This window comes from Dermacentor silvarum, chromosome 4 (assembly GCF_013339745.2).
Source record: "Dermacentor silvarum isolate Dsil-2018 chromosome 4, BIME_Dsil_1.4, whole genome shotgun sequence".
Classification (NCBI taxonomy): domain Eukaryota; kingdom Metazoa; phylum Arthropoda; class Arachnida; order Ixodida; family Ixodidae; genus Dermacentor; species Dermacentor silvarum.
In genome coordinates this window covers 231,279,732-231,423,910 of record NC_051157.2, presented here as the reverse complement: position 1 = coordinate 231,423,910, position 144,179 = coordinate 231,279,732, and the positions used below count along the sequence as shown (strand labels likewise).

At 48.6% G+C, this 144,179-nt stretch overlaps 2 protein-coding genes across 3 annotated transcripts; one reads left to right on the top strand and one right to left on the bottom strand.

Annotated features, from left to right (window-relative positions):
• Positions 1-31,252: 31,252 nt before the first annotated feature.
• On the bottom strand, positions 31,253-89,085 carry LOC119451044 (fatty acyl-CoA reductase 1-like). Of its 2 annotated transcripts, XM_037714473.2 has the most exons (13): positions 88,767-89,085; positions 62,100-62,216; positions 59,871-59,987; positions 57,176-57,351; positions 54,610-54,682; positions 52,749-52,855; positions 51,737-51,914; positions 50,023-50,067; positions 45,223-45,581; positions 35,864-35,993; positions 33,152-33,279; positions 32,401-32,478; positions 31,253-31,516 (listed from the first exon to the last, which is right to left on the bottom strand). In XM_037714473.2, the coding sequence occupies exons 1-13, from the start codon at positions 89,028-89,030 to the stop codon at positions 31,345-31,347; spliced, it is 1,944 nt and encodes a 647-aa protein (XP_037570401.2). In that variant the 5' UTR covers positions 89,031-89,085; the 3' UTR covers positions 31,253-31,344. The 2 variants fall into 2 exon arrangements, with proteins under 2 accessions (XP_037570401.2, XP_037570402.2); XM_037714474.2 differs by lacking the exon at positions 32,401-32,478 and having other exon boundaries at positions 88,767-89,084.
• A 42,403-nt stretch (positions 89,086-131,488) lies between these two features.
• Positions 131,489-136,355, top strand: LOC119448545 (uncharacterized). Its single transcript, XM_037711783.2, has 4 exons — positions 131,489-131,637; positions 132,899-132,958; positions 133,683-133,757; positions 134,619-136,355. Exons 1-4 carry the CDS (start codon positions 131,526-131,528, stop codon positions 135,689-135,691), a joined length of 1,320 nt encoding a protein of 439 aa, XP_037567711.2. The 5' UTR covers positions 131,489-131,525; the 3' UTR covers positions 135,692-136,355.
• Positions 136,356-144,179: the final 7,824 nt, after the last annotated feature.

Sequence of the window (144,179 nt, the reverse complement as noted above, 5' to 3'; positions counted from 1 at the left end):
GCCTCGCTATAACGCCCTAGCGATAGTAGGTTGCTTCCATTGCGGGAGGTGTCGGCCGTATAGTCGATAAAGACCGCTTCAGGCCACTATGAAACATTACATCGCTTGTAAAGGCTTGGCTCTTGATCTTAACCACGACCCTTTTTTCTTCCAGGTGATTGCTCTCCTCATTGTACTGAAGGAGCGTTCGACCGTACAGGTAGTAACTGGCAAAGCCAGAGCCACCTCAATGGCTTTTGCAACACCGGGGAAGCGCAGTCGGATTAAAATTAATGTAGAATGCTTTTTCGGGGCGGCTATTTCGGAGAACGATGAAAGTAGTAGCCAATTTTTTCTTGCGTAAAAAACGGGCGCCCATCTCTTCCTTTTAAGCATTACTACATCGCCCAGATTTGAGTAGAACGAACCAAAGCAATAACAAGCTTGATGAAAGCGTCGCCGAATCGCCGGTATTATCGTATTCTAACATACTGATTTATATATATATATATATATATATATATATATATATATATATATATATATATATATTGCGAGACAGCTGTTCAACCTCGACGGTTTATTATGCAGGCCGCGCGCTGAAGCGAATGGCGCTGGCCATGATGATGAGTATATACAGATGAAGAAGATGAAGGGGTAATATAATGCTCACACAATTACCCCCGCGCATGGAAGCGGCCAACCTGGCCGCTGGCTATGGCGGCGAACGCCGCATGAAAGGCTTTAAACGTGAAACATGCACAATCTCTGTGGTACGGCAGCGGCCGTCCAAAGGCGTAACAACGGGCGCGACACGATAGTTAACTGGCGAAGTCTGTTCCTGAACTGTGTAAGGCCCGACAAAACGGGACTGAAATTTCTCGCATAAACCAAGAACGCGAACTGGAGTCCACAGCAACACTTCGTCTCCAGGCTGGAAGGAAACGACACGGTGGGATGCATCATAGCGAGTTTTGCGGTCTTGTTGACTGGCGTCGGTGTTGAGGCGGGCGTGTTGGCGACACTGGGTAATTCGCGAAACAAATTGCTCACACGTTGATGTGGACGATGGCACGGGGACGTCAAAGAAAGAGACGTCGAGGACAGTGATTGGTTGACGACCATACACAAGGAAAAAGGGCGAGTACCCCGTTGTGCGTTGGACGGCCGTGTTGTAAGCGAAGGTGACGAATGGGAGAATAACATCCCAATTGGTGTGATCAGGGTTGATGTACATTGAAATCATGTCGGACAGCGTACGATGAAAGCGCTCTGTGAGGCCATTAGTTTGAGGGTGGTAGCTGGAAGTCGTTTTATGGATGGTATTGGACGCACGGAGAACATCGTCGAGAAGTTTAGACAGAAAGGTCCTGCCGCGGTCACTCAAAAGAATACGTGGGGCTCCGTGTCGTAAAAAGATGGTTTCCAAGAAAAAGGATGCAACCTCCGCTGCGGAACCGGAAGGTAGTGCGGCTGTTTCAGCGTACCGTGTCAAGTGGTGTACAGCTGTGACAATCCATCGTTTACCGCCAGCCGATAAGGGTAGTGGACCATACAAGTCGATACCAACTACTGCGAAAGGAGCTTCAGGACACGGGACAGGTTGTAGCAGTCCAGCCGGAGGTTAGGTCAGTCGTTTGCGGTGTTGGCAGATCGAACAGGAAGCCACGTATTTTGCTACGCTTGTTGCAAGTCCAGGCCAAGAGAAGCGGCTGCGAATTCGCTCATAGGTTTTATGAAAACCAAAGTGACCGGCAGTGGGATCGTCATGAAAGGTCTCCAGTATCTGGGTCCGAAGTGATCGGGGAACTACAGGGACCCAACGGTGTCCTTCGGGATGAAACACGTACCGATATAGCACCGAATTTTGAATCTTGTGGTTCTTCAACTGCCGACGGAGTCGAGCGTTAGGTGTGCGAGAGGATCCCCGAATACGTTCCATAACGGAGTGGCAGTAGGGGTCACTACGTTGGCAAGTTGCAAACGTATGAGAATGGCTAGGTGGGAGCCGGTCGAGAGCTGCGAGTGAAGGAAATGCAGGAGAGACGTCCGGCGGGTTGCTCACGGAAGGTGGTAAGCAGGCAGTGTTTGAAGACGGTGGTAGGGGACAACGAGAGAGAGCATCGGCATCCTGGTGTTTCTTTCCAGACTTGTAGGTGACGTCGAAGTCGTATTCTTGTAAACGAAGTATCCAACGGCCGAGACGGCCCGTTAAATTTTTTACCGTCGCCAACCAGCACAAGGCGTGGTGATCAGTAACGACCGTAAAGTGGCGGCCGTGCAGATAAGGCCGGAATTTTTGGACGGACCAAACAACGGCAAGACACTCTTGCTCGGTAATCGTATAATTTTTCTCTGCAGGTGTTAGCGTGCGACTTGCGTATGCGACCACACGTTCTTCGGAAGTTTGCTGACGTTGCAGAAGAACAGCGCCGATACCATGGCCGCTGGCGTCAGTATGTAGAAGAGTGGGTGCGGTGTTGTCGAAATGACAAAGCACAGGTTCGGACGTGAGGGCACGCTTGAGGGCGTCAAAAGCAGTTTGGCATTCGTCCGACCATACATAGGGAGCTCCAGAAGGAAGGAGTTGATGGAGCGGCGCCGCAATGGTGGCAAAGTTACGTACGAAGCGCCGGAAATACGAGGCTAGGCCAAGGAAGCTACGCAAGTCTTTGGCGCGTTGAGGCCTGGGGAAGCGCAGGACAGCGGTAATCTTATCGGGGTCAGGTCGAATGCCCTCCTTGCTGACAAGGTGTCCGAGTACTTTAATGGTTTTGCTGGCGAAGTGGCACTTTTTTGTATTCAGCTGAAGGCCAGCAGCAGAGAGGCATGTCAAGACTTCGTCGAGGCGCTGCAAGTGCTGACGGAAGGTCGACGAAAATATGACGATGTCGTCAAGGTAGCATAAGCAAGTCTTCCACTTAAGGCCCCGTAGTACGGTGTCAATCATCCGCTCAAATGTGGCGGGAGCATTACACAGGCCGAAAGGCATTACGTTAAATTCGTAAAGTTCATCGGGTGTGGCAAGGGCAGTTTTTTCCTTGTCTTCTTCGTGCATGGGGATCTGCCAGTATCCGGAGCGTAGATCAAGGCTGGTGAAATACTCCGCGCCTTGTAATGAATCTAACGCATCATCGATTCGGGGAAGTGGATATACATCTTTGCGGGTGATTTTGTTCAAGGCACGGTAGTCTACGCAAAATCGCACTGAGCCGTCTTTCTTACGCACCAAAACGACAGGTGACGACCAAGGGCTTGAGGAAGGGCGGATGATGCTTCGTTTCAGCATGTCGGCAACCTGGGTATCGATGATCTGGCGTTCGGCGGAAGAAACACGATATGGCCGCCGGCGCACGATGGAAGTTCCATCTGTGTGTATGCGATGAGCCGTTGCAGAAGTCTGTCCCAGAAGAGGAGAGTGCACGTCGAAGGAGTCTTTATGCTTGGATAACAACGCCAGTAACTCTTCCGTCTGCTGTGGCGTTAGATCAGTGCTGATTGCACTAGCGAGAACAGAATCAGGGGCTGGCTCTATAGCGGTAGGTGCCCGTGAAACAGCAGTAGTCGAGGTAAGCACACAGACAGGCTGAGTGTCCAAGACGCAAATGACAACAGCGCCTTTAGGAAGAAGTACTGGCTCAGTGGTTGTGTTGAGTACAGCCAAAGTGGCCGTACCGTTGGTGAAGCGAACAAGGCTAGGTGCCAGAGCAATCCCTTTGGATAGGCAACGAGCTGATGGTACAACTAAAACGTCACCATCGGCGATGTCAGAGTTAACTACAAGAAGTTGTTCGCGGCCAGGAGGCACCATACAATCGTCAGCAGTTCGTAAGCGAAGGCGCGGGTCGGGCACGTCGTCGGAATTGTCGGTCTCGGTCAAGTTAACGAGGCGTTGACGGCACGAAATAAAAGCGGACGCGGAAGAGAGAAAGTCCCACCCTAGTATAAGCATGTGAGCACAGGAAGTCAACACTGCGAACTGAATATGGTGGCGAATCCCGTCAATCGAAACTCGAACTGTGCATTGCGCCGATGGCCGAATCACAACATTATTTGCGCCATGTAGAATAGCTCCATTGTAAGGTATAGTAACCTTGCGTAGACGAGAGCACAAGTCAGCGTGAATAACAGAAATAGCTGCGCCCGTATCAATCAATGCAGGAACGGGTACACCTTCTACACACACTAATAAAGTATTGGCCGGGCCCACTGGAGGAATTGTAGTCTGTGTGGGCCATGCAGCTTTCCCTCCAAAAACTGCACCATCTAGTTTTCCGATCGGTAGTCAGGAGTGCGGGAGGCCTGTATTAGAGGGGATGTCGAGCGTCGGAGAGGGGAAGGCGAGCGGCGGCGCCCTTGACGGTAGTTGCGAGGCTCGTCGGGATTTGGAGGCGGAGTAAGTGAGCGTTGGGAAAGCCGGCGCTGGTAGGCACTTGGGAGAGGCAATGGGTCTCGCTCGTAAACATCGTAACCACGGCGTTCGTCCTGTTGTCGTCTGCGACAAAAGCGCGATATGTGCCCGCGAATACCGCAGTAATAACAAATGGTTATTTGTTCGCGGGGCGGGGCGAAGGCCGGGTAGGGTAATATGCTGTGGCAGGTGCACGAGGTGCCAGAGTCGCCAGATGGTTGGGAGTAGCAGGAGCAGGAGGCGTTGTCTGAACGAACGCTGGTAGCATAGCCGCAACCTGAGCATACGAGGGCGCCGGCGAAGGAGGGACACAGCCCACAGTGCAGGTCATGGATGACAGCTCCTCTTTGATGATGTCGCGCAGGCCAGGAACCGAAGGTTGCGGCTGAAGAACGGGAGGACTGCGCAGGCCGTACACTTGGAGCTCCTCGCGTATGAGAGTCCGAATCAGGACACGCAGGGCCGTATCGGAGGAAGGAGGCGTGTCATAGGCGACAGGTTGTAAACGGATGGCCTGCAGGGCGTCCAGATGCTGGCAAGTGGCGATAACATCGTTAACGGTATTTGGATTTTTGATGGCCAGTGCGTTGAACGCGACGTGGGCAATGCCCTTGAGGATATGACGAACACGATCTGATTCAGTCATGGCTGCGTCAACCCGGCGACAAAGGGCGAGGACGTCCTCGATATAAGAGGTGTATGTTTCCCCGGGAAGTTGCATGCGTGCATCAAGCTTTTTCTTGGCTACCTCAGAGCGGACGTTGGGGGCGCCGAAAATTTGCCGAAGCTGGTGTCTGAAAGCAGCCCAGTCAGGGAAGGAGCGCTCATGGTTAAGAAACCAAGTCCTGGCAACGTCAGCGAGGTAGAATGCGACGCTCCGAAGCTTGTGAGAATCATCCCACCGGTTAGACTCACTCACTCGGTCATAATTGTCCAGCCAGTCGTCAACGTCCTCACTAGGAAGGCCAGCGAACATGGTGGGATCGCGCTGCCGCACGCTGACGGTCCATGAAGGAACGGCCGGTGGGGCAGAGACGGTGACGCTAGGGGCTCCTGGTGGATCTTCTTGGGGCATGGTGGCGGAAAGGCGGGGAAGCGGCGACCGGAACGAAGCTCCAGGGAAACTCAAAGTCGTAGAGGACCAAGGGATCGAGAGCACTCTCCACCACTTGCGAGACAGCTGTTCAACCTCGACGGTTTATTATGCAGGCCGCGCGCTGAAGCGAATGGCGCTGGCCATGATGATGAGTATATACAGATGAAGAAGATGAAGGGGTAATATAATGCTCACAATATACATATATATATATATATATATATATATATATATATTGTGACGGAAGCGAGATGGAGGCGAAGGATATATTTACAAAATACATACAGAGGAGGCTAGGGCAAGAGATGTCCGATCCGGTCCAAGAGCTAGCGTCTTCATCGTCGTTTTTGCTGCGCTGCCAAGCATCGCGTTGATCCATGTGTGGATCGCTCCGTAACATCACTTTCCGGCGGCTGAAGCGCCGTCCTGGCGCTTGCTATGAAGGCGAGGAGCTAGAAGAGCAGTATGGCTTCAGCCGGGAAACATGAACAACTTCAGTTGGCAGCGATGAAGTCGACGAAGCAGGAGACAGGAGTACAATTTCGTAATTTACGTCACCGAGTTGACGAAAACCTTGTAGGGCGCGGTGTAACGTGAGAGGAGCTTCTCTGATAGGCCAATGCGGCGTCATGGCGACCATAAGAGGACCAGAGAGCCAGGCGTGTAGTGCACGCTTCTGTGTCGGCTATTGTAACGGGACTTCTGGGCTGCTTGCGAAGCAGAAAGTCGATCGTGGGCAAGTTGACGAGCTGCACGGGCTCGAGCTGCGACGTCACTGGCGTATTCAGTAGGCGAGTGAGGAGCCGAAGGAAGGAGAGTCTCGAAGGGTAATGCAGGATGTCGGCCAAATAGCAGATAAAACAGTGAATATCCGGCGGTGTCATGCCTCGAGGAATTGTACGCAAAGGTAACAAAGGGTAACGTGCAGTCCCAGTCACGGTGATCTGGTGAAACATACATGGCCAGCGTCTCGGTTAGCGTTCGGTTCAGGCGCTCGGTCAATCCATTCGTCTGCGGATGATAAGCGGTGGTGAGCTTATGTTCAGTGGAGCAAGCACGAAGGATGTCATCTACCACTCTTGATAGGAAGTACCTCCCGCGATCGGTGAGGAGCTGCCCAGGGGCGCCATGATGTAGAATTCCGTCGTGTAGGAGAAAGTCAGCGACGTCTGTAGAACAGCTTGTGGGTAAAGCCCTGGTGATTGCGAAGCGCGTGGCGTAGTCTGTCGCGACCGCAACCAATTTGTTTCCCGAGATGGACGTAGGGAAAGGGCCTAGAAGGTGAAGGCCGACGCGGAAGAATGGCTCTGCAGGGATATCAATAGGTTGTAGCTGACCTGCAGGCAGCGCTGAAGGGCGCTTGCGGCGTTGGCAGCGTTCACAAGCAGCGACGTAGCGGAGCACAGAACGGTACATGCCAGGCCAGAAAAACCGGCGTCGGATGCGGGCGTAAGTGCGCGAGACACCTAGGTGAACGGCAGTTGGTACGTCGTGAAGCTGGTGAAGAACACTGGAGCAAAGATGGCGAGGTAGGACAAGCAGAAGCTCTGGGCCATCTGAGCTGAGATTACGATGATACAGAACGTTGTCGTGTAGCTCAAACAGGCGAACAGAATGGTCTGGTGATGGAGAGGTAAGACGGTCGATGATGAGCCGCAAGGACGCGTCTTCGGTGGGGATATCATCCAAAGCAAGGATGGACAGTACGCAGGCGTCGGAGTGAGGGTCAATGAGGTCGGGAGCATCGACAGGGTGACGGGATAAGCAATCAGCGTCCTGGTGCAATCGTCCAGACTTGTAGTGCACAGCAAACAAGTATTCTTGAAGCCGTAATGCCCAGCGGCCAAGACGTCGAGACGGATCCTTTAGCGAGAAAAGCCAGCATAGAGCATGATGGTCTGTAATTACAGAAAAAGTTCGGCCAAACAAGTAAGGTCTGAATTTGGTGACAGCCCACACTAAAGCCAGGCACTCGCGTTCAGTGATGGAAAAGTTTCGTTCGGACGAGGACAGAAGGCGACTGGCGTAGGCGATGACACGTTCCTTGCCATGCCGTGTTTGGCCAAGGACAGCCCTAATTCCATGACCACTTGCATCAGTGCGAAGTTCCGTAGGCGATGAGGGGTCAAAATGGGCCAGTAATTGTGGTGTAGTAAATAGGCGGACGAGGGCAGAAAACGAAGCTGCTTGTTCGGGTCCTCACACGAAAGGAACGTCCTTCTTCAAGAGTTCCGTAAGAGCGCGGGCGATGTCCGCGAAGTTCCGGACAAAGCAACGAAAGTAGGAACATAAGCCTACAAAACTGCAGACGTCTTTGGCTGAACGCGGCGCGGGAAATTCTTGCACTGCTCGCACCTTGTCGGGATCTGGTTGAACACCGGCAGCACTGACAAGGTGACCGAGCATAGTTATCTCGCGCCACCCGAAATGGCACTTGGCGGAGTTCAGCTGAAGGGTGGCTCTTCGGAAGACGGCAAGAACGGCCGATAAACGGGTGAGGTGGCTCTCAAACGTAGGCGAGTAGACAATCACATCGTCGAAATAGCATAGCAGATGGACCACTTATATCCCCGCAGCAGAGAGTCCATCATACGTTCGAAAGTTGCTGGGGCATTACACAGTCCGAACGGCATGACCTTGAATTGGTATAGGCCATCGGGCGTAATAAAGGCAGTTTTTTCGCGGTCCATAGGGTCGACTGAAATCTGCCAATAGCCAGACCGAAGGTCGATGGAAGAAAAATATTGGCCTCCATGATGGCAGTCAAGGGCGTCATCGATACGAGGCAAAGGGTAGACGTCTTTATGAGTGACTTTGTTCAAATTCCGATAATCAACGCAGAAACGCCAGCTGCCGTCCTTCTTTTTCACGAGAACGACAGAGGAGGCCCACGGGCTAGATGAAGGTTCTATGACGTCTTTTGTAATCATTTTGTCGACCTCGTTCTGGATGACTTGACGTTCGTGATGAGATACGCGATATGGATGTCGGCGTATAGGAGTGGCGTCACCAGTGTTGATGCGATGAGCCACGACTGATGTTTGGCCTAGAGGGCAGCCGTCAAAATCAAAGATGTCACGATGGGACGCCAGGACCCGGTAGAGATCTTGGGCTTGCGCCTGGGTCAGATCGGGAGCAATCATCTTGTTAATGTCGTGGAGAGAGGAAGGCGCGACGTTAGCCGAGCAAGAAGGCGGCGAAACATCGGCATCCAAAGCGGCGATCTCGCAGGGGTCAAGCGCGGAAATGCTGGCCAGCGACATGTCTTGCGGGATAACCTGAGTCAGCAGGCTGACGTTGAGAAGCGGCACGACCACCGTATTGTCAGCAACGGAAACAATGGTGTGAGCCAGGGCGACATCGCGGGCCAACAGGACGTCGATAATCGGAGACAAGACGTAGTCGCCATCGGCAATGTCGCGTGAAGACGTCAAGGCAACGTATGTAGCAGCTTGAGGCGGCAAACGAACGTGGTGGCGAGAGCATAAGCGTGGCGTTATGTCGGCTGGACTGTCGGGAAGATGGGGCAGTTCAAGCTGAAGAGCACCGGTCGCACAATCAATGAGGCCAGAATCGGTGGACAAAAAATCTAAGCCGAGGATAAGGTCATAGGGGCACTTCTCGATGACGGCAAATTCGACGGAAGCGGGATGACCAGCAATGCAGACGCGGGCGGTGCACATCCCAAGAACGGCAGGAGTCCCTCCATCAGCGACGCGGAGGATGCGGGAGGCGGCAGGCGTGAGCACTTCATGAAGGCGTTGACGAAAATCTGCACTCATTACAGAGATGTGCGATCCAGTATCGATGAGTGCGGAAATAGTTACGCCATCAACATCAACGTATAACAAGCTTCGTCTTGTCGGCAGCGTCAGAAGAGGATTTGTGGTGGCAGTCGTCAATGAAGCGTCACCTCCGGGCGCTGCATTGTTTAGTTTTCCTGATAGGCACGAGCAGGGTTGAAGGGGGACGACGGGCGACGGCCTGGAGGCGAGCGTGACTGGTGACTACGCGGCGACGGGGAGCGGCTACTTATCCTGGGGGAAACATCGGCGTTGGTGAAATAGGACTGGATTGAAGGCGGAAAGCGGGTGCTCTCGGGACGGCGGTAAGGGGTAGACAGCGTGCGAGGGGCCGAGGAACAGCGGGTGGTGCAATAACGGGCGACGTGGCCGATACGGTGACAAGTAAAACATATCGGTCGATCGTCAGGGGTTCGCCAGGCTGCAGCGTCGCGATATCGAGTAGCGTATCGGTGCTCTTGATAAGAAGAGGGAGGACGCCACGAAGTTTGTGTTGGGCTGGAAACGGTGCACACAGAGTGAATGTCCATGTTGGCGAGTTCCTGCCGGGCAATGGCTTGAACGAATGGAGCCGTAATCGAGCTCGAGTCACCGGCGTGAACAGGAGCAGGGGTCATGGCCTCAAGTTCGCGGCGTACAATACGCGTCAGCTGATCTGGTGGAACTGACGGTTGTGAGCCGTGCGGTCTTCGCAAGAGGACGTTGCCGCCGTGTTGGGAAGCCGGGCAAATGAGTGGCCAATGCGCCGGCTTTTAGCCTGCTCAAAGCGCCGGCACTCCTTTATTATAGCGTCGACTGTAGAACAGTTTCTACACATTAAAAGGTTGAAGGCGTCGTCGGCGATCCCTTTCAAGATATGCCCAACCTTGTCGTCCTCCGGCATTTCGGCGTCGGCCTTTCGGCATAGCGCTAATACGTCTTCTATGTACGCGACGTAAGATTCAGTAGCCGTCTGTGCACGTGACGCGAGCATCTTTGTCGCGGCCATCTTCCGGCCAATGGGCTTCCCAAACAATTCTCGGAGTTTTTCTTTGCAGGTGTCCCAGCTCCCAATTTCAGCTTCGTGATTATCGAACCATACCTTCGCAGTGCCTGTCAGGTAGAAGATATTTGCCAACATCATGGTAGGGTCCCATCGGTTGTTCTTACTCACGCATTCGTACTGCGCCAGCCAGTCTTCAACGTCCGCGTCACCGGAACCGGAGAACGTGCCAGGATCCCGGGGTTGCACAAGCATGACCGTTGAAGTGGCGGGCGCTGATGTAGACGCTGTGTTTTCCGCCATTGCAAACAGATGTCCGAAACGACGGCCGCTGCAAAGTTCCGTTGCGAGGCGACACGTACTCCGCACCACCACCAAAGTGTGACGGAAGCGAGATGGAGGCGAAGGATATATTTACAAAATATATACAGAGGAGGCTAGGGCAAGAGATGTCCGATCCGGCCCAAGAGCTAGCTAGCGTCTTCATCGTCGTCTTTGTCGCGCTGCCAAGCATTGCGTTGATCCATGTGTGGATCGCTCCGTAACAATATATTGTGACACTCGATCTTAGGTGCGTTCTGGGTTTACGCCTCAACAGTATGTGGGGCATCCAAGAGGTGTGAAGGAAGACGACGAAGTGCAGCAAGCTATCTGAGTCTCGGTCGGCACTCTGCTGATCAAGGCCGTCGCGACTCACTCTACTTCGCTTATCAATAAACGCCTTTTGTTGGCGTAACAGAGTGGTGGAGTGTGCTGGGTACGACACAATGTACCACGGAGCCGCAACATCTAGAACTTCGCCGAAGCCGCCGTCTTGCCGGGCTCTCGTCAACGACGTTCATCATGTCTCAGGACGTAAGTGCACAAGGCCAGCGCCAGGTGTACCAGCTCAAAGGTCAACGCCAGTTGGACGTTTGCACCACTACATGGAACCACGCTCGTGCTCGGGAAAAGCAGGCGAAGATGTCGACGAGTGGCTGACGCACTACGCACGGGTGAGCCGTTACAACCGTTGGGACTCAGTCACTCAGCTTGACTATGTCGTTCTGTTTTAGGGGCGAAGCTCCTTATAGCGGCACCCGTTCGTCCCCGTCGTAGTAGGTAGCCACGTCTAGTTTTATGAATTGCTCAATAGATGGCGTTGTGTGTCCGTATATGTATGTATACCCATATATACATATATATGTATACGTATAGTATAACCGGAAGCCGACTTCCGCTTCCGGTTCCACTTCCGGTTCCGCTTCCGGAAGCCAGCTTCCGGCGTTTTATGAAAAAAAGATTCTGAAAGTTGTGTCCGTAGCGCGGAATCGAACCAGGGAACCCTCGCTTCCGAACGCGCGGCGCTAACCACTAGGCCACGAAGCGCACATAGACACACGCACCACGATGGCAATAAATACCCAACATTAACGAAAGGCCGCGTTTCTAGCGCGTTTCTAACGCGTTTGTGCTAGCGCGTTACAGCCCGTGTAAGAAGCTGGTGTAAGACGCTGTGGCCTCTCCGCCTTACCTTCAACGCGTTTCGAACGCGCTGCCCAAGGCGGTGGCAAGTCAAGTTCAAGTCGAGGAGCGTTTATGAATACGGGGGGTATACTCTCTCAGCAGTCATGTGATGGCGTCGGCAAACGCGGTGCACGTTCCGGCATCTGTAAATGGCTGCGTAAGACGCTGTGGCCGCTCCCCCTTACTAGAGAGTACTGCACGTTTCTAACGCGTTTGTGCTAGCGTCCCCTTAAGCGGGAGATCCGATGATTCCCTCCGGAGCTTCGCCCACTCATCATCATTCACCCCGTGGATATGCTGTGATTTTTTTGAGTGAGACAGCGCTGATGTGGTTTACAAATCACGAAGACTCCCTGACAACGTGGGAGCGCTTCATGGAAGAAATTAAGAAGTGTTTTGGAGACTCCTACGCCAAACAGAAACGCGCGGAGTGAACAATAGCTCAAAGAGCTCAGACTCCTGGAGAAACGTGCACTACTTACATTGAAGAGATCCTCAAGCTGTGCAAAATAGTGAATTCACAGATGTCGGAGGAAGGCCGAGTCGGAAATCTCCTTAAAGGAATTGCAGAAGATGTCTACAATTTCCTTATAGGCAGGGAACACGTTGATTCCGTCTCGGACGTCGTACGTCACTGCCGTATGTTTGAGACGTTGAAGACTCGTCGCATTGCGCCAAAATTGCGCCAAACCGTTGCCAGCGCCGATGAGAGCCCGTCCGCCGATCTTTCGTCTACTATACGGCAGATCGTGCGTGAAGAACTGCGGCGACATGAGGTACTTGCCTGCAGCGTCATGCAACAACCTGCTGCCTATTCCCCGCAAAACACGGCGCCTGCAGCACCGTGCGCTCCATGGCAACAGTCAGTATGTGTCACGGACATCACCCACAGAGGAGCTCCATGGCCTCGTCAAGGCACATTTATGCCCGAACAACGACGAGAACACCCTCGGCCAGGCAGGTTTCCACGCAGACAGACTGTTTCTCCTGTTCAGCAGGTTCAGTCACTTCACTTGGCCACACGATCCCCCACGGATGAGCGCTTCAAGGAGCCATTCATCGATCGTCGTTTACCTGTGTGCTACAGCTGCGGCGACTTGGGCCACATTGCCAGGTACTGCAATCGCCGCCAACCACCGAGGTTCGACCGATCTACGATGTAAAGGCGGTACCGCGCTCCACTTGATGAAACGTACTCACCCTCGCACACATATCCAGGAAGCAACCCTCACCAGCACCCGGGGACGCTGCGGTATCGTTCTCCATCATCCGATCGCAGTTTGACACCACCACCCGCTCCTCGCGTAAGCCGGTCGCCGTCTTCACGGCGTCGCTACCCGTCGCCACCTCCGGATAACTAGTCAGCGCGGCCGTTGGAGGTGAGGTCGCTGGACAATCTTCGATGTCCACAGAGATACCTCCACCCATTTGCGTGCTTAACAATAAGATATCTGTACTGAGTGACGGGGTTTCAACAATGGCCTTAGTGGACACGGGAGCAGCGGTGTCAGTGATGAGTCTTGCATTTAAAAGCCTCCTAGGACGAAAAGTGATGTTTCGCTGGGACCTTGCTGATACGTTTCGTGGAGTGAGTGGGGAGTTGTTACGTCCTGTCGGGGTTTGCAATGTGGACGTTATCTTGGGCGGTCAAATATTTAGCGCAGAGTTCGCAGTTCTGCCTCATTCTACGCATGACATAATCCTGGGCCTTGACTTTTTGAAACAGTGTGGTGCCACTGTCGACTGCAGAACGGGAGAAATTAGTGTAGATACGAGCTTTTCGGCTGCGTTTACGGATGGTCCACCGAATCACGAAAGTGTGCTTTGTGTATCCAGTGATACAGTTGTGCCTCCGTTATCTGCAACGTGTGTTTCAGTCGCCTATTTGCCTACCACCGACGGAATGTTTGACGCTATCGTGGAGCCCGTTCATATGAGCTGCATCAAGAGGAATGTGCTGATACCGTATTGCACGCTGTCAGTTGTTCACGGACGCACAAGCTTATGGACCATAAACTGTTCCAGTGAACCTGCAATACTACCACAGGGTCTTAAACTTGCCGCCTACCATGAAGATCAAGGGCTGTCACTCGCCATTCTTACAGAAGCCCCTGTTTCTTCGGATGAATGCCGTGTCGTTAATGCATGCCCTGCTGCTGACTCCTCCATTCTAACTATGGTGAACAAGTCACTCAGCACTAGCCAGCGTCAGGAAGTCGCGAATATTCTGCTAAAACACGCCGGACTGTTTGACTTTTCACAGCAGGAGGGGCCACCATCGTTTCCCCTTCTCGTATACACCATCGCATAGATACGAGATCTGCCCAACCATTGCGACAGAAGCCGTACAGAGTCTCACCATCGGAACGCAAGGTGATCAACGATCAAGTCCGGGAGATGCTAAATAAGAATGTTATCCAAGAATCCTGTAGTCCGTGGGCAGCGCCAGTGATCCTGGTTAAAAAGAAAGATGGCACATGGCGATTTTGTGTTGACTACCGTCGCCTCAACACAATCACCAAAAAGGACGTGTATCCACTTCCACGTATTGATGATGCCATCGACTGCCTTTCATCAGCATCTTAGTTTTCGTCTGTTGACTTGAGGTCGGGGTGCTGGCAGATCCCTATGCACAAAGCAAACAAAGAGAAAACGGCATTTGTAACACCAGACGGTCTTTTTGAATTTAATGTGATGCCGTTCGGGCTCTGTAATGCGCTTGAGACTTTCGAGCGCTTCATGGACAACATCCTGCGGGGTCTGAAGTGGGAAGTGTGCATGTGCTACCTAGACGATGTAGTGATTTTCGGGCGCAAGTTCAGTGAGCACAACGCACGTATCGATCTTGTGCTAGACTGCTTGGGAAAAGCAGGTTTGGTGCTCAACTCTTATAAATGCCATTTTGGAGAGCGCCAAACACTGGTTTTGGGTCATCTATTGGGCAAGGACGGCATACGACCCGATCTAGCGAAGACTGCTGCTGTCGAAGCCTTCAAACAACCTCGCTCAGTAAAAGAGCTACGCAGTTTCCTGGGCCTTTGCTCATACTTCCGCCGGTTTATTCGTGGGTTTGCCAATATCGCGTATCCACTGACATGCCTCCTCCAGAAGGGCGCTCCCTTCGAGTGGACCCCTGAATGTGAGGCCAGTTTTCGCGAGCTGAAGTTTCTTTTGACGTCCCACCCCATTCTCCGCCACTTCGACCATGCGGCTCCCACAGAGGTTCATACGGACGCTAGCGGTATTGGCAGCGGCGCAGTCCTTGTTCAACGCGTCGACGCCAACGAACACGTCGTCGCCTATGCGAGTCGCTCGTTAAGCAAGTCTGAGCGCAAATATACAGTCACAGAGCAAGAATGTCTCGCAGTGATTTTCGCAGTACAGCGCTTCCGGTCATACCTTACGGGCGCCACTTCACCGTGGTGACAGACCATCATTCCTATGCTGGCTCGTTAATCTTTGTGGTCCATCCGGCCGGCTTGCGCGTTGGACACTTTGCTTACAGGAGTATGATTTTACTGTTTCTTATAAAAGCGGCCGACGGCACGCCGACGCTGACTGCCTCTCGCGCATGCCGCTTCGAACTACGGACTTCGACCGCTATATCGCATCACTGGAGCCAGGATTTCCTGATATTCATACCTTCAAGGTCGAGCAACAAAAAGACAGAACTTTAGAGCCACTGCTCATTACCGCAAGGAAATCAGCACCATCCTCTCGTTTCTGCGTTCGTGATGGGGTACTGTACAAAAAGAACTATTCTACTACAGGCCCACGATATCTCCTGTTGGTTCCAGAGAGCCTCCGTGTATCCATCTTGCGCGCTATGCATGACGATCCAACGTCTGGTCATTTGGGATCTGCGCGAACGCTCTACCGCATACAAGAAAGGTTCTACTGGCATAGAATGCGTCAGACGACCGACCAGTACGTGTCCAGCTGCAACGAGTGTCAACGTCACAAGCGTCCGACGAGCGCGCCTCCTGGCCGACTACATCCAGTGCCACCCCCAAGCACTCCGTTCGAGCAAGTCGGCATCGACCTTATCGGTCCTTTCCCGCGGTCATCTGATGGGAATCGCTTGTGGGGTCTCACATGTGCTCTTGGGACAAAGGAACGACAATACAGTAGTGCAAACAATCAAAAGGGCATTTATTGCACCTTTCATACACTAATGGACACTAGCCGAATTACAAGCAATAGAACATTCACATGGGCGCGCGACAAATCAAGGAAGTAGGACTCACCGCGACCCGAGAGCGAGCGAATACGTTCGCCCCATGCTATGACACCATCGCCTAGTCGTTCACGTGTACAGTCACGCGAACGGTGGCGCGCTCGAACGATCCATGTTCGTCTATACCGGTGTCCTGCTCTTAGCCTTGCGCGACGGTCGCGCGAAGCGGGCCGGCGCACGCGCGAAGCATTCGTGCGTGTTCGCCGCCGATCCCAAGCCCAAGAGAGAGCGCCTTCGACCTTTTTCTCCCAAGTCACCCCGCCGTTCGGCGGCGTTAGCATCGCGACACTCGCGCCATCTCTCGCAACGCGCCGCAACCACTACGACCGCCTCCGGCGCCCAGCCACGCGGTGAAGCCGGACTATAGGAGACGCGAGCTTTGCGGAGAAAACAACAGCAGGGGACGCGCGAGAGTCGCGCATCCCCACACGCTGGATTGTCGTGTGTGCCGATCACTTGACGCGCTACTGTGAGACAGATGCTATACCATCGGCTACTGCAACTGAAGTGTGTATTTTTCTGCTGCGTTTCGTCATTCTCCGACACGGACCTCCCAGAGTCATCATCAGCGATCGTGGACGGCAGTTCACTGCAGACGTGGTCGAAGAGATGCTTCGTCTATGTGCTTCAGATTTTCGACATTCCACGCCGTATCATCCCCAAACAAATGGCCTGACGGAACGCACCAACAGAACTTTTACTAACATGCTGTCCATGTATGTTGCGTCAGATCATAAGAACTGGGAACTTACGCATTTAATACTTCACAGCACGGAACTACGGGCTACAGTCCCTTCTTTCTTCTGTATGCTCGTGCGCCTCGTTATACGCTAGACACTATCTTCCCGTTTTCAAGCCACGAGAATCTTTGTATATCCGAGACCCTCTCTCTTGCTGAAGAGGCCCGACGACTTGCTTCTTTACGCACTCTTGTTTCCCAAGACCGCTCGAAGGAACGCTACGACCGCCGACGCCGACACGTGATATATGACGCTGGTGACCTATTCTGGCTGTGGAAACCAACAAGAAAACGTGGTTTAAGTGAAAAACTGCTGGCCGACTATATTGGACCGTATGTTATTACTGATCGTATCAGTGAACTGACCTACCGCATAGCACGCCTCACATCAAGTGGCCGACGGTCAGCAAAGACTGAACTTTCGCATGTCGCCCGTTTAAAGCCCTTTATCCCTAGACAACCTGTTTGATATGCCCGGTGGGCTTCGTCTGCGGGGAGGGCAATGTGACACTCGATCTTAGGTGCGTTCTGGGTTTACGCCTCAACAGGATGTGGCGCATCCAAGAGGTGTGAAGGAAGACGACGAAGTGCGGCTAGCTAGCTGAATCGCGGTCGGCACTCTGCTGATCAAGGCCGTCGCGACTCACTCTACTTCGCTCATCAATAAACGCCTTTTGTTGGCGTAACAATATATATATATATATATATATAACGTTGACACCAAATACGAATATTAATGTTCCATGTAAAACGAAATGTCTGCCATAACTAAGTACTAAAGAAATGCTAAGTTTGGAGCAAACCATCGTAAAACTAGAATTCTCCATGCTTAATTTGTAGACCTTCTTCTTACGCATTTTTTTGGACAGGCACGACGCACCTCTGCTTCGCAAAAGCAGTAACCCCTGCAACAATATATAGCTTCGATATTCAAGCAAGAAATTTTCGCGATTCACGCAGTTTCGAAAGGGACACTGTACGTTAGTCGTGACAGCGGACTGTTGTCCGCAGAAAGCACCCAAAACATCCTTGAGAAAGTACGGCTGGTGCGGACCATGAACCGAGCATGCACGAAGCGAATGAGCGCGCACGGCAGCTGAAGGAGCCGGAGCGAGCAGTGTCCTGGCCGTGACGTCACCGCGAGAGGGCGTCACTCTAATTTCTCAATTCTCGCCACTAATATTGAATTTATATATTATCATTATTCACTATATTGAGCGTCTTCGGCATGCTTGTGAAATAGCAAGGATACCGGCATCTTGTTTTCGCCCGGCGCCATGCCCAAGAAGTGCGTTTGCTGCGCCAAGTCCGCCCCTTCGTCATAGACTAATGTATGAGCCAAGGTCGACCCAAATGGTCGCGAAGCTCCGGGCGAAAAGCGGTTCAGAACGAATTGTCACCGACATCAACAAGGGTGGTTATGGGAGCAGCGATTGGAGCGCGACTATGGAGGGAACAAACATTGCGAAAGAAAAAAGCGTTTTAAATTAAAGCGATACACAGTTAGATTCATTTAACGAAAATAAAGTTACTAATCAATTTGATATACGCATGGCGAGAAAAGAACAACTCTGTTTTACTTGATCATTATCAATAAATACCTTTTTTCAGCGCCCACCGTAAGAGCGCCCACCGACAGCGGCGGGCGTTGACGCCGCTATCACTTGCAATGCAATGCAGCTCTTGAAGTGGGCAGAAAGTGGCACCCGTAAAGTTCACCTGTTACAATACGCCCCCCCCCCCTCCCCTACACACTACTCCTGCGTGTAGTGTGTGAAAGGAAGGAAGGAAAATAAGAGGCGAAATGCAGAGAGGTTAACTAGGTTAAGTGTCCGGTTGGCTACTCTGCACGGGGGGATGGGGTAAGGGCAGAAAAGATTAGAAAACAAGAGAAGATTAAAAAGAAGAAAAAAAAAAACAAAAAAAAACACCTCTGTCCGCACAATTCTATAGTTTTTCATGAAGTCCTGTTTCTTTTAAAAAGCGTACTAGCGCTTTTAAAGCAGTTCGTTCCGACGTCGGCTGGGACCAGGGACCAAGAATTCTGGCTTCCGTAAGGGGACGGCTGTCTATCTTGTCGAGCGTGGTTCTGAGGACTTTCCTGTGTGCACTAAAACGACGACAGTCACGCAGAAGATGTGCTATAGTCTCTTTGCACCCGCAAGTTTCACAATCTGGACTTGTGGCCATTCCCATCAGGTAGGAGTACGCGTTGGTGAAAGCTACTCCAAGTCTTAGGCGACAAATGAGAGTTACCTCCCGTCGTGGTGAGCCATGTGGAAGGCGGAGCTTCAGACTAGGATCCAGGGAACAGAGGCGCTGGTTTTTAAAGTCCGTTGAATTCCAGTGGGCTAACGTAAGCTCGCGAGCAAGCGCACGGAGCTTTCTTGCTGCGTCTGTTCTGGACATAGAGATAGCGACGCAATCGGTACTGGTATGTGAAGATCGAACGGCTGCATCCGCTTGCTCGTTTCCAAAGATACCACAGTGACTTGGCAGCCATTGAAAGAAAATGTCATGTCCTTTGTCAACTGCCTGATGGTAAATTTCGCGTGTGTCCGTGACAAGTCGTTCGTGGAGTCCACGGCGTAGGGCAGAGAGCAAACTCTGGAGGGCGGCCTTGGAATCGCAGAAGATAGACCATTTCTGGGGCGGTTCCTGCTCGATAAATTTCATTGCTGCACACAGAGCTGTAAGTTCGACAGCCGTCGTCGATGTCAAGTGCGATGTCCGGAATTTTATTACTGTAGATTTTGCTGGGACAAATACTGCAGCTGCTGAACTGGAGTGCATGACCGACCCATCTGTGTAAACATGTAAGCGGTCACTGTGGACCTCATGTAGTAGCAATAATGCTGCCTGCTTCAATGCTGCTGACGGCATTTGTGCCTTCTTATTTACGCCTGGTGTGTGAAAAGTGCACAACCGCGCATTGGACAACGTGTGTAAATAGTAGCTCATTGTACGATATCATAATCACCTGCCACCTACCTCTCCCTGTATCTCCCACTTCCCCTTACCCCACTGAGGAGTAGCAGGCTAGAGACACGCTCTCCAGGCCGACCTGTCCTGCCTTCTCTTCATTAAAATCTACTCTCTCTCTCTCTCTCACTCACATGTGTTGCTTTGCTTGTCGACGTTTGTCCGAATTTGGTGACGCGTGCAGTTTCATTGTTTCTTAACCTGTTCAGTCAAAAGTAGTGAGTTGCGACCGCCAGATAATTGTTCACTTTAGTTGTTTTCGTGGGACAGCGCTGGCCGACAGGCTTGGCGTCCGATGAAAGGACGAGCACTCTACGCCCGAAGCGTTCGTCGGCCTCCAAACAAAGTATGTTCTGCGCAAGGGTGCGGTTTCGAGGACCGTATGGCTGAACTTTTCCTGCATCGGTTTCGGCGCTGAAAGCTCGAAACGCCCATCACGTCGAATGGCAGGGCATTTCAATATACAGCTCTAATGGCAGGCCCCCGAAAACAAATTTCGCGCCTTTGAGAACAAAATGGCGTCACTTCTGTTTTTAACGGATATGGCGTCACATTATTTTTTCTTCTGCCGGAAGTGTTCCCTCCGCACACAGATGGCGCTAAGCCCCATGAACTGCTGATGAACCGCCATTGTTTGAACGTATGGGCTAGAGCACTGCATGAACTCGGGCTTACCCGAAAACCCGGGCCCGGCCCGGCCCCGTGGGCCGGGCCGGGCCGGGTAGGGCAGTTTTTTTACGGGCTCGGGCCGGGCTCGGGCACGGCATGTGCTTTTTGACCCGGGCCTGCGCCGGGCTCGGGTATTTTGACGCGGCCCCGGGCCGGGCTCGGACTTTCGGGTGGTGTGCATATAACGTGCAGCGAGTTATCCTCGCGCGTTTCGACTCTGAAAAGCCTGTTGCCCCGGCGCAGCTGGAAGCTAGCAGTGCTACTCCTGTGTACTTCCCTTTTCTTCTTCCGTAGTATATTGCGCTGTTTAAACAGAATGTAAAAGTCCAGAAAGACCGAAGTCGCCTCAAACCAAAGGATGCCTTTTTATTCCTTACCTAAATCAATGTAATCAATTCTTTCAGCGCGGTGCAAGCGCGTTCGCGACTTGCTGATTCTTCAAAGGCGAATTGGTAAAACGATGACTGGTACGATAAGATAATTCGTCACGCGGCTGAAATATGGTGCTGCGTCCATCCACGATTGCACGCATGTTCACAACCGGCCCCCTAACAGCAGCGCACTACGCTGCACCATGGAGGATCCGGCAGCGGCATGGCGAACGGTTGCTGTAGTTACGTCTTTTTCATCTTGCAGATTGCCGCTTTCTTGGATGGTTGCGACGTCGAGGGAGATGTCGAACCAGTTTGGCACCTGCGCAGTTCATCATCTGATTTTGATGGTGCTTCCTGCGTATTCAAGGACACGTGTGCTGCATCGATACACTACGAGTGCATGTCAGCAGTATTCCTCGCTCTTCCGTCCTCCTCAAGGTGCTGCTTCCGCGCACTACGTGACTCTACTGTAACATCGACTGTGCCGCTGAACTTCAAAAGGACCTGAGCGAGCGCTCTGCTCTTCAGTGGGTCCGGCAGCGGCATGGCGAACGGTAGCTGTAGTTACGTCTTTTTCGTCTTGCAGGTAGGCAATGATTACGATTACAAATGCTACAGAAGTGATGGTCGTTGTCTCCTATTGCTGCCGGACCCTGTACGTTTTCTCTCCTTGCCGTTATGTGTGTTGGACTCCCTAAGAAAACTTGTTTCTTTCGGGAGTCATTGAGTTGAACCCCGGCCCGAATACTGAGGCAATGTTAACGCAATTGCTGGCGGGACAGGCTCGAATCGGTCAAGACATAGCTGCCCTAACGGCTAAGATATCCTCATTCGATGATCATTTGACCAAACTCGAGTCGCTTGCTTCCAGTAATAACGACGCTGTCCAGCGTCTGCAAGATCTCGAGCAGACCATAACCAGTCTAAAGAGCACAATACAAAAATTAGACATGAAGAATGACGACCTATAAAACAGTTAACGAAGAAATAACTTGGTAATCCATGGCTTGCCCGAGATGCCGCGAGAAACTCCGGAAAGCCATGAAGCCTCTATCACCGACCTTATGTCAACCAAGCTCGGCGTTCATTGCGATGTTATAGAGCGCTGCCACAGACTCGGTTCTCGTAGGCAGGACAAAGGACGACCGGTGATAATAAGACTACTCGATTACAGGACTTAAATTGAAATATTAAAAGCTCACGTAAACTCAAGAACACTAATATATTTATTAATGATGATTTCTCGGCGCGCGTCCGCCAGCTGCGCAGAGATCTATGGCAGAACTCGTCTGATTTAAGAAAAAGCGCAAAATCAGTTCAGCTGCGTTTCGATACCTTGATCATTGATAACGCTCGCTACAAGTGGGACGAAGTGAAACAGTGTATTCTCAAAGCACCAGCTTCTCGGCGCACTAACTGACTGCCTCCTGAAAAGCAGCTAATTAACAGTCTTGAATGTAAATGCGCGAAGCCTGGTCAACAAGGGCGTCGATTTTAACTGTCTCGTTGAATCCCATAATCCGATTTTAATATGCGTTACGGAAACTTGGTTGCACGATGCAATAACGGACAGTGAATTTTCGCCCCCAGGCTGTTATGCTGTGCTAAGAAAGGACAGAGTCGGTAGCCGAGGGGGTGGCGTAGCGATTTTTATGAACACAGGCATTGATTTATTCCTACTGCCTGACCTTCCTGGTACCGAGTCACTTTGGTGTAAGGTAAAGGTTGGATCCCTGGTTGTTGCAATGGGTGCTATTTATCGTCCCCCTGATGCCCCTGGTGAAATTTTTTGCCTTGTCAGAAACTATATTGCACAGCATAGACGACACAATGGGAAATTAGTAGTTACAGGCGACTTCAATCTTCCACATATCGACTGGCAATCGCTCAAGCCAACTGGTCGCGATACACAGCTTTGTGAGTCGGTTATCGACATGTCCTTGTCATTTGATCTGACCCAACTTGTTGATTGCCCAACACGCGAGAATGCTATCTTAGACCTTGTTTTTGTAAACCACGAGCTTGTATAGAATGGACACCATTGCTACACTGTTGAAGGCTTGTCTGATCACAAGGCAGTGATCGTGAGTGTGAATGTTACGTGCGAAGCCAGAAAGCCAGTGTTTAAATATGTACCAAACTTCGTCAAAGCCGATGATGCATCAATTGTAAATGCGCTTGCTTCTGCGTACGATAATTTTTTGTTTTGCAGTGACCAGTGCGACGTTGACTCTTTAGTGAGTATGTTTCATGGTATTGTGCGCAGCTGTATCTCTACTCATGTTCCTAAGAAATGCATAAAACGCAATCGGCGTCATCCATGGTACAATCGCGAAATCATTCACCTGTTGCGCAGAATAAAACGAGTTCGTAAGCGTCGTCACAAAGACCGTACTTTTTGTCAGTCTACTAAGTACGTTGAAGGCGACACTAAAAGCTAAAATGCACGAGGCGAAACACTACAACGTGACCCTAGCGACTATTCTCAAAGATAATCCTTCGAGGTTTTGGAAAACCATCAATCCTAATGATTCTAGTTCTTCGTCATTTATTATCGACGGTATCCCCTGTACCGAGCCTTCCAGCATCTCAGAGGCTTTCAATAATTTCTTTGAATCCGTTTTTGTCTCCGACGATGGTCTTAATTCACCTTTCAACCCTCTTGCCCTCCCAGCGCTTCCCGATATTACCATAACTGTCGAAGGTGTTCTTAATCTTTTACTCAACATCAACACAACTAAAAGATGTGGTCCAGACGATATTCCAAACACTTTTATTACGTTACCTCGCAATTATCTTTAGGAAATCACTTCTGACATCTACCGTTCCGAGCATTTGGAAAACAGCTAACGTGGTCCCAGTTTTTAAATCTGGTAAAAAGCAAATCATTTCTAACTACAGGCCAATTAATTCCTTGTTATGTACTACTTGTAAGCTACTTGAACACATTATTCACAAACACATTGTTAGTTACTTAACAGAGAACAACGTTATCTCGGCGTGTCAACATCGTTTTCGGCTCGGTTTCTCGACAATAACACAACTTAGTGAGTTGTCGCATGATATTGCTACGGTGCTAAATAGCCCAGGCCAGCTGGATGCTATATTTATATTATGCTAAAGCTTTAGACTCTTGCTGTCATAGAAAACTGCTTCTCAAGCTTCGTGAGGTTATTAAAAATGACCAACTAATTACTTGGATTGCTCATTACTTGCATCACAGAAGCCAGTACGTTTCCTTTAGGAAAAGTAAGTCCAATACTATCGAAGTTACATCTGGTGTGCCCCAAGGATCTGTGTTAGGCCTGCTTTTATTTATAATCTATATAAATGACGCCGTGAAGGTCACTGAAAACTCGCCAGTTAAGCTACGGTTATACGCAGACGATTGTGTATTGTATTCCGAAGTGTCGAATGCAATTGACCAGTCAGTATTCAATGAAGTTTTTTTCTAAGTTCTGTGCTTGGAGCGATACTTGGCAACTAGCACCTAACCTAACAAAGACAGTCTCGATGACCTTTACGAATAAGAAAACACCTTTGCACTTTAATTATGGTTTCAGCGGGACTAAAAATGCACATGTAGATGAATTCAAGTATCTCGGGGTAACTTTTTCTCATAACATGAAATGGCAGAAACACATAGACTGCATCCACTCGAAGGCACTTCGCAAATTAGCATATTTAAAACGTACATTAAAAGATGCTACTAAGGATTCCAAACTAACTGCATACAAGACACTCACACTGAGACGGCAGTATTTGTAAATAAATAAATAAGTAAATAAATAAATAAATAAATAAATAAAAATGTCGCAGTTTCGCCCGAAAGGCGAAGCATCAATTGCGATAGCAAATTGGTAGAGAGCTATTCGGAGTGGGGATAGTAGAGTAGTTTTATCGGCCGCATACACTTGGACACATTCGCTTTCTAACTGAATTGACAAGCGTGGTGTCATCGCGCACAAGCAAACATGAATAGATCACACTGAATGACCGCAGACAACGACTGTCAAAACGCTGGCGCGGCCGCTGCAGCGGGCGAAGAATCGTGCGGTCTATCGCTTCAACTGGAAATTGAGCGGCGAATGGACAGCGCATAAAGGTCAGAGCAGTGTGGAGACACGGCCGTGCTCGACTGGCGCGCGCGCTCGCTCGCTTCTTAAGAAGCCAGTGCGCGCGCCAGTCAAGCCCGGCCGTGGTGGAGATAAAGAGACGGTGCGGGTACAGTGTACCTTCTAGTACACTGTAGTGCGTGCGACGGCTACCACAGCCAGTGCAAGCGTATTTGTTGGCAGAGTAGAAGCTGCTCCCCCCGTCCCTCCCGCGCTGCCTCCTCGCTTTTTTTTTTGCTTTCGCGTGGGAGATTGCGTTGCCAGTTCTCCTTGCGCTGCGTTGCAAGATAAGCATTTGGTGCCGTAGCACAGCGTCGCCCCGCCTCCCTCCCCCCCATACCCCCACGGCCTTTTGGGCGACAATCGCGTTTGCTTTCCGCCGTGCGTTGGCTCTCCGTGATAGCGCGCGTCCCCCGCGCGCTTTTACTCGTACGGCGCGCGGCGACGATTTTATCGCCTTTGGAATCTATACGGAACCTGACGGCGACGCCGACGGCAGATATACCGTTGAAGTGTCCATATAATTGCTATCGCAATAATAAATAAATAAATAAATAAATAAATAAATAAATAAATAAATATAACAAGAAGCTTTCTTCATTTACTCCATCCATGCGCTGCGCTCCCGACCGGTCGTGGCGCGCCTGAGCTGGCGCATGCTTTGCAATGAGGCGCCCGAAGTGGAAAAATACTGTGGCAGCGCTGCGATAGAAGTGTATTGGGCCGCATGAAGGTCGCGCCGTTAAAAACTACTAGCGATACTGCTCGGCAGGGTAATTCGTACTACTTCGCACGCTCGTATTTGCGTTCAGACCGCTCCAATGGTGTTCATAATTTCATATGACATGTATTTATGCCTTAAGAATAAATTCCTTTCATTCTCTTTTTATTTTATTTTTTAAATGCCACTCGGTTATGTTCTTGAATCTCGGGCCGGTTTTGAGCCGGTTTCGAGCCGGGCTCGAGCCGGGTTCGGGCCTAAGGTAAAGGGGTGGCGAGCCGGGCCGGGCGGGTAACGTAGATTATGATCTTTTGATCGGGCTAGGGCAGGCAGCATAATGCTTTTGATCGGGCTAGGGCAGGCAGCATAATGTAAAAACGGGCCCGGGCCGGGCCCGGGCTGAAAAAATCGGCCCGTGCAGTGCTCTAGTATGGGCTTCTATGGAAGCTTTGCTACCATGTGTGTTTACCTTGTATGAGCCACATCGTTCATAGCCGCGGCACACTGCATAGCATCACCAGGATCCTGACGTCAGGATCCTGGAAGATGTGTAAACGAGCGTCCCTCCCATAGAGAGTGCAAAGGGCAGATTGCGCTGCTGATAACAGCGCTAGCGCGATCTATACGTCACGAGATAAAGGGGCACAACGATTGGTGGGACGTGCCGCCGCCGAGTATCGCGACATTTGTGAAAGAGGCATCGGCCGTGGCGAGGCGTAAACAATGGGCCATCCATCATCCGTGATGACACCTGTGCTAAAGCACAATTGGCGGGAGACCACCATGCACTTGGAGCCAAAGCAAATGCTGATGATAGTTTTTTTCTACACGCGGACACGACCCTGGGGAACCTAGCCCTTAACAGCTTCGCTGTAAAAAAAAGAAAAAAACACAAAAAGTTTTTTATGAACTTCAAGAACGTTTGCATGGTGATCGGAGCAACGCGCTTCACGATGCCACCAAAATTCGAGGCCTCTCTTAGTCACCTTCGACGGCCTCGACCTCTTCCGTCTTGTGTCTTGTACCCGATGATGATCATGATTTAATAGCATCCCCTTTGAAATGGGGCGGGGACAAATAGTCACCTAGCCTGCTTGGTTTAATCAGGCATGCTATACCTGCTTTTACAGCGAAGCCGTATTTGGCTATAGGTTCTTAGAAAAAGTGCGTCCGTCGACAGGGTGTGTAGAAAAATATCAGAGCGCTTCCACTACTGTGAAGATGGAAACCAGCGAAGCTGTGACTGCGGTAGTGAATATTGCCCCCACGACGATAATGGGCGTATCGTCGTTGGGCATCACCCAACCGAACATGTCTATTATGAACATTCCCGTTGATAAACTCGCGTTGAAACCTGGCCGTTGCACCGGGGAAGTTGGCGATAGCGTTGCCGAGGCGTGCACCACCATTGTCGGGTTCCTGGTCGGCAAGACGACGCTGACGTTTGGCCTCAACATCGCGCTCCCGCCACTCGGGGTCGGCGGCTCGTCACTGACGTTTCGCCTGGGCTTCGGAAGCCCTCACGCTCTATCCTCCAAACACATCACATATCCTATGGCAATGCCATCCAACACTACCCCCCCCTCCCCCCTTTACCCAAACCTTCATCCCTCCCACCTATCCCTTCCGCCGAGTGGTTCACCGCCGCAATCACCCTTCACGGCCTAGCGCTGAAGCACGCCGCAAGCGACGCCCTGGACTGAAGGCATCGATGAATTTTTTAAAATCGTGGAATAAAGGAATTTCTCTCCCTCGCACGCTCGAAGCTGCACGCCGACGACGAGCGCTTTCCCGACCGAGTTCACGGCTGCGTTGCTCAAACGCGTTAGGACACGTCGTCAGTTGCTCATGAATGGCTCATACCCCTTTAAGCAATGGCTCATGCCCCCGTAAACGCGGCCTCCCCATTACGACGACAGAATAGAAGTGAAATTCTACGCTGGAATGATTAGCGGCAACGCAGCCAGCTATGGAAGCAGACGATGACGACGAACGCGGGAGCTGTGGCACGAGCGGAAACCGAGAGGCACGAGCAGAAACCGAGGGGCACGAGAGGAAACCGAGGGGCGCCAACGAGCCAGCTGCAGAAGAGGACGACGCTCGAGCCAATGCTGATGATAGTTTTTTATTCTACACGCGGACACGATCCTGGGGGAACTAGCCCTTAACAGCTTCGCCATAAAAATTAGCAGTTTGACCCGAAAGGCGAAGCATCGATTGCGATAGCAAATTAGTAGTGGGCTATCCCAAGCAACGATAGTTTAATGGGCCATATAATGTTGTAAACATTCTCTTACTAAATAAATAAACAAGCACGGTGTCACGCGCGCACAGGTAAACATGAACACATTTCGCTCAATGACCGCGGAAAGCTGTGAAAACGCCGGAGTGAGAAAGAGCGCCAGCAGCAGTGGGCAAATTGTCCTTCGCGCTGTCTCTCGTCTCGCTTCGACGCGAACTAAACGTCGAAAGCACAGCGCATACGAAGCTACCGGCACTCGGCGCATGCACTTTGTCCCCATCGGATATCGCTTTGCAGATGGGGCCCGCGCGGGCGGGCCAGATCGCTTTCCAGATACGGCACACGCGCGGCCGCGCTGTGAACAGCAGCCGACGCAGCATAACAGAACCCCCTCCCTTCCTCCTCCGTCGCCTCGCCCCCGTGCCTCACGTGCGAAAGACCGCGCGCTTCCGGCCTGCCTTCCTCCCTCACGTGGGCTACATTGAGCCGCGATTGCCGGCTCACCCTCGTACGCTTTCACTTGCTCATACAACGTACGGCGCGCGGCGACGATTCTATCTTCGTTCGACTTTATACGGAACCTCACGGCGACGGCAGAAATGAGCTTGGAGTGTCCATACAATTACTATCGCAATAATATTTTGGTCAAGCAAAGACTGACCTGCTTTGTGGCTTAACTAGCGGCAAGTACGCTACAGCACACTGCCAATTTATTAGAACGCACGTTGCACAGCAGTCGCGTGATCGCGCCGGTAAGGCATGCGTACTCGCAATACGGCCCTGGGTTCCAGTTGTGGCCAAGACCAATTTTTCGTGTGATTATGAACTTTGCTTATACAGTAGATCTGCTATATCGCATTGCTATCACTAGCACAATTTTGTATACTTGCGCGGCCTTACGCCGCAGTGCCCGATGGGAAATTGATTACGGTGCAGCACTGATCAGCTCTTAGTTAAATTAAGTTCTTCCAATAGGGGCCTTCAGTACAGAGAGGGAATTTACCACACTTCAAGGACGCACGAATTCGTCGATGACTGCTTTTTACGTGCAAACTAGAACGTACGTCTCCCTGGATAGATGCGTGTTCATCTTGTGGGCTGAAAACTTACCAACTTGCGAAGAACGAAAACTCGCAGCACAATAGAGGCAAGAACTAAGACGCCGTGCATAATTGAGGCGCCGAAGCAAGTTGCACCAACAGGCAGTTTTATTTTCGCGTACGTAAAAGCGCTACGTAGGTGAAGATCATAGGGGATGCAAATCACATACATACCATCACGTTAGCAGTTTCACCACATCAATGTCCTAGCGCGAAATTTCCCTATAGTTGGACAATGTGCTCTATTTATCTAAACAACGCCTAAATTCCACAGATCTAGGGAACACTGCCTAGGGTTTGCAGCACTGTGCCTGGGAGCGTGTGTCTCGCACCACAGTATTCTGGTACGCGGTGGTTTTAGGTACGAAGCACCTTATGCGCTCAGGCTGTCTGCGTCTCCTATCGTAATCGTCGTTGTAGTCACGGTAAGCAAGCGGCTCGTACGCGCGCTCGGCACGCGCTCGTGCCACTGCTCCCACCGTTCGTCGTCGTCGTTTTCCACAGCTGGCTGTCGGTTGCCGCCAAGGAGGTTTTAAAAAAATGCTTCGTTGCCGCTCATCATTGCAGCGTGCAATTTCACTTCTCTTCTGTCGTCGTAATGGGGAGCCCGCGGTTACGGGGTTATGAGCCATTGCTTAAGGCAGTATGAGCCCATTAGCGGTGCATCACTGCATGCTTTGCACCTCCCCAGGTTTCACATTAGTGGAGCCGCATTTCGCTCAATGGGTCATTTGACACTTACGCATAAAATTTAATTCACCGCTCTAACCGAGCCTACGATTTAACTCGTGCTAACTGTAATAACTAATAAAAACTGAAACATTAAGAAAGGTGTCCATAATGGCGAAATTGCTGAGGGAGTTAAAGAAAACAATGATGGTTTCGCTAATGCTTCATGGTAAAAGACATCATCAAGCTTCTCCTAAAATAATACTAGTGACGGCTTGGCCGCACGGTTTTTTTTAATGGGTGTGAACTGACGCGCCTTAACAGTTCGGAGGACTTTGCGTAACGAGGCTCGACCAGAAAAAAAAAAGGATTTTTACGCTAAGAGAGAAGTTTAATGAATCATGAAAGCATGATACTCCAGATAAATAGGATGAAAAATGGAATGATATGCAAAGTTCACTAGGACAACAAAACAAACACTTAAAACGCAATTAAAGCGCTTCGTTGAGACCAGTGTCTCTAAGCAAACAACAGTGCCTTCGTTGCGGGAGTTGCAAAGGTAGGGCTGAACCAGGGGCCAAGGACGGGTCCTAGTTCAAACGATGACAGTTGGCGAATAAAAGTTACGTGCATAACATTACACATTTTCGTGAACAGCGTCATTTCCGTTAAGTTGACCCCGCGATATGCTAGATGGTGCTGAGGTGGCCCACAAACCGTTATTAGAGGACATGTAGGCTTCTATGATGTTGAACCTCGGTTCAACTGTGCTGCTTGCTCGCCTCTTGCGCTCTGTTGTGTTATTCACCGTGCAAAAACAAACCATAGAACTTTTTAGTATGTGGCTACTAAATCTAGGTTACGCTTAGCAAGTAGTAACATGCAGATTTTTTTTAATGTTCTATTGGTTTCTTTGCAAGGTTATGAAAAAAAGCGCGATTGGAATAAACAGCTTAATAAAACTTTTGACGTGCAATTTATCAGGATTTACGGTGAAAATGGAGCTTAATGGAAGAACCCGCAAGGCTACTGTGAACCAAAGGAATAAACTTTGACCAAATACTCCCACCATTTTATGCTGGCCGATTTGGCGGCGCAAGCAGACACTATTTCGCCAGACATTCTTAGCACGCGCCTATATTGATACATATACTTGTTTATCTTTCACCGGTGACCGCTTTTCACCGGCTGACAAATGTTAAACGTTATCGCTCGGCGCAGGACGCGCCTGCATGTATCGGAAGTTTCTCGAACGTTATCGATGCAATTCTATCCGTTGTCTGTTGTCACCGACGCTTATGTAATCTGATTGTATGAGCGACGCGAATTATATAGTACTTTCTGGAAGACACGCGGGCACCAGGGATTACTCTGGAACCTTCGATGACTCATGTATAAAAGCCGACGCGTTTCGCCGCTGATCAGATTTCGACGATCGCCGACTGTGTTCACCGCTATCGTTGTGCTTCGAGTGCAACTTGCTTTTGTGGACACAGGTTCGCCCAATGAAAAGCCCGTTTCATCATTCACAGTTTTGCGACTCTTCTTTACCGTCACTACGTGACAATATAATGTGTTATGATCATGGCAAAGTATCCTGGAGAACTAGTGGTGACATAAGACGGTATCAGGAACAAATTTCTGGGTGGTTTTAATACAAAATAAAAGCATAATCTGTAGCCAGCGTAAAATGTACAGCCGGTGGTGCTATATGAACTTTCAGTGACGAGATGAAATCGATTGCATCGCCAGGGAGATTCGCACCGCCAGTTGAAGAACGTTCGAGATAAGGTTCCACCATAGGTCATTGAAAGTCCTTGTGTGCTTCACCAGAAGTCTGATGACGCCGGCCACGAAGAGCAGCTGCGCCAGCATTCCAATGTAGTAGATCCTGAAAATGAACCGAAGGGCGTGAAAAGACCGCAGCCATCGTGCTATGCCCGCGCAAAATGAGCCACGACCAAAAAGGACATAACAGTGAATATTTATTAATGAGTGCTACAACCCATGGATTCACAGGTCGACGAACGCAGGGGCCGTAGTGGCGCAAAGACCCGTTTGCCACTGGGAACTAATTTAGTCTACATTGGAGACGTTCAGATTCTCCGTGAACGCGCCACGCTTTGCTGAAATACCGGGTTACCGGAAATGTTTGCGTGACCAGCTGCGTTAGAGGGGCCATATTGTGCCGCTAACTTTAACCAGAGAGGACACAGCTATTTTAGCAGTGACGCACCACATTCTTTTGAATGCTTTTCTGATGCGTCGGTAGCGACATAATCGTTAGCATTAAGTCCGTTTAAATTTTGTTTCACAAGAACACCTGCGTAAAACAGTTTAAACACGTGGTGGTTAGGAAAAGCGTCACAAGATGTCACTACCACTGCCTTGCACAGCTCCTGTAACCCGGTATTCCGTAAAGTGTAGCGCGCTTACGGAAACAGGCAGTGGGAAGCCGCCGTCTGTTTCAAGGTTATGTCGGTTATGTGGCGCAGTCGCACCTTTGACAGTACCCCTCGGTCATTGCGTTTTCATATCTGTGATATTTTGTCGTTACGTCATTTTAGGTCAGGAATAAACATGCGTAGCGCAGGCAGTAAGTTGTCTGTCGGCATGCCACTACACCAGCAGGCGATGCCAAGCTGCTGAAGCACGTGCTGTTGTTAGCTTACGCGGTGGCTGTGCTGGGAATGTGTAGCGCCGGGCAAAGCGCGAGACATGCAAGCGAGGCCAGTGACTGCTCGGGTGGCCGGCACAGTTTTCTGGCAAGCTCACCTTTGGGCCGGTTCTGAGGCGGTGTTACACAAGGCCGTCCAGGAGGTTGGTTTTGTCTGTGTGATTCCTTCACTGTGGCTGTTAAGGAGAGGGGGGTCGACATGCTGTTTAGGCTTGCGAGAAAGTGCCCGAGCCACCTTAGCCTGTACACCACCCTCTACCGTTCGTTGGGCCGGGGCGATTGGGAGGTGATGCTTGGTGCGTGCAATGCAGCTACGAGTGCATTTCTAGTAAGTGACCTTCTGAACTCAAGGTGCTTGTCGTTACTTTAAAGAAATGACGTAATGCTTTTTTTTTCTCTTGTGCAATGATGCTGCACAACGGCAAGTTATTCGCATCATTTATCTTAGTAGGTGTTTTGAAAAGCATTTAGGGGAATCATAAACAGACTTAGACGTTCTGAATGTTGTTTGCACTTTCCTGTTTGGCAGCTTCCGCTCGATGGCGGTGTAACTGGCTGCTTCGTCCTGCTCTTCTGCTGTTGGCCGTATTCCACGGGAGCCAGCGTTGGCAGTGGTCAATTGCGGCACAGCAAAATCAGGAAGAACGCCCCACGACGTACTACAATTTCGATGCACCAAGGGGCGTGTAGGAAAATTTTGTACCTTGAAACGCCTGTCGCTCGTCTAAAGCTCATCTGTCCAAGCCTGTTTATTGGCCCTTCAGTGCAAGTGTACAAAAGGTTCAAGACGAAGCCTCACCATAACCCAAAAGCCGTTTTCACAGTATGTTTAGTGGGATGCGTACTCACCTGTTGAGGTTTCTGCGAGCGGCTGGGATGGTTGAAGGGTCTTCTTTCAACACGTACCTACGCACACCTAATATGTACTGTTCCATGTAAGCCACCCAGTCGATGGAGCGAATGTCAAAGTCGAATGTCTGGAATTTCAAAGAAATAAAGAATAAAAAAAACGAACTCTATTTTAGGGCACATGAAATGATTTCTCTTATAGACCATAAAATAATCAGATGTACCATAAACAGACCATAACATCTGAGTACCGCAGTTTGAACCCGTATTGAAACACAAGTATACGAGCCTGTTCAACAAATCCAGAAGCTTCAGAGCTCCGAGTACTAATCTGTCTAAAACCAGTTACTTGAATTATAGCTTCGAAGCTCTTTCCAATGGCAGTAGTAACCCCCATGTTGACATGCAGCGTGTGGCAGAGGCGAACCGGTGCGTCGTCTGAAACATACATGGTCCATTTGCTGCTCGTGCAGTTCATCGCTGATTTTCGCCCCCTCCGTCAAGTGCACATGCCCTCATTGAAAACAAAACTGTGCAGATGCAATGCACCTACTTGAATCTATGCGAAGCAAGGATTAGGCAAGGGGTTAATTTAATTCTATGCAACTGAAGCGATGCTTACAGGCGCATTTATTTCAGGTGTGCGCGAAAACTCGAAATTTCGAATACAAATGCTATTCTAGTCGTATTCGATTCGAAATTTCCCTAATGAAAACGTCAGAATATTCGTTTATGTTCATATATATATGAGGGACAAAAGCAGTCATCAGAGTCTCAAGGGAAGGACACCGATGCGAGTGGTGACTGCTGCAGGACAGCCGCGGTCACGCAGATGCACCATGTTAAGCGAATTCACAGGGCACAACTTCTGCTCAGTAATTTCAAGTCGCATAATAAGAATTCCTCACTTTTAGGCGTCCTACATTTGAACTTGTCTCGACTCAGGCAAACAAAACATAGTGTGGTGAGTCGTGCTATTTCCCCATTCATTTAGCAACGTACGGTGCTGTGGAATTACTTCTCTCCTCGAACGAACACAACACCCTACGTTGATGCGGTCTTTCCTGCTTTCATTATGGTCAGCCATAATGCACCAAAAAAAAAAAAGAAAAAACTGAAATCAGTTGTTCATTTACAAGTGCCCCTCTCATTTTCATCCCATGCAACGTGTAACATGCAATGTTTATGTACTATGCCTTTCACGAGCTATGACGAAATGCTAACACCACATCAGGCGGTTGCAGAATGTGTGATGTCCACGCAGTAATGTCACGAGGAGTAAGGCGCTGGATGTTGAGGGAAGTATATGGCGGTAAAGAAAGACGCCTACGCGGAAGGCAAACACAAGCGCCAAATGTATTCGCCCTCTCTTCACGCGCCTTTCACTGCGAAGCTGTTACGTGGGACAGCCCTTCCGGTGAAGGCCAGCCTGCTCGGTGTCAAATCGTATTCCAAGAACAGCAAGCGTCTCAAATTTGAGCCTTGAAACGTAATCAATTATTATAAAATAAAGGTTGGCTTGTGTATGTACCCCAGTCATATAAAGAGCAAGTTATTTGCACGGTTCTCTTTAGAGAGTAATCCGTAATTTTATTGCGATAGCAATTATATGGACACTCCACGCGGATTTGTACCGACGGCGTCCGTCGTCGCCCTGAGGTTCAGTCTAGTCCAAAGGCGATGAACTCTTCGCCGCGCGCCGAATGCTGTATGTGCGAGTGAAAGCGCACGAGGGACACGCGCTTTCACGGAGAGCGAACGCACGGCGTAGAGTAAACGCGACGTCTTCCGTCGTGCGAAAAGCCGTGGGGAGATGGGAGGGAGGGAGGGAGGGGAGGCGACATTTAGCTGCGACAATAAATGCGTATCTTGCGACCGGGCGCAAGGGTAGCTGGCGACTCGATCTCCCACGCGAAAGGGAAAGCGGGAAGGCAGCGCGGGAGGAAGGGGGTGCGCGGTTTCTACTCTGCCAGCAGCTGCGTACGTGTACTTTGCGCGGCGGCGGGCTGTCGCGCGCACCGTATCTTGAAAGCAATCTCCACACGCCTCTTACCTCTGTGTGCGCTGTGCTTTCGCAGCTCAGTTTCCGTTGAAGCGATAGACCGCACTAAGCTTCGCTCGCTGCTGCAGCCGCACTTGCTCACGCCAGCGTTTTGACAGCGATTGCTTGCGGTCATCGAGGGTGATCTATTCATGTTTGCTTGTGCGCGCTGACACCATGCTTGTTAATTCAGTTAGTAAGCGAACGTGTCCAAGTTTATGCAGCCGATAAAACTACTATCCTTACTCCATATAGCTCTGCTAATTTGCTATCGCAATTGATGCTTCGCCTTTCGGGCGAAACTGCCACTTTGTTTCACGCCTCGCTTAACCGGATCGAATTTGGATGTCAGCTCGAAGTTTGTACGGCTGCGGCGGGGAAAGCTGACGGCAAGGTGCTGTCGCTCAGCTGCAATCTATTACGACACTTAACTCTTAATGCCTCAAGGGTTCTGAGCTGGGCTCCTTGGTTTACTTTCATTGCGGCGAAACAGTGCAGACGACGGGATGAGTGAAACATTGTGTTGTCTTTTTCACTTGTCCCGTCGTCTTAGCTGTTTAGCCATAATGACCGTATTGCCACTTTTTGTGCGCCTGTGACAGTGGTACGACAGCTTCCAGTACCACAGTGGTGACCGCCCAGTTCGAGGATGAGTAACGTGTAAGGCTCACCTCGCGATCAGGCCCTTCAAGGGTCGCCATCAGGAGGCGAAGGTTGCCCACGCTGAAGGTCCACTCATGAGTGACAAAGAACTCGAGAATGCCCATGGCGCGGTGGATCCTCTTGTAGATATCACACAAGCTGAAGAGAAAGAAAGCAGTCGATGTTGGACGGTCCCATAGACATGGAAAATTAGTTCTGCGGAAACCAGCAAGCAGCATGATTCATGAAAGCGAAACTGTCATCCAGCTCTGTCGGGCGTTTAACAAATTGTCCCTTTCAAACTCCCATAAACATTGTGTGTTTACGAGTTCTCCCACTAGACATAACACAGCCCTTGAGAAAGCTTCGAATGGTCGTCTGAATGAAAGTGACAAACAAACATCGTACGTTCCCAATCTAATACAATGCAGTGCACCATTCCCTGGTTAGTTTAACAGGAAATACAGAGCGAGTCCACAAAATTCTTAACATTTGCCGAATACGGAGTTGCCGGAGAGGTTTCCGGCAGTAACAACCCTGGTAGTGACGCTGGTGACGTAGTGTCTGGGCAGAGAGCATGTTAAACTAATACTGTATTCACTTAGGTATTCTACTTCCGTGCTGGTGTAAAGCTTTGATCAGCGACATAGCTAACGTACAGTGCTTCTGCGATATTTTCGACAACACTTACGCGACAGAAAAGTTTTCAAACACATAGTTAGTTATACGCCACAAGATGCCGATACCGGCTTTGCTGCTGCATGAAAAGCATGTTTAGCATACCTGATTAAATCAAGCAGGCTAGGTGATTTTCTCACCGCCCCGTTTCAAAGGAGGTGCCAAGAAATCATCTGCCGTCCACGGCTCCGCTATCTCGTTAGTCCGCCAAAGTAAATTTTACGGACAAATAACTATTCTTTTTTTTCATGAACCATTATCGCTTCGAATTAGAGTGTACTAGAATATGGTCGAGTGGGACGAGCGGCTGGGGCGGCGCATGCTTTGCAGTGAGGCTCCCGACGTGGAAAAATACTGTGGCGGCGCTGCGTTCGAACTGGATTGGGCCTATTGAATCTTCTGTCGAAGGTTCATCCTTATCGCTGCCACCAGTTATTAGATCTGGTAGGCGTTGGTTGCGGGAGTTGGGGGACGTTGAGGCGGACTTGGGAGAAACAGGAGGGATTTATTTACATTATGTACAGTGATTAAAATACAAAATACTGAACAGTCATAAAGTGATCGACGGCCGGCAGCATCTCGGACGCTGCGGCCCGTGGCAAGAAGAGCTCTCTTCTCCTCGATTTGTCACTCTTTTAACCCCTTCGGTCTCTCGGGGTCCCGTCATTTTTGGCCAGTCGTCGAGCCAGCTCAGGTGTCGTCATTTTCCTCCCCTGGTATTGGCCCTTGCAAGTGCCGTCATATTCGGCCAATGGGGACGCTCCGAGGGCTTCATTGTCCGATGGCTGATTTACCTCCGGTTTTGCCTCCTCGCCTGGAAGCGCTCGGCTGAAGGAGACGGGACGTTCTCGGAACGGCCCTCCAGAGCTGCAAAACCGCTCTGCACTCGACCAAGGCTTCCTTCCTGGAACCGTGCCAGCCTCCCGGTCCACTTTTGGGAAGAGTCAAGCAGGGGGAGAGACAATAGCTCCACGTGCGGTGCGTGAGGTAGGAGTCGCCAACCTGTCTGACGGGTCCGGTAACGTGGTTGATGCGCTCCGGCGCACCATAATTGGAACGCGACTGCCTTTGAGGTGGTGGGGAAACTTGATTGATTCCGGGAAAGGGTCCGTATCTAACAGGCCGCATCAAGGTCGCGCCGTTGGAAACTGCTGGCGATACTGTTCGGCAGGGTCAATCGCACTACTTCACGCGCTGGTATTTGCGTTCAGACCTCTCAAATGGTGTTCATAATCGAATATGACATGTATATATGTCTTAAGAACAAATGCCTTTCTTTCTCTTCATTTTATTTTTTAATGCCGCTCAGTTATTGCCCGTGCATTGCGGCCGCAGTGTCGGCATTCATTCTACTATGTTATTGTACGGTTCCCTTTGGAGAACAAATATTTTTTTCGTTCTTCAAACAGCATGTATCTCTCGTGTGTATTGTTCCACATATAGTTTTCCATCAGTAGGTCTTGCGAAACGCAAACGGAGAAACATATGTAACCTTCCTGCTTGCCGCTTCAAACAAGTAAACATATCTGCCCCATATCCGGCACCTTGTACTCAGATTTCTTTCTTCTTTTGGGGTTTTTTACGTGCCAAAACCAGTTCTGATTATAAGGCACGCCGTAGTGCAGGGCTCCGGATTAATTTTGACCACCTGGGGTTCATTAACGTCCACTACAACGCAAGCACACGGGCTTCTTGCATTTCGTCTCCATCGAAATGCGGCCGCCGCGGCCGGGATTCGATTCCGCGAACTCGTCCTCAGCAGCGCAACGCCTTAGCTAACTGAGCCCCCGCGGCGAGTACTCAGATTTACGGGAAGCATCGTTATTGAAAAAAAAAAAAAAAGCTGCAGCGCAACATTCTATTCAAGTTTCCGCCTTACTCGCGTAACAGAATGCGGAGTAATTGGTACGGGGTCATTTATCGCGGTCGGTGTCATTCTGGAAATTCATTTCAAGTGGATGCGTTTTGCAACCTCACCGGCTACAATTCGTAAAATGCAATATGTGTCGTAAAGTAATTAACTAAGAAGTTCATTAATCAATTTTGCTAATAAGTTGAATAGGTGTTTCGATTCTCGTGCTATACTAATGTCCGCCTCTTCGAATAACCCAGCTCATCAATGCGAATTGTGCTAACTGCCACAGGAGATTTTTAAAATTCCCTAAACCTTAATTTCGAACACCCGGTATAGTGGCCGGATACGGCGTTGCGCTGCTAAACTGGAGCTCGCGGGTTCAATCCGTCGCAGAATTCGATGGGAACAAATGGAAAACACTCGTGTACTCCTTTTAGGTGCGCGTTAAAAAGCCCCAGGTGGGGAAATCTAAACCGGGTGCCTCATTCTCATATCGTGGTTTTGCCACGTAAAACCCACAAATTTGTTTGAACTAAAAAAAAAAAAAAAGACAGGCGGCTGCGTTCTTCGTCTTTTTTCTAGGAGTGTTAACAAAATAAATTATTCTTGAGTCTGATTTCCGAGAAAAACATGTTACGCTTATCCTATATTTCATACATAAATGTAATGCCATTCCCAAATGTCTGTCCGCTCAACTAAGCAGCTTGTATATTATAAACGGCTGCTTTCAGTTATTCGACGCACTATCATAACGACAATAATGAAGCAATTAGAGAAACGGCATACCTCACATACACGTGCAGATATGTGTAGATCTGCTGCGTTCGTTCAAGAAGATAAGTGTGGTACCACATGGGGCACCCAGTTTTAATGGGTTGCAAAGATGGTGAGACTGTCAAAAAAAAAATTTCCTTGCCTGAATCAAGTTAGCAGATTTACAGGCTGCCCCAAAACGGGGCATTTATATTGAATGACAGCTTATTACACTTATTAGCAGGGCTTATTAGCAGCTTATTAGCCGGACCTATTAACACCCCTGCGTTAATTTTCTCAGGAACTGCGCCTCTGCGCAACAGCCACAACTCTCCGGCAGCACAATCATTCGGAATAACAGTCCGCACTTGCATCGGTCTCTCACCTTTGAGACTGCAATAGTGCTGTTATGCGTTACATTCGTACGGAAACGACTGTTCGGCGTCGTACAGCATATCAATAACACTTGCATATATATATATATATATATATATATATATATATATATATATACTTTTAATTGCCTGCTATCAATATTATTGCTGCGAATGAGAGTTTTATGTGCAGTATTCACTAATACGTGTGTTTCGTATGCAAACGTGCACGGTCGGGAGTTCTCACTGTACCATTTATACCATTCTCAATGTACCCTTTGATTTAAATACGCAGAAATACATCGGTCATTATTCGCGCCACGCAGCTAATAAACCTGGTTTATTTCACTTTAATATTGTTTTCTTCGATCATTGTTCCTGATCAATATCCACCGACAAGAAGCGCGCGTAAAATGACACGCTATCAATAATAAACGTTTCGTACGTAGCTTCATGTTGCAGAGATGCCAGTTGCTTTTAGAAGACAGTGTTAAAAACAATGGTTCACTTGACCAGAACTATTTTTGGTACCCGCCGTCAAGAGTCATGAGCGCACCAAAGCAACTAAAACATAAAAACAAATGTACTACACAGACGTTCTGCGAGAAAAACTAGGCGCCGCCAGCGTCCGTGTAGCGAACGCGCGCTCGCTAGCAGACGACGCGCTTGACAACGACAGCAAAACTGAAGACGACGCGTTGTATAATCCATGCCTCAAATATATATGTTTGGCAAGATGGTGTAAACATAAATTTGCAGTTGAAATAAAGCACTATTTTAAGAGCGTACTATGCGCAATCGGCCTCGGCGCCCGCAGCCAAAGTACGTTGAATATGCCGCGGAGCGCCTCTCCGCCCCAATCCAGTTCGCTCGCAGCGCCCTCGCACAATTTTTCCACACGCGGCGCCTCAGCGGGAGAGCGCCGTTCGGCCCACTCGACCATTATCTACTACACTCTACTTCGAATTCCCTACCTGTGGATGTGGTGTACCGCAACAATGTGTTTTACCACGATTTATCCCCCGGAATGATGCCTTAATGGCGATGCGGGTCACGTGTATGAGTGCAACATTACCGGACGCTGGCAGCGACATCTTGTGACGCTGTTATCGCAAAATGACTTCCGCAGTTTTTTCGCAAATGAGTTCTATTTTTCAACATTTTTCTCCGCCTTCGTGAATGCAAACGTGTACGTTTACTTTGTACACTTACTACTGTATTATTACATATTTTGAATACTTCCTTTGTACATTTTTTAATCTAACGTTAATTAGAAAATGGGTCGCTTTTTTTTATTCACACTGTATCATTTTCTTTTGTTCAATACCAGTTGTCTATTTCACAATTGCTTTTGTTACGCTGGTAGCGGGAAGTAAGCGCATCGTCTTCTGTCGCGCGCAACGATCCAGGGGGAGGGTGTTGTACTCCGAGCGGCCGTGATAACATCGCACGGCGGACTGTGTCCCCGACGCATATGGCTTTCAGGATGCTGCGGCCCGCGCAGGCGCGCGCGGCCGCCGGGGCTGCCCGGAGTAGAACGCTGCCCCTCATTCCCTAGCCTCCCCAATAGCCTTGAGGCCCGTGCGGGCGCAAGCTGTATCTTGAAAGCCATCTGCGTCTGGGCCACAGTCCGCCGTGCGCTGTGTTCTAGCGGTTTAGTTCGCGTTGATGCGAGACGCAGCACGAATTTAAATTCGCACGCTGCCGCGCTTCCTCATTCCAGCGTTTTGACAGCGAGTTTCAGCGGTCATCAAGTGAGATGTATTCATGTTTGCTTGTGCGCGCGGGAGACCGTGCTTGTTCATTGAGTTAGTGTGCCTACGCTTACAAGATTATACGGCCGATAAAGCTGCTATCCTTACTTCGTATAGCTGTCCACTAATTTGCTATCGCAATCGATGCTTTGCCTTTCGAGAGAAACTGTGACATTTGTGGCGGAAAATAAAGATTGATGGATTATCAAACCACAATGCCTTATAGAGACATTATCGTGCTCCATGAGTTCTTGTGAAGCATTTTAAAGGCAACGTGTTCCCGATTACGCCGCCGCCGAAAATTTGCACCGGCAGCGAAATAGGATGCACTTGGTTACGGCAATCGTAGCTCTGTTAGTCTGGTTGAGCTCTGCGCCACCAGGTGGCGCCACCAATACAGCAGCTAAGTTAAATCAGATTCTGAGTCAGAACCACCAGAACCACGATATGATTATTAGGCCCGCCGTAGTGGGGCGACTCCGCATTATATTTGGCTACATAGGGCACATTTAACGTGCACCCAATGCACGGTATACACGGATGTTCTTGCATTTCGTCCTTATCGAAATGCGGCCGCCGCGATCGAGATTTGATACGCACAACGCCAAAGCCACTACACCACCACGGCGGGTAACCCGGTAATCCGCGAACGATACGGGAAGACCGGACACGCTGAAACAATCGAATATGGCATCATGGCCGCTTTTTTTTCTCTTCAGCTGTGGTTGATTGCTGGTAAGCTAGTGCTGTGAAAACCTATATTGGCACAGTGATCGAGGACGAAGGGTTAACTAAATATAGAAATTCGAAATTAGGAGTCATCAGGCAGCGTTGTGGCCTTGGCACACTTAAGTTAACCGCGGCTTCTTGCGCAGCCGTTCCGTAAACGCGAACAACTCCACAGACAGCGATGCGTCGGTTTACACAGATTTACGCGCGACCACACCACACATTGCTCGTGGAGTGGTCGCTCTAGCCGTAATTAAGTAAACCGTGCAGATTGATATGGCTGTGCACATGCTGAACGATTGGATAGCTTCACAGCCACTATCTATACACGAGCGTTTTTATGCCACCTGACATGTTTTCATGTGGCCACGAGTTCGTCAGTCTTTCCGCGACCTAACTGTGTTTATGTTGCCTGGCTTCCTGCGTTATTTATGTGACCATGTGCCTTCTTGTGGCCTTTATTATGTCTGCTGTCGTAGACATCGGCGTCTGCTGTCGCAATCATCGGCGTAGACTGACTTCGTGTATATTGTGGAAGGGAGCTGGGTACTTAGCCTGCGAAACGGACAAAAAAAAAATAATCGCGCGTGAGCAATAAGTAACTCGGCTGAGACGCGAAAGTCCACAGTACTTTCAACTTTCTTGCGTAGATTATTTTCTAGTTGAGCACAAGGCCTCACAGTGGCGCACCGACGGGGGGGGGGGGGGGGGGGCTGTTCTTTTTTGGTGGGCTGCCTAACCCAGAATTACTTAGCGTTCGGTAGCTTTGAGTTGGCACAGCGCCACATCCAGTACAATATTGGCGATCGGATGGTATTGAAACCTTGAGCAAACAATGTTATCACGTGGTTAGCCACACTATGACGTCTTATTGCTTGCCTAGCTTCATTTCGCTGAAAAGAACACAAAGTCCAAAGGAAATAAGAACTGCTTCTTGGCCTAGTCCAAACAAAACGCTTTATAGTTGGTTATAACTACTGTGGACCATAATTTACAGGCACCCATTTTAGGAAAATGAAATAAATAATACAGAGGACAATAGGCAAAGATCGACTAAAAAAGCAAACGCTGAACTCACAAGTCAACTGTGACGAAAAGGTCAGACAGGCAAGTTTGACGCCAGTATTTTTTGCAGTAAAGCTCTTGTTTGGGCTAGTTGGTGCATTCTAGATTACATAACAAGGCAGTGCTAAAAAAAACGTGGACGAAGACGGATGTACAGAGGACGCACGCAAACTTCCAACTGTATTTTTAGAACGGGAAAGCGAGCCCATATGAATACAAATCAGGTCAACACGTGCCATGCGACTCTGATAATGAGCTTCCATGATAGCCCTATTAGAGACCCACCCCTATAAGCTTGTCTACCAAATGAATCGCGTCACTCACATGCGCGGATACGTAAATAAATCTAACACGTAAGGCTGGAAAACAAACATGAAGCTATGATACAACGAAACACTGTCCCCTAAACGAAACCATCTAAAAATTGCAGCTCCTTTGCAAGTAAATTCACAGAAGGCACGCTTACACATTTCTCAGTTTTCTTAGCGGTAAAATAAGCTTAAAATGACATCTGTTCCCAGTTTGTCCTTCGATCTGGAGAGGTCTTCGAAAATTGGCTTGCAAACACGACAGCTCCTGCTATGAATATCGAGGTGACCACGTCGTCTATGTTTTCAGGGGCGAAGCACTTTAGGGTGGAGGCTTGTCCGTACGTCCACGTTGTCCGTGCTCACGGCCAACGTTGGCCGCGCCGTAGCCATAGCAACCAGGAGGGCGGAGGAGGGCGGCGCGGCGCATGCGCACGCGGTCTCCTCCTGGCCAGTTCCTAGCTCACTTCCCGACCCCCGCTTCTCTCCGCGGCGCGCTCCCTCGATGCCCACGCGAAACACGTCAAACGAGATCCCATTCTAACGAAAGCAGACGTTCTTTGCTTTACCGAAACGTGGAACGCGAGACCGCACATCAATGGATTCTTCCCCGTCGTCTGCACAGAAGAAGCAGAGCGTTCGGCGGGTGGTGTTTGGACGTACGTGAAATTCCCAGAGACTGGTGGGTCTCGAGCCTACCAATCTCACAACGGCGAACACGCTGCAATAAAACTATCCGACGGAATTGACATGACAGTACTTGGCTCCGAATCTCTCCCGAGTCAACATAGAAAAGTAAATCGATCTAGCAATGCGCGAACACGAAACAAAGTACAAGAACAACCCCTTCGTACTTGTCGCAGACTTCAACGTAGACATCACGGACAGCGACTGGCTTGTGCAGTATATGACGTCTCGATACGCTCTACGATGCATTTCGTATGACTGGAAACAACTAACAACCACCAGAATAACGTGCATAGACCTTGTCTTTGCCAACTTCAGGCTAGATCCGATCGAAGAACCATTGGTTCTACATTTCACGGACCACAAAGCAGTGATAATGAAGGGAAAACGGAATCCAAAACTCAACACGACATACCAGTTATGACAAATAAAACATTGTATATACTGTACACACGCGGTGTCACTCACACGCGGTGTCACTCACGCGAGTGGGTAATGTCACGGGTGATTTACGGTAAGAACGATCCCCAGTGCTTCGCCCACTCGTAATGATTCACTTCGTGGAGATGCGTGGATATATTTTTTAGCGATGCCTCGTTATGTGTTTTAGTATTTTTTACACCTCGTCGTATTCGAAATAACTGACAGCATCAGTGGCAGAAACTGCGCGAAGTCAAGAAACAGCTGTCGTAAGGCCATGAACCGTCGATCGACACGCTCATATTACCCTGATTTTAGGCACAGCGCAAAGCAGACAAGACGGACAGGAGTGAAGACACACTGCGCCTAAATGGTGCAATTATTGAACTGGAGAAGATAGCGCAGTTGGGCGATACCCATGTAAACATTACATCGACAGCCTTATCAAGAAAATAGTTAAATTTCCTACGTAGAAATTATCGGGAAATATGACGTACCATAAGAAACGTCGATGTCGATCTTTCAACGGCAAGCTACAGACAAGGATACGCTTCCTTTCTGAAGCATATTTGCGTGATGCCGCGCCAAGACTGATATTCTGGTGGGATTATGTGTACGGGTATATATGTATATGCTGCAGACTGTTTTTCAAATAAAATTTCTTTGGAGTACAGCGCTGTGCCTGTCTACTGTTGTACGAGTTGTCTGCTTCGCGCAGGTCTTATGCCAAGAATAGCCAAAGGGCCCAACTTTCTAAACGCTCACATGGGCTTGTATCCTCCGAGCCGGGCCACCGTGTCGGCGATGAAGGCGGGCAAGTTGTGATCGAGCTGGACGGCGACTGAGTGCCAAAAGCGTGTCGTCTTGAAGCTGCCGCCCGGATAACGGAAGATCTCGCTGCTCGGGTACTTGAGCACGAGTGGCTTCGAGTAGTCGAAGATCTGCTGCCACGTAAGGCGCCGCATCGACCCCGAGGTGCAGTTGATGACGAAAGGCCCAACCGGTTTCTCCTTCCACACGTGCCACGTGGCGGTGATCATCATGTTGGCAACCATGTCCACCGGGTAGATGTCAGCCGAATTGTTGGGCCGCAGGTACATGGTACGCAGAACGCCCTTGCCCGTCTGCGCAGAAAAAGAAATAATCACAATTTGCAACATGCGGATCACATTCCTTTTTTTTTTCTTGCTTCAGCAACTTTGCCTCTAAAATGGACCGTGAACTGTGCCAGCGGCCTGGCACGAGTTCATCATAGCGAGTGAAAGTCATAATTTAAAGGAACGAATTCGCATCGAGTAGACCCATGAAGCTGCAGTGACGTACTACGTGGTGGGTCATTAAGAGACTGCTTCGTTTCTTTAAGACTCCTTAAATGTTCATGTCACGCCGTAAGCATCGCAAATTCCGAGCGCGTATCTTGAGAAGTTGTAAAGGCAAAGCAAGTTTGTCTTTCTCAGGCCGAGCATGTAGTCAAAAGCGAACATGTACTCTGGAAGTGGGCAACTGAAATGTTACGTTACACTCGACAATAGGGTGCTTCAATAGCAGCGTCGCTGTTTAGCCGGGCTTAGTATTGAGATACCCTACTTAATGATGACGATTTATTGGCCTCCTCTTGAAACGAGGCGGTGGCAAATCCCCAACTCCAGAAGCTTCAGTGGCTCCACCTCGCGAAGGACGTCAACTAGAGGACTCCGCCGCCCGGCTGCATGCAATTGATTGGGCGCAGGGGGGGTGCAGATTGGCCTTACAGTGGGCAATCTAGTCGTGTTGCAACAGTGCGGGGCGCGAAGTGCCGACGAGGACGACGAAAGCTAGCGCTATCTTCAGAATTAGTGCAATTAACAAGCGAGGAAATTATAAGCATCGATACGAGGAGCACTGTGCCAAGCAGACTTGTTGACAGCAGAGGAATTGTAGATATGACAGGTAGATGCGAGTCTTACTGTGGACGTCACTTTTCATGTTAGATGTGCCGCTGGTACCGACGCAATCGGCCGCATACAAATTTTGTTCTTGCTTTTGCGAGGCGGCCCTGAAAAGTTCGGAGCTGGAATACCAGCTCTGGGCCATCCGGCAAGCGGAAGATGCCGTCGGAGTCCAAGGACTTCGAGCCGACACCTGAGGTCACTAAAAGCAAAGTGCCGGCTCTCAATAAAGTTTATTTCTTCTTCGCGCTTTTGATGACTTCCGCTCAGTAATCAATCAATCAATGAATCAATCAATCCATTCATTTATTATAGCGCCTAGGAACAGCTACGGAGCCTACGTACTGGTGCACTTAAGTAATACGCGAGACAAAAATGTACAGAGGACACAAATGTGGCAGACAAAGCTATGCGAGAGACCGCAATTCGGTGAACTGGGCTAGTTGGTACATTGTAAAACAGATAAAAAGAACCAATGGAAACACACGAGAGGCCGTATGACGACGTTGGGAAGACGTTGAGGAGTAGACGTAGAGAAGACAGAGCTAGTCCCGTCGTCTTCTGGTCTCTCGTGTGCTTCCGTTGGTTTGTATATCCGCTTTACAATGTGAGAGAAACAAATAGGGAAACAGAAAACAAGGAGGTGGGCGTTAAAGGGAATTAATCCTAAAACGGATTATCTACATCTGTACAAAACACAGGAAATGAACTGAAATATGTCAATACAGGCAGAGTACTTATTATATGTTTTTTTGGAGTCGGCGCCATAGGACAGTGTCTAATGCAACAAGACCGCGCAGAAAACGCGGAACGCTGCCTGGCATACTTTTGTGGCATGGGAAATTCCACATGAACAAGAAGCTTTGAACAATGTATAATGACATGGACCACCTTATAAAGAAACAGAAGGTCTGATTTAATACATCTTGATTTTAAAGGTCGAGTTTAGATATATATTTCAAAGGGCTGTACTGCAGGTGGTAGCCAGAACGGCAAAAGTGGTGCTTGAAAATAGACATCAATTTACTCTGGACGCGTTCAATGAGGTCGGAATTATGACTTGCACTTTGCGCCCAAAACTACAGAGGCATACTCTAGTAGTGGAAGGCACTCAATTGAATAGTCATGTGATAGACGACAAACAACAAGGGCGTGAAGGGCCCGTTGTTTCGCTTATTGAGCGTGTGTGTTTTGTCGAACTACACAGCAAGATCTTTCATTTCAATGACCCTGGGCAATGAAGCGTCCCCAAAGATGCATAGAAATTGGACATGGTGTGTTTTCCACCTATAACTTAATACCATAATGTTGGAAGTATTTAAAAGTCGCTTATTGTCTCATGCGCCAGTTTGCACACCGATACACCAATGCAGTCGTGTTAGAATAATTCTTCAAATATGTTCATTATTGGAGGAGATAAACTGAATGCCCTGTTACCATGCCTCTAGGAGGCGAGCGTCACTCCCTCTGCCTGGAGTAGAATCCGCCAGCGTCCCCGCCTTCTCCGATAGCGGAGCAGTGGGCCCGCGTCAGGTTCACGTGGCGAGCCCCGCCTCCTATTTTTTTTTTCTTTCAGCGAACCTGCATATGGCTAGGTTCTCGCGGATCGCGTCCGCGGATCAAACGACGCGCAGAACAACAAAGTGTGATTATCCTGGTGATAGTGCAGAAGGGGTCCAAGCTCAATGGCACATAAACCTGTAGGCTCGGGGACCTGTAACGCGCCCTTGAACTACCCTTGTCACACGTGGGACCCAAGGACACAAAAACAATTTGCCGGAGCGACGAACGCTGTTGCCTAAACGCTGGTCTATGACTATGCGTGTCGAAACATCAGTGAGTAATAGTGTACTAATCAAAAGCCGTGTTTCATTCTCTCTTGACATATTAATTTCCCTAGCGACGTCATCAGTTACCCCTTGGACTCGGTATGGGTAAGACCCGTGTGGCTCGCTCCTAAGAGCGCGCCTTCGAGGAGCGCCGGCGCTCTTAACAGCGCGAATGGATGCGAAAGCGACGAGAAGCCGAACGCGCAGTGGCCCAACGTGCTGCCGCCGATGGTGCAAGGTGGTGTGAATCTAGTCGCCTAAACTCTCTTTCACTCGCACATACAGCATACGGCGCACGGCGAAGCAACGAAGTTATGTGTTGTGTCTTTTGAACCACTTAACACCACCACCAACTATATAATTAAACAAAACCGACAGCTTCGCTGGTTTTTCATCTTCCCATAGTGGCAGGGCTCTGAATTTTATTGCGATAGCAATGATGTGGACACTCCAGGCACATTCCTGCCGTCGCCGCCATCGTCGTCGTTGTCGCCGTGAGGTTATGTATAAAGTCCACGGGTGATAAAATCGCCGCGCGCGCCATACGCTATATATGCGAGTGAAAACATGCGATGGTGAGCCAGCAATCGCGGCCCGCGCACGCAAGGGCGGGAAGCGGGAAGGCAAAATATTTTCTGACGAAGTATTTTTGAACAAAAGGAAGAGAATAGGGCCAAGAACATCCTTGAGGAACTCCACTAGTGACCTCATAGCTAACAGAGCTCTGCCCATTGACGACAACGAATCACGATCGGTGATTAGATAGCAGGGCAGTGATGGAAGAAGCTTTGTTCATTTGCGTGAGCTTTGTAATGAGGAGCTCATTGCAAACTACACGAAATGCTTCACTTGGACCAAAGTAAACAGCGTCTAATTGGCCCTTTACTATGTACCCCACTGGAAGCGTGGGTCCTTTTCAGAGAAACAGCGCCACGTAGCTCCAGAAATATTTTGAATTACCGTCATCCTTGCTTTACCGCATTCAATGTGGTCGTAGTGATCATTGTTTGCAGAGACAACGACAGCGCCTAAATTCACGTTTCCACTTGCATAGTGCTACAAAATACTACTACTGCTAATACAGGGAAAACAAGGGGAATGCGGGAGATGGCGATTCAAGGCGATGAGTAACCCGAGAACAAGGTGAGGGCAGGAGCCAACGTTTCGACAAGTGGACTTGTCTTCTTCAAGGCAACATATGCTCTCCTCGGCACAGTATATATAGGTAGGGTTCTTCTAAAGGGGAGAGAAGGTGAGGCGGGTGGGTGAGGTAACGAGCGAGAGTGTGTTAGCGGCGAGGGTGTAGAATTGAAAAGAAATATAATGCACTACTGATAGTCGGTCAGTGATAATGTACTACTGATAGTCTACACCCTCGCCGCTAACACACTCTCGCTCGTTACCTCACCCACCCGCCTCACCTTCTCTCCCCTTTAGAAGAACCCTACCTATATATACTGTGCCGAGGAGAGCATATGTTGCCTTGAAGAAGACAAGTCCACTTGTCTAAACGTTGGCTCCTGCCCTCACCTTGTTCTCGTGTTACTACTGCTAATAGTAATATATTAATAATAACAATAATTCTTTATTTTTAAAAGCTTGTCAGACAAATGAGATTTAAAAGTGAAACGTGAAATTTAAATATGGAAAAGTGAAAGGCTGTCATTTGGCTAGTTTTGATTTGTCTAACATTTGTTAAAGAAAAATATACTTAAGTTATTTGCAACAAAGTGAAATTCAAAGCGCCTGGTGCGTAACGTTCAGACTCAGTGGTTAAAACGGTTCTATAAATTGGAAAGGTAACTTACAGCGATGATGAAGCCAGCAGGTCCATTGAAGTTGTCAACCCATCCCTGCGAGAAGAGTAGCACTTCAGTGGAAAGATCGCCTTAACCCACTGTGTTGGTCTGCACTTTTTGTCGACGCTATTAGTGCAAAATGGGGCTCTGTCATTTTCGATTTCAAGCAGAACTAAGTCACATGGAGTGGGGAAAAAAAAACGGGCAAGTTTGCACTCGGTCGTGCAAAGCTTAAGCACAGAGAAACTGTCGATCCTCAAGTCTTACTGGCTGCTACTGCTAGGTGTTAACTTGGTTGCTGCTAGGTCTTAACTTGGTTTAACTTAACTACGCATGTAAGGAATGTATTCTCGAGCGATCATTTTCGGAGGTACCTTCTCTTTCGCGACATTTCGCGTGACTAGCGCTGGACGCGTCGGCGCCTACGAGCGACAGCGTTCCTGGCATGTCACAAACGCAGGCAGGCTAACCAAGGTTGGCACAGTGCCAAGAAGGCTGTTGCTTGCCGACGCCGAACGCGTTGGTGGCAGCCGCTCGATATCTAGCGAAAGATGACACGACTAGGCGCAGCCCCTTTTATGGCAAACTCCGAGGCCAAGCGCATGCACACTGGGGGAAAACTAAGCAGAGTGTACGGGCGACGCGCAGCAGATGACACGCCGGGATGACGTCACGGCGCATGCGCTGTAGTGCGCAGCTCGCGGGAGCTTGGCGGAGCCGTGTCTGTCGGGGGAAGCGAGCGCGCACCTGCGCCGGCGGTTACTAGGTAATGCGAGGTAACGTCATCGCTACTGCTTCGACGCATGCGCGACTAGGCGAGGTTGTTGCTAGGCAACGGCGCGGAGTTTTCCGCGGACTTCGGACGTTTCTCCTCCAGCTTTAACAGCTTGGCTGTTAAAAAGAAGCGAGCAATAAACAAGATGTGAAACTCGGGGGCAAAATTTTGCCATCCTGATTATGAACAAGTTGATGTACATTAAACCAAAATACACGATTTGGCCATTTAGATAAGGCAATGAACTTATTGAGCGGTTTGCCTTCAATGGGGACAAACTTTTTTTCATTTCTGCGTTGTTGAGTATAGCAATGCTGCCAGTCGAGCTGCTGCCACGCAGAAGCCAAGCATAAATCGTACAGACTTTGCACGGCGACTGTCTTATCGTAGTGATTTTAATAGAAATAAATGAGTGCCCCATACATACAATAAACATAGGTTAGTTTACACAAACTTCTTTCTGAGTAGGGTTAAACGAGAATCGTCTCCACCATGACTGAGTACGCCTAGCTCTGAGTGAGGAGGTCTAACTGCTAGGCTAGCTGGTCTTGCTAGTAGCTGATGAGGGGAATTAGCGCAGCCACACACACGCGCACATAGGAAGGGGAGACGAAGACGAGCGCTATACTTACAAGTGCTTCATAGCGGGAAGGGTTTGACACATATATCTATCCTGTCACGCATGCGCAAAAACAATATACAACACTATCACCATACAACGTGCGTCATCCTGTGGCAATGCTCTATGTACTTCAGTGCGCATGCGTGGCAGGATGGACATGTACGCGAAATCCTTGCCGCTATTTAGCAGCTTAGTTGTAAGTAGCGCTTGTCTTCGTCTCGCCTTCCATTGTACGAGTCTTTTATTGCGCTAATTTACCTCATTAAGTAGAAGTTCTGCGTGACAGCCGCAATAATATATATATATAGAGATCCGGCGTTCATCACCGATAGGGGCTCCCTGACGGCGCAGGTGACAATGGAAGGGCGCAGGATGACAACCGGTAAGTCGGCTGCCTCGTGCACCAGTAGACTCTCTGCAAGCGCCTTGGTGTAGTGGTACGTGGTCGGACGGCCACCCATCACCTGGCTCAGAATCTTCTCCTGAAGCTCTTCCTCCAGCCATCTACGACAACAGCACATTTGACAGATTTACTGAACAGCTCAGGGTGCTTTGGGACTGATCTGCCTAACGAGTGGTGTTGCGAGAAAACTTGGAGAAGTGTCGATTTATTGATAACAAATTAAGCGCCTTACGAGTGAAAACCCCGATCGCATTATCCGTAGTGGGAGACTTCGCATTAATTTTGACCTCCTGGGTTTCTTTATGGTCCATCAAAATCTAAGTGCACTAGCGTTTTCGCCTCATCGAAATGCGGAACCGAACCCGCGACCTCGTGCTTAGAAACGCCACCATCACGGCGGGTAAATCAAGTCACACTAATAATTCACTTGGCTGAAAAAGGTTGACTACAAGCGTATATTTCTACTATCGTATACAGTGGGCTACATTTTTCTTAGCGCCTAAAATGGTCCTTGAGTGAGGCCAGAGTGTTCAAATTATTTTTGCCTACTTGGGCCATTTTCGTGCGGGAAGTGTTCTGAAACTGTTAGGCGGGCTCCTTTAGAATGAAAGTTCTTTATCGATGATGGTGCCACAATGTTTGACGTCACGGAGTGATGAAACTCGAAGGGGCCGTCGCCGCCGATCTTGCAGGCTTGAAAAGAGCGCGAAAGACGAGTTGAAACATGAGCGCCTGTTGATACCGAGTGCGGTCATACTAACCTTTTCGCTAGACAAGTGCAATTTACTAATACAGCGACTATGATATGGCCCTCAGCGTCCTTTTAGAACATTAAGATACTCTCGCTGGCGGCGCGCACGCATTCGTACTGAGATACAAGCAATGACATGCGACTACAGGGTTGTGCGTGCAGGAAGTCAAAGTAATATCCTTACTCCGAAACATCGATGACTTTCTGGTACGGTATTTCCTCAGGGTAAACAATTTCATCCACGTGGTTTCTGTTGCAGAAACAGTAGGCTGTAGAAACGTGGACGAAGGCCTGCCAGGTGGGAAAAGAATGACACTTTAGGAAATAAAAATAGCATCTTGAGATTAATATTTCTTTCTATTGAACAAGATGTATTTAGGACACCAAGCTGCACGATGTGTGGGACAAACAGTGCAAACCACGGCTTACACGCCGCAAGATCAACCATTTAGCATGGCGTCATTGCGTGTACTGTATTTACGCATAAAGACGGCAGACTTGTGCGACCTTTCAGAATCACACGTGAAAATCCAGTGAGGCTGTTTTTTTTAGAGCAGTTACATTAAGAACTGAGGTTGCCTGTAATTAAACCACACACTTTAAAACGCTGCCCTCAGAAGACTCGTCCGTTTGAAACCTTGTCCGCATATAAGGCTTTCGAGCACTTGATACAGTTTGTTTTTATGAAAAGACGAAATTATAAGAACGTAAGTTTGGGCATGTTGGTATTCCATTTTAGCTTTTAGCGCACAAAAGACATGCAAAGTTTAGACAGTCTTGGACGAAGCGCTGTAATTGAACCACACATGTTTTGCACACTGATTTGCTATAATGTTTGGCCTATTTTTGCTAAATGTTTTCCTCAGCGGCCTTTATAGTTCTCCAAGGGCAGAAGGCTAAATAGGGTATCATACCTAAAGAACACAAACTTTTAAAATGCTGCGGAGTGCTTGCACAATTTATTGCAAAGGCCGTAATTGTCTCACATTTTGGACTGCGCTTACACATCATCCATGACCTTTCCTTTAGTTTAGCTAAATAATGACACGCGTACACAATTTATCTTCTTTTACGCACTGCTTTGTTCTTCAGCGTCACCACTACGTGGCAATATAAACAAGCGGCCTCGTTTAGTTAACCAAGGAAGCCGCGTACACGTAATAAGTATCTCGTATAACTCATGAAAATAGAGAAAAACAAGCGTTTATTAATTACTTGCAAAATTTCAAATTATGCGGCAACCGCTACCATATATTAAGCCACCAGAATCTTATAACTTTCACTGCATTTGATCTTGGTGGTACTTATAGTTCTAGGGCTAGGTGATCCGACGTCGTAACGCTCGACGTCGGATCACCTAGCCGTTTCTTCAGATGGTCTAACCTATAGTTTCGAGCGTGTGGCAAATAGATGTCACGACTGACAAAAAACGCTGCTTGTTAAGCGGCCGGCGTAGATTTCTTGCACCATTACGCACCGCCGCCATTTGCTACGGCGCAACTCACTTCGCCTGGTGTTTGTTCGACTGTACATGTGATTCAGTTGTCTCCTCTTCACGCTAACAGTGGTAGCAGTTTTCTCCAGGCCGTAGTAGCATGCGGTAAAATACGCGCATGCACACTGAGCGTCTCGTGTCAACATAAACCGTAACAAATCACGTATCACGCGAAGCCGATATCTCCAACAGCGCAGCGCTCGCTATCGATATGGTCGTCAGTGCCGCGACTTACGCCCGCAAGTGCCACTACTTGCAATACTTAAACTCAACGTCCCCAGCTATATTCCCTGCGGACGTATAGCTTAATGTTCTTTGGCTCTCTACTGGCTCACCTCTGCTGGCGTCGCCAGCACGCTGAATTTGAAGCGTGGTTGAAGCACTCAGTTTGTGCATTGTGACGAACAAGTACCCGAAGACACGAAACCAGCGATGTGCATGGTAGCGGCACAAAACTGCACAAGTTTTCCAAAACGTGCGCCTATTTGGCGTGAAATTGTCTGCACAAGTCGCTGAAGCTCCTGTCTGCACCATGAAGTCAGGAACTTACGGATACGTTCTTGAGTTTGTGGCACAGCTCCACCACTCTCCTTGTGCCCAAAACGTTGATGTCAATGGCTTTGCTGCAAAGAAAAAAAAAACATCAGACGCATTGCTTAAACAAGAGTAACAAGTGATGCATTAACTTCGTATTGCGTTTCCTAAGAGGCGAGGTTATATACGCACACTTTCTAGGAGCACTTGGGTTTAAAGTGAACGGAAGCATGAACCCATCAGCAGTACATATAAGAAAAAGACTTTCAGAATATTGGTGCAGCTATCCCCGTTTGTTCTCTGATCTACACCACTCTCTTCCTGTCTCTTAACGTTAGTCCTAAGATTTTTCGTTCCATCGCTCTTTGTGCGGTCCTTAACTTGTTCTCGAGCTTCTTTGTTATCCTCCAAGTTTCTGCCCCATATGTTAGCACCGGTAGAATGCAATGATTGTACACATTTCTTTTCAACGACAGTGGTTAGCTCCCAGTCAGGATTTGGTAATGCCTGCCGTATGCACTCCAACCCAATTTTATTCTTCTGTAAATTTCTTTCTCGTGATCACGGTCCCCTGTGAGTAATTGACCTAGATAAACGTACTCCTTTACAGACTCTAGAGGCTGACTGGCGATCCTGAATTCTTGTTCCCTTGCAAGGCTATTGAACATTATCTTTGTCTTCTGCATATTCATCTTCAACCCAATTCTTACACTTTCTCGATTAAGGTCCTCAATCATTTGTTGTAATTCGTCTCCATTGTTGCTGAATAGGACAATGTCATCTGCAAACCGAAGGTTGCTGAGATATTCGCCATTGATCCTCACTCCTAAGCCTTCCCAGTCTAAGAGCTTGAATACTTCTTCTAAGCATGCAGTGAATAGCATTGGAGAGATTGTGTCTCCTTGCCTGACCCCTTTCTTGATAGGTAACTTTCTACTTTTCTTGTGGAGAACCAAGGTAGCTGTGGAATCCTTGTAGATGTTTGCTAAGATACTCACGTATGCCTCCTGTACTCCTTCATTCCGCAATGCCTCTATGACTGCTGGTATCTCTACTGAATCAAATGCCTTTTCATAATCCATGAAAACCATGTAGAGAGGTTGATTGTACTCCGCAGATTTCTCGATTAACCTGATTTATGACATGGATATGATCCATCGTAGAATATTCCTTCCTGAAGCCAGCCTGTTCACTTGGTTGGCTGAAGTCAAGTGTTGCCCTGATTCTATTGGAAATTATCTTGGTGAATATTTTATACAATACTGAAAGCAAGCTAATGGGTCTGTAATTATTCAGTTCTTTAACGTCTCCCTTCTTATGGATTAGAATAATGTTGGCGTTGTTGTGCGTACATAGACGCCACCAAAATCTGAGTTAAAACAAGCTTCGTTTGAAAAACCAGCGAAGTATGGCAGAAAACTTTTGGGTTCAGATTAGGAAATTTGCATGCATAGGTGGAATCTGTTGGTAAAAACACGCTGGGAGAGACTCGTCATGCAGAGAATACAAAATAAGCTGATGCAAGTGATGAGAGCATTTTTCTTACGTGAAGCATATTTGCCTCTGGCATACCCGACACGCAGACTACATTGATCATTTCTTTGGGGCCCAACCTCATTCAAAATAAAAGTTAAGTTGCACCAACATATACAAAACATTTACTCAAGTTGTGCCACTGAAGCCTGAAAATGATTCCGGTGTGTAATTGTGAGAATTCTTGGACATATCACGACAGTGATATCCAAGAACGTCATCTAATTAGCTGCCACAATAACCTTGCGCACACATACCCTAATCACATCATCTAATTTTCAGCAGGCTCGAACATGGAATAGAATTACGACTCCGTCGTAGCCTATTACTCGATGATGAAGAACCAACTAGCCCAAAAACACGTCCTTACCAGTTACATCTCTAGTTCTGTGGGCCCCTATCCTACCTCATTCAACCCTGCCCTTGTCGCCTCACTCATCGCGGTTGCCTACTGCCGTGGAAGACAGTTCGGATGCGCCCTGTGTCTGTCTCGTTACTCGTCGTTTGGTCTTGTGTATATTCTGGCGCTGTCTATTACTTGATGATGAAGAACCAACTAGCCCAAAAACACGTCCTTATCCGTCGTAGCGTTTAGGCATGGAAAATTACTGGAAACATCAGCCACGTTTGGTGTGTGCACGGACTACTCGAAAGCATAAACCTTTTCTGAGGGCTCCCGTGACCGGACCACAAACTGCACATGTGAAAAGCACGCAGTTGCGCATGTGCATGTGTGCGCGCGCGTGTGAACTCCCGTTCCAACATAAGCTTCCCACAAAATGTTTGTTAATTTACACTTTGAACCCTACAAAGGGCCATCACAGGAGTGGAAGTATAGGTGATAACAATGGAAAATGATTTCACGTGCATCTTTTCATAGCTAACAAATGGCTGCATTGATGACATTTCCCATCACACAGTTGACATAAAAGAACAAAACAGTCAGCGCAAGCACTGTTCAGCGTAACAGAATGATTAACTCAAAGCACTGCTTTACCAGCATAAACAATTGAGCCGAAGTCATTTAGGAATGTATTAAGAGTGCTCACCGAAGTGGTTCGTCGAAGCGCACGGAAGCCGCAGAGTGGTAGACAATGGACACGTTCTCTACAAGTTCGGCGACATCCTCCTCGCTCAAGCCTAATCCGGGTTCCAAGATGTCTCCGGTCACAGCCACCACTTTACTGAGCACAGCAGGGTTCTCCTCTTTGACTCTGCCAAAGACCTGGAAATTTTTTATTCATTTCAGTTTCGTTTTACAGAAAAATACACATTTCTGGTAGGGATACCTGGGCAAAAAGCGATTTTTTGACCACTTGACTGGGCCCGGGCAACCTGGTCCAGTCAAAATAAGATCGCAGCCACAGATGTTGGCTCGAACTTAACGGCCTTTTCTTTAATACGTTATCGTTTCGACTGAAGCAACCTAGGCACGGCTGAACTGCAGGAATTGGAAAATGCCGCTGCGTGATATTAAACCAATTAGGGGCCTCCGAATTTTCCGGTTTAGTTTGGTTTAGTTTGGCCCAATATTTTAAAGCCTTTACCTGATGCCCGGGGTTTGGCGCCGTTTTCTCGAAAGGCATATTTGCAGATATATATAGACACCTTGGGCAACTGGATATGTGGTGGCTGCTGTCTTGCAGAGCAGACAACTGGGGTCAGTAGGTAAGAGAATTTTGGTTCTGTGCTCACTCTTTCCAATTACCCCGAAAGAATGTGCCACTGGGACGCAAGGGACGCCTCAATGTACTTAGATACGTGTAGTGATTCTATGTCGATACATCAGCATTCCTTCGACAAGCATCGCCCTCGCGACGCAAACAGCTACAGGCTACGAGGCTGCCGCCACACCTCGCGAACTCAAGCACCCTTTGCGTTGTATCTGCTTGCTCTTTATATTACATGAACACTCCAAGCGGATTTCTGCCGTCGTCATCGCTGTCGCCGTGAGTTTCCGTATAGTCCAAGGGCAATCAAATCGTCGCCGCGCGCCGTATGCTGATGTGGGACTGAGACGGTGAGCCGGAAATCGCGGATCGCGCACACAAGGGCGGGAAACGGGAAGCAAGCGCGCAGTCTTCCAATCGCGCACAACGCTCCGGATGGGAGGTGGAGGGACCTCCCGCCGGGCCGGAAGTCACCGGGGGGAGAGTGGGTGTGTTCTGCGCTGCGAGCGCCCGCCCCCGCGGCTGTATCTTGAAAGCCATCTGTGGCGGGAGCAGAGTCCGCCCTCCCTGTGTTTTCGCGAAGATCGCGTTGATGCGAGTGCCCGGACGAAACTTAATTCGCTCGCTGCAAGTTTCCGCGGACATCAAGTGAGATGTGTTCAGGTTTTCTCGTGCGCGCGGGACACCATGCTTGTTAATTTAGTTAGTGTGCCTATGTTTACAAGTTTATACGGCCGATAAAACTACTATCCTTACTTTGTACAGCTGTCCACTAATTTTCTATCGCAATCTATGCATCGCCTTTGGGGCGAAACTGCGACTTTATGATTGATCCAGCCGTGCTTAGGGCAGTAGGCCCATTGAAGATATTAAATGAGTGGCTTATTAGAACAGTCTTTCCACAGTACTGTCGCTACAACGCAGTACAGAGCTCGACGGAAGGGACGTGTCGCGCTCTTTTCGCACGGAAGTTTCAATACACATACGTGCCAGCTCGAACGGTTTCTATGCAGTATACGGTGTACCTTGTTATTGCGATAACAATTACATGGACACTGCATGCGAATTTACACCGTTGTCGGCATCGGCGTAGCCGTGATACTATAAGTCCAAGTGCGATAACATCGCGGCCCCGTGCGGTATGCTGTCGGTGCAAGTGAAAGCGTGCGAGGATGAGCCGAGAAGGATGGTGGCACGATCTCGTGCGCTCAAGGGAGGAAAGCGGGGAGGAACCGGGCCGTCTTCCATCGCGTGCAAGGTGAAGGTAACATTTAGGCGGCAGCTGCGTATGGTATGGCTGAGAGCGGCTCTGTCTTGAAAGGGATCTGCGGTCGGTAGTCTAGGCTCGCCGAGGGCTGCGGGTGCGCTGTGTTCTCGCAGCTGAGTTCGCTTTGAAGCGAGAGGCAGCACGAAGGTCAATTCGCTCGCTGCTGCCGCTCCTTCTTTGCAAGCGTTTCAACAGCGAGTGTCTGCGGTCATCGAGTGAGATGAGGTCCCGTTTGCATGTGCGCGCGGGACACCATGTGCTTGCTAATTTAGTTTGTAAGCGAATGTTTACAAGTTCATACGGCCGAAAAAAACAACTTTACTTCGTATGCTGTCTCATAATTTGCTATCGCAATCGATAGCTTTTGGACGAAGCCGCGATTTTTTTTATCAGACGCCTGGCTCACAAGCAAACTTCGCGCGTACTAGTCGGGGGAATATGACCATTTTAAAGAATTGGTTGTGCTCACGGGACCTTAAGCTTATACTTAAGACTCGGCGAGCCCAATTCAGTTTCTGGGTTACGCCGGTCGTGTCGGCGGCGCAGCAGATGCTAGACTTTCGCAACTCGGCCCCACCGGCTATAGCAAGTTATTTCGTATACAGTTTTCTTCTCGTCTTTAGTCTCTCGTCCGAAAATCTAAATAAATATACGCCCTTCAAACTTCCGTTTCGGGTAGTCGCCTGCAGTGAGAACACACCATACGGCTGCATCAGCGGCTCCGGTTTTTTTTTTTTGGCGTCAATGCCATTAATAAAAAATGTACCGCAAAAAATAAAAAAAAGATGTGCTATAGAAGTGACTTACTGGGCACTCGAACATCTCTTTGAGCCGGTCGCTAGGTTGAACGCCATCTTTGGCCCGTAGAAGGACATAGACAGTCTTCAGACCGGCACACGATCGAAGAAGTTTCTCGATAAGGATCTGCACAACCAGGGAAAACAGTGAAAATAAACTAGAGAAATAAGCACAGCATATGAGCGGAGACTAGAATCGACACAGGTTCACTGAAAGCATACAAGAAAACGCGAACTGAGAAGAGTATGTAACTTAGGTGAAACATGGGAGATAGGATGAAGATGGCATTCGTTTGCTCCTTGACACCCGTGCGTAAACCTAAATGCCAAGTTTTCCTGTTCGGCACCAACGACTGCCCGCTGGCATACGTGCAATACACCGCGTGCAGTTGGAAGTCTTTGTTCCAGCCGTACTTTTATTAAAGACTTAATCAGTTACAAGAACTTTGTTATAAGTCGGCTATTGAATAAAACGCCCATACGGCGCTCGCGGCCTAACAATAGGCGGACTGTTAATTAGCAAGTTTTAACTGATCAAGATAAATTATTTATCAGATTTCCCTTCGTTTATTAGTTCTCTTACGTTTGGCGTATTCACCCGGGTGGCGTGGGTCATTGTAATATCGGTGTCAAACGCCATTCCACTGAGTCAACAGACTAAATGCTGACTAACTCGGCATTCCTAATAGATTTCGCGTCGCGATTATTATCAAGCGACTTGCCTGTAACATCACTGGGAAGCCGTTTTCGGAGGCACGTCTTATTCAAGCTGTAGGCTAATGACAGAAAGAGGGATGCGTGAGTATTCAGCAAGTTTCCCACGCCGACCGCATCCAAAAGGCTGCTGATTACCAATGCCACGTGTTGCGCGTCACACCAGTAACCCACCGAGCCAGTCAAGAAATGGCTGGAGATTTTGGGGAGCGGCATTCCTTTTGGCAGTTTGTGCTTTTCACCTCTCCCTGTCATCGCTGGGACAGTGGTGTACCTGCCTCCCAACGTGAACCTCAGAGGCGGCGCGTTGAGATTCTCCTCCTCGGAGGCAGCGTTTCACGTCTCGCGACTGCGCTCGACAAACTGGGCGATCACCCCTTCATAGAGGAAAAAGGTTTAGAACACTGGTCCCGGCAGGTTTTGGCACTCAAGGCCATTAAGGGCTCTGCGGAAATTCTTGAGAGCTTGTGAATTGTGCGACCGACTTTAAACGTTGTAGCGCGTAGGGTCGCGTTATTGTGCGAATTTTTCTGTAATTTTTTATTTGTTTCTTCTATCACCTTTTATTACCTTTTATCCCTTTCCTCAGCACAGGGTAGGCAGCCGGTACTGCTTGTCTTACCCTTTCTATCTATTTCTATCTATGCCTTGCACCTCATTGGCCAATGGGAGGTGAACTGCTTCCCTAGCAGTGATCTACAGGGAAGACGGAGGGTTTTTAAGAGACGTCATCTGTGTGGTGTGTGCTCGCCCAGAATAATTTAGCGTGCTGTGCCAGAATGCAGCGTGCTCTAAGAACGATGTATATAGCGTGCTACGATGTAACATGTGCTGTACTGGCAAGTACGAGTTTGTCTTTACCTGTAGCTAAGTTTGTGTCTACTATGTAAATAAATCCCCTGATTCGTTCCTGCAACTTCCCGACCTCGAACAAGGAAGCAACTCTCGCCAAGTTCGGACGACGGCATGTGCCACTTTAAGCTCCTTGTGACGCCCCGGTATAGCTTAGGCCAGCTGCCGTTTTGAGACGTACCGGTAGCGTGGGCTAGACCGCGACCCCCTGTGTGACGCTGGACTCCGAGATCACCACACCCCGTATCGTACAGCCCCAGTAGCAAATCTAGAGCATGAAAGTAATTATTAAAGATAGGATTCTGATACAATGGTAGAGACAGTCGCGCTGAAACACCTGCCTACAAGTATGGCTTTTTGGGCTAGTTTGTTAGATACATCAGAGGGGGTCATAGCGCCAGAAGACACGGACAAGAACGAGAGAACAGGACGAGCACTAACTTTCAACTAGTTGAAAGTTAGCGCTCGTCCTGTTCTCTCGTTCTTGTGCGTGTCTTCTAGCGCTATGACCCCCTCTGATGTATCTTGAAAGTTAGTGCTCGTCTTGTTCTCTCGTTCTTGTCCGTGTCTTCTAGCGCTATGACCCCCTCTGATGAAACACCTGGTTTGTGCTTCTTTGTTTAACGGGCGCGCACGATCAGGCGACGAGGTTTGACCGAAGCCCAGAGCTCACCTTGCCTAGAAAGCCAGTTCCTCCGGTGATGAAGACGGCTCTGTCACGGAAGAAGTGGTCGATGGGCGAGTGACCGCCTCGCTTGCTCTTCGCGCCGTTCATCAGAGCTCCTTGAAGCTGCGGGAAGACAACGCCTATAATTAATGCTGCGCCTGTCGGACCTCTCCGTTGCGGAAAAGTAAAAACAAGTTAAACTAAAAAAAAAAAAACAGAAGGAAGGAAGGAAAAAGTAAAGTTGCAGAGGACCCCTAAGCATAATTCTTATGAGATGAGAACGCGAAAGCGCTTCTTTTGGCTACGTTGTTGTTCAGAGGGGTGCTGCAACGTGTTGCTGCCGAGTTGTGTTATAATGAGGCAATGTGAGAGGCCCAATCGTGTTTATTTACATGATTTAGTGCAATTAAAGTGGTGTCGACACCACTACACATGTCCTCTTATTTCGCCGTTGAGGCAGTACTCACAGTTCTCGGGTATATCGAACCCGGTAGTACCACCGCCACAGCGTTGTGGGTGGTTTCATTTAGGTCTCCGGTGACGGAGTACTTGCGTCGGGGTGCATATAAACTTACATGGCCTTGTGATCCGCGTAGTAGGTGGAGACGTCTCCACCTACTACGCGGATCACAAGGCCATGCAAGTTTCCTTCTCCCCTTCTGCTGCGGGGATTCCCCTCTTCTACGCCGCGGCGGCAGGTGGTTGCTGCGGCGGAGTGGAGCGTGCACCGAGTGCCTTAGCGTGTCTTAGCGCATAAGCGACAATCAAATCGAATGTTGCAGGCCGCATGTGAAAGACCGTGCACTGTTTTAAAATTGTGTATTCAAAACGCAATGATTCACGGGTACTTATAAATGTTTTTCAACATTAATGTGATAACAAAATGCCGTACATTGCGAAATCTATTGAATATGCATGACAACGCAAGATTTAAGCAATTTGTAAACACATAAACATCGCGTACAAAATGTCAACAGTCACTAGTCGCAAAATTGACGGCTTGCGTGCGCAGTGACGTTTTTCATGCCTAATATTCGCGTTTATAGTTGAGAATATTTTTTGGTCACAAAGTCGAGAGTGTGCGATCTGAATGTGATGCATCTCCATCGCAATGCCATTTGCCATAGTTTGCCGGACTTCGCAGACGCCAGCAATGTTTAACATCGCGTTCGTCAGCTTCTCGACACGTGCACTTACGTATACCTAAATAAATGTCAAGTCTTCCTGTTCGGCACCAAGAACGGATAACATAATTCCGCACTGTGTCGTGTCGCCGCGACCGCAGCAAATGCCACAAAAGTGTCAGGAAATGATAAACGAGCCGCAAAGTCCTGGCTTTCGTGGCGTGTCTTAATTCAGCGCTATACACTCGTTCAATCACTTTATTGTTCCCAAGACACTGCAGCACAGGTCAGGCAAAGGTAAGGCGCAAAGCAGGAAGGACAGCCTGACCCACGCACTGTGCAGCAGTTTGGACATATGAATAACAATCATGCCAAAAACATACCACTCTGGGACAGCTATAAGTTACGCTGTTATGCAGCTTCAACTGGCGTCGAGTCTATTGCGTGAACGAAGTTGTGCGCCGCTCGGTCCAAATCTGAAATCCAATCGAGCGGAAGGCATCGTCGTCAAGGGCGTGATTGCACAGGCACCATCGTAAGCAAGAAGAATGACAGAAGCTCTTTGCTTCATAAAATTTGTACGCTTGCATCAAATAATGTCGGTGCATTTCTCACGAACAGTTCTGACTATGAGGCACGCTGTAGTGAAGGGCTCCGGATTAATTTTGACCACCTGGGGTTCCTAACGTGCACTACAACGCCATGCATTTGCTACTAGACCAGACGAGTTATCGTTAAGAGGAAGCTTTAGATGGAGGAATCGTTGAGAACCACTGCGTCGAATTAGATGAAGTTTGTTGTATTTAAAAGAAAAAGAATATAGTGACACTAGGAATCGGAATATTGATTTTGGTCGTCAGTTTCTTTAATAATAGTTGAAAATGGCAAAAAAGCTAGATTATTGCTTTTATAACTAACTCAGCAATGCAAAATGATATCAATTCTCTAAACTTTACCGAATAATACATCTAAAGCCGACATAACTGGTCTGCCACACACCGCTCTCAAATGTACTATTAATGTCAGGACTTTTGCGACACCCTTGTAACAATTTAAGGAAGCTGTAAATTAATACACCAAATATGTCCACTTTCGATGCTCTAACGGATGCAGTTTACATAATTGCGATACCTGTCTGGTGGAGAGCTACGGACATGCAAACTTCGTGCGTTTATTTTTCTTATACCTCATTGTCGACATATCGCTACAAAATAAATTCCTAAATAGAAATTCTGCCTCAATTTAACATTTCTATGTTTCACGTGCAATTGAATGGGCAAATGAGAGTTGACCTCCAGGTAACGCTTCCTCTTAAAATGAAAGTCTGGTCATAATGAATGACAACCAATATACTTTTCGCGGTGCCTTCATCCACAGCAGTCACTATCGCCCAAGCGCGTGACCATTCGACAGCAGCGTACATTGAGGACGACGATGAGTGCACGTGTCACCAGGATACCTCTTCACCATCGTGCTTGCTTGCCAACAAAGCTGCATACGAGTTTTAACCGTCAACCTTGCTGCTCAGCGTGCATCGTTACCATGAAAATAGTCACCGCAGCACGGCCTTCGTCGCTGTTGTGGGCCCTGTCACCTCGAGTGTGCCTTACCATTCCGGGCACCAAGCAGAAGCCACTAATGTCGTCAGTAGCGTTGAAGCAGGCAACACTTGCTACTGCACAAAATCCACAGTGACCGCTCATACCGATGGCTCGGCCGTGCACTCTAGTTCAGGTGCAGTCTTCGTGCCGGCTTAATCTTGTTTAGATAAAACTAGGCATCACATTTGACATCGACGACCGCCGCCGAACTTACAGCCCTGCGTGCACCATTTCAGTTCATCAATCGGGAAGCACCCCAGGAATGGTCCTCCAACTCCGAGGCTTCTGTGTTGTTCTCGTTTCGAGACACATAGGAAAGCGCGCTGTACTACGCTCCACAAGCTTGACAACCATCCTCTGAGACCCTGGTCCAAGCGACGTCAGCCCGGGTTGCTGTAAAATTTTTAATGGATATTCGAAAGGCATCGGAAGTGATTGAAAAAGTCAGTTGCTCTTACTGTTTCTCCAGAGGAATTCTTTTCCCATCTTTTCCTTTCTCATCGACTTTACTGCCATTTCCCCCGTGCAGAGTAGCCGACCGGACAGTTAGTCCGGTAAACCTTTAAATGCATCTCCTCTCTATTGCTCGCAAAGCTATGATAATACAGAGCTGCCGGTCTGTGTCATTACGAAGGATGCAAGCACATGGGCATGCGACAACGAATGCGACAACGAATGCGACAACGAATGCGACAACGAATGCGACAACGAATGCGACAACGAATGCGACAACGAATGCGACAACGAATGCGACAACGAATGCGACAACGAATGCGACAACGAATGCGACAACGAATGCGACAACGAATGCGACAACGAATGCGACAACGAATGCGACAACGAATGCGACAACGAATGCGACAACGAATGCGACAACGAATGCGACAACGAATGCGACAACGAATGCGACAACGAATGCGACAACGAATGCGACAACGAATGCGACAACGAATACTCAGCAGACCAATGCATACGTATGATACGGGCGCGTTTACTTGAACCGCATTGTTGGTCATTTCGAACCTGGTGCATGAATAGAGACATAACTAGAGTATTAAAGTTATGAAATGACTCCATGAGGATAGAATGACATAACTTGCAGACGACGAGCGTACAACGGCTTCTCATACGAGTCGTTTGGTAGGCGTTTGAACCTCCGAGTTGACAGAAGCTATTCGGGGAGACCCAAGGCATATTAACCTCATGTGTCGCTTTCCTGTCTATACGAACGAATGTATAAAATATTCTGTATCGTGGAGCGGTGAGTAGCAGCAAAATGCACTTACCGCTCAAGTTGATAGTAAGGCGCACGGGAACCGCGAGAAAATAGACGAAACGCCCACGCACGGAAACCAGAGACCGCGAAAGATGTCACGCACTCCACCGAAGGTTCTTGTGGCAGGTTCAGAGTCTCGTGGCCACAAACAGGTCGCACAAGGTATCGAGACGACGCTTAGTTCGCAGGAGAAGAGCGCGCAGCACGGCCCCTGCGTGGAGTTGTTTCACCGAGGGCCACCGACCGCACTGCACGACTTGACACGGACGAATAAAGGACTCCGACCAAGGCGGAAAACTGGGAATTGCAGGCCTCCACGACATCGCGAAAACCTTCCTGGAAGCACACCCATTGTGATTTTGCTCTCCTAGAAGTTTTGACGCGGAGAGGAAGGTCCTATGACGCAAGAGGTCACACAGCTGGCAACAGAGGCCAGCGACGTGGTCTGTCCCGCTGCAAGAATGCTTTATCACCGATTAGGCATTGTCCCCTGTTCTTACTCGGCCGTGTTCGCGTCACGTAAGCAGTTTTTTCCTAAATGTACTCATACATTAAATAAACTGCGCAGGTTTTCGTCATCCGAGAGCACTGTCGCGCACACACAGCCAGCCAGTGCTAGAAATATGTGGATATGGAAACGTCACACGCTGCTAAAAGCGCCGGAGAATCGGCCTTCGCACGTTGTCTGGTGTGACCCTCGGAAAGCGCTTACAGATTATGAGCGAGCAGCATTTTACAAGGCTAAATACGAGTAATTGAACGAGAACTGTATTGCGCAAACAACATTAAATTACGCTGTACACGTTTTGTTCTGACAACTCGGGCTTTCCTTAATTGGAATCCATAAAGCGCTACATGAACGTCTATTTTTTTGTTTTCTTTCCTTTATTCCTTGCCCACCGAAACGGGGCCACCGCCTTCGGAAAAAGAAAGGCGAATTCACGAAGTTCCAAGGATACTGAACTGGACTCATTGGTGCATTCTTAGACGGTGATCGAACAGTGCTTCAGACAGGACGAAGCGAAGACAACAGCGATGCGTGTCGTCTTTACATAATCCTGACTAAAGCGCGCTCGATCAGAAGTTTCGCGCTTGCGACGCCAGCAGCGCAGCCGATATCGGTCGCAGGTTGTGAAAATCTCGGGTAAGACTCATATCTGTAGGTCCGCTGCGTGAAACAGGCATTCCTGGGCCCAGATGTTGTAGTTATGCCTTTTCCTAAGCTATTACTCTTCACGCTTTTCGCGTTTCGTCAGCCTCAGAACGACCCTACAACTGCGTTATCAACGGGATCCGCTGTACGTGAACGGTATATGGTAACATAGAATCGAGCGATAAGCATCGCTATAAAATTTCGGCAGCCCAGCTGCCGCGCAAATTAGCATCGCTAGTTTCAAGAGCGCGTCTCTTAGTGAAGCACAAATGAGCCATTAATGGAAATAAACGAGCCGATGTAACCTTATAAGTATGCGCGGCTGTCAAATCGTAATTGGCAAGCACTGTAGCCACAACGATGGCCCAGTGGAATTTGGCGTCGACAGCGAAGGCTAGGTAGAAGAGGTCGAAATGAATACAGGTAGGTGCAAATATAGTCGTTCTGCGAGTGATGAATTGTGTAGTCATTTAAAGCGGTACTGAACTACCCCCGGGCTTGGCGAAAAGAAATAAAAAAATCTTGCAGTACGCTTAAGCTTAGCCTTTAAATGTAGAACGCGATAGCGTTATCGGGACCCGTTCGCATTGCAACGCGCGGCTGTAGATGTGGTAGAAATGCTGGAAAGGGGGTTTGTGTTTGAGTTTCGTCGTAGCATAATTAGGTTTTCTCGTAGATTCAAATTACAATCCCACGCCGATTGGTAAACAGTCCGACGGCGAATCCGACGCCGAATGATAAAGTCGCACTTTACGATTTTCCTGATGGATTTCACTGAGAGAAATTAAATTTTTGTTCACCAAAACCTTGCACCACGTGGAGGGCCTGCGCGGTCGGGGTGGTTGCGGATTTTCTCCGCCACCCGCAACGCACGCCGGTTGCCGACGCCGGATTTTCTGCGACACGGGGCGCTTAACGCTGTCTCGTTAAAACACATTCAGCGGACGGCATACGCTGCTGTGAACATCTCGGTCAGATTTTGCACTCATGCGTGGGGCGTAGGACTGGCAAGCGGAGCGCGAATTCACCTTTCTCTCAAACACTCTTTTCAACAGAAGCCTGCTCCTCACTGCTTTCCGGCTGCTATATTTGGCCATGTAGCAGATTCCCACGACGGCTGTTATTGGCTGATAGCTGACAATCAAAAAAGGTGTCTGGATCTGTGCGCTTCTGCCAACTGTTACTGTGTTTTTACTGAAGTTTAACAAGCAGGCCGAATTAAGCGCAAATCTGCGTTTCGAATTCCGATAGCAATCACGTGCTTCCGAAAGTACGACTATGGTACTACCGCCGATTACCGTCTGTGAACGCTCGGCCGCGCCCACCCACGGAGCAATGAAACGTTGGCCACACTGCCTATCAGTGTCGCAGCCGTCGGGTCTCGCTAATTTGTACTCGTTTTGAACACTCAAATAGCCTTGAGCCACACGACACTTAAGGTCAGACCAGACGTACGCTTGCCAGCGCACGCTCCTGGCTAGACGCCTTGGCACACCGCTTCGTATTCAGCTATTGCGCAAAGTGCTCAATTTGGATGTGGCTACTTATCCGTTCATCAAGCTGGTGCAGGATCCGCATGGCATAGCACGGCCACATGAGCGCGAACGCGCACCGCAGCTCTGTCGTGCGCATTATGGTTAACCACTACAGTTGCACGTATACCTGCGTCTGTAACGTTGCGTATAGATACCGCAGCCACCGCGGCGTGACGCGACTAGCGCAGTCGCTAAGCTCTTGCGGCTCGCTGAGGACAACAGCGTGCTCTGATTGGTATCTGTGGGTAACGTGACTCAAGGCCCGAGTGCCAAAATCAGACGAACAGATCGTCTGCTTCCCGGGTTGCACACCCGCAAGCTGTGTCGCCATCATGGTCAACGCTCATTACGTTAGAAATTCATACGTTAGGACATACTCGTACGAGCGAACACGAGTATGAAGTTTGTTCGACCCACGGAAGTTGTGACTGTCGTAGAGGTAAGTGCGAAAGGAAATGTGCTACTCGTGCCACTCGGCGTGAGAACAGCCGCGCGCAGCTATCTAGCAGCACAACAAAGAGATCAGAGAGAGCAAGGAGAGGAAAGGTCAACCAGAAGAGCGTCCGGTTTGCTACCCTGCACTAGGGGTAAGGGAAAGGGGGAATAGAAAGAGTAAAATAGGGAGAGAATGAGTACACGTGGGACGATGTACAAGGAGACTATAAGCGGTCTCTTAAACCGGTGCACTTCGAAGAGATGAGACACCATGAAATCAACCTTCAGCTGAGGGACAGGCTCGGTTTTGTTAAAGCGCGTGCTTTTGTCTTTATTTTTTCCTTACGAAAGGCAGTCGACGGTGTCGGCCCTAGAAAGTCCACGTTGAAACTTTCAGGCCGGGCGCGCACCGCCGCCGCCAACTGCGGCTGCGCAGAGGACTTTCAACATGGCTCTGAGGCGGAAATAAACAATATAAAGAAGTCAAAGCGCGCGCTATCATCGTCCAATCGGAGATACAGGAGAGAGCGAAGCGGCGTTGATCAAAGGATGGCGGTACTTTTCTTATATAGGGACTAGGGACTTTAGGTTTTGTGCGTCGCAGGCGCCAAAAGCGGAAGTAGTGGTGCCTATGTGATCACCCAAAATCAAATTTGAACTGCGCGCCACTGTGACATTGAGTAGGCGGAGCGTTGTGGTTACACCCCCCCCCCCCCCCCCCTAGCCTCCCCCCTGCCTGCCGTAGCTTTCGCAGAGCAAAGCATTCAAGAAGGACCGGGAGCACCTCGAAGGGAATCACGAAATTGGCAAAAATTGAAAAAAAAAAACCACAGAAGCACAGTCAACGAACAATCACAATTAGGACAGCTTAAACGTAGGATAAAATCTAAATGCAGAACTGGAAAGATGATAAGGAAAGTGTGTGGGGATAACAGAAACAGTGAGGCATACACCGGAGCGCTTGATCGAGTTTCTTGAGCATGCCGTGCGAGGGTGTGCCAGAAGACACGGACATAATGGGGCAGCACTCGAGGTTGCGAGGAAGCGGGCCGCGTATGAGTTACTCGCTGCGCGGGTTCTGCAGTTTCTGAAGGAATGCGCAGGACGGTAGGATTACTTTTTGCCTCAGAGAAGCTCAATAAAATAAAATAAATAAACAAACAAACAAACAAAGATTGACCCGATTACTTCATGCCCACGAGGACAAGTTGAAATAATTGAACCGCGCTGTCGTACGTGCCCTACGGGAGCCCACGTTATCAAAACGGTGAACCCAGACTGGATACAAGCAGATAAGGTTTGAGCGGTTTCATGTTATGCTTGAATTTTACAGCTTGTTTTATTTATTATTTTGTTTATAGTATACTGCAGACTCAAGATCCAAGCAGGGTAAGCATAAAAAAAAAAAAAACGCAACAAAAGCGATTTACTAAGTCGTTAGAAAAAAACAAACATGTTATAATGCGCAGTCTAAACAGTTCCAATCGTAGGCGCGTGGGGGAAAAAAGCTCTTGAATGAGTCCATTTCGGGCAAAAAACGGAGTGTCGAGTATGCCTTGGTAGACTGCGTGTGTTACATGCGGTTACATACAGTGTGCGTCGAGTTCTAGCTTTTTCTTAAGTTGGTGGAGAAGTTGAAGTCGCTAGTTCTTCCTCCTTGTTTCAAGTGAAGGAATATTATTGGAATTCCTTAAGTTCTGATGGGGAGTCAAATGCAGGGAATTTGCTGTACGGTAGCTAGCTGGGCGAGTCAGTACATCTGCATATTTACTAATAGCGCGAACGAATCAACGGGGACAAAGAAACACAAACCGGAAACTTTTCTTTGAATTTGTTCGAGACCGTAGAAATAATAAATTCAGTGTAAGGGTCCCAGAACCCGCAGGCGTAGTCTAATTTTGGCAGAATAATTATGAAATAGGCTAGTAGTTTGGCATTAGGTGATTTCTTGAGTTTATATTTAAAAAAAAACAGCTTGCAAAAAGCGGGAGCGCATATGTTGCTAAAATGAAGATTCCAGGATAGATTGTTAGTTAGGGTAACGCCTAATATTTGTAATTAGCCCCCCCCCCCCTATTTTTTATGGATTAAGAGCCCAGTTTAGACGTATAGGAAAGTGGTGCTTTCACCGAGATATAGGGAGACGCAAACTTTTTTCCCACATTAATGATCCTTCCCCATCGTTTGCACAAATGAGAAATGTTAGCTCGGCTTGTGTTGAGGTCATCCTGGTCGCTAGAACAAGTGATCTGGTGACACAAAACGCAATCGTCTGCGAACAACATTTGGACACATGGGTTGACTACATTCACAGTACCATTTACATACAGTAAAAACAACAAACGGCCTAAAATACTGCCCTGTTCAGGAATGCCAATATTTCTAAGCGTTAATAATAATTTATCCTGATAATATTAATTTATTAATATATTAATTTAAATGCTTTGCTAAAATAAAATAAGTATGACCGCAATTATTGAGAACCAAAGCAAATGTATGTATAACTGAAACAAGCTGAGTACCTGTAGAATATCTTTCTGAAATCATGCTGGAAATTTGTTAACATCGACTTCTGTTTTATGAATTCATTATTGCATTTTGAAATGATGTGTTCAATCAGTTTACAACAGGTTCAAGAAACTAGCCAGTAGTTTTGTAATAAGACTGGACCACCATTTTGAACACTGGTACCACTCGGGCTGTTTTCTCCAGACGTCACGCAACTTTTAAGGCAAAAGAGAAGCGATAAATATGATTACCAGAACCTTTGCAAGACGCTCCACAAATACCACCACTGAAAAGATGGGGTAGGTGGTAAGTCGTCAGGACAACAAGAAATTTTAGTTTTAAGCTTAAGCAACATGAATATTATTACTCCTTGATAGTTATAAAGTTCACATCCCAAGCACTGAACTCTACGGCATTGGTCGTACATGAAGTGTTAATGAAAATACACTACTAAAATAATTATTAAAACTCTGAGCAATGTCTTATCTATGATAATACCATAAGCGGAAGTTTGCAAAACCGACCTCCCATTATCACTGAGATAGTCCCAGAATATATTCAGGGCCGTTTTGATGAAGTTAGGTAGCTTTATTGTGAAGCCATAATTATTTGATGTAGTGCACGCGGAAGGCTGCACTGTAGTTCAACTATGGCTGTAGGTGCTGCGTTTCTCAGTTCTAGTCATTTGCATTTGCGCTTGAAATGAATGATATCTCGGGTCATTTAAGGCCTACGCTTACGCACTTTCCTTTCCTTGTCAGGTATAAAATTGTTAATATAATAACGGTAAAAATTGTGGGGTTTTACGTGCCAAAACCACCATTTGATTACAAGGCACGCCATAGTGGAGGACTCTGGATTAATTTGGACCACTTCGGGTTCTTTACCGTGCACCTAAATCTAAGTACCCGGGTGTTTTCTGTATTTCGCCCCCATCGAAATACGGCCACCGTGGACGGGATTTTATCCCTTGCTTAGTTACAAAGAAGGGAACAAGGACGCAGACAGACGAAACTCCGGCACTGAGCTGGTGTTTTCCGCTTCTGTGCGGTACAACCAGAAATGGGTAATAAAACGCTGACAATCTTGTGATCCGAGATACTGCGCTCAAAGAAAGTGTTACAATGAATAAAGCTATGTGGAATAAACGCTAGGTCTAGGACAGAGCTAGAGGAGCCCTGCACTCGAGTTGGTTGATTTTACGACTTGACATGCGACAACGTCAAAGCATATTCACCTCGATACGCTTGGATATACTGCGGAATGTAGTCGTTCTCAGACAACGCCTGGTATATTAAAATCGCCCCTCAAAATGATTTTACTGTTCGGATACTGATGGCATACGTCCTTGCAATTTACTTAATTGAGGGCCACATGTATTTGTCTGGACATCGCAAGAAAAATACAAGTGTGGCTCCAGCAAGACAGTTTTATGCATCGACACTATTATATCAGTTAAATCGTGCAGCAAAACAGCACTGAACTGCTTTTTGAAGAACCCTGCAAATCCACCACCTCTAGTTAATCTACTTTGCGGAAAATACGCGTATGTGATGGAGAGAAAATGTCGTTATCGGCGATTTCATTGCGTTGCAATGTCTTAGTAATGATAGTTATATAGTGATAACAGTGATTACCGGCAATTTTGAATAATGCTGCCCAAGTTTGTTACGACATGCTTTCTTTGGGCGCAAGAAAAGAGGTCGACCACACCTGCCTCACCCACCTTCATGGGCTTACGCGAGACACAGAAGCAAATTTAAAATTTCACCCATAATTTCACTCATTTGCCTCTACATAATTAAAGCTATCATTCACTAGGAAAAAAATCTAGCATTTTCGCTGACAAGCAGTCACTCTTAACAATAGCTGCATTTCGATTTACGACATTTCGCATTCAAGTTTGCGTTGCAGTATCCTCCTGCGCAGAATCTCGTTACCACTGTTCAATGAAAGATTTCAATGTTAATTTGGTTATACGATGGAACTATTCCTTTTCAAGGCACTTTTACAAAACATGAAACCAGTCTGAAAACATTACTTTGTCAGTGTAAAAATAAGAACATTCTGATGATCGAAAAACATTTGAGCTCACTCAACCTCTCACTCATGCGTGAGGTCAACACAACTCTTACCAGTCGCCAACCTCACCTCGCTTTGTGAGGCATAGGGAAAATTGGGATTGCGGCCAATATTATGCGATGGGAACCTCGTGACCTATGACGTACGCACATTTATGGCAACTTGGGCTGACGTCGGCTGAGACAAGGGTCCCAGGATTCTTGTTTGCATAAGTGGATGGTAGTGAAGCTTGTCTGGCGATGTGCAGAGCGCTTTTCATTGGGTCGAGCGGAAAGTGCGCAAGAATATTTTGGCAGCTACATCTTCCCATTTGGGACAAAGTGAAGTGTCCGCTTCCTCTCATTTAGTTCACTCACGGCGTTTCTTGCCTGTTGTACGCCCTTTCTCAGTCATTTCAGGAATGTGAAAAACGGTCCATCGAAGCGGTTGGTCCATCCCAACCGCTTCGTGGCTTATGGGTCGTAATTTTTTTCTTGTTTTTCCGTGCCGTCAGGGTCGCCCAGTAAACACGGCAAAACAATCTGGCGGTCTGAGACGGAAAACGCGCAAGCTCAGCATGAAGGCGTGAAACGGCTTCAAGCGTTGGCGCACACGGAAAAGCAGAGACAGCGCAATGTTTTTTAAGTGGTTTAGCGCAATCTTGCCTTTTCACCCGGGCGCGCTATGTCAACAGGCGTGCATCCGTGTGTGCAGCGACCGATGGTGTCAGAAGAAAAGCGTGAACACGTGGCAGACGCCCTGAATGGAGTCTACACGCTAATTTCACCCTGCCTAATAAAGCGTGTCGACCCCGCCTACTTTTCGGGTCCCACGGAGTGCTTTGGTAGTGACCTCGTATGGGAAAAGGCGGTAATGTATCTGGACGTGTACTTCTAGCGAGGAGTTAGGCTTTCCGAACCTTAGCGCCGCTCCTTTTGCCAGTAGCCAAACATGTCGAACTCATGATTTCCGCAGCATAACTCGTCCCCTTCCCGTGCCCAGTTCGAACAAAGATGGCTGTCGTCTGTAATGCTGCCTTGTCGAAACTAGAAGTCCTTTTCTCGTTGGTTCGCGATACAAAAAGCTAGAACAAACGAAATCTGTTTTGGAAATACGAACGTGTGAGTGCGATGCACAGCACATTCTTGGTGTGCACCTGATGGCTATATTTATGGAACCGGCAACCTACGATGACGAAAAGGCAAGTAATGGAGCCTTCGCAAACACAGTATATTGAGCAGTTGGTCGCCCATACATGTTCTGTCGGTCGATGCCTCGTGTTTCCGATTGCTATTGAAACGGTGGACAAAAGACAAATCACGTTTATTGCGCAACGGGAAACAGCGGCAGCTATCGCATTTTGCTTGTCACACGCAGCCGTCCTTGAGGAGATGAGAATGCCTTTCACGTTAGCGCAATACCTGCATCAAGGCCACGTACTGAGAGGAACGCCCGTGTACAAAGACAATACACATCTGCTGGAAGAACCAGGACGCACCCGCTGGTCCAATCAGGCACGTATCACGGATTTACGCCAGACAGTCGCCGCAGAGTTCACCAGACAGAATGAAATGCGCCAAAAACGGAGACTCGTTCCGACCGCGGGCCACTCTTGGGTGAGCCAAGACGAGAAACACGTTCGACCATCGCAAGCGCTCTTTTTGCCGGCTGGGGATGGCTACAGACAGGAGGGAGGTGTCTCAAAGAATACACGTTGATATACAACAACACTGTTCAGGTCTACGCGAGGGGTATCTGCAATTGCGCTTGGACCCTTTCCGCACTACCGCCCGGATAGGCCCACAATTTCTGTTCGCACGTTACGGATCAACGCTCGACTTAAACAGCTCCGCTGTTAAAAAATGAAATATTCTGCCCGAGCAGATGCACTATGGCAGTACAATGAATTGGCGAAATAGATCAGCATGGCTGTGCAGGGAGCTGCGCACCGTACACCATGGTTATCGCCAAGTTTGATAAGTCGCAGTGTACAATCGAATGCAAACCGCACTGCTGCGATTCCGTCCTGAGAGTAATACCTAGACAAGCATGCGCATTTTGCGCATGCCGACGCACCGTCTAACGGAGGAATGATGGTCAGACAGAGATGAAAGACACGCGAAACTGTCAGACCACGATAACTGCAAATTGGTTGCTTCGATATGCCAGCCAGAGTGCGAAATATCTTCTGGTCACGTGCACTGGTCATGTGCACGCTCTCTTCGCACTTATTGTGTACGCACATTTCTCTCATGCGACAGTAAGCGCTTTGCGTTGCTTGTCCGTGTCTGGACGCCTACATTCTAAGGCGAAAGCCTTAGGTGACTTATGGGTCGCAAAATCCAACGACCGTCCCGCGTTAATGCAACGAAATTTAAGTGACGTCTCAGGTGACGTCTCAGACACATTAAGGCAACTTATGAGTAGAAGCAAGTTCAAAATTACTGTGGAAGCGACGAATATTGTCACATTTGTTAACGCACGCGCCAGTAAGCCATCAATTTCTTTATCAATAAAAGAGCTCGATTAGTTCTGTTCACGTTGAACGGACAACACCCTTCTAAATAATCAGTGTGGCCACAAAAGTGTCTGCGTGTAGTTTTCGCGGTTTTGTTCATATTTGCCGAGCAGTGCACACGTGTCTTATGACGTTTTTAGGAGTATAAGTACGCCTGCGAGAACTGTAAATAAATCTTGAAAGTTAGCGCTGCGTGTTTGTCTAATGTGCCTTTCTGCATCCCTCTCAACCTGCGTGCGCTACAAGGAAGTAGACGAACGAAAAAAAAAAGAATGAAAGCCACGACCGTTCTAACGTGCCATTAACCACGCAGAACCGCTGGCGATGTCTAGGCGACCGAAAGAGAGAACACGATAAAAAGAAGTAAAGAGAAAACAAGTAATAGGAAATAACAACGTATTCGAATGCGAATGTCAAATTTAATGTCTCGTGAGCGCGCAAGCTTTCGCCTTCACTCTTTTCAGCGTATGCTAAAGTGACTCAACTTTGTTCTAACATTACCAGCTCGTTTGACTGTCCTTACCATTTATGATAGCCTCGCAAAAAAAAAAAAAAAAAAAAAACACCTGTTCTGTGCAAGTGGTGTTTGAGAATAAGAGCGACTGACAGGCAGTGAGGACGTATCGCGCAGAGATCCTACGTGTCAGCGCTAACATTAGCTAAGAGACCGAACGCGCACACACACAAAAAATTAAGAAGCTCGGTGCAAAATACGATTTTAAGACTCACGGTGTTCGGTTGTCAGAACGCTGCACGACCGAAAATCGTAGGTCTTATAATTGTATCTTGCACCATGTTCTTAATTTTTTTCCTTGACCAGCTTGGCTAACGTTAGCTGGGACACGTGGTATAGAACGCTCTAGTCAAAAGGTGCACCAAAGAACGATTCCATCGAGTGCCAGAGCCCGTTCAACTCGCGGAGCAGTTGCCAGCGCTCCTAGTGATGCGTAATTGATGGCAAAAAACATTCGTTGCTTGCCTTCCCGCCCACATACAACGTAGTGCGCGCTGTTAAGAATGCCAGCCATGAGAAGAAATGCAGGACGCTGTGACCTGAAATGCGCACGCTCTAGTTGTTGCGTCCTTTCGCCTCTTGCGAAAGGCTGCCTCCCACACCACGTTGCACTACATAGCCACACCAGAGGGAGCTACGCATTACGCTACGCTATACACGTACAGGCACACAATAGCCGTTCTTTCCTTTCTCGGATGCGCGAGCCCTGTACACCTTAGGTCACGCAGCGTGATACCGCCTTGTCTCAGCAACAGTCCCAGCTGAAGCTGTGCGCGACCGGTGTCGTGGCTGCGGGCCAATATTTGCACTTGCAATCTGCCTAAGGCCGAACTGCGCGCTTTCCTGTCCTTAGCTCGAAAGGAGCAGCCTCTTCGAAAGAAAGCTCGCGGTGGCTCAGCGCATAGCGTCGCTCGGCCGCGGCCAGACAGGGGCCTCCAAGGCCGCGGTATACGCGGGAGAAGATTGCGTCCGGTGGCCCTGTTCTCGTTGCGTGGCGCGCCACCGGAAAGCGGGCCACGGTGTCGCAAAGCGCACCGACTCCGACGCTGGCCATCGCCCTGTGTGTACTACGTGCGGACAGGATGGGTCTTGTAACATAATGATTACGGAAATTTTTCATTCTCAGTTCTGTTAGCATCGTATGTTTACGCGATTTCCGCAGGGTTGGAGAGCAGATTTCGCGCATATACTGCGACAGTCCAACTTTCACGCTGGTTAAGTTACGCTTGAGCATTTATATTACTGGCAGCTAACATCGTTTCTCAAGATTACTGCGTTGGCCGACTTATATGCGACATTATTCTTTGACATGAAGCTTAGCCGCCAGAACTTCGCTCAGGAATATACGAGCTACTGGTTCAGAGCTACACCACCTGCGACGTGGCACGGTAGAGAAGTCGAAATACAGGGTGAACATACGCGAGAACTATTGACCTAAAATTTGAGCAGCTCGTGCGTCGAAGCTGCCGCGCTCATCTGACGTTACATGATGTTACCTTTTGTCAACACATGACCCCAAGCGAGCACATGACTCACAGAGTAAGTGTTAACCTCACGCTTAACGTTACGGCAGGCTTGGCGATCAAGCGAATCAGATCGTTCAAGTTGTTCGCACGACAACGGGCGCCAGGTAGCATTACTGGTTTCACGTGTGATGACAAGATCGCCAGCGTTTCGCTAAAAAATAATTGCTGTTGCTCCTGCAGCAACCAAAACGTGTCGTGGAAATCATGCAAATATTGCACTGTTGTCCAGCTGCAGCGCTTCGAAACAAAGGGTAGAAAGGAGACCCGGCTTTTTGGCGGAAGTTTCGCAAGTCTGGCTTCTGTGATGGAGCGTGGAACGCTTTGACCTCGGTTGCTGAGCACAAGAACTCTATTGTGTAGATATGCGCCTAAATGTCGACAAATGCGTGGTTTCAGTTCACTCACCAAAACTAGATTATGATCCAGTTAGACCAGTAAGTACTACTTTTCTATACGATACACGCTATACGATACACGCCACAGTGTCGAAACTACATGGGCAATAACCTTGAAGGCCAACTGCAACGAAATATTTTAGCTAATTTAGTTATGTCGGGTATGTTAGTGACGCCAACTCGCAAAGCTGCTGGGCTGCTAATTATGTAATTTTAGAGCGAAGCTTTATATGCCTAGGCGAAATGATATATGGCTAGGCGAAATCGCTTGTGTACAGAGAATTATCAGCATTGGCTCGAGTTTCGTCGTTTTCCGCAGCTGGCTCGTTGACGCCCCTCGGGTTGCGTTCGTGCTCAGCATGCACTCGTGCCACTGCCCCGGCGTTCGTCGTCGTCTTCCACAGCTGGCTCCGTTAAAATTCTACGCTGGCATCATTCCAGCGTAGAATTGCACTTCTGTTGTCGTAATGGGGAGGCCGCGTTTACGGGGGTATGAGCCATTGCTTAAGGGGGTATGAGCCATTCATTACCTTACGTAACGGACAGATTTAATCTTGAAGTAAGTTAATTTCCAAGAATCGCAAGCGGCAATGGCGGGCGGATGCTGCTAACCACGCCGCCAAGCAAACTCGAGACAACGGCGGACTGCGGGCATACCGTCGGCGACGTCGTTCTCTCCATCGCAGCCGAACGTGTGTGTAACCTCATAATTGAGAAATACTTTAATGAACCCTCGGGATTAACTGCTGTCGTGGCTAAGATTAAATATGCGATTAAACGAGCCAAGCCAACCCAATCGAGGAAGGTATATTTTTTTATAAGGGTGATTATTCTGCCATTTCTCAGGAATTATTCGCGCATTTGCCTGTTTTCGACTGTCTTGGCGAGAATGCTGATGTTATACAACTGTGGTCTCTTTTTAAAACAGAAGTGATAGAACTGACGGAAAACTATGTGCCGAGTATTGATTCAGTTAAGCTGAAAAATTGCAAGAAGCCATGGGTGATGCCTAAGATTTTGAGATTAATAAGGAAAATAAGACGAGTATATAATACATTTAAAAGAACACAAAGTAGTTATCAGTTCAACAGATTAATCGAGGTAACTAATGAATATGAAACTAAAGTACGTAGTGCGAAGGATCAGTACTTCAATCGATTCAGTGCCTGTATGAAAACGAATCCAAAGCTTTTTTGGAAATACGTGAAAGAATGCGGATCTGACTCAACCACAGTAAACGAGATTGTTCACAATAATCAGGTCTTATCCGATGGTAAAGCTAAGACATCTTGTTTTAATAATTTTTTTCATTCTGTATTTTTACCCAGAACAAGCTTCGGAAAATTACCTGAGAGGACTGCGTCAGTAATGCCATCTGTATAACTCAGTGCGAATAGTATCGAATCATTGTTAAAAAAGTATAGATGAAACCAAGACCCCTGGTCAAGATGGTATTTCTGTCCGCATATTGAAGCGCTGTGCCTGGCCAATCGCATCGTACATTTATCTTATGTATAGTAAATCTCTTTCTACTGGAGTGTTGCCTGAGGACTGGAAAATGGCACATGTGGTCCCTGTTCATAAGGGTGGTTCAAAAAAAGCTGTAAACAATTATAGGCCCATTTCTTTAACATCCATCTGCTGTAATATATTAGAGCACATTTTGTACAAAGATATAATGAAACATTTACTACAACACAGATTACTAATTGATAATCAACATGGTTTTCGCAAGGAACTGTCCTGCACAACACAATTGATTGAGTTCTATCATGACTTAGTGTCTGAGGTGGATGATAATGGGCAAATAGACTGCGTTTTTTTAGACTTTAGAAAGGCGTTTGACACGGTTTGCCCCCCCCCCCCCCCCCCCCCCCCCCCCATTGCTCATTTACAAACTTCATAGGGCAAATGTTGATCAGGAAGTCTGCAACTGGATCTCCAATTGTCGCAGCGTCGACAATGTGTTGTACTGAACGGTACTACTTCTCCTTGGGTCGAGGTCACATCAGCTGTTCCTCAGGGTTCCGTTTTATGGCCACTTTTATTTTTAGTTTATATTAATGATATTCCTGCCGGGATATGTTCACGTTTGCGTTTGCCGACGACTGCGTCGTGTACAGAAAAATAACAAGCGAATGGGACTCTTGATTTGCAGACTGACCTTACTAAAATTGTATCATGGTGTTAGAAGTGGAAAATGCAACTAAATGCGAAAAAAAAAATGTGTTCATGTGTCTTTCACGAAAAAAAAAGAAAAAAAATGAAACCTGTCATTTTTTGAATAGTAATATTATCAACCAGCAATTTATGTACAAACATTTGGGTGTGACGTTTTCGAGTGATTGTTCCTGGAATGCGCATGTGAATAATGTAGTTACAAAAGCTGCCAGAGCGCTAAACTTTATTCAACGTTATCTCAAATCCTCACCATTTATACTAAAAAAACACTGCTTATATTTCTTGCGTTCGTCCTATTTCGGAGTATGCGTGTTGTGTTTGGAACCCTCGCCAGAAAACCTTGATTGACAAAATCGAGAGATTACAGAACAGAGCGGCAAGGTTCGTTCTGGGGCGGTACAGGCGAGGGGAGAGTTGCACTCAAATGAAAAGCGAACTAGAACGGGAAGCGCTCTCCTCTCGCCGAAGAAAACTGCGTTTGAAATTATTATTCAAAATATATGATAACAAGACCGGAATTAACAGAGACATTTATCTTAAAACACCGCATTATATATCCAAAAGAACTGATCATGACCTTAAAATTCGAGAATACCGTACTAGAACTAACCTCTATGCTAATTCCTTTTTTGCTCGAATAGTAACAGAGTGGAATCAATTGTCTTGTGACCAAGTGTGCTGTGTTAATGAAGATTTGTTTTTTTTCCAAGTTGTAACCTCCCTGCTTACACGCCTTTGTGCAAAGCGGGGTATCTCTGAATAATTAAAAAAAACAGTGATAAACACCGGGGCCGCACGTTTCACCTTCGCTGGTTAACGATCTTCACGGAGTGGAAGGGCCGACGTATTTTCTTATTAGCAGCCCCAAAACGCGCGCACCTGGTGTTTAGTGTATGACCCAAGTCCCAGCGCGTCTCCTCCGAAATTTTCTATCACGTCGCGAGTACCATCTAATATTTAATGCCACGTCGAGAAGCCACTCGTTCTATGTCATGCATCACTACGGCAATGGCGGCGTATTTTCTTAGTTTTGTTGTCAAAAACGGCTACCTTGGGAGCTTTTTGGGGATCTCCTACTCGAATTTCAAACAAAAAATTTTGCACGGAGAGTCCTCTATAGCTAGAATATCTTAAACTAGGCTTTTTACACGGTTCAAGGTTTCGTTGGCCTTTAACTATTCAAGAGAGGCAGAATGGCACTGCGCTCAAAGTCAGTAAACTAGGGGATTGATTGATGAGCTAAATCAACGGATCATTACCGTCACTTAATGAAGTTCGGAGACCAAATCGTGCTGTTAGCTAACCGAAGGACGCTTCATAAGACAAGATACCAATAATAGCCGGCATATTTATGTGGCGTCCTCAGTGTGGGGCTGACGCAACAATATAAACGAAAACATTGACAATAATTTATTATACTCGAGTTTTACGTGCCCGAACAACGATCTGATTACGAGGCATGCCGAAGTGGGGGGGGGGGGGGGGGGCTGAGAATTAGTTTTCACCACCCGAGATTGTTCAACGTGCACCCAGTGCACGGTGTGCGAACGTATTTGCATTCTAGCCTGACGCAAGACAGCGATGATTGGAAATCGCTTCCGTCCTGCTGTGGATATGAAGGTGCTGCTGTTGGTGTTAGGCTGCTACTGGATTCATGTCAAGCAGAACATGTGAACTGGTAACGCGCGCAATGTGATGCTGTAATGTATACGCTGTGATGAACTTTACCCGAATAGCATGTGTACTAGTTATCGGATGTTATCCTGGATACCAACTCTGTGTAAATGCGTTCCGAGAAATGTGTCCTTAACGATCACCTCCGAGTGAACTAAGTGCTAAATGGTCTCGCTGTCCGAGGTGACGATTACAGTACGCAGAAGTAAAAAATTACCATCTTGAATTATGTATAAGTCTTTAACCTCTCATAGTTTTGATGTATTAAGAGTACCTTATTTCCACCAGCCTGGTAAATGCGCTCGCAGTGCCATATTGTCACTGTGTCAGCAACTAGTATTGCGGGCATGTCGCATCAAGTAGCACTGTCGCCGTGAGTGAGCGAAAGAAAGAAAGGCTTTCCAGAAAAGACATAACGAGGATAGTCTAGTTAACACATACTCGAAGTCTGCTTAATTTTACCTGAGGTTTTATTGTGGCGAAGCATTTGTGTAAAAAACAAAAACGTCGCCATCGCATCCTCTCTGCCTCCAGATGCTAGAAACAAGAGGACGGCACCTTGTACTGTCTACACGGATGAAGGCTCTCGCGGCGGTGAACAGCCAGGACACACAAGCCGATTAGATCAAACACCACCGACTTGTACAACGGCGCTGTTTGCTATCCACAACTACACTTTGTAGATTAGTGTGTCTTGAGCCTTTAACACTCTGGCCTGGGGATTAATAGAAAATAGACGCCGGTGAAAAATCAATTATGCATATTACGAGCTTCAACATTGCAAACCAACAAAATAGACTATAAGGTGTGCACCGAATTAATTTAGACGTGGTATACGCGCCCGTACTTCAGCGTCGTTGCACCATTTAAACGCGGTCGCCGAAGCCGAGAATCGAACCCGTGTCCTCAGCGCGCCACTGACCCGGATGACCACCAGGCGAAGGAGGTGAGAATAAAGCATAAATGCTCAGCTATGAAAATGGTAGAGTGTTCACACGCAGAATTTATACAAAGCACAGGTGCATACTGAAAAAAATAATGCAGTCGCACGATTAAGAAATAAATGCACAAGGACAACGCTTTTATTATGGCTTCGGAGGAGCGGGCCTACATCTCATTCACCACGATGAACTGCGCGAGGTGTCCAGACAACCTTACGCACCTTTTGTGGCCAAATGTAGAGATTTAGCGCACACCGGATGTGTACACCATAGCGAGAGTCACCCGACTGAATTTTTATCGCCCAATTTCTTTTACATATGCACCAGCACACAAGAAACTTAGGCATGACGTGTGCAATGTTCTACCAACTGAGCTACGGCCGTCCCTGCGTACACTTTCTTGTGTTCTTATGTGTATGGAGGTGTTTTTTATACAGGAAATAGCGAAGTTCTTATATTGTCCTACGAGTTACGATGGACATTGGGGTTGGCGACCTTAGCAATTCTTGACAGAAAACAATTCTGAAGCGCCTGCTTGTTTGCCTCGCAGAAGGGCAGCGCCAAATAGCGGTCTATTCAAACACCAACGTGTAGAACCGAAAGGACGTACTACATTAGAAACAATGCTAGCGTCACTACTGACAAATGGTTTCTTGAGCCTGAGAATTCGCTTTGTTCCCATGGTTCCAGAAGTGCACAGCTTGCCGCATACGAGGCTTAAAATCACCGGTACACATGCAGCGATCCAAACAAGGTCTTCACAGGAAGACGGAAACTTGTAGTGATCAACAGTATTTAATAAGAAGTGTTAATAGAGTTATGCAGATAGCATAACTGTATGAAAATCACATGCGCTGCGACATCAATCCAGCTGCGACAGTAGTCATTCAGCTGGATTTTTCAATGAGGCTAATATTACTTGCACGAGAAATTGAAATGTTTCATCGACTAATTAAAAACATTCATTAACTCTTTAAATAATTACTTTACGGCACTTATCAATATTTACGAATTGCAGCCGGTGAGTTCGCGAAGCGTATTCACTTTAAACAAAATTTGAGGATGACAGCAATTTAGAGATATTCATTCCATTCCAAAGTGTGCGACGAATGACGCGGGTGTTTCAGTTACTTTCGTGCTTCAATGCATAAAGCGGTGGTTTGTTAAAAAAGTAGACGAAAGAATGGTGCATATTTACGGCAAGTTTCACAGCGCACATCTCGAAACCCATGCGACTATTAGAATTTGTTCCTAGTGGATACCCTGGCAAGCTCACCGGATACGATCCACAAATTGCCATGTGTGCCGTAAAGTAAATATTTTAAAAGTTAATTAGTGATTTATTTCAAATAATTCGAATATGCATGTCGATTTCTGGTGCGAGCAACGTCCGCCGCTTAGAGTAATCCTGCTCAAGGACAGCAATTAAGCTATCTGCCACAGGCGATTTTTAAAAATTCTGTATATATGGTCTAAAAAGTTTAACAACAAAGAGGGCCGTTCTCTTACAGATGACGGCCTTCGATAAATTGTGTGCTGCCTTTTACACATTTCGAAAGGCCGTACACCTTACCTAGCGATAGACTGACGCGGATTGTACGTCGAAAACGCGAAGCATGATCCCGTACATGATTTTCCGGCCTGCGCCTGCACCATGGTGAACGGATGAATGTGCGATTTAAGTGCGGTGTAATGTCAAGAAACGAGGGTTAGGAGGCTCAGCATTCTCGGGTGCTACCTGGTGGTATCGGTGTATTGTTGCATAAGGCTATATAGCGGGTGCATGAAAATTGGGCACATTCGATCGTGCCAACCAGGATCGCCTGGGCCGCTAATTTGTAGCGATACCTTATGCTTTATTCTATACTAGTCTTATCATCCACCACTCACGGCCGGCTGATGCCGTTGATAGCGTGAGCGGGCCGTCGCTCCGACCACTGATCAAGCGCGAAAAGGCATAAGCACCGGAAAGGCATGGCTACAAAATAGCGGCCCTGGTAGTCGGCAGGCGCTGATGATGAATGCCACACGACGTCATTATCACATGCACAGAAGTGCGAGATTCTCGATTGCTACGAACACCTATCTTTCGACAAAGCTAACACGGAACCAAGCCATCGAGATTTGCTCGGAGTATATTGATCTTTTAGAGCGAAGCTGCCTATGGCTAGGTTGCGGGATTTTTTTGGTGTCCGCGCGGAAAGAGTCTCCCCTAAAAGTGAGAGTAAAAGAGCCAACAACAAAAGCAAACGCGTGGGAGCTCGGTTTAACGACCACCTGCGTATATAACGATGTGTCTTTGCCAATGTATGGCGTAGTGTGGGACGTATAGTGTGCGCCTGATATGGCTACCAATTTGGCGCCCCTCGTGAAACCGCGCCACTGCTGCCGCGTTCGTCGTCTGCTTCCACAGCTGGCTCCGTTGCCGCTCATCATTCGAACTTGTGTCGTCGTAATGGGGGAGGCTGCGTGTATGAGCGCCTTACGTGATGGACAGATTTAATAACTGAGGGGATACGCGAATGTGTGTGCGGACCTATCGTCAGGATGACCACCGATCAGGACAATAATTATGTTCGTACCTTTGTTCAAAATTCTGCGTCACCTCTGTGTCGTGCGCTAAACAGCTTCGCTTGTCATCCACCTACACAGAGGGGAAGGGTTGATTTTTTTTCTGAACATGCACACGGGAGCGCGTGGCCTCGAGTGCAGCCTAGCGGCAGCACAGAATCGCCGTGCGTCGCGAGAGTTCCCTTCGTCCGCTCGGCGCTTTTCCTTTCTTCGGTGGGGGTCGCAGTTACCGCGCACAGCTGCAAGATCAAACGCTGCGCTCCTTAAGCTTGCTGTCTGGCGGTATAAAAAGAATGCACTACCATTCTCGCTGTCATTTCTGCCTGCAATCATACCCGTACCGCAATTTAATAAGTTAAAGAAGAGAAACAGAGTGCGCGATGTAAGCGACATAATATTCATAAAGTTTGCGCCTGACCAAATGCTTAGTTAGAAACTTGGTAGCTGCTGGCTGCGATAAAGCGCTACTTTGATCCGGTGGTCAAACATCATTGGGCCGGAATCTCTGCATGCTGCCATTCTTCTACACGGGTGCTAATTGTAGACAACAGGCACGAAGTTCTGCTCCGATAATCTGCAGTGGCAGAATGAACTGTTTCACAGTGGCTCCTTTCATGAGCCCCGATATACATTTTAGCGAGGCTCCGTCGGCCGGCTGTGCAACTCGGCGTAGCAGACGACGATCGCGATGACGTGACGTAATGTGCGAAGTAATTATTTTACACTGCAGCCACTGAGCATGCGCAAAACATTTTGGGACACCCGCCACGGTTAGCGGTGCTGCGCGGCTAAGCACGGGATTTCGATGGAGGCGAAATGCAAGAAACGCCCGTGTCCCGTGGGGCACGTTAAAAATACCCTGGTGGTCAAAATTAATCCGCAGTCTTGCACAATGGCGTACCTCAATGAATTCGCGATTTTGGCACGAAAAACCCAAAAATTCATTCATTCATTGGGCTGGTATGCCACAGGCTTCCGTCAAAAAGATGAGCAGAATGAATCGCACAGGATGTTTCAGTTGCGGCAACGCCTTGAAGGCTTAGAGACATGTCAGCCAGCCAGTGAAATTATCGAAACTAAAACGGAAATTCAGTAGCCCGTGACGTAGTCATGAAAGAAACGCAGCTTCACTGTCACACACACTCACAAAATAAATCAGAAAATTTAATTAAAACATGGCTTAGAAGCGAAGCCTACGCACGTATTTGCTCTTTCACACGAGCAGGCCGTTGTGTAATTTGCAGGTGACCGTGTTAGCGTGTTTCGGCTTGCGTAACACACTGCCCGCTCTCGCATTCATTGCCAGGTCGCATGATCACTGAGCGATAGCGCCACGATTGTTAATAGGGAGCTCGGCGCCGAAAGGCACTGGAGCACCGATACTTCAGACAAAACTTCTCGACCAGTCGGCAACGGAGTACACAGTTGATTCAGCCATGCGCCTGCCCCATATACGTGCATTGCCACCAGTAAATCTCGACCACTGTTCCCAGTTAGCCCCGTTAAGTTGGTGCCTCGAGCACATATGATGTAAGCAGAGAGCAATCGTCGATCCAGCCGCGAGCCCGATGTCTGCCTTCGATAAAGCCAGGCAAGCGGCGCACCCTCCCCCCTCCTGGGCCGGTTGCGTCACTCGGTCGGATTGCAGGCCACGGCGCTCCGTGGCCCCGTGACCGCGTTCGCGGCGTCCCCGGCACAGGAGGAAAACGGCCCCCCCCCCCCCCCCCCCCCTCACGCGCCGCTGCCGAAACCAAGTGCGCTCTGCCGCTGTCAAATATTTGTCCGCCCGAAAAATATTTCGCGGTCTTGCACGCCTGAAGGAACCCGGCTGCTAGACCAGGAAGAGCTGGGGAGTATGTCACTCCAGACGACGGCGCGGTCTCCAGTTAAAACCATTTTGCAATAAAGCAGCTCTCGCAAGTTCGTTAACTGTATGCGCGCGGTCGCACCATGTAGTTAAGAGCACCACCCTCACGAGTAACTCGACTTCGACACGTTCAAACCAAATATAGAAGACTACCCAGTAGGTGGTCATTCAGAGAAAAGAAAAAAAAGAAAGACTAGTTTTTTTCTTCTCGTGTATTTAAACTCGTATAGATTGTACCGGAGCACATCGGCACCAGCTCTGTGCCTGCCAGTGTGGAAGAAGACGTTGACAATCTTGTGGTTCGCGCTAGGTCGGTTTTCAACGAGCCAGCTTGTTTTAACCGTCAAGCTTCGTTAAATCTACCTGCCGAATACTCTTGTCACAATATATATTTCCTGTAATGAACAGTCACAAACCAAACATTGTTAAGGGAATCGAGAGTGTGGCACTTATCACCCTGATATGTTTTGCAGCGATTGAGCGCAGTTTAACTGAGTGAAAGTTATTTAATATACGTCGCAAGCGTTGATATACTATTCCGAAAAAAAATTCGGAACTCCAGACAATTCCGAACACATCACGCAAGCATAGAATGCAGCCTTCGTTGGGTATTCGGCGCCTTCTGCCACGAATAACACTTGGCGTCACGTCGCAGCGCCAGAAGAGCGCTTCTTTCGAGGGAAAATATTTCAGCCACATAGGTCCCAGCCGCGTTACGCAGGTTGCTCTTAGTATTCCATTACGCGCACTGCCAAAACGCGCAACGAAGACATCCGACCGGAGCGAGACTCACCGTGCACCGAGCATCCGAGGTCAGGCGTCGCCCCAACAGGTTGCACCGAGTGTTGTGCCGGGGCGGCGCTCGTCGAAGCAGGCAGCGGCGAGGGACAGACGCGAGCGGCCCCTCGCGGGATTCTCCTCCGCCAGGTGGGTGGGGCCGGCGTTCTTCCGCACTGGCGGCTGACCGGTCATTAGGGCGACCTTCGAAGGTGGCTGGGTGAGTGGCCGCGTGGCCACACGGTGTACTATACCGGCGGCCGACAATAGCACACTGCATTCTTCAGCGCCCATGGGCGCAACCGCAATGCAATCGCTCCACTCGCCCCCTTTCCCCCGTCCGCGTATACAGAAAAATCATCTTGAGCGAACGAGTGGAAGAGCGCTGAAAGCACGAGGAATATTTTAGAACAGAAACCACAGGAAGTGAAAGTTTCGTAGCGTGGCGTGTTCAGCGGTTCTTTTGCGTAACCACTGCGCATGCGTGCTTCGTTTGGCTCTGGACCACAGTGCTGATGCGCTCGAAATTAGGGCAACTGAAGAGATGCACGCAGTGCTCAATAGGCAATGAATGAACCGTTAGGTCTAACGCTAAGGGACAGGAAGAGAGCGGTGTAAATCAGAGAGCAAACGGGGATAGCCGATATTCTAGGTGACATTGAGAAAAAAAAATGGAGCTGGTAGGCCATGTAACGCCTAGGATGGATAACCGGTGGACCATCAGGGCTACAGACAGGGCACCAAGAGAAGGGAAGCGCAGTCGAGGACGGCAGAAAACTAGGTGGGGTGACGAAGTTAGAAAATTTGCAGCCGCAAGTTGGAATCAGCTAGCGCAAGACAGGGGTAATTGGAGGTCGCAGGGAGAGGCCTTCGTCCTGCAGTGAACATAAATGTAGGCTGATGTTGATGATAGTCGAACCAGAATCACGCGTCACTTTCCTTTCACCCATTCCAAAGCTGTGCAGACAAAGTTTCTTCTCAAAGAAAATGGGAAGGTTGCTGACACAATCATGCTAGCAAGGGTCAATATTTTGTAAGCCAGTATGTTATTTGCCTGGTTAGCTTATTTGGATGGTTGTGGAACAGCTCCTATTGATGCAGGAGAACTCTGGCAGGATGCCAGAGTTCTCGACCTTCTCTTCTTTCGCTTACCATCCCGTTAGATTAATCCGGTGGCAGACGCCAGGTAAAAACGTTTGAAGCGGGCAATGCGAGTGAGTTGAGTTCCGCTGCAGACCCCCGGCCATTTGACGTGGAGATACGTATGTGAGGTATAACTGACGTTGAGAACGACGAAACTTTGGGCATATTGCGCACTACCTGCCGTCGTTGCTTAGTAGCTTTGGCGTTGCGCTGCTAAGCAAGAGGTCGCGCGATCAAATCCCGCCCGCGGCAGCCGTATTTCGATGGGAGTGAAATGCAAAAAACGCCCGCGTACTGTGCATTGCGCGCACGTTAAAAACACTAGCGTAGCTTGCACTGGAGGCGCAATGCTAAAGAGACAGCGGAGCTGATGGGCATCTAGCTAGTCCTGGCTTTTGTGCTAGGCTAAGCACTGCCAAGTTATCCCAAGTATTTCCCGGAATTTACTGATTATTGATCGATTATCAATGAGCTATTGATTGGCTATCGATTGGCTATGGATGACTGACTAAGCTTAAGCAGTCCCAACCACGCTTTCATGCCTTCGCTAGTTCGCAGGGGTATGTACCATTGCGCTTGGACTCTTTCTGCACTACCGCCAGGATCGGCCCGCATTTTTTATGGACAACTAACGTAATAAAGGCCGGCTTAAACAGCTCCGCTGTCAAAAAATGCCAGGTGGTCAAAACTGATGTGCAGCCCCCACTACAGTGTGCCTCATAATAGGATCGATCCCCGAATATAATTTTGAATGTTGCGCGCTCACGCTGCTGACTCAAAAGGAGCATAAATTCGGCTTTGGTGAACAATACTGGTTCGTGACGGCCGTCCTTCCGCTCTTTCGAGCGACGTTGCCATGCAAGGGACGACTATTCCACGGACGATTTCCTGGGCAAGACACACGGCTTTCGTACAGACAGACAGACAGACAGACAGACAGACAGACAGACAGACAGACAGACAGACAGACAGACAGACAGACAGACAGACAGACAGACAGACAGACAGACGGACGGACGGACGGACGGACGGACGGACGGACGCGTGATCTTAGCTGGCGCACCAAATGCGTATCTTGCGACCGTGCGCAAGGGGAACTGGCGACTCAATTTACAATATTTTACAATCTTTCGCACGGACGGACGGACGGACGGACGGACGGACGGACGGACGGACGGACAGACAGACAGACAGACAGACAGACAGACAGACAGACAGACAGACAGACAGACAGACAGACAGACAGACAGACAGACAGACAGACAGACAGACAGACAGATAGATAGATAGATAGATAAACTTTATTACAAAGATGGAGTTTTGTCATGTCCCGATGGGGCATCGCTAATGGTCGGGGCCCCTAGTCCAGGGCTCCACTGGCTCTTGCCATCTTCTCTGCTCTCTGGATCAGCTTGAGCTGGTCGTCGCGGGCCCAGCTGGACAGCAGTGCCTCCCATTGCTCCCTCGTGGTGTTCGTGTCATGGTGTTCTATGTTGTGTAGCGTGCACTCCCACATAATGTGGTATAGGGTTGGTGTGGCCCCACACCAACCCTATACTCATGCGGCAGCACGCATGAGTAAATAGCTGGAATGGATCCAAAAAGCTCCGTGGCAATCTTTCGCACAGAAGGTATGCGAGAGACTGTGTTCAGTCGTGTCTTGCTTCGCCCACTTCGCCTTGCTGTAAGAGTAAGTGAAGGATGGCAACGGCGCTGTCCCAAATCCTGTGGTTGTAGGACACGGGCATGGAAATACCAGTGTCCCGTTCTTTTGATGGTGCCACTGGGCTGTGGGAGCTACGGCGTTCAGTGACGGAACTGTGAAATGCACTGACGAAGTACCTCTTCAAGGCATCAGCGTGGCAGTCACGTTTACTGATAACCCACCATTCGCGGTGGGCTATTGCGCATGATGGTGCGCAGCGAAAAGACCGCAGCACAAGCAGTCGTGGAGGAGGGTACACGGTTTCCACGTAGTGCGTAAGGTGGTCAACGCAGACGATGAGGCACTTATGTCTGCCAAGAAAGGATCTGGGGCGCGATCTTGTACGCGTTACAAAATGGAACGGAGGCGTTCCGTTCCATCGAGCCGCACACGATTGGTCAATTTGAACGTCGCGGTTCAAATTGACCAATCGTGTGCGGCTCGATGGAACGAAACGCCTACGTTCCATTTTGGAACGCGTACAAGATCGCGCCCCAGATGTCAGGGCGGATTTCAGTTGCCAAAGCGATGCGACACACTTTGGAGTCAACTTGAACATCGCGTCTTTTTGAATTAAGTAATGTCAACGAATAAACAACTTGGCGCGTTGGGCGTGCTGGCATTCGAACTTGGATAACGCTTTTTTAGCGCAAGCAGACAAGGACACACGGGAGACAGTGCGCTAACACCAGAGTGTGCTAACTTCAAATATTTATTCACGAGAAACTTCACTTTTATAGGTCATGCACAACAGCGCGCTTCCTGGTCAACACGTCGTAGAGCTGCTTCCAAAAAGGCCTTCTCTTTATCAGCAGGTCGGCAGCCATAGTGTTAACACAGCTTGCACTATTATGCCTCATTGCTTGTCTCTCTATAAGTTCACGCACATCCCTATACCTCCCGTGCCTGGCAAGAATCAACAAATCACTGAACAAAGGAATGCTGCAGCACTGCTGACACTGAGCAGACTATACACTTTGCGAAGTTTATCTGGACTGTGTTCCCGCCTCCCTTCTGTCCTTGTCTGCTTGCGCTAACGAAAATTTTGTCCAAGTTCGAATAAACTACACCGGCAAACCAGGGCACGAAACAGTAAAAGTAAGGACTAACCCCCCCCCCCCCCCCAAAAAAAAAAATAAGAACAAAAATAAAAACTGCGAGGTTCCTGTGCGGACTGCGGCGATGTAAACGCGCTTACTTCTTCAATCTTGCGCGAGTCGAACTTGACGCCATCCTTGTGATATAGCTGTCCGGGTAACAATGTCTGATGTTCGTCAAGCCCACACTTCTTTTTTTTAATAGCGAAGCTGTTTAAGCCAGCCCTAATTTGTGGAGCGTAGCCGTGGTAGCCATGACAACCCAGAGGAGGAGAACACGTGCATGCGCACGCAGTCTCCTCCTAGCCAATTCCCTGCCTTCCCGATCCCTGCCTCTCTTCTCTCCGCAGCGCGTTGAGCCAGGAGAAAAAAAAGCGAAAGCTTGCACTAGGCCGCGCAAAGCTGAAGACACAGCGAAGCTGGCCGATTGATATCGAGCGGCTAGTTCGGCGTCGGCAAGCAGCAGCGTTCTTGGCACTGTGCCAACCTTGGTTAGCCAGCCTGCGTTTGTTGCACGCCAGGAACGCTGTCGCTCGTAGGCGCCGACGCGTCCAGCGCTAGTTACGCGAAATGACACCAACTTGGGTGCAGCTAAAAGTTGATACCTAGCAGTAGCAGCCAGTAAGCTTCGCTGTGTCTAAGCTTTGCGCGACCGAGTGCAAACGTGCCTATTTTACAGCGTAAGCTGTTACGGGCTCATTCCAATAGCCGTTTTGGGTCGCGATGATACCGCCGCCGCCGCCGCCCCGTAGCCGCTATCGCATGCGAAAAAAGCACCCGCTCTCCGCCGGGATCGAGCCCAGGCCTGCTGCGTAGGATACTCTACCACTGAGCCACGCAAGCGCTTGCTATCCGAGAGCGGGAAAGGCGCTAGCCATCGGCGATGGAACGCGTCGGCTTGCACGCGCGACGGCGTTCCAAGCAGGCTGCGTCGGGCGCGTTGCAATGGAAGCGAATGTGACAGCCGTAGTTGCATTGTCGGGCGCTTGGCTGGGCCGAACGGCGCTAGCCATCGGCGATGGAACGCGACGGCGTCCCAAGCGCCTTACTGACGCATTCACTAAAATTACTAGGTAGTACTGTCGAAACGCTCGTCTAGCTTACGCTGGGACTGTGCTGCGTGTGCCGCGCAGGCCTGGCATATTCTTTTTCTTTTTTAGTTTAAGACTGTGCCAGTTTTACAGCGAAGCTGTTAAAGGCTCTGTCTTCGATGGTCGCGTCCGGATGTAGAAAAAATGTGGTTGATCCCTCTTATATAGGAATCGGTATAGAACACGAAAGTGAAACGTGTCTTCACAGAAGTAGTGTAATGTTTATTGCACATTGATATATAATGTCTATTGGTGTTTTGTGGCTAAAGCGCCCTTAGGCGTTGATGCACCCACGCTGACGCCTGGTGGCACGTCTCCTCCATCACGACTACCAACGTCGATGACCATGAGCAACCGTCGTGCATATGGAAGCTGCACTACGCTGCACACGCTAGCACAACGCGAAAGACGAAGCACGTAACTGACACACTAATACAACGCGCAAGACAAAGCACGTAACTGAATCGTCACCGAGTCAAATCAGCGCGTGCAGCGCGTCGTAATTGCAGCCTCCGCGATCAACTTCAGAAACATTTTCAGAGCTAATTGCGGAGGCCACGCTCCGCTGTGCTGAGTACGGTGAACGCCACCTAGGTGGCGTTGGTAGTGCTTCTTGATGCCAGCGTCCCTTCGAATGCTGGCATCGAGGCGTCGTAGTGCTGAGACCACCGAAGCGTTCACTGTCGGTGCGCGTTAAGGCCGGAATACATGAAGCGAATAACCGGCGTCCGAGCGAAGAACTTCGTCGGGCGGCGAACGTCCGACGGCCGGCGTCAAGAAATTTGCCGTCCGCAGCCGATCTGCCTGTCCAAACATTTTCGTCGGGTGAACGCCGCCGCCGGAAGCGTCTAGCGCGCAGCGGTGGACGACAGCCAATCAGGAGGCACTAGTTCCGGTCGCAATGCATGCTGGTGTTTCGCGCGCGCGCGCCTTTTCGCGTCGTCTGCAATCGCGTTGGTGTTGCCGTGTCTGCATGTCTCTGCACCGATTGAGTAGTTCCTAGTATGATCTCTCAGGAATCGCGTTGTATTTGTACATCCCATATCCGCTGATCTGCGAGGAAACAGACAAGCAGTGCAAGCTCTCTACAACAACCTTCAACAGAAATCTTTTGATCTCAGAGGCCACATGCTGTCGTCATGCCTATCTCCCGACTTCCCCGATAGATGGCGCTGGCATCGGATATTTCTTTCGCTAGGCTTAGACGCGTTCGAAACGAGAAGCGATCTCGAAAACTACTCAAGGTTATCCATAATACTCTGTCGTCGAAGCGGCCTGAGACTAAGCGAAAGCCGTTTACGCAGTCATTTGCTTCCAACTAAGTGAATTCTACAAGGACAACGCCAAATTCAGTTCGAAGCGGGCGGCCGGGACCGCCGCCAACACGGCGGCCAACGCGCGGCGGCGTTCGCCGCATGTATTGCAACACAGCAAACATCCTGCGTCGTGTCGCCGCGTCGTTACTTGACGCGTGAAGTTCGTCGAGAAAGTTCGCTCCATGTATCCCGGGCTTTAGTGTCATAATGCAGTACTTCTCTTTTCTGCTCGTAGGCGGCGGCACCGCCCCGAGCAAGAGCGCGGGTACACGGAGGAGTGTTAGATATATAAGGCGCGTCTGTGTAGCTCTCTGCAAATGCGTTTGTGGCGCAATGGGTTAAACGCTCGGCGATCTATCGTCGCGGACCGAGAGGTCGTGGGTTCGATTCCTAAATTTTGCATGTTTGTGGAACTTTTTCTTCTGGTTTCTTTCTTTGTATTATGTTCTATGACGTATTTCCGTGACGGAAATACGTCAGTGAAGTCTTGGTGGACCCCGGAATAAAACACTTTCGTGTTAAAAGACTCTCCTTGGCCGTATGCTGTATGTGCCAGTGAAAGCGCGCGAGGGACGCGCGCTTTCACGGGGAGCGAACGCATGGCGGAGAGCAAACGCTATTTCTTCCGTCGCGCAAAAGGCTGTGGGGGGGACGGGAGGGAGGGAGGGGAGGCGACGTTTAGCTGGCGCACCAAATGCGTATCTTGCGACCGTGCGCAAGGGGAACTGGCGACTCAATCTCCTACGCGAAAGGAGGACAGCGGGAAGGCAGAGCGCGAGGGAGGGGTGGCGGCTCCTGCTCTGCTAGCAACTTGTACTTTGCGCGGCGCCGGGCGGTCGCGCGCACCGTATCATGAAAGCGATCTGCAACACGGCTCCTACCTTTGTATGCGCTGTGCTTTCGCCGCTCAATGTCCGTTGAAGCGATAGACCGCATGAACCTTCGCTCGCTGTTGCTGGCGCGCTTGCTCACGCCAGCGTTTTGACAGTGGTTGTGTGCGGTCACACAAAAAACGCGCAGAACTGTTGTCGACGGCGGCGGCGTTTTGCCCGCATTCGCACCGAACGCGCGCGACGTTGGTGACGTGCTTATGAAGAACGTCCCAACCTTTGCCATACACTTTATGGCGATGTACCGTAGCGACCATAAAGCCATGGTCCTGTGGTCACTAAATAAATGAAACCCACCGGATCACGCATATTTCTCATTCTTTAATAGTTCAAATAACCAATTACATCATCACATCTTAATAGTCACAATTGGAAATACACGTGTTTATTTTTATGGTGCTTGTGCTTCGCAAGTGCAGACAGAGCCTTAACGCAGGCAACCAGCGGTTCATTGTTGATAGCGTCCATTGTCCTTGCGCGACACCGAACCAGCGGTGACTCCCGGAGTCTCAGTACGATTCAGAAACAAGAACAACCTGTTTCCAAACCCGCGCCGGAAGTTTACATGCCGGCCACGTGACGACGGCTCACAGGCTGCCCCTTCAAACGCGTGATCTCAAAATGACGCTCAAAATCAAGCCGTGCTTGATGCGCGATTAGCCCCGTGTGGTACGGCTACACTCTAAAAAGCAGGGCAGAGATTGATACGACCGAATCTGTTACAGGCATAGGTAGCGGTACAAGCTAGATGGATAAGTTTTGAAAAAAAAAAGGATTAAGGATACAAACAGGTTACAATGAAATCTAGCCTACCTGATTAAATCAAGCAGGCTAGGTGACTATTTGTAACCGCCCCGTGTCAAAGCGGATGCCAAAAATGATCGCCACCATCATCATAAAATCGGCGGTGTGCACAAGTCATCAGCTAAGCCGGCACCATTTTGACCGAAAGCTTCGGTCCCGTGGGCTGCACCTCGTCAAAATTGTGAAACAAAAGGGCGGCCCTTAAACGAGTATATACGATATTTCTACAGCTTCTCCTGTAAAATACCCGTGTGCATATGGTTTTATTGAAAGCGAAAATGGCAATGCTTCAAGTACAAAAATAAACACATGTTTTTAGTACAGCCGGCATTTTATCGAGGTGCTAAGAGGAGATAATATTAGTGCCAGCCGGTGTAAAAAAATGGGCAAGTTTGTACACGGTCGCGCAAAGCTTAGGCACAGCGAGATTTACTGGCTGCTACTGCTAGGTATCAACTTGGTTGCTGCTAGGTCTTAGCTTGGTTTAACTTAACTACGCATGTAGGAAGGTATTCTCGAGCGATAATTTTCGGAGGTACCTTCCCTTTCGCGACATTTCGTGTAACTAGTGCTGGACGCGTCGGCGCCTACGAGCGACAGCGCTCCTGGCATGCCACAAACGCAGGCAGGCTAGCCAAGTTTGGTACAGTGGCAGTTTCTTTGGCGCGGCAGTTTCTTAGCACGCACCACAAATTATGGCTGGCTTAAACAGCTTCTGTTAAAAGACAGCACGTAACTTCGTTGCGTCGGTGCGCGCCGTATGCTGTATGTGCGAGTGAAAGCGAGTTTAGGTGACTAGATTCGCACCACCTTGCACCATCGGCCGCAGCACGTTGGGCCGCTGCGCGTTCGGCTTCTCGTCGCGTTCGGATCCATTCGCGCTGTTAATTGGGCACGCCGGCGCTTCTTGAAGGCTCGCTCTTCCTCTTCCGAGCGAGCGACACGGGTCTTACCTACACAGAGTCCAAGGTGATGATGTCTGATGACGTCGCTACGGAAATGGCTATGTGAAAAGAGAATGAGACACAGGTATTGGTTGGTAGACCATTACTTTTTATCACTGACGTTTCAACACGCATCGTCATATACTAGCGTTTGGGCATCAGTTTTCATCGCTCCAGCCCATTGTTTTCGTTTCTTTGGGTCCCGCGTGTGAGAAGGGTAGTTCAAGGGCGCGTTACAGGTCCCCGAGCCCACAGGGCCATTAAGACGGCTCACAGGCTCACGGTGCCATTGAACTTGGATCCTTTCTGCCCAATCACCAGGATCGACCCACATGACAGGGGTATGTGCCATTGCACTTGGGCCCTTTCTGCACAAACACCAGGGTCGGCCTATTTCTTTCTAATTGATGTTCTACGCATCGTTTTGTCCGTGGACGCGATGCGCCAGAACCTAGTCACATACAGCTTCGCTGTAAAAACAGACCAAACTCGCTAAGGTTACAATTTCTTAAAGCGTATAAACAACGTGCTCCCTGCGGCCTTGCATATGTTTGGGAGAGTAAAAGTGTGCACTTTCGGCGCTGAGGGTCGTTTTTCACAAGCACCCCCTGGGCAGCGCTGGTTTCCCATAGACAGAGAGCCGTCAGGAGAAAGGAGGGCGTAACCGGCAAGGTAAAGGACGGCGTAGGGCGAAAGGAGAGGAGCGTGGCGTCACCGGCACTTTTACGCGGTCCACAGACCGGGAAGGAATGGGCGCTGACTGTATGCCTGACATAGAGTTACTGTAGAGACTCCCTATAGGGAGCCCATACAGTGACTCTAGCCTGACGTAATTGTGACGCGATTTGAGGCAGCCAATGGGAGACATACAGAGTTTCCGCCTCCCGATTGCACTGTATTGTGGAAAAGCCTACATTGGGAAAACTGGCACTTGCGTGAACGAGTGCCTCCTTCAGCACAATACTTTAAAGATAACGCTATACCTCCCATCTTTTAGCACACTGTAAAGCATGCAGTTGTAAACATTTCTTCGATCGAACTAAGATCATTTGTCAAGCACAAAGACTTTGGTCGTGACCTTGCAGAAGCCTTTCACACACACAAAAAAATGTCGCAGTTTCGCCCGAAAAGCGAAGCGTCAATTGCGATACCAAATTAGTATAGAGCTATTCTGAGTAGGGATAGTAGATTTATCGGCTACATAAACTTGGACACATTCGCTTACTAACTGAATTAACAAGCGTGGTGTCAGTGCGCACAAGCAAACAGGAATAGATCACACTCGATGACCGCAGACAACCACTGTCAAAACGCTGGCAGCAAGCGCAGCCGCCTCAGCGAGCGAAGGTTCGTGCGGTCTATCGCTTCAGCGGAAACTGAGCGGCGAATGCACAGTGCATACAAAGGCCACAGCCGTGTGGAGATCGCTTTCAAGATACCTACGGTGCGTGCAACAGCCCGCACCGGCTCAAAGTACAAGCGCAGTTGTTGGCAGAGTAGAAGCTGCCCCCCCTCCCTCCCGGTCTGCCTTCCCGCTTTCCTCCTTTCGCTTGGGAGATTGAGTGGCCAGTTCCCCTTGCGCCCGGTGGCAAGATACGCATTTGGTGCCGCAGCACAGCGTCGCCCCCTCTCCCTCCCTTCCATAACCCCATGGTTTAGCCACCGTACCCACGGCCTCTTGCGCGACGGAAGTCGCGTTTGCTCTCCGTCGTGCGTTCGCTCTCCGTGATAGAGCGTGTCCGCCGCGCAATTTCACTCGCATATACGGCGCGCGGCGACGATTTTATCGCCCTTGAACTTTATACGAAACCTCACGGAGACGGCGACGCCGACGGAAGAAATCCGTTTGAAGTATCGATATAATTGCTATCGCAATTTTTCGTTTTTTGTTAATAAACTTCGGTTGTTAGCGCTCGCCCTTGTTTTTTTTGTGTGTGTTGCAGTGCTTTTCCGCACTGATTCGAAGAATGTTTCTTGAAATAAATGATAAAAGGTAGCGCCGTGTGTCGTGGTCCTTTCGTCCGCCCTTGTCCTTCTAGCGCTATTTAGAATTTCAGTATGGCCGTTAGAGCATTGTGTTCGTTGTAGAAAAAGTACACACGTGGCTACCATCAAATCGACAATTATGTGGAGCAGGAGCACTGTTTTGATTGACACAGGTGATTGCCTGTTAACTATCAGTAGTATCCTAAGGGCGGCGTTAGGCAATGTTCGTCCCACGTAGAGCCTTGTTGGTTTCTGCCATTCCCGCTTTGTATTCCTGTCACAGCATTGTGTGCCCAAGAAGGTCGTGTGCCCTGCACGAGTGCCACTACTCGGCAGCTCAAGGCAAGAAAGAAGACTCTTTCCGCGTCGGTAAACGAGTCACGCCGCGAGGTTGTGACGTCAGACATGGCCAAGGGCCAAACTTTGTGTCGTTTTCTTGCACGTGTCCACTCGTATTATTAAGAGCGCCGGTGTCGGCCTGAAATGTCCGCACAAAATGAGTAGCTGTGCATGCTTATTACATTACAAATGGCCGCACCCAGTAGCGCACCCAGTAGCGCACCCAGGATCTCTGCCAGGGGGCAGGGGGGGGGGTGTTAACAGTTTGACAATACCATCTAAACAGCACTAATTTCAATTTCTTCACGGGAAATTGTACAAAAATGCGCTTTTTGAGAGTGTGCGGACGATTGAGCGTGTTACATTTTAGTTGCAGTATTCAAATGCGCAAGGAAAGAAAAGGGGTTAAACAAAAGGGGGGGGGGTTAAGTTGGCATCAGGGGGGGGGGGGTATCAACCCCCGAAACTCCCCCCCCCCTCCGTCGGTGCTCCAGAGGCCGCACTGTAAGAGTTAACTCGGACAACATACTGTCGGCTGGAAAAATGATCACTTTGTTGAAAATGCAGTGCTGTGCGTGTGTCGTGTTTGTGCCTCTCTTCGTCTTTTCCAGATTTCTGGGCTGTTCGCCTGTACGATGAACAACCAAGCCCAACTGGAAACGCTGCATAACTGCGGAAACAAAAGGTGCACATTGAGAAAATTTCCTATATATAAATCTTTAACGATTAAGTCGCACATGAGTAACTCGAAGTAGTGCGTTTATATTACCAGCGCATATAATTTTTTTCTTTGTTTTTCTTGTTTGGTGTGCAAAAGCCCCCCAACCCACAGCGCACGCAACACTGACATGAAACGCGGGATCACAAGACGAAACAAAGTTAACTGGCGACCGAAACATAAACGTATAAAAAACAAAAATATAAAATAAGCATAGCCAAATAGTACTGCTCAATCGCGCGTGATGCACTTTGCGCAATTGCCGCAGAGATAGACAGGATATATGATCGAAGTTTTGATTGGCACTTGTATAATCAAGGTGTAAAAAATATTACGCTTCGCAGAGTAATGTTTCCATTAGTTAGGGGTCATCAACATAATCACGCAGGCAGTGACTGCTGAATGCTAGAAGTTAAAGAAAAGGGGGTGTGGTGTTATAAGAAAAGGTGCACAATATAATATACAACGAGTCAAAACGAGCGCACGGCTAAGGTTACTCTGTCGGCAGTGTGCCTGTACTTTCGTGTAAACCAGATGACACCGTGGTAAACTTGTAGATTAGATAAGACTCGCGAGCATCTCGATTGTCGTGAGAACGAAAGCCCGACAAGTATGATCGCCTTCCGTTTTTCAAAGGAATGTTGCGGTAAGCTAACATGGGCATTGATAACGGAAGGTTAGGAAGTGTGCTAGCATGCGATCTGTGGTTATTAAAGCGTGTTCTAAGTGGAGTTTTTAGTTCATACAGCACTTAGTTTATTCCAAGTCCAAAATATTATTTTTATTTATATCTTGGAATAATCCACCCATTTCTTGCCTAGTCACCATAATGTGATAGGAGCCACACGTTCAATAGGCCAAAAGAGCGACAACAAGATGTCACAAACTCGCCATATGCAAAAGCAACAGCCTCGAGCAAAGGAAAAGTTGGCCGTGATTCCCTATGTACAACGTGCTTCTCAAAAATTGAAAAGGAATCGCATGGTGACCTGATGCAAAGGTTATCTTCTCGGCCGCTTCAAATGAAGCTTTCTGCAACCCCCGCACACCAGCAGTTTGCGTCGTAAAGCACGAGAGCAAGTACCCCTCCCAAGGTACCTGGTAGCGAAGCTTCCATAGCAGCCCATACGTTCAAAACATGACGGTTCATCGGTGGTTCATGGGGCTTAGCGCCATCTGTGTGAGGAGGGAACACTTCCGGCAGAAGAAAAATAATGTGACGCCATATCCGTTAAAAACAGAAGTGACGTCATTTTGTTCTCAAAGGCGCGAAATTTGTTTTCGGGTTCCTGCCGTTACAGCTGTATATTCAAATGCCCCGCCATTCGACGTGATGGGCGTTTAAAACTTTCAGCGCGGAAACCTATGCAGGAAAAGTTCAGCCGTACGGGTGTCGAAACCGCACCCTTGTGCAGAACATACTTTGTTTGGAGGACGACGAACGCTTTGGGCGTAGAGTGCTCGTCCTTTCGTCGGACGCCAAGCCCGTCGGCCAGCGCTGTCCCACGAAAACAACTAAAGTGAACAATTATCTGGCGGTCCCAACTCACTACTTTTGACTGAACATGTTAACAAACAATGACACTGTTCGCGTCAGCAAATTCACACAAACGTCGACAAGGAAAGCAACACAACATGTGAGGGGGGCGTATTGTAACAGGTGAACTTTACGAGTGCCCCTTTCTGCCCAATCCAAGAGCTGCATTGCATTGCAAGTGATAGCGGCGTCAACGCCCGCCGCTATCGGTGGGCGCTCTTACAGTGGGCGCTGAAAAAAGGTATTTATTGATAATGATCAAGTAAAATAGAGTTGTTATTTTGTCGCCATGCGTATATGAAATTGAATAGAAATTTTATTTTTGTTGATTGAATCTAACTGTGTATCGCTTTAGTTAAAAAAAACGCTTTTTTTCTTTCGCAATGTTTGTTCCCTCCAAACATAGTCGCGCTTCAATCGCTGCTCCCATAACCACCCTTGCTGATGTCGGTGACAATTCGTTCTGAACCGCTATTCGCCCGAAGCTTCGCGACCATTTGGATCGACCTTGCGTCTCCTGTCATGGCGGTATACGAAATACCTTTTCGTGTGATAGAAAATACGTAGGTCAAACAGATCAATGTTTGAATGACAGGCTGCACCAGCACCGCAGCAAAGTTAGGACCGCCAAATTTTGCGCATGCTCTGTTGTTGCTAGAAGTCTCGATAAGTGGGCAAGATTGATAATTGAGAGAAGAATCATTGAAGCCGCGCGCTTTGCTTGAGTCTAATATCGATCACCCAATAAACTGCACTATCTGAACGGTAATGCGCACTGGCGCGCTATGACAGCACCGTATCTAAATAGTCTGTTTCTTTTTGTTTCTCCGAATAGTTTAGCTGGAAGTGGCGCTTTGTGTGTCGGTGTATGGGCGTGTCGCTGATGAGGGAAATTAGAAATACAAGACCAACTAGCCCATCATGAATGCAAGACCAACGCAGCAATTAACTCTCGTGGAATATATCTGTGTCGTCATTCTCGCGTGCCTTTCACCTAAATACGCAGAACATGCCTCAAATTTCCACCCTAACTTCTATCGACCATTCACGCGTTCGCCTATGTTCTAGCAAAATCTGGCCTTTGTTGATAGCCATGAGGATGCTGAACTTGCCTTTACCGTTGTACATCCTTCTTCTATGTCATCATGACCCCTCATCCAGCCCCCCCCCCTCCCCCTGTGCAGAGTAGCAGGCTAGAGCATGCTAGCTCAGGCCGACCTCTCTGCCTTCCTTCAAATAAATTTTCTCTCTTTGGCCAGGTTGATGAAGTTGAAGTTTATTTCACCACAGTGTTTCAATGTTTACATTTTTTTATATATTCATACATGAAGCAAAGATGCAATGTGTGGTGTGGAATGCGGAAAAAAAGCTGCGATATAAACGTAGATTGACGGGCCCCACATCCCAGCAATACAAGGCAGAAAAGTGACATCATTCGTAAAGTCATGTAAACAAGTTCTTCTTTCTGGGGTTTTACGTGCCAAAACCAGTTCTGATTATGAGGCACGCCGTAGTCGAGGGCTCCGGAATAATTCTGACCACCTGGGGTTTTTTAATGTGCACTAGAACGCAAGCACACGGGCATTTTTGCATTTCGCCTCCATCGAAATGCGGCCGCCGGGGCCGGGATTCGATCCCGCAACCTCGTGCTCAGCAGCGTAACGCCTTAGCTGACTGAGCCACCCCGGCGGGTACATGTAAACAAGTAAATAGGCACAAAAATACGTAGTGAAATTGCCACAATAAGGAATATAATTATACAGAAAATAAAATGCACAAAAATTTGCACTCCTGGCAAAAAAAAAATTTTCTTTCCTCTTTCTTTCTCTCTTTTTTTTCTTAAATAAAAAAAATGCAGCATTTTATGCAGCACTTTTTGCACCAAGAAAACATAACAAGAAAGACATTATATCAGTAAAAAAAGGTTGGACATATACTGTCGCGAAAGAAGGCGCAGACGCTCCAATGATAAATTGAATTTGTTAAGTATGTGTGGGAGTGAATGTTTAAGCATTTGGAGACCATAGGTTGTTCGGCATCGAGAATGCGCTACATACTCGACATATTCCTCCCCTTTAGTAAAGCATTTTATGGTGATTCCGGTGTTATAATTGAACTTAATCGCTACGGCGTTCTACCGTATCTCGTAAACTCGATATGCGCAGGCAGTTAGTCGATGTTGAGGGTTATTACTCAGGATACCTCCCGGGATGTCACAAGGGAGCCTACATGGACCGCTGCGTTTACATTAACGACTTAACCACGTGCATTGATAACATAGGGAGCATTAGGATATTTGCAGAAGACTGCTTGGTTTTGAAAATGATTGATAATACTGACGACTAAATAATCTTAAATGAACATTTCAGTGCGATTTATGATTGGTGTGATACTTGGCAATTGAAAACGAATAAAGAGTGATCGAACCATGCTTAAGCGCATCACAAGCAAGAAAAATTATTTGCAGTATCGGTATTCAATTAAACAAGTCAAAAGTAAAGAAACAGAGTGTTTTGAATACCTATAGTATCAATGAACACGCACTTAAACTCATCGCAACATATCGATAAACAATGTGGCTGGCAGCGCGAAATTGACGTGAACAGGGGCACAAAGAAACACACAACAAACCCACTATGGAATTGTACCAACTAGCCTGATAAAATTGCGCGTTAGATTATAGCGATAATGTATGGGCATCTGCTAGGCGTAAATTAGGCCTGTTAGGTCATAAGCTACAAAGACTCGCCTTCATCAAGTTAACGCTTCTTGCTTGTTAAGAATGCTATACTAGATAGGTCGTGATTAGAATATGCCCCTGTCGTCTGCGAACGGTTTATCAAAAATGACATTAGCAAATTAGAGCATATCGACAAACTTTCTGATCGCTTTATGTTGAATAGCTATGAACGCTATGATCCCTACCCAATTATGCAAGTACAATAATATTTTCACTCTGGAAGCCAGAAGGAAAGCTTTTAAAGCGAAGCTTAATGTGGCTAGGCGAAATCATATTGCCACACGTCTTCAAAAGGGGCTGACGACGTTTATTGAGAGCGGCTGGGCTCTGGCGAAAACGGCGGTGAGAGGCAACTATCGAGCGGGGCGGTTAGCACGCGCACTTCTTTCTTCTTGCGCCTCTGCGCTTGCCCTATGCCCACTACTACAGGTGACATTTCCCCCCTTCCTCGGAAAGAGCATCGGCTCGATGCTCAAGAAGTGATGTGGGAAAGGAAAAAAAAACACGTTCAATGAAGATGCTCGCGCACAGAACACAGCGAGAGCTACAGCAGCGTAGCTAGAAACAATTCTCTACCTCTCTAGAAACGAAGAGGTAAGTGCATTAGGTGCAAATGGGCGCGTAAAAATCACTAACGCGCAACGTAGGGCTTCATGCGTACGACGTGAACTACGTCAGAACTAGGTGGTTGTCGGCGCCGTGTTTGCGCCGCACTGTCTGGAACGACTTCATAGTTCACGTCACTAATGCGGCGCAGCACTTTGTACGGGCCAAAATACCGGCTGAGCAACTTTTCACAAAGGCCACGACGGTGAACAGGGGTCCACACCAACACTTGGTCGCCGGGACTGTAGCGCACTTGCCGGTGACGGATGCTATAGCGCCGTGCATCTGCGTGTTGCTGCTCACCGATGTGCAGCCGCGCGAGCTGGCGAGCCTCCTCAGCGCGCTGAGCAAATTCTTCGGCGTCAGTAGTTAGGTTCTCGGCGTCGTGGCACGGAAGCATAGCGTCCAGCATCGTCTGTACTTCGCGGCCGTAGACAAGGCGAAATGGTGTGAAGCGCGTTGTTTCTTGTACGGCGGTATTATACGCGAAGGTCACATAAGGCAGGATACGATCCCATGTTTTGTGCTGGACGTCGATGTACATAGAGATCATGTCTGTGATGGTCTTATTTAATCGCTCCGTAAGGCCGTTGGATTGCGGATGGTAAGCGGTCGTCTTTCGATGCCTGGTGTTGCTTAGTTGAAAAATTTCGTCCTTGAGCTGTGCCGTGAACGCAGTTCCTCTATCTGTGATAACAGTGGCTGGGGCACCATGGCGCAATACAATGTGACACATGAAGAACTGCGCTACCTCAGAAGCCGTGGCTCGTGGAAGCGCCTCTGTCTCGGCATAGCGGGTTAAATAGTCAGTGGCGACAATCACCTACTTGTTGCCGTCGGTTGACAGAGGAAAAGGCCCAAGAATGTCCAAGCCGACTTGGTCGATTGGCTTATGAGGTGGTTCAATGGGTTGCAATAACCCGGCGGGCTTCAGGGGTGGTGACTTTCGTCGCTGACATTCACGGCAATCTTTCACATACTGCGTGTCGCTTGCTGAAAGTCCGGGCCAGTAATACATCTCGCGCACTCTAGCAAGCGTTCGTGAGGGGCCGAGGTGGCCAGATGTAGGCTCGTCGTGGCAAGCGAAAAGAATATCATCCCGCAAGTCTTTGGGAACTACTAGGAGGTAGGCTCGATCATTCGGGCGGGCGTTCTTCTTGTACAGCACATTGTCTCGTAGACAGAAGGGCGTCAAGACGCGATGTAGATGGCTTGGTATGGTTGTTTCACGGCCCTCTAAGTGGTCGATGAGAGGTCGAATTTCAGCGTCGTCGCGCTGCGATTTGACCAAGTCCGACGTAGTAAGGGCGCCCAGGAAGCCGTCGTCCTCCTCTGACTGTCGACTGAAAGATTCGGCCGGAGCACGCGACAACGTGTCGGCGTCTTCGTGCTTGCGGCCAGACTTATAAACTATTGTGACGTCGAATTCCTGTAGCCGCAAGCTCCACCGTGCCAGCCGTCCTGAAGGATCGCGTATGTTCGCCAACCAACATAGAGCATGGTGGTCTGTCACCACTTTGAAGGGACGGCCGTAGAGATAAGGGCGAAACTTCGTGATCGCCCAGACGACCGCGAGACGCTCTTTTTCTGTAGTAGTGTAGTTCGCCTCGGCACGGGACAGCGAGCGGCTAGCATAGGCTATTACTCGTTCAATGCCGTCTTGACGTTGGACGAGTACTGCGCCAAGGCCGATGTTGCTGGCGTCAGTATGCACCTCGGTGCCAGCCTCTTCGTCGAAATGTGCCAGGACGGGTGCTGACTGCATGCGTTGGCGTAGTTCAGCGAAGGCCGCTTGTTGCTCATTCGTCCAGGCAAATGGCGTGTCATCCCTGGTAAGGCGAGTCAGGGGTTCCGCAATCTTCGACAAGTTGTCGATGAAGCGGCGATAATACGCACACAAGCCCAGGAAGCGTCGGACGGCCTTCTTGTCGGCAGGAAGAGGAAAAGCTGCTACAGCGGCAAGCTTGTCGGGATCGGGTCGAACTCCTTTGGCGCTGACGACGTGTCCGAGAAACTTGAGCTCTTCATAACCGAAGTGGCACTTCTCTGGTTTAAGCGTGAGGTCAGCCGATCGGAGCGCTTCTAGCAGATGCCGCAGGCGATGAAGATGTTGCTCAAATGTTTCAGAAAAGACAACTACGTCGTCAAGATACACAAGGCAAGTCTGCCACTTCAATCCAGCGAGGACAGTATCCATCATTCGCTGGAAAGTTGCTGGGGCTGAAAACAAACCGAAAGGGAGCACTAGAAATTCGTAAAGGCCGTCGGGAGTCACAAAGGCAGTTTTCTCGCGGTCTCGTTCGTCTACCTGGATCTCCCAGTATCCACTTTTCAAATCGAGTGACGAAAAGTACTGGGCACGCCGCAGTCTATCTAACGAGTCGTCGATACGTGGCAGTGGGTACACGTCCTTTTTAGTTACGTTGTTGAGCTTCCGGTAGTCGACGCAAAAGCGTAGCGTTCCGTCTTTCTTTTTGACAAGAACGACCGGAGACGACCATGAGCTGTTGGAAGGTTCGATCACGCCGTCTTCAAGCATCTCTTGTACTTGCGTACGAATCGCTGCGCGTTCCTTTGCCGACACGCGGTAAGGCTGCTGGTGTATCGGGCGTGCGTCGTCGCATGTGATGATCCTGTGCCTTGTAACCGAAGTCTGGCGTACCTTAGACGAGCTTGCGAAGCATGCCCTGAATTCAAGCAAGAGCTCGTGCAGTGCTGCCTGTTTGTCGTTAGATAACCCGGGATTAATGTCGACGGTGCCCAGTGACTTGTCAGCCATCCTCACTGGTTCAGGGGCAAAACATTCAGCAACGTGTTCCACTTCTTCGGCAAACGCTATCGAAGTACCGCGGAAGAGGTGTCGATGCTCGTTACTTAAGTTGGTGACTAGCAACTTAGATCGGCCATCACGAAGCTGTAGCACACTCCTGGCCGCACAAACACCTTGCGTCAGTAGATGCGCTAAGTTACTTTCTGCGACCACTCCACCTTCGCGCATTCCACCGCACCTCACTTCGACAAAACACTGGCTCGTGGAGGAAGCGTAACACTTTCGGTGGAAACACGTAGCGCGTCATCACGTCGTTTGTCGTCGTTTGTGTCGATTGCTTGGTCGGCTGAGAAGGTGACTACACCGCCCCGTAAGTCAATAACAGCGCCGTATTCCTGCAGAAAGTCAACTCCGAGAATTACGTCGCGGGAGCATTCGCGTAGGACAAGGCAACTCGCCACGAATGTCGACCCTCGAATTCGAACTCTTGTCGTGCAGGATCCCAGTGGAGTAACGACGTGACCGCCAGCCGTACGAATCTGCGAGCCATGCCAAGGGGTAACTACTTTCTTCAGAAACGTCGCCATCTTCCCGCTTAATATAGAATAGGCCGCTCCGGTATCCACTAAAGCGCTAACCGCGTAACCGTCGATCACCACCGGTATGTCGAGCGAAAGCCGGTCATTCCGTTCAGCTGCAGTTGATGGCGGACCGGTACCCTTGTTTACTCGCGTCGATCGGAGGCCTTCAGCGCGTCGACTGCCAGCGGCCTCGCCCCCAAAGGTCACTGTAGGTAGTTTTGCCGGCGGCGACTTGGTGACCGTCCGCTCGAATACCGCTGGGGCGATGGTGAAAATCGCCTTGGCGACGGCGAGCGTGACTGCCGCCCGGTAGGCGGTGGCATGCGTTGCTGAGCCAGATAATCCTCAATGTCCCGAGGTCGTTGGCCCAGTCGGGGTGGCGGCGAATAGGCGGAAAAGCCCCGCAACCCGAGGCGTCGGTATTGGCACTGGCGGTACAAATGATCTGCCTCACCACAGTGGAAACACAGAGGACGGCGATCCGGAGTGCGCCAAACGTCTGACTTCCGAGGGGACATGCGTCGATCATCGGCGTAATGCACTGGTCGCTCTTGCGGAAGCACAACCGGAGAAGCGGCATGGGGAAACGGTGGAGTTCCTCGATGTATGGCACCGGTTGGGCGGGTGGGAGTGCAACCGGATGAGCGGCCTGAACAAACAGCGGCGGGGACGAAGCAGGCTGTCGCAAGACTTCTGCGTAGGTCGCACGGTGGTGTACAGAAGGTGCAGGCGCGGTGTTAGGTAAAGGAACGGTGGACCGGAGCGCTTGGTTCACTTCATCTCTTATTACACTCGCAATGGAGCTCACCGTGGCTTGTGGGGTGCCGTAAACCTTCAGTATCTCTTCGCGCACAACGGTGCGGATGAGGTCTCGAAGGTTGTCATTGTGGCTTCCGATGGCCGTGGACATGTCCGTAGTCGCGTTCACTTGCCGCTCGTAAACGTTAGAGCGCTGCTGAAGCATCTTCTCCATACTGACCGCCTCGGATAGAAATTCGGCGACAGTCTTCGGAGGATTGTGCACCAGACCAGCGAAGAGCTGCTCCTTCACCCCTCGCATCAGGTGACGCAACTTCTTGTCCTCGGTCATTCCAGGGTCTGCTCGTCTGAAGAGGCGCGCCATATCTTCAACGAACGCGGAAACGCTTTCGTTGGGAAGCTGGACGCGGACCTGAATTGCTCGTTCGGCTCGTTCGCGGCGATCAGGACTGGCGTAAGTGTCCAGTAGATGACGGCGGAACTCGCGCCATGACGTCAGTTGCTCCTCACGGTTTTGAAGCCGTGTACGCGCGCCGTACTCGAGGCAAAAGTAGACATTCCTACGTTTAGTCGCGTCGTCCCCTTCGTTGTATTCGGCGACGCGCTCGAAGTCGGTCATCCAGTCTTCGACGTCTTCGAAGATGTCGCCATGGAACGACTTCGGCACCAGCGGGTTCTGAAGTGTATACCGGTTCGTCATTGCACGTTCCATACCGGTTGAGGTAGTCTGAAGCACTACGGTGTCTTCAGGGGGCAGTACCCGGATCCTGCGGCTGGTCCGATGGACGGGAGTATGGACTAACACAGGGCTGGTGCTTCTGCTCCCAGGAGGAGTCTGTGGCATGAGTGAGAAATACCCAGCACCTCCACCACTTTGCCACGCGTCTTCAAAAGGGGCTGACGACGTTTATTGAGAGCGGCTGGGCTCTGGCGAAAACGGCGGCGAGAGGCAACTATCGAGCGGGGCGGTTAGCACGCGCACTTCTTTCTTCTTGCGCCTCTGCGCTTGCCCTATGCCCACTACTACAGGTGACAATATATGGCTAGGCGAAATCGTTTGTGTACAGAAAACTATCATCATCAGCATTGGCTCGAGTGCCGTCACCTTCTTCCACAGGTGGCTCGTTGGCACGTCTCGGGTTGCGCTCGTGCCACTGCTCCCGCGTTCGTCGTCGTCGTCGTCGTCTTCTTCCACAGCTGGCTGCGTTGCCGCTCATCATTCCCGCGTAGAACTTCTGTGGTCGTAATGGGGAGGCCGCGTTTACGGGGGTATGAGCCATTGCTTAAGGGGGTATAGCCACTCATTGTCTTACGTAACGGACAGATTTAATCTTGAAGCAATTTAATTTCCAAGAATCTCAAGCGGCAATGGCGGGCGAACGCTGCTAACCACGCCGCCGAGCAAACTCGAGACATCGAACGCAAGCGACAACGGCGGACTGCGGGCATACCGTCGGTGACGTCGTTCTCGTTTGTGTAACCTCATAACTGAGAAGTACTTTAATGAGGCATGTGCTTCGCCTCCTCTTCGTGACATGCACATGTTGCCTTGACATGGGACGTTAAAGGGGTTGAGACACCAAATTTCGAAGCTATAAAAAGCCTGCTGTAGGCTTCCTCTGTATGCTAGGACACTCAGCATGATGTGTTGGGCACAGCAAACGCTTAAAATATATTTAAATTCTCTTCCAAAGAGTGCCTGAATGCTCGTTCTGGCGATCGAGATCCATCGCTAGCGCGATTGACACTGACGTCACTGTATTGGAAGCGTAACGAAATCTTTAGGGACGTGATACCACATTAGAGTGACGTACAATGAGCGGTGACCCACACAGCCCCTTGTAGAGAGAGTAGTGCAGTGGACCGCATCGGCTGCAGACCCACATTCGCTCGCCTAGTTTTTCTCAGAGTATTGCTGAACTATCCAAGCTTGCTGGCATTTTGCAAAGTGCTTCGCATCGTCACACGAACCTGCGAAGGCGACATTCAGCGTGTGAGCTTGCTCGAGTGTTGGATGCATCCGGACTCGCGCAGCGACTATGCCTGTGTACTATTGGCTGTTGGACCCCAGCAAATTAGGAGGACCTGTAAGTTTCCATAAGTTCTCCCGAGAGGATGCACAAAGAAACGCCTGGATAGACTTTGTTCGGGCTACCGGGGGGCACTATTGGAAGTCGAGCGTGCTTTGTTCGCTCAACATCTGCTCGGACGCGTACGAGTCCAAGCATTCCGAAGAGGCGTTGGTGAGTATCCGTTGCCGTGCCGACGGTGTATCCCGCTGCTGTGTGAAGTCTCCGACCGTCTGAAAGCGGAGCATCTTCGCTGAAGCGTCAGGTTTGTATTACGTCCGAGTGTATTAGCTGCTGGCATGTTTGCTGACAGTGGCGGTGATGCTGGCGTATTTGATTGTTTGCGCAGTGCGTAGCTCAAGTTGGCAGCGATGGTGTTGATCTCTGCGAGGAGACGGCCATGGAAGAGACATCTTCGAGCACAGGTATTTGATTTTCGCTGATTTGTTTCGCTGTAAGCCTCAATCGCACTGCTATGTGCAAAGTGCCCAAAATTGAAATTCGATGTAATAGAGACTGCCGTTGGTTTATAACTACGCTTACCGATAAACCCATGTAGAATAGGCCACATATAGTTTTGTGTCATTAATATTAAAATTTGTTTGGCATGTTCATGTGGTAAATGTGCGATTTGTGGGGAAATGTATTCGGAATTGTCTATTTGTACTCTTGAAATTCGATGAGCAGTGCCCCTGATGAACAAATCACTAACCTGATAGTGGCAACCATGCCACATAGGACCTTGACCTCTGAGTGCGCAAGTGATTGATTAAACTTGTCTCCAAGAGTGATTTCTCTGATAATCTCCTATTTATCCAGCTCTTGGTCATCACACCAACACGTTATCACCATCCTGCGGAGCCACAGCAGGGATTGGGTGCAATACAAGCGACTCCCAGTTAAAAAATTAAATTATGGGGTTTTACGTGCCAAAACCACGTTCTGATTATGAGGCACGCCGTAGTGGGGGACTCCGGAAATTTGGATCACCTGGCGTTCTTTAACGTACACGTAAATCTAAGTACACGGGTGTTTTCGCACTTCGTCCCCATCGAAATACGGCCGCTGTGGCCGGGATTCGATCCCACGACCTCATGCTCAGCAGCCCGACACCATAGCGACTGAGCAACCACGGCGGGTAAAAAGCGACTCCCAGACTCTGTGCACTGTGCAAGTGTCATTGAAGGCGACACAAGCAACAATACGTCCAAAATGAGAAGCATTGGTGTGCAGACAGAAGGTGCAAACCGGACTGTGGGTGCGTATAGAGCGAGCGAGCATATCTGGCGTTTATTGAAGATACGACCATGTGTGCACATACATGCCAGTAGTGAGCATTGCTGAGCTTGGATACAGGGAATGAGCATATTTTGGTGAAGCTTAGCGTTATTAAGTGTATCATGTGAGTGACTGCTATAGGTGCCTGTCAGCATGGGGCTTCTGCCACCCTGTTGGCTCAGTGGAAACAGTGCTTGGATGATGACGTGAAAGAGATGGGTTCTATCCCGGTCACAGCTGTTGCAATTTGAAGGTGGCGAAATGCCAGAGACCTGTATACTGTGTGATGTCAGTGCACATTAAAGAATCCCCAGTGGTCAAAATTATTCCAAGCCTTCCACTACGGTGTCCCCCATATATCAAATCAAACAAGCATAGGACTTCATTGCTTTGCATGTCGTTACTGAAGACCCAAGAAAAAAATATTGGAGGGCGCGTAAGCTTCGCCTTTAAGGTGGCGGTCCCACTCCGGCGGCACGAGCCCCCCGTTTTCAGTACTTTTAGAGCAACCGTGACGGCTCTTCTACTTAGGATATAAAGCTGTAGTATATACCATAAGAAAAGCTTAATTCCTGTAGATTCCAACTATATATAGTATAAAGAAATTGAATAATGTGATTTAAAAATAAATGTTCAAGAACAAGCAAGAGATACATGGTTTTTGCGAACTGTGTCTCAGTTGTGACCATATTTAGAAGAAACTACCGCATTTACTACATTGCGGCTTGCTCTGTAGCTTTAGGACATATTTATCTATTTCCTAGACGCAGCAAAATAATGTTGAATTTTTACTTTTTGGATAATTTGCTTTTGAATATTGGCAAAATGTTTCAAATTCTGTTTTAAACAGCCCGGCAACTACACGCTCAAGGAAGCTAAATTTTGGAAAAATTAGACTTTAAGGAATTTTCATTTAGGGCGCAAAATTTCATTCGTGTACCTTTATTAGTTTTAAACCGCAGCTTCGTAGTAGCTTTAGTACCTTCCCGCAAAAATGGGCAGAAGTAGGACCAGAATTCTAAATATTGCTTAATTTCGGTCGCATTATTAGAAAAACTATTACAGCTTTCGCTGTAAAAGTTATTTTAGTTAAATTTGAAGTAATGCCTCTTTAGAGCCCTGCCATCTGAAGGAAAAGTGTAAAGGATGCTACATGGAAAGAAAGAAATTGTGTGAAATGGAACATAAATTCACAACACAATTCACTTCAGTTATTGTGTTCGAGGAAAACCCTATGCAACTAGTGAAGTCTTGCAGGAAATTCCACCTCCCTGCACAGTCATCAAGCACGCTTCTCTGGAATGAACTTTCTTAAAGTGATGCTCAAGGGTGTGCCACGCCTCCTCCGTCATTTTATCTGCCATAAAGGGGAAGTGTTTGCTGCATTGGTTCTGCCACGAATGGCGTTTGCTGTGTGAATGACGTGATCCGCTGCAGGTGAATAACTAGGTTCAGTACTATTATCTCGTAAGCCCGCGCAGATGTGCATGATGTCCCCACATGCACCGGCATCATGTGAGAAGATGTGGTTTATGTCGCTAGCATCCTGTGGTGATGGGTTGAATAGATTAAGGGTGTGTCTACAGATGACTCACACCTATCTCCTTTGCCGAGACCAGCTACCATTGCTCTGAACTGCTGCTGGAAAAGAAGCCCATCCTAGCATTGTAAATTATTTTTTCCAGAAATGATCTTCTTTCAGGGGTTTTACGTGCCAAAACCAGTTCTGATTACGAGGCACGCCGTAGTGGAGGGCTCCGCATTAATTTTGACCACCTGGGGTTCTTTAACGTGCACTATAACGCAAGCACATGGGTGTTTTTGCATGCCAGGGATCTTAGTCGTCCTGGCCCTGCTAAGTTCATTTGTCTGGCGGCCACCAGAAGGGTGAAGGTTCATATTTTCCCGCGTCCTTACGCGCACCACGGAAGTGAGGAGAGCAGACGCCTTTCTTCCCCTCTTCCCGAGCGGGGAGCCAAACGACTTTTCGTGCGGTGGCGCGACCCTCTTGGAAACTAGTCCCTATAGAAAAAAATACCGCCATCCTTTGATAAACGGCGCTTCTCTCTCTCCTGTATCTCCGATTGGAGGATGATAGCGCGCTTTTCACTTCCTTATATTTTCTTTTTTTCCGCCACCGAGCCATGTTGAAAGTCGTCTGCGCAGCCGCAGTCGCCGCCGGCGGCGGCGCGCGCCCGGCCTGAAAGCTTCAACCTGGACTTTCTAGGTGCGCCACCGTCGACTTGGCTTTCGCAAGCCAAAAGTAAAGAAAAAAAGCAAGCGCTTTAGGAGAGGAGGCGGCGGAGGAAAGAGTAGATGGCGGTACTTTTCTTATATAAGGATTTTATTGGAAACCAGTTGCAAACGCAGGCGGTGACTTGTACGCGGAGCCCCGCGCTCATTGCACCGAGCCAAGAACAAGGCGGGGCGGTCGAGATCGGCGCGGCCGGCGAACGCCGGTAACGAGAGAAGACTGCGAGCCACGACGAAGGAAGGAGCTCAGGTAAACATCTCGTTCCCATCCTCTGTCGCGCCCTGCTTTTGTTCGACCACTATCGACCCCGGCAAACGTCGCGGTCGAACCTAGCCTGCTTCCACGCGAATCCCCTGGAGCAATAAAGTTTGTTGTGCTTGTTATTCTATCGTGTGTTTCTGCTTGTGCTGGTACCGCCGAAGCCCGGCCGTACGGCAAGCACAAGAGAGTCGGCTGTCAAGCCTAAGCCTTACGCACAAAGGCGGCTTGAGAGAACCCGGAGACTACAACTCGCGCCCAACGTGGGGCTAGCTAGATTGGGCGTGTGCTTTCTTGAGTGCGAGTTCACGCTGCGCCAGTGTCGCAGAACCCGTGTAGACGATGACATTTGCAGCGAGTTTTCTCCTAAGAGTATACACCCGAAGCGAGTGAGTGCAGCAGCCGACGCGGTGGTCGATTTTACCTGTACATATGTAAATAGCCTCCTTTCTGTATCTTTGGCTCTGGGAGCCGGGCGCCGGAAATGCTGGCTAGTACGTCAGCGGGGCGCAGTCCCAGGAGTCAGCTCGAAAGCTGCATGTTGAGCAGCGAGCGGGGACCACTTAGCTAGGCGTGCATCTCCTCACGGCGGCTCATTGCAACGGCCTGTACACGGTCGAGCCGCCCATCGCCGCAAGCCGCACCGCCATCGCACGGTCCGCTTAAAATGGCTGCTCTGACGTCATGAGAGGCGGTCGTGAACTTTTTCCAGCATGCTGCATGTATGCGGCGACCGCACAAACATGTCGCTGGTTTGAAGCGAAGCGCGAGGCCTAGGCGCCGAGGCTGCTGTGGCAGTTTTTTTTTTGTGTTTTTTTGGGGATCATTGCAAGAGTTATCGAGCACTCGCAGAGATAGTCGTCGAACGCAGCAATCCGTTGTACCCTTCCTGACCTCTTCAGTGCGTGCGATCGTCAACGGCAACAGACGGAAATGTGTTGTGTTTACGCGAAGTTCGGAAGCAATGAAACAGGCGATTTCGTGCGCGTTGGGCCGTATTTCGCGTGTGCAGTACCCGCAGTACAAACGCGAAGGCCATCACATACACGCGCATACTAAGCATGACACATGCATTCAGTACGCGCCAGGATGAAAACGAGTGCGATCGCCGCAACACCGCAACACTTGACTTCAGCCAACCAAGAGAACAGGCTGGCTTCAGGAAGGGATATTCTACAATGGATCACATCTATGTCATCAATCAGGTAATCGAGAAATCTGCGGAGTACAATCAACCTGTCTACATGGCTTTCTTAGATTATGAAAAGGCATTTGATTCAGTAGAGATACCAGCAGTCATAGAGACATTGCGTAATCAAGGAGTACAGGAGGCATACGTGAATATCTTGGCAAACATCTACAACGATTCCACAGCTACCTTGGTTCTCCACAAGAAAAGTAGAAAGTTACCTATCAAGAAAGTGGTCAGGCAAGAATATCTCAGCAATCAAAACTTCAGCAACCTTCGGTTTGCAGATGACGTTGTCCTATTAATCAACAATTGAGACGAATTACAACAAATGATTGAGGACCTCAATCGAGAAAGTGTAAGAATTGGGTTGAACATGAATATGCAGAAGACAAAGATCATGTTCAATAGCCTGCCAAGGGAACAGGAATTCAGGATCGCCAGTCAGCCTCTAGAGTCTGTAAACGAGTACGTTTATCTAGGTCAATTACTCACAGGGGACCCTGATCATGAGAAAGAAACTTGCAGAAGAATAAAATTGGGTTGAGTGCATACGGCAGGCATTGGCAAATCCTGACTGGGAGCTTACCACTGTCATTGAAAAGAAAAGTGTACAATCATTGCATTCTACCGGTGCTAACATATGGGGCAGAAACTTGGAGGTTAACAAAGAAGCTCGAGAACAAGTTAAGGACCGCACAAAGAGCGATGGAACGAAAAATCTTAGGAATAACGTTAAGAGACAGGAAGAGAGCGCTGTGGATCAGAGAACAAACGGGGATAGCCGATATTCTATTTGACATTAAACGGAAGACATGGAGCTGGGCAGGCCATGTAATGCGTAGGATGGATAACCGGTGGACCATTAGGGTTACAGAATGGATACCAAGAGAAGGGAAGCGCAGTCGAGGTCGGCAGAAAACCAGATGGGATGATCAAGTTAGGAAATTTGCAGGCGCAAGTTGGAATACGCTAGCGCAAGACAGAGGTAATTGGAGATCGCAGGGAGAGGCCTTCGTCCTGCAGTGGACATAAAATATAGGCTGATGATGACGATTATGCACTTCTGATATTCTAGATCTCTTTACACAGGTGAAAACTGGCTGCTTTGCACTACAAGGAAAATGCGGACAGGGCGCAACGCAGAACTACTGAGGGAAAGCGGCATTAGGCAGTGAAGCACCCGAAAGCAAGAAAAGACAAGCCAGTGGCATGCCCAGTCAAAGAGCTCGCAACTTTTGGTGATTACATAGCTGCACAGGGAGGGAAAAACTTGAATGTCTACAATTCAAACAGCATACTTAGCCCACTGTTTGCTGCAGATGCATGGCTCAAAGAATATGAGCCATGCATCTGCAGCAAACTGCAGCATGCATCTGCAGCAAGAATATGAGCCTTGAAGCAGTTGTGGCATGCATAAGATGCTTCCAACACTACTATACACCAGGAGGAACAAAAATGGCTACACAGGCCGACACCAGCAGAGGCTCTCACATACTGTATCTTCTGTTGTTATACCTGAGTATAAGTACCATCCTTGTGTGAGTGACAGCTTTGCAAAAAAAAAGGCTTCAAATACACGCACTGGTGTAATAAGACACATGCGTTCGTTCAGTAAGCACTGCAAGTGCAAAATGTACTAAAAGGACTTCTTTTAAAAGTGTGTGATAAAAATACATGCTTGAAGCAGCTGCAGTATGCAGCCATTCCTCGAACTCTGGCCCACAGGACTGCCTTTACCACTTTTTGTGAGCCTCATTAAGCAGAGTAGTCTTGGAGCTTTACATCCATCTGAGATAATTTTTCTCCTCATGTCACCACTACCTGCCTGCTGGCCAGTTCCCATCCTCCTGTGCATGCTCAACTACGTGAAACTTGGTCATCACATGTTCAGCTGGAACAAACAGCATGTGCATAGCACGCTGCATTGAGAAGACTTATGAAAGGGACGTAATTAAATCTACGTTGAAATTGAAAATTTTCAAAATGTACTCTGTTACCCTTTGGATGAAATTTCTAAAATAATTTATTTCCTTTTCGAACATAGTTACTGGCTATGGCAAAAAATGGTGCTAGGTGTGGTGCCCACAGGTGTACAAATAACAAATATTGAAAAAAAAGTTGACATGGAGTATAGCAGCAGATATTTTTAGTACATTTAAACATAATACCGGCACTGCTGCTTTTGGCGCCTAAAGAAACCAGAGACTGCAGGAGAGACACTCATACGTTGTTTTTGAATAAGTTTGACGTGTTTTTTTTCTTTAATTCTTTGCATGCATCTGGTGCAGGTTATGTTGGGCTTCTTGAAATTGTGGACGAGGTTGTGGACAGTGGCAGTTTTGGTGCTTCACACGTCACAACTTTATCTACACCACCACCACTTACAAGCTCCTTTGGACCAGCGGACAAGGCTGTGCTAGTGCGGGGTAACCTTTCAAGGTTTGCGTCCAGTGAAGACCGACCTAGGCGCACAGAAGACTCCAGTGATGACAGTGAGTGATTTGGTCACACACTTGCACATCTTTTGTGGATAAGGTGATCATTGTCAGCAACTTCCAACAAGTTGTCTATGTAGGGTTAAATGTCTCAGTGTGACTCTTGGGCATGAGTTAAAGATGTCCTGGATTAATTTCAACCACTACATGCGAGAGGGATTGCTAGGGATCATAATGTTCGCGTAAAGTATGTCGTGGTGTCATCAAAATGTTGGCTTATGTTTTCATGTTTTGTGTGGTGGTACGTAGCCCCTGCATTTTTCTATGCCCAGTCATTCACTCCAGCGCTGACATTTAATATCCATGACCTGCTCGCACCTCACCAAAAGCGAGCAGGTCATGATTTTTAAATAGTATTAAAATATATAATAGTATTAGAAAGTTTTAATAGTATATTAAAAAGTTCTGGCAGTCAGAGCAGGATAGAACGTACTTGCTGACATGCGAGAACATCTTTGGCCAGAAATAGCGGCGCCGAACTTTCCCCCATGTGCGCCCGAAGTCGAGGTGGCCCGCCGTAGTGTCGACATGACAGTGCCGTAAAACGTCCGGCCTCAAACACCATGGCACAACGAGTGCCGCGCGACTTTCATGAAAGCCGTTCACCCTTCTGTGCAAAACACCATCAACTAACCGAAAACTCCGTGCCGTTCTTTTCGTTCTTCTGACAACGGGCGCACTCAGCTGCTCTAGCTGCTGTATCACTTTCCTCATCCATGAATCTTCCCTCTGCTTTTTTCCAACCTCCACATGATCCAGCACGAGCAACGGTAACGGGTTTTCTTCGCTTACTGGTGCGGAATCATGCGGAAGGTGGGCAAGCGTGGCGGGGTTTACATGCTCGTAGCTAGAGCGCTGCCGTAACTTTGGGTCGGTCCCCTTAGCTCGGACAGGGGCGGACTTCCTCTTCAGTCATGGATGGGTTAACCTCTTCAGTCATGGATGGGTTAACTCTAGCGCACAGCTGCACAACGTCATAGTAATATTGCTCGGGGGACTCTGATGGCAGCTGGGTCGTGTTTTGCAGTCGCAAATGGGCGATCTCAACTGAGTGCCGACTCGTAAACGACGTTGTGAGGAGAGTCGCCCACTCTTCCCATGAATTAGGGGCACCCGTTAAAACTTGAGTGTTGTGCCACTTTTTTGCGTCCCCGTCCAATGCCAGATACAAAAATTTAACTTTCGTCGCTTGATCCCAGTTGTTCAGTGAGGCTACATATTCCTAGCAAAGCAGCCACTCGGCAATTGATTCTTCTGGCGTGCCTCTAAAGACTGGCGGTCCGACGAAAGGTTTAGCTTGAGGGGCGGACATGGTAGCGATAAAAGTAGGGGCTTCGGTCAAAGTAGAGCTGTCAGAGGTAGGTTCCTGAGGTTTGTTACCACGGCTCATGATATTAGAGCGTGGACTTCGCTACCCAGCAACATCCACCACTTTGTAGCGAAGTGACGCAGCAGTTAGTTTTCGGACGCATCAGCTCAACAGGGAAACGACGATGAAGGGGGATGAGCTCTGGCAGCGGCAGGTGCAGATCAGCAGGTACGACGACAACAAGTAACATTTGGAGAAACTAGATTTATTTAACTTGGCATTAACTTGGTTCCTCAAAACTCTACACACATATATTATACATGAAACGATGATGTCATACTGATCGTAGACGGCCTGCCTGACCGGCCTGGTCTCCCGTGGTGAAGTGGCGCCGTGAGCTGCTGTGTCCTTCCTCTCCCAAAATGACTCAAAACCCCTTCCTTAAATGTTTTTCTACAGCATTCAAGGGGCCCGCGGACCCGTGGGAGACGCAAGCCTCTGCACCAATCGCCTATTCAAGCCAATCAGGCAAGCCGTCGTGCTCCAATAGGGGCCAGAGTTTTCGGGACCACGCAGACATGGTCGCGACAATAGACCGTGAACAAATTTGGCCATGCCTAAAGAACCTCCCCCCCCCCCCCCCCCCCCCGATACAGCCGCGCGTGGAGCGACCGCGCTACACGTGCACGCACTCGCTCAAACCCGTTTCGGGATTCCTCAAGGTCGGCCGCGGCATACGTTCTTCGCGACAGTATAACAGTCAAGCACGTAGTGACAAATTCATAATTTTATAACTGTTTCATGTGTAACAAGCATTCCATACGGGGCACCCAATCGGGTACGCACTTTTTCACTTTTTCCATTTCGAGAAATTAAATGAGAGACTCGCGAGAGTACTCTATTGCAGGGCGAGCATCAACGTCTGCATGGCGAACAGCCATGCATGACGTCCAAATACTATGCAGAGCCATTAACATAGTAATATCATATGGAAAACCATCCTCGTTATCAAGCATTGAGTACCTTATTCCCTGTGCATCCAAAGGGGAAAATCCTTCTTTAAGGTCCTTTGCAGGACATCCCAGAAGAACACGCAATCCCAGCATTCCTGGAACACGTGTTCAATCGTTTCAGGTTTCCGGCACAAGAAACAATAGTCACCCCACGGAACGAAGAATCCCTTATCAGAAAGCCATGTCTTAACTGTCGAAACGCCTGCATGTAATTTAAAGAAGAAAGTTTTCACCCCACGACGCACAGGCATGTATTTTGCACGTTTCAGCACTTTCCGCCATCTTCCTCCAGAGAAATGAGTCCGGTACAATGGAATTGGGAGAACAATATCACATAAATCATTATACATTTTTTTACGAGACACTGCGCTTACATATTCAATCGAGAAACGGGCCTCCAGGAAGCGGCACGACTCAACAACCTCTTTAAGGTAACCCTGTAGTCGACCTTCCATTTTATTGGACGAGATGACAAAGTTGGGCAAAGAACTGACCAGTCCTACTTGGCAAACTGTGCGCAGGATAGGATCCTGAACATCTCGAAGGTACAAAAAACGGTTTACAAGCTGTCTCAGAAATAAATGCGATAAGCTTAAGCCCCCATCACGCACACGCCGAAAAAGGTTCGTCCGACTAGTTCGTTTTCATGTCGATCTCCATATAAACACGGCAAAAAACTCGATGAAGTCTCTGCACATTCACTCGAGAACAGTAGAGCACTTGCAACACATACCCCAATTTACTAATGAAATACAGATTGCAAACTGTAGCACGAGCAAAAATTGATAAATCTCTGCCCTTCCATTTCTCGGCTTTTTCTCGGATTTCTTCTGTCCTGTCTCCTCCAATAGGGATCACTGTCGGTGTAATGTTCTAAGGGTACGCCTAAATACTTCACCGGGGTTGTTACCCACTGCACATTTAGGAAAAACTGTGGTGTGAGATCCCAATCACCATGCCAAAAACCAATACATTTTCCCCAATTGACTGCACTACCGTTTACCTGACAAAAACGTTTTACAATGGTAATAACCTCCGCTATACTTTCGAGATTTTACCAAAAAACACCTATATCGTCTGCATATACCAGAACGCGCACTACAAATGCATGTAGCCTGAAGCCACTAATTGTACTGCGGTTTATAATACTTAGGCAAAAGCTTTCAATAAACATGCAAGAAAGGAGAGGGGAAATAGGACAACCTTGGCGAACTGAGCGCCGAACTTGGATGACATTTCCAACTTCTTTGTTAACAATGAGCCTAGTACTAACTCTACTGTACGCCATACGAACAGCTTCAGTTATTACTGTGCCAATATTTGCATATTCTAAGACAGTTATAAGTAAGTCATGTGGCACGCGGTCAAAGGCCTTCTCAAAATCAATCTGGAGCAACGCAACTGCACCCTTCATGACGTCACAACACTCTAATACACACCTCGCTTTGTGAGTGTTGGTAAAGATGCTTCTGCCCTTAATTCCACATGTTTGATGCGGGCCCACTATTTCTTTTATTACGCTTTGCAACCTTCTACCCACTATTTTCATAAAAAGTTTGTAATCAACATTTGTCAGACTGATAGGACGATAGGCTGATACCTGCCGAAGTTTAATAGAATCATTCGTTTTAGGCAGTGGCGTAGCCAGAAATTTTGTTCGGGGGGGGGGGGGGGGAGGGGCTCAAGTTGCAGCGCAGCCTCCTCCTTATAGAAGTTGTCGAGGCATCAAATACATGAATAATAACTGCATTGCCATTGCCAATGCCATTGTATATTAGATGCTGCAAACGAATTATTGAACGCTGCGCACTGTGAAGACAAGTAAAATATGTATTTTTTCATAAAAGAGTACGTTCGGATGTCCCAAAAATTGTGGCAGAAATAGCTGATATCAATGCTTCCGCGTTTTTTTGTCTATTTAACAAGTAAAGAAAATACCACGCGAACTTTAGAACTCTATCAGTTCCAAACGAGCAAAGGAGTACATGCAGCTGATATGACGAACGTAAAGGCCATAAAATGAACAAGTTGAGCACAAATATTTTGATGAACCTTTGGTATTCAACGACCTTGTTTACATTTTTGTACATATGCAAAGGCCGGGGACAAACCTCAATGACGCTGTCCTTCGTTGCAATGGATTGCGCAGGAGTAGAGGTTACCGGTCGTATATTCTAATTGCACCGAAATTATAGTCGCAACACTGAGTACATATAAAAAGCAGGAGTTCTGCAAAATATACATTAGAAATGCGAAGACAGAATGGAATATACAAATGCGAAGATAAAGGGCAAGAAAGTGTCGCTGGAAACCACGTTCGCTGCTTTTATACACAAAACCTCGTAACAAGATATCTAAAAATACGAATAAATCAGCAAAAAATCTACGTATCTAAGGAAACGTCACTGTATATAATGCGTCAATCAAGACAAATAAACATGTTGCGCAGTCACAGATATTAAACTTCATGCATACGAGTATAAAGACAGACGATCCAGGCAGTAACAAAACTATGATAACAGAATTTGTGATATGCATTTGGGCCATGCTGCTGTCGCGGCAGCGCAATGTGGCTAGAATAATAGAAAAGGAATGCAGAAATAAATACGAAAATGCGTATTTTAACTGCCTGCACAGCGGCAACGATTGTTCTGCACCCAAAATTAAAGAAGGGTATTGCTTCGTTTCAAAAAAGAAGTAAAAGCATGTAGCTAAAAAGGAAAGAAAAGGACAAACGAAAGCCACAGATGATGCGGCAAGTTGATTTACCCAACATCCGAGTGCGTTTTTGGGAAACGCCGCGAGTGCCGGGCTTTCAATGAGCAAGGTCTGTCAAAATTGGTTATTGATGTCCCCGTAATTTTTGTATTCGCATGATAATTTTGATAACCATGCTGTTACAATAAATGGTGAAAATTTCTGTGGTTTTAAAAGCTAATGAACAGTCATACGTTTTCATAATTATGAGATTATATAGGAACGTGAAGGAACAGATTTTTTACATGCGTTGATTTTTGCTGCTTGGCTATCTAAACGATAAACTTCACTCGGCGGGGAAGTTTAGCGAAGCGTTCAGTAACTTCGGACACGTTGATGGCGACGTCTCTGTGGGCGTACAGAAGCGCCAGCATAACCATGCGTTCCTCAGACATTGTAGAGCGCAAGTGGTTTTATTAGTAATCTCATGTTTGAAATTCTCTCGGCGCTGGCAGTGGCACTGGAAGGGTGACTAGAATCTGCAGCAGTTTGTACACATGTACTTATAACCTGTCTCAATGAGAGAGGACATCTATTCCTGTGCTAAAACGTAAACACACTTCTTCGATATCGTTTCCTCACCACCACGCTCAACAAGATAGACAGCCGTCCCCTTACGGAAGCCAGAATTCTTGGTCCCTGGTCCCAGCCGACGTCAGAACGAACTGCTTTAAAAGCGCTCGTACGCTTTTTAAAATAAGCAAGACTTAGTGAAAAACTATAGAATGTGTGGACTGACACGTTTCTTTTTCTTTTCTTTTTAATCTTCTCTTGTTTTCTTATTTTTTCTGCCCTTACCCCATCCCCGTGTGCAGAGTAGCCAACCGAACACTTATCCTGGTTAACCTCTCTGCCTTCCACCTCTTATTTTCTTTCCTTCCTTCCTTTCTTCATTCGATATCGTTGACGTCTTTGTTTAGGTACATTGCACAAACAGTAAGCTGTTCGAATCCAGCAATATCCGCTGTTTCTTCAGCAAGTACGGAGAAGCAGCCTGCAGTGTTCACTTTTGCATCTAGGCTTTCTTTGATAATTTCACCACAAATTCCTCTAAGTTGGTTTTGTACATCTGGTTTAAATACGAGGCATTACTGGTGCAACTTTCCAAATGGTTCTTCAGATATGTATCTCCGCAATCAGCTCGCATGCGAAGAAGGCTCTGGAAATACCAGTATTTTCAGCGGGGGCTTTGCTTAAATCCATAGGACCAGTGTCCCTATCGCCACGGAGAGCCAGACCTTGCCACCCGCAAAAAAGAACTGTCTCAAATTTAATAGGCTGTGAACTGTCTTCTGTTTTCTCTTATTTTAATTTGCCTATCCTGGCCCAGCTGATCGATCACATTGGGCGCGCTTCCTGCAAATGTTTGGAGAAAATTATCAGATGCCAGCTGGCAGCTGACAGTCACGGTGATATTTAACATTTTCGTGTGTGTGGAAGATTGGGAGCGCGTGCTTCCATTTCTGGAACGGCTTAGATACGCGCGTTCGAGTGCGTGCATGTTGGCCCAAGTTTATAACAACATTAAACACACAAAGTTCCCGAATTTAAAATCAGAAGCACGTCTTTGGAAGTGTCAGTGCACCTTTCGCGTCAAATGTTTATGAGAACTTCATACACATCAAGTTTCGGAATTGAAATCCATGCGCTCCGTAGATTCCGCGGCCGCTGCAAGATGCCGCGACGCGCCCGTTCGCTATCGAAAAGCCCTTGAAACTTTGTGCTCGGCTGGGGCTCCTTACGTTATGCGACTCCAGGTGCATGGGCGTTGCCACGAAATCCAGCCCGAGTTCGCAATTTGCGCGCCGAAATGTCTTTTCGAGCGTCAAAAAGACATTGTAGACAAAATCCACAATGATTCCCGGCGCCGGTGGTTGTTTTGGTCGGCGGTGCATGACAGCACGAAAAAATTTCGGGGGGGGGGGGGGGGGCTGAAGCCCCATCAGCCTCCCCCCCCCCCCCCCCCTGGCTACGCGCCTGGTTTTAGGAATAAAAATGGTATGAGAAGTGAGAAATGATGGAGGCAGAGATTTAAATTCAAAGGCTTCATTGAATAAGCGCCCCAATATCGGAGATATTTCTCGTTTGAAGGTCTTATACAAATCTGCACTTAGCCCGTCAGGGCCAGGGGACTTCCCGGGATTTAGGTCTTCGATCGCTTTCTCTACCTCTCCTACCGAGATTGAAAGTTGCAATCTCTTTGTTTCGTCATCTAATTGTGGCATGAAGGCCAAAAATTCACTTTTGAAGTGGTCGCTATCTACCGCACCTAAAGAAAACAGAGCACTGTAATACTCGTCGAAGGCTTTCTCAATCTCGCTTTAGCACTTCTCAAGGCACCATTGTATGTTATTTCTGCAATTATATTACGTTGCGCGTAACTTTTTTCTGTCCCTAGTGCACGCTTTGTAGGCCTTTCGGCCATTACCGTTTTCTCTGCTCTCGCACTTATAATTGCACCCCGAGATCTTTCCATGTCTAACAGGCAGACAGACAATGAACTTTTATTGAGGTCCTGAGGGACTAGCCGGCGGAGACCCGCTGGGGCCCCCGGCTCGCCGCTGGCTGCTCCCATGTCGGAATCGGGAGGCCAAGCCTCTCCGCTCTTTCACGGGCCCTCTGGACGGCCATGGACTGGAGCTTGAGTTCCGTACTTGAGATGGCCTCGTCCCAGTCCTGTTCGCTGGTGAGTGACGTATCCCGTAACGCAGGACACTGCCAGAGCATATGTGCTAGAGTGCTGAACTCCTCCCCACAATCCGGGCACTGTGGGTCAATTTCTGTATTAATCCTGCTTAGGAAACATCGCGAGGGATATGACCTCGTCTGAAGCATCCTAAGCGTGATCGATTGAGCTCTACATAGATTTGGGTGTGGAGGCGGGAAGCGCCTGCGTTCCTCTTTATAGTGGGAGACGATTTCATGAAATGTTAATAAGGGGTCGCTGTGGCCGAGCTCCTCCGGATCCAATGAAGCCTCACCGCCGTCGCGGCGCGTGAATTCTCGCGCACGGCGGTGAGCAATCTCATTGGGGTTCGGACGGCCCGGCAGCACGCTGTCACCCATGTGAGCGGGGAACCACGTAATGTAATGCACGGGGTCAGAATAAGTTCTTGACTTGCTCTTCAGAAGCACCTCCGCCTGTCTCGCAACCATTCCCGAAGCGAAAGCCCTGACGGCCACGCGTGAGTCAGTGTAGATATACGGCCTTTTAAAATCCTGCATCGCCAGCGCTACCGCCACCTGCTCTGCCACGTCGGCCGTGACAGCGCCTACCGAGACCGCAGATAGGAGCTCGCCCTTCTCGCTGACCGCCGTGACCGTGAATTTACCGGAGCGCCCATATTGAGCTGCGTCCACGAAGGTTTCCAGGCCGACCGTTGTCTTTAAAATCGTCCTGGCACGAGCTGCTCGCCTGCCCGCATTATGCTGTGGATGAACGTTTCTAGGGAAGGGACCGACGACGTAGGTCCCTCTGGAGCTCTCGTCCAGCTGAACCGCCTCACTGTGACTGTAACGCGGCCGCAAGCCCGCCGCATCCAAGAGGCGCCTACCCGCGCTGGAGCCCGAAAGCCTTGTGATCTGCGCCGCTTGTTGCGCCTCTATTAGTTCAAGGGTGGTGTTATGAATGCCGAGCTGCATTAGCCTGTCCGTGCTCGCCGTGACCGGAATACCCAGTACCTTCTTGACGCTTTTCCGCATCAACGTATCAAGCTTGTCCCTTTCAGTCTTAGTCCACTGCAGGGCCGAAACCACATAGTTGATGCGGCTCATAAGAAAAGCGTGATGCGCCCTAAGTAGGTTGTCCTCGCCTAGGCCCCCCTTCTTATTGGAGACTCTCATGATTAATCTGAGGATATTCTCGGTTTTGGCGGTCAGATGCGCAATGGTTTTGGCATTACAGCCCCTGGCATCGAGCAACAATCCTAGAATTCTGATCGAATTCACCCTGAGGATCTTCTGGCCGTCCCGCGTGTACACATCTATGGGGATCTGCTCGAGCGGCACGAGCCGCCGAACCCCCTGCCTTGCCGGTCTGTATAACATGAGCTCTGACTTGGTCGGGGAGAGTCGGAGACCCGTGCCCTCCAGAAAGGACTCGGTCACATCCAAGGCCTCCTGGAGCGCCTGTTCCACAGCCGCCTCCGAGCCTCCCGGGCACCAGATCGTAATGTCATCGGCGTACAGCGCGTGTCCCACATTTGGCACGGCGGCCAGCCGCTTCGAGAGCCCGTGCATTGCAATGTTAAACAGGAGGGGCGAGATCACCGCCCCTTGTGGTGTGCCTCTGTTTCCTAGCGCGAATGTTTCTGATTTGGTCTGCCCCACTTTGACGACCGCCGTCATGCCCCTCAAGAAGGACTCCACAAACGCGAAAAATCTACCGCCCAAGTTCAATGCCGAAATCTCATTTAAGATGAAGTCGTGCGACACGGTGTCGAAGGCTTTGGTCAAATCTAGTGCGAGAATTCCCCTGACGTCTCTAGTCCTGTTGTCAATAACCTGTCTTTTAAGCAGTAGTATGACGTCTTGCGTAGAAAGTGATGGTCTAAACCCTACTATATTGTACGGGAACAAACCCTCGCGCTCTATGTGTTTTGAGATCCTGTTGTGTATAACGTGCTCGGCAACTTTACCTAAACATGACGTGAGCGAAATGGGTCGGAGGTTGTCCAGGCTTGGGGGCTTTCCAGGCTTAGGAATCAGTACCACCGTCGCCTGCTTCCACGAGTCCGGAACATTACCTTCCTCCCATACCTTGTTGATTTCCTTCGCAATGGTGCTAATGGACCGGTCGTCTAGGTTCCTGAAGACCCGGTTGGTTATGCCATCCGGCCCAGGGGCCGACCTGCCATTGAGATTGTGGAGGACCTCCCTGATATCTGCCTCCGAAAACGGATCCATGTCTAACAACTCCAATTTTTCTTTCGCAACACGGATATCTCCCTTAAAGGTTCCAGGCGTTAGACACTCTTCTTTGACAAGATTTTGCAAGTTCGAACGTAACAGTCTCTCATGAATTCGTTCTTCATGGTTAAGTATGCTGCTTCTTTCTGCAGCTTTCATTTTAATTTTTTGCTTAAATGTTTCCCATTTCGGACCACCTTCTGAGTTATTGTCACGATACAGTTCTTGTATGCCCTCATGTACTAAAGTTTTGAAAACAAGTAGTTTATTAATAATTTTCCATGAATCACAGTTAAATTTTCCCTTTCTTTCTTTTTTGCTGCAAATGATAAACGTCACGAGGCAATGGTCAGTGAAGGAGAGAGGTGTTACGCAATAATCCTTACACAGAGGCACAATATCCAGCGACACATATGCACGATCTAAGCGTGCGTGACTAGAACCTTGAAAATGCGTGAATTGGACATTACGCCCACTGGTAATACATTCTCCCACATCTTCCAGAGCGAAGTCGTTGATGATATCCATTAACTTTATCGTGCTAGTCTCACGGTGCGGCGTAGTACTCGTTTTGTCTCGTGCTGAGCATACACAATTAAAATCACCGAGAAGGATCATTATACGATCAGTGTTACAATACTCACTAATGCGGCATAAAAAATCTAGACGCTGTGCAACGTCAGTTGGAGCATACAAACAAACCACGCGCCATTCATTGCCGGCGAAAACAAAGTCACAAACTACAAAGCGGCCCGATGGACAGCTTATAACAGACTGTATAACAATCCCTAAGCAACTACGCACAAATAATACGCACCCTCCTGACGTCCCCACCGCGTGGCTGACGCATACACTATAATGCGCCGAGAACGGGCGTAACACGCCTTCGGTCTGGTCCTCGCCTTGAACTTTAGTTTCCTGCACTGCGATTATATCCAATTCTTGTTCCATCGCAATACGATACAACTGGTTTTGCCTTCTTTTAGTCGCTAATCCTCGTACATTAATTGTTCCTACGCGCAGAGACCTTACCAACGACACAATTGACGGTTTGCAAAAATACTGCTGCGCATGCGTGAACACGGCTGTCACGAGCGCCCTCTACGTGGTTAGAGGCGAAAAGCAGACGAACAACCAACGCTGGCTTAGCGCGCCTTGAGAGGCCTTGAGACACTATTGAGATCACGTTCTTTTAGTGATAATGCGGGCTAGTTGTGTTGCGTATGGGTGCTCAAATTACTTCAGTGGCAAAGGGAGCACCAGTTTATTTCGGTTTCCGTTCGAGAAGAGGGATCCGGAGAGGAGAGCAGCATGGATACGAGCCGTAAAGCGAGTAAACCCCGATGGCTCCGCGTGGCAACCGAGCCAGTACTCCAGGATCTTCGGAGCTCATTTTGTAACAGGTAGGTTAATCATTATGCTGACACGATATATTTTGACGAGTTAACTAACTTCATCTCACCACAGGTCGCCCGTCGAACTTCAGCAGGCACCCCGACTATGTGCCGAGCGTGTTTACCTACACACGGTCTGTTGGCGCACCGGAAGTGCGTAGGCATAGCCGTTGGATGAATAGACAGGACAGAGAATGTAAGTCACCGAATATACTCCAACGCTAGTACTTCGAAGCGACTGTCGATGCGTAAAAAAAGATGATTTCCCTCAGGCATTGTACGTTGTGCGTAATGCTTGATAAACGGGCCGTTGTAGAAAGCCGTAGCCTTCGCTCGTTCCCGCGCGCGGTATGTAACCGATGCGCATTTCGTTTCTCGTCTTCGTTGTCGTTTGTTGCTCGAAGCAGCGCTTTCTTCTCACGAAACGAAATGCGTGTACAGTTTGTTAGCTGTTTTGCTTCATTTTCTCGTAACTGTACACTGGTCTCGGGCAGTTTGCGCGCACCCTGTGAACTTTCTGCCAACATTTCTCAGTATCGACCCGCTGCGCTTGGTGACTGGGATTATATGGTGCGCAAAGTTCCTGAGACACCAAGAGGGTTATATTTTGCGGTGTGTGCAAAGTAAAAGTCATGCTTCTGCGGTGTTTAAAGTGCAGTGAATATCAACTCCAGTGACGGCGATCAAAAAAATAATGCACTTATCTTTTTAGCGAAGCTAAGAATCCATGATACTTATAATGTGCATGGGCGTGAGCTACATGTTTTATTCCTACGGCATCGCATGTGATCATATTTCGTGTGACATCTATTTTTAATATTTATGGCAGGTGCTACCAGCCCCACATTGTCTCATAAACACAAACACAACTTCAAGACTGATTCTGCAGATGCACAGTGCCCTCAAACAACTTCTTCCAGCTCAAATGAGAATGGTAAGTGCTTGCCGACATTATTTGTTTCCACAAATGTTTACAAACCGGCTCTACTGCGTCTTTGTATCCGAGTGTGCACAATGATATTCCTTCGAAATAACATTTTAGCAGAGAATGTAACTCTCTTGAACAAGAAAGTAGTGCTGGTGAAGTGGTGCATTAGCATTGCAAACAGACAAGCGCAGCAAGAAGATCACATGGTGAAAATCGTGTCGGCAAAGTATCAAGCAGCTGCGTGGAGTGAAAACACGTGAAATTTTAAACGGAAGCCCCCGTGCCCTGCCTCTCGAGGGAGCGACAATGATAGAGTCAAGGTCACGTGCACAAATGGCTAATAAGGCACACTGCCTGCAACATCACTGATTACGGCACGTGACCTAGGTCAATCATCCAATGCAGAATACTCAGTACTGCCACTGGGAGTGCGCTGTGTAGCCCAGAGAGGAAGAGGGAAAAAAAGGAAGTAGGAGTCGCCACGTAAACGCAGTCTCTTGGCTCTGGTTTGGGAGAAGGCAGCGAAAAAAAAGTACTTGGGCTTGCTATAACACACCCCCAGGACGTGCCTCAGATAAACATATAATTTGCAATGGCGTCTAAGGGTTGTTTAACAAGATTCAATTTTTAAGAAATTGTGCAGGCAATCACTCTTTGCAGACTACTTGTGTTACTTTAAGATGTCCGTTTGATTTGCCTGCACTACTGTGTACCAGTTCGCGGAGGAGTCATGAGTTCAGAAATTTTTCTGCTCAATTTTAGCAATGCAGGCACTTCATGACGCTTGTAACGAATGCCGAGGTGCAGGCATTTTGTTTTGTCTGCCTTAAATGCACCGACTGGTCTTACTTTAAGAGGTCCCGAACCGTAGGTGCGGTCAGCTTCTGAGGTATTAACACACTCTGCGTTACATAGACTCAGCAGACATGCTTATCCGGGATTAATGGTGGTGCGTCTGCACCAAGTTGGCACAGTCAGTAGGCATTGCTATAGCAAAATCACGGACCTGTCCTGCACCTTTTGAAATGAACGACGTGGCTTAGAGGGTGCTAATGCTGCAGCGCTGAAACAAATGACAGGCAGCAGCACCTCTTGAACTGGTTCAGGTGATGCAGGTGGATCGAACAGCAATAAAAATGAGCTCTGCCATGTGTCGCCGGACACGCAGAGTGCTGCTTCTTTCTTCGGTCCGTGCTATATGAAGCTGAGGCTGTTCAACAAATAGCCGCTGGTTTACTGTGACTGAAGTATATTGTTGTGCTTGCAGAGGACATTCTCACATCTGCAGACATGGAGGAGGCACCACAGTTTGAGGCTCCGTCAATTGGTAAATATTATCATGCATTTTGTTCTGCACTTGTGACAAGTTTCTTGCCACCAAATTACAATAGGAGCAGCCTCACAATCCAAAGACCGTCATGTAGATACACTGCTCTTTCGTAAGGTTTCAGTGGATGGATTAATGATTGAACTGCAAATGAATTCTTAAGTGTATTCTATGTGCAGTAATGACATCAGAATTGCTGCTACTTTAGTTTGTAGCTGTAGATAAGTTGTGGAATATGTGGTTATGATTAGCGAAGAACATGTAGAATTTCTACTGTTTTTCTGGTGTTTAGGAGATTCTTTCTCAAACATTTTCCTTGGATAATCGCATAGATTACTTGACACAGAAGCTATCTTGCACAATCGGTTGTATGCGCCGTCATTGCCCTTCCTTTCTTGTGTCTATAAATGTTCCACTCTTAACACACTGTTCTTTTCGCATTACATTAAGGAGCGAGTACTTGTAAAGACAGTTACACCATGATGTTCTTGTGCTTACATCAGCAGCTTGCATAGGATGTCAACTGGTATGCTCATAAATGTTGCACCCTGCTGTATGTCACTGGGAGCACGGACTTCCTAAGCCATTCGTCATAATGATTTCTTGTCTGTGCTTCTGGCATAATATAAGGAGGTTGAATAAACCTAATCGAGTTGCAAGGTTGGCCAACAAGAAAATGTTCACCTTCTTGAGATGCAACTTTGTTCATGTGCTGTACTTGCAGAGGAAGTGGCTACACCTTCGCACTCATCTGCTGCTTTAGCTCAAGAAACACCAGTTGTGGATGCTTCACATAATGGTAAATATTGTTTGCATGTGCAGTTTCAAGGCCATTATTTATATTCACTGCCACTTCATAGTCTTACCCTTACTTGGACTTATTGCGAAGGTTGCAGTAAAATTTATTTGGGCGTTTTGGAAACCGCTCCACAGTCTGGACTTCAGCATTCGTTCAAGTTTGTCCACATGCTTGATTGAAATGCTCAATTTTCCATAGTGCTTTCCATTAAGGGAAACTACAGAAAAAGATTAAGCCAAGCTAGATTTAAATAATAGGCTTTTGAATAACAAATTCATGATTCATAGCTAGAATACAGCTTGTTAGTGAGAAAATAGAATATCGGAGTGGCACCACCCATTGTGAACTATGTTACCTCTCGTGTGATGTCTGCATTAGCTGATTCACAGAGAGTGGCATAGAGGGAGGTCACGTGGAATTCCTTCAATTTGTCCTTTGTGGTGGTGTGAGAGGTTCAAAGTGAAGAGCACTGGTGCGGGACCTTCCGTGACAATTTTCTATGCAACATTGTCACACAAAATATGATGATAGACAATAGACAAATAATCTGTTGATGTGGCTGGACCTAACATTTTCGTTTAGCGTCCCTTCAAGACCATGTGTGAGTTGGCTTATTCACAACAGTTGAAACTTTCTCCTGAATTTTACAGATAGCATAATCGTGCTTGGGGAGCATATGTTCTGAAATTTCTTTTTTTATAGCAATGCTATTTAAGTTACCTGGATGGAAGCAGTGCTGGGTGCAACTTGCACTTGCCAAGCATGTGTAGCAAAGATAAAAATGTGCTTGATTCGTCAATTTTTTTAGTAGTGACCATTTGTGAAATATGAACAAATTTGTTTTCACTGCCATTCTTACAGATTTGGAACAACTTGAAAGCCAGCATTGGAAATCAGTTGCTGAAGACATGGAGAAAGCGCTTGGAATTTTACACCAAACGGTTACTGCACTGGAGCGGAAGAATGCTTCTCTTGAGAGAAAGCTTGATGAAGCTTGCTCACACATGCTTACACTGAGCGTAATTGAATTGTCACCAAAAGCATGCATGTATTATACAGGTCTCCCCAGCTATGATGTTTTTCAGTCATTGTTTGAGTATCTGGAGCCACGTGCAAGTAGCATGTCATACTGGGGCTGGACAAAGAAAAGTGGCAGTGAAACACGTGGTCGGCCTAAAGAAAGTAGCCTTGCGACTGAATTTTTTATGGTTCTTGTGCGCCTCAGGATCGGTATGCCTGGAAAAGAAATCGCGCGTAACTTCATGATGTCAGAAAGCCAAGTGAGCCGGACATTTGCTACTTGGATTAACTTCCTTGAGCGTGAGCTTACAGCCATCACTTCAATTCCATCGCAAGATGAAATCAGGCCACATCTACCAAGATCCTTCCGCTTCTTTGAGAACACCAGGCTGATTTTGGATGCGACAGAAGTCAGGATCCAGCGCCCATCGTCACTAGGTGCACAACGCCAGACCTTTTCCACATATAAGCACTATAACACATACAAAGTGCTTGTTGGCTGCACCCCTGACGGCTATATAGCATTTGTGTCTCGTCTCTGGGGTGGATCAGTATCCGACAAGACAATCCTTGGATGCAGTACACTTCTAGATTCTTTGGAAGTAGGGGATGCCATTATGGTCGAAAAAGGCTTCACTTTCCCCTACTTACCTGCTGGAGTGACAGTCTACAGACCCCCATTCCGAGAACGCCATGAAACACAAATGCCCGCGCAGGATGTGGAACAAACACGTCGTATTGCCGCTGCAAGAGTGCATGTTGAACGAGCAATATCCCGCATCAAAACTTTCCACATTTTGGATAGACCATTTCCCGTCTGCATGCTTGATATAGCGGAGCAGGTATTTAAGGTATGCTGTCACCTGAGCAACTTCCGAAACCTGCTAATTAAGGATGATGACGAAATCAATTGAGCAATTTGTTTGACTAGGTTTCAGAGAAAGCTTTGGCTCGAGACCAGCTGTAGTGGCTTAGTGTATACGTAGGGTTGTTTGTTTTCAGGTTTTATATATTTTTTAATTCGGGGGGTAAAATGGGGTGCTACTGTTCAAGCTGACAATCGGGAAGAAATTGGTTTCTTTTTTGGAACCATTACAAAATTTGGGTAAAACTTACAAATGTACTAATACATTATATTCGTTCTTTTTTCTGTGCGCTTTTTTTTTATAGGAGGGTATCCTGAGCTCCTTAACACTGACGCGTTAAAACTAGGTATCTGTTTCAAGGTGGTAATCGCGGGGACATCAGGATTTTCTACCAAATACTCCCGAGGTTCGGCATTTGTTTGGAAATTAATAAGTAATAATGACAGTAAAGAACATTGATAACTACAATGAAATGAAACATTTTATTCTCGATAAGCTGGTCACTGATTTTTTACACATTTTTGTTAACATACATTATCATCGGCATGGGCAACAAGTTGGTCTCCATCCGAGACCTGTCCAATCTTAGAACGTACCTCAGCTGAAAGTTCTCTCGACATCACAGCTTCCATTAGCTAGGCACAACAATATCAATAAGTTACTAACTTGGAGTTAGGCGCGCTCGTTTGGCGGTTGGTTGAGAGCCGTGTAGCGTCCGCTGTGCTGCACGCAGCTTGTGAAATGAACTATAGGTCACTGGAGTTCACTTAAGCAACAAGATCTAACTTCGTTGTAAAAAAAGATAGGTTGGTATGTGGTTTTGGAATTTGGGGATAAATCGGGTTTAACCCAATTCTTCTGCAACAGGTTCGGGGTGTAAAAATCGGGTTTTACTCGAAAACAAACAACCCTGTGTATATGGTGTTGCGCTGCTAGGCACAATGTCATGGGATCAAATCCCAGCTGCAGTGGCCATATTTCGATGGGGGCGAAATGCAAAAAAAAATGTCACAGTTTCGCCCTAATGGCGAAGCAATGAATGCGATAGCAACACAGCAATGTCATACGAAGTAAGGTGAGCGGCTTTGGTAGCAATATTGCTACACGCGTGTGGTATTTGATTGTTTGACCGAGGCGCGCGGGCGCCATCACTCGAGAAAAGAAGAGGAAGGACGAGCTGGGCTCGCGCTGTGAACCTAACCGGTCAGCGCTGCAACCGCTGTTGTAAATACAACCTGTAAATAGTTGCCCGTCTTACTGACTCGTTGGTGTGACTACGGATGTGTCTCCCCGTCATCAATTTTGGCTTGACGAAGCAAGTGTTACCTGAAGGCATAGTGGTGGCCATGCTCCGGTCTGTGACAGACGACCACGTCACTGCTTCTGCAGCCGACGCGTCTCCAGATCCTCCTGATTACCCACAGGATGCCTTGAACCTCGACGGCCCATTACGTCCCATGGTCGCTCCGGACCTCGCCTCTGACCAAGCAGCTGCCCTATATCGCCTTTTGTTGTCCTACCGCGACATATTTGACACTGAAAATCGCCCACTTGGTCAGACGTCCCTTGTTCAGCATCGGATAAACACTGGTGATGCTGTTCCCATTTACCGCCGACCGTATCGTGTGTCCACGGCAGAGCGGCAAGTTATTCAGCAGGAAGTAAACAAGATGCTCGCCAAAGGCATTGTTGAGCCCTCGTCGAGTCCTTGGGCGTCGCCGGTCGTGCTCGTCAAAAAGAAAGATGGCACGTGGCGTTTCTGCGTTGATTACCGCCACCTAAACCGAATCACTAAGAGGACGTTTACCCTTTACCACGAATTGACGACGCTCTTGATTGTCTTCATGGTGCCAAATACTTTTCGTCCATTGACCTTCGATCTGGTTATTGGCAGATTTCCGTCGATGAGCAAGATCAAGAAAAGACCGCTTTCGTCACTCCAGATGGCCTCTACCAATTTAAGGTTATGCCGTTCGGTTTATGCAATGCCCCCGCCATGTTCGAACGGATGATGGACTCTCTGCTTCAAGGTTTCAAATGGTCAACTTGCCTTTGTTACCTCGACGACGTCCTTGTGTTTTCTCCTACATTTGAGACGCACCTTGAGCGCGTTGCAGCCATCCTTGACGTCTTCCGCAAGGCTGGGCTCCAAGTAAACTCATCGAAGTGCCACTTCGGGCGCCGACAGATTACAGTGCTCGGCCATCTCCTCGATGCTTCCGGAGTACAACCCGACCCGGAGAAGGTTCGAGCAGTAAGGCTTTCCCTGTACCTCAGTCTGTCAAAGACGTGCGGAGTTTTGTGGGGCTCTGTTCTTATTTCAGACGGTCCGTGAAAGATTTCGCAGCAATCGCTCAACCACTCACAGAACTTATGAAGAATGACGTGCCTTTTACGTGGGGTTCCCCTCTGGCTGCCGCATTTTCACGCCTTATCACGATTCTGACTAATCCGCCGGTCTTGGCCCACTTTGACCCGTCTGCACCAACAGAGGTCCGTACCGATGCCAGTGGTTATGGGATCGGCGTCGTCTTAGCGCAACGCCAACACGGACACGACCGCGTTATAGCCTACGCTAGCCGACTCCTGACAACTGCAGAGCGCAACTATTCGATTACCGAGCGCGAATGTCTTGCTCTCGTCTGGGCTGTTTCAAAGTTCCGCCCATATTTATATGGTAAGCCCTTCTCAATAATCACAGACCATCATGCGCTGTGTTGGCTTTCGTCGCTCAAGGATCCTACTGGCCGGCTCGGTCGTTGGGCTCTCCGACTACAAGAATATCCCTACACAGTGACGTACAAGTCGGGACGCCAACACCAGGACGCAGATTGCCTCTCTCGCTACCCAGTCGAAGATCCGACCTCTACGTCTGAGCCTGACACCGACGCCTGCATTCTCTCTGTTTTTCCACTGGTCCATGTCGCCGATGAGCAGCGCCGTGACCCGTCCTTGCGTGTCATCATTGACCGCCTGGAATCTCCACTTGCCGACAGTTCCCTTCGCTTATTCACACTTCAAGATAGCGTACTCTACCGCCACAATGTTCACCCCGACGGCCCAGCACTACTCCTTGTGATCCCTAAACACCTTCGCTCGGCTGTTCTGCACGAACTTCACGACCTCCCCACTGCCGGTAACCTCGGTGTGTCACGTACCTACTACCGGATCCGCCGACGCTTCTTTTGGCCTGGGCTTGCTCGCTCCGTTCGAAGATACGTAGCTGCGTGTGATAAATGCCAGCGACGCAAGACACCATCGACGCTACCTGCTGGGTACCTACAACCAATCGACATTCCCGCAGAGCCATTCTTTCGGGTTGGTTTAGATTTACTTGGTCCCTTTCCTCTTTCTACCTCTGGGAACAGGTGGATCGCTGTGTCCACAGATTACGCCACGCGCTACACCATCACCCGAGCGCTCCCTACAAGCTGCGCCACAGATGTTGCCGATTTTCTTTTACGCGACGTGATTTTATTACATGGAGCTCCGCGACAACTTCTCACAGACCGTGGTCGGACATTCCTGTCAAAAGTTGTCGCGGACATCCTGCAGTCCTGTGCCACGAGGCACAAGCTATCCACGTCATACCATCCGCAAACTAATGGCCTCACGGAGCGTCTTAATCGCACTCTCACAGACATGCTCGCGAAGTATGTTCACACAGACTGGGACCTCACTCTGCCGTTTGTCACCTTTGCCTATAATTCCTCGCGCCACGACACAGCCGGATATTCCCCATTTTTGCTCCTGTTCGGCCGAGAACCAGCACTGCCCCTCGACACAACTCTCCCTGTTCACGCGGCACCCACCAGTGAATATGCACTTGATGCCGTCGCCCGCGCTGCTCACGCAAGGGAAATTGCCCGTGACCGCCTTCTGAACTCCCAAGAGAGTCAAAGGCGTTTGTAGGACCAGCGACACCGAGACGTGCACTTCCCGCCTGGTTCTTTGGTGCTTCTATGGTCTCCTTCGCGTCAGGTCGGCCTGTCAGAAAAACTGCTGTCGCGTTACACAGGCCCCTACCAAGTGCTTCGTGCCGTGACTCCCGTCACATACGAGATCGCTCCTGACGCCCCATCTGCTTCCCAGTTCAGCGATATCGTGCACGTTACACGACTGAAGCAGTATAACCCTCCCAGTGATGACATTTAGACGCTCCGGGACGTCGCTTCTGCCGCCGGGGGATTATGCTACACGCGTGTGGTATTTGATTGTTTGACCGAGGCGCGCGGGCGCCATCACTCGAGAAAAGAAGAGGAAGAACGAGCTGGCCTCGCGCTGTGAACCTAACCGGTCAGCGCGGCAACCGCTGTTGTAAATACAACCTGTAAATAGTTGCCCGTCTTACTGACTCGTTCTTCGTGTAACAATATGAATTGTAGTAAACATGAGCTGATTAAGTAAGCCGGTGTGTTGCGGCGTAAGTAGACCGACATGAAGAGAGACTCGATGACCACGAGAAGGCGCGTATGAAACGGTGGTGTTGATGAGAAGCGCTTTCCGTGGGTAGCGCGTGCGAAGGGACACACCTGTAGTGCTGCACTGCCGATCCGGGCAGCATTGCATGTGTAGCGTGCGTTGGAAAATATGGCCTGACTATTACTAACTGAATGAACAAGCGTGGTGTGAGCGCGCACAAACAAACATGAATAGATCACACTGAATGACTGCAGACAACAACTGTCAAAACGCTGGCAGCAAGCGCATACGCCGCAGCGGCGAAGGTACGTGCGGTCTGTCGCTTCAACGGAAACTGAGCGGCGAATGCACGGCGCATAAAGGTCAGAGCCGTGTGGAGATAAGAGACGGTGCGGGCGAGCGACGAGCGCGGTCGTTGGCAGAGTAGAAGTGCGCCCCCCGCTCCCTCCGGCGCTGGCTTCCCGCTTCCTTGCTTGCGCGTGGGAGATTGAGTGCGTTCGCTCTTCGTGATAGCGCGCGTCCCCGCAGGCTTCCGCTCGGGCATACGGCGCGCGGCGAAGATTTTATCTATAGGGAACCTGACGGCGACGCCGACGGCAGAAATCCAGTTGAAGTGTCCATATAATTGCTATCGCAATAAAACTCTCGTGTATCATGCATTTGGTGCACATTAAAGAACACCAAGTGGACAAACAAGCATGCCTGATGATCACGTGTAAAATCCCCGATTCTAATCTTTCTTTAGCTCCAGATGACATCTGATACTGCCTATGCAAGTGCATGTAAAACACAGACATGATTTCACGAAAAAGCGGCTGAAGTGATTGCAATCTAAAGTGTTGCATTTGACAAAAAGTGCAGCGCCTACAAGAAGCAGAATTTTGATTTCGGGCCCGATTTATTTTAACTCAATGTTCATCAACAATGTAATGCTTTCAAATGAAAGTGGTAACAGAATGTTACGGCTAGTGATAGTTTATGCATGGCCCTGCTTCAGCTTGATAGCAGAGAGCGAATACTCCAACTCGACGCATGTGCTTTTACGATGATGCGATACCAGATTGCACGTGGTGCTTTTTCTTGTCCATACAGTGGCAGAACACTCTTAAATCTTGTGTTGTGCAATTTATTGTGATGGTGATGATGTGCAAACAGTCTCTTGAGAATATTGGTTTCACTGCCTATTGCAAACATCAGCTATTCTGAACATGCAAGCAGCCTGTGTACTTTGTCTTCAATCTGTTCTACATATGGCGCTAAAATGTTTTACAATATATGTACATGACTGTTCTTGCATATGCTACTTGTCATTGCAATAAACTTCGAATGTATAAACGCTGTAGCTTAGTTATATTATCCTGAAATTGTTGCAGTGTATATAACTGCTACTGTGTGAAACTGAATGCACATGCACACTTAGGTTTGTGACGGGAGCTGACAGATAATTAGTGGCAATAAAGTTCAAGCACCAATGGAGGAATTAGTTCCTTATACAGGCACAGAAGCCTGAATATTTTTTTTACAAATGCATAACATGTTCTAAATGTATCTAGCAAACAGTAGCCCTTGAAACATCGCAGAACCTAACACAGGAAGTGCACCACTCTGCAGGCAAGTAGTTTTGCATAAATGACCACAGTAACAGGCAATTACCTTTTTTTATTGCGATAGCAATTATATGGACACTTCAACCGGATTTCTGCCGTCGGCGTCGCCATCGCCGTCGTCGTCGCCGTGAGGTTCCGTATAGATAAAATCTTCACCGCGCGCCGTATGCCCGAGCGGAAGCGTGCGGAAACGCGCGCTATCACGGAGAGCGAACGCACTCAATCTCCCACGTGCAAGCAACGAAGCGGGAAGCGAGCGCCGGAGGGAGGGAGGGGGGGGGGGCACTTATACTGTGCCAACAACCGCGCTCGTCGCTCGACCGCACGGTCTCTTATCTCTCCCACGCGCAAGCAAGGAAGCGGGAAGCCAGCGCCGGAGGGAGCGGGGGGGGGGCTATTCTACTCTGCCAACAACCGCGCTCGTCGCTCGACCGTACCGTCTCTTATCTCTCCCACGCGCAAGCAAGGAAGCGGGAAGCCAGCGCCGGAGGGAGTGGGGGGGGGGGGCGCACTTGTACTCTGCCAACAACCGCGCTCGTCGCTCACCGCACCGTCTCTTATCTCCACACGGCTCTGACCTTTATGCACTGTGCATTCGCCGCTCAGTTTCCGTTGAAGCGATAGACCGCACGTACCTTCGCCCGCTGCTTGCTGCCAGCGTTTTGACAGTCGTTGGCTGCAGTCATTCAGTGTGATCTATTCATGTTTGTTTGTGCGCGCTCACACCACGCTTGTTCATTCAGTTAGTAATAGTCGGGCCACATTTTCCAACGCACGCTACACATGTAATGCTGCCCGGATCGGCAGTGCAGCGCTACAGGTGTGTCCCTTCGCACGCGCGCTGCCCACGGGAAGCGCTTCTCATCAACACCACCGTTTCACACGCGCCTTCTCGTGGTCATCGAGTCTCTCTTCATGTCGGTCTACTTACGCCGCAGCACACCTGCTTACTTAATCAGCTCATGTTTACTACAATTCATATTGCTACCAAAGCCGCACACCTTACATCGTATGACATTGCTGTGTTGCTATCGCATTCATTGCTTCGCCCTTAGGGCGAAACTGTGACATTTTTATTATAAACATGAAACTGGCTCCTATGAATATACATTCAGATAAACAAAAGGCACAAACAACATAGATATAACCACAATTACAGTCAAAGGAGTCTTAAACATTGAACTTTGAAGGGGCTCAAAACATGTTTGATCATACTACATATCAGTCCGTTAGGCAAGTAGAGGTACAATGGCAAATCGCAGTGCCCTGCACGTGAAAGTGCACTACTCTGCAGGCACGCAGCATTGTATATATGAGCAGATTAAGAGAAAGTGAACACACAAGGCATAATTGCTAAAGTGACACAAGTATTGACCCTTTTCGCAAAGCAGTTTGTTCTAGAGAAACGAGATGGCGCTTACGGCTATGCGCCATGTCTCCTCAGCGACCACGCACGCATACGAAACCATTACCGCTTCTGTGCGATCAGCTGCCAGAAATGCAACTGCGCTTTCGCTAATGCACTGTGCTCCATTCATGCTGATTTGAATCATGTGGATTGAAGACGTGTGCAGTAGTTGGCAGCAAAAATAGCGACTGACATATTAAGGAATGTAATGAATATGTGGCGGCAAGTTCGCGGACCGCTGCTGCAACTGTCCGTACATGTCTCCGGCACTTCGGGATGTACGGCTTTGCTCGAGGATACACAATTTGCTCATCTGCCAGCGTTGTATTGCTAACCTTCAAAGAAAAGGCTTCAGCCACGGTACTTCGGCAAGAGTGAGTACAGCTTGTTAAACAATGATAACGGGAGTAGCGCCGCTTTCTGTCATAGTACATTTCACGCACACTATCTACATGCATCTACCCCAACAAGCACGGAAACTTACACCCAGTCACCCGCCGTGGTTGCTCAGTGGCTATGGTGTTGGGCTGCTGAGCACGAGGTCGCGGGATCGAATCCCGGCCACGGCGGCCGCATTTCGATGGGGGCGAAATGCGAAAACACCCGTGTACTTAGATTTAGGTGCACGTTAAAGAACCCCAGGTGGTCCAAATTTCCGGAGTCCCCCACTACGGCGTGCCTCATAATCAGAACTGGTTTTGGCACGTAAAACCCCATAATCTAACTTACACCCACTCTTTCGCCAACGTGTCAAGAATAAGTGAATGGGCAAACACTTGAATATATGCGCACTATATACGCACAATAAGCGACGGTACTATAGCGCACGAATGGTCGAAGCTGAATATTTCGCGATGGTCCACAAGAGTAAGCGAGTTACTAGCGATAATACATATTTTGCTACAAGGTATTGCAATGTGTAGAACAGCCACGTTTCAAGTCTTGTGTTCAGCAAGAACATCTCTAACGGAACTGAGCACACCGACGAGCGATTAGGCAGAAAATGATCAGATAGTGACCGCATCTAGGAACCTTACTGAGTCAGAAACGTGACAAGCCGCTGCTTCAAAATATTTGCCAAATAAAGAACGAAGACCAA

Excerpts from the sequence above, each read along its gene's own strand:
- LOC119448545 (XM_037711783.2), top strand. The coding sequence starts at position 131,526 with ATGGCAGGTGCTACCAGCCCCACATTGTCTCATAAACACAAACACAAC. Across the intron at positions 132,959-133,682 it reads GTTTGAGGCTCCGTCAATTG|AGGAAGTGGCTACACCTTCG; the intron begins GTAAATATTATC and ends CTGTACTTGCAG. Across the intron at positions 133,758-134,618 it reads TGTGGATGCTTCACATAATG|ATTTGGAACAACTTGAAAGC; the intron begins GTAAATATTGTT and ends CCATTCTTACAG.
- LOC119451044 (XM_037714473.2), bottom strand. The coding sequence starts at position 89,030 with ATGCAGTGTGCTATTGTCGGCCGCCGGTATAGTACACCGTGTGGCCAC. Across the intron at positions 57,352-59,870 it reads AAGAGATGTTCGAGTGCCCA|GTCTTTGGCAGAGTCAAAGA; the intron begins GTAAGTCACTTC and ends AAAAATTTCCAG. Across the intron at positions 33,280-35,863 it reads TTGAAGGGCCTGATCGCGAG|ACATTCGACTTTGACATTCG; the intron begins GTGAGCCTTACA and ends TTGAAATTCCAG.